This window comes from Pestalotiopsis fici, assembly GCF_000516985.1.
Source record: "Pestalotiopsis fici W106-1 unplaced genomic scaffold PFICI_Scf_1, whole genome shotgun sequence".
Lineage (NCBI taxonomy): Eukaryota > Fungi > Ascomycota > Sordariomycetes > Amphisphaeriales > Sporocadaceae > Pestalotiopsis > Pestalotiopsis fici.
The window spans coordinates 1,523,928-1,659,862 of record NW_006917091.1 but is presented as its reverse complement, the minus strand read 5'-3'; the positions used below and the strand labels follow the sequence as shown (position 1 = coordinate 1,659,862).

Sequence of the window (135,935 nt, the reverse complement as noted above, 5' to 3'; positions counted from 1 at the left end):
CTTTTGGCAATCCTGAGAACGGCGTGTACTTACAGGAGGAATCATGGCCAGAGATGCAATGTGTAGACGTGAATTCGAAATCTTGGAAGTCAGATAACCGCATCCAAGCTGGGCGACCAATTGGACAGTAGACAGGGGCAAGTTCATCAACGTGGTCTCAATGGCTCCGAAGCCGAGGCCAGAAATGATGAGGGAGCCAAACGACAGGCCACCGGAAGCCAGGGCGTTGACAAAGGATATGAGGCCCAGAATGACAATCTTGGGGTCCAGGGCCGCCTCGACGACCTGCTCGCGGACAAAGCGCCGACTCTTGGTGCCCGTCTTGTTCTCGATGACGCGCTGCACGGCGGCCACCTTTTCCTCCTCGCTCAGCCACTTGACCCGCGACGGGCTGTCGGGCACGCAGAGGGTAAAGACGACGCCCCAGACAATGGTGACGGCGCCGAGGATGATGTAAATATACCGCCACGGATGCAGGTGGCCGGTGATATGGCCGATGCCGTAGGCGACCAAGACGCCCACGAAGCTGCCGACGCCGAGAAAGGAGATCCAGAGGGCGGAGCGGCTGGCCTGCTCCTGCCGCGTCCACCAGATGCCCGTCACGGCCACGAAGCCGGGCGAGATGGTGGCCTCGGTCATGCCGAGGATGAAGCGCGCCGTGGCGAGCCCGGCAAACGACGAGCACGCGGCCGTCGACATGAGCACGATGCCCCAGAGGACAATGTTGACGCCCATGAATTTTGCCACGGGGAAGCGCTGGAGGATGGCGATTCCGGGGTACTCGGCTAGCAAATAACCAAAATCTTTTATGAAGTAATATTAGCCTCTTTGTCTTCCACTGACATGTAACAGTTTATAATTCTTGTTGCTTTTTTATTCTTTGTTTTAGAATGCAAAAATAGGATTCCGCTTATTTCGAGTACTCACAGAAAATGGACGAGACCCATGAGTAGTCCTGACCGACGAGTTTGTTATCGTCAATGATCTTGTACACTGAACTGTAGCCCAGTGATGTCTTGTCGATGAACTGGAGCGCGTAGGTGACACATAGGAAGGGCAGAATGTATCTGTCAATCTTTTGCCGAACCTTTTTGGACATTTCCGCATCGACGGCGCCGGCAGCCAAAGCCTTGACGGCGAGGTCTCCGGTTTCATCCTTGATGTCGACCTTGGTGAGGTCGACATCTTGCTCTGCCGTGGCGGCCGGATGGATGCCGTCCTCGGCCTGCTTCTCGGTATTCATGATGTTCAGTTTGCACAACCGAGGCCGTATGACCCAATGTTATCCTAGCAACCAGAAAGACGAGCAAAGCTTCCTCGCAAGATTTCGAAAAACACGTCGCAGCTGGGGGCAATGCACAAGTTCTTATCCAAATATCTTTATCACAACCTACCTACAGACTAACCAAACACAATACAACATGGCGACCGGACCGCTGCCGATCATCTCCACCCACTGATAGTCGGCCGACTCCGGTGCCCCATTCACCTTATAACCGTACAAGACGTGATTGGGTGCAACGCCGCCAAGAACAGTCAATAGGTATTAGCCTCGAACTCTGTTACTGGGGTTTGACCCAACCACATGGCGCCCTGGATTTCGCTTCTTTGCCGGGGGCAAAAGCTCGCTAAAGGATGAGCTTCGGGACAGGACAAGCCGCGACTTGGTTTTGCATAACAGGGACGTCTTGCCATCAATGCACACGACGAGGGAACAGAAAAGGTCTGGACTTGAACAGGCCTCTTTCCAAAGCGTTTTCATTTCGGACGCGCGTCTTGATCCGGGTACTTATCTTTTTTTTTGATATCGAGTCATCTTTAATAGTTTCTTTTCTAGTACCTGAGAGAGTTGTCCCCGACTATTAGATACCGGCTTGAGCTCTTCCGCAAGGTCTCACAAACCCCTCCTTCTGGGCGCCGCAGCCATGATGTTGCGCGAGGTAGCCGACGACTTTGTCCTCGTGTCGCTGGACAGTGAGAGAGTAGAGCATGCGTCGGACGACAAGCTGCCGCTGTACATTGACCACATTAGCCACCATGTCGACAAATTGGCCGAGCAGCTGTGGCCGCTGAACAAGACGGTCCACGACAACCCGGAACTGGGCTTCAAGGAGTTTATTGCCCACGCGGCGCTCACCAAGTTCTTCAAGCGCCAGCCGGGATGGAAAGTCACGCCATCGGCCTACGGTATGGCGACGGCATGGGTGGCCGAGTGGGACAGCGGCAAGAAGGGTCCAGTAATCTCATACAATGTAGAAATGGGTATGTTTCTGCTTTATTTCTGACTGACAAGGGAGCAATGTTTCTAATGACTTGAATTCAAGACTCACTTGAGGGAATCGGTCATGCATGTGGCCACAATCTCATCATGACGGCGTCTGTTGCTGGCGGTTTGGCAACGGCGAAAATGGTTGAAAAACACGACCTCGGCGGCAAAGTGGTCGTCTTTGGAACTCCAGCAGAAGAAGGTATACTTGCTCGGCATGAAACTCTCTCACAAAAAGGCTCTTTACTTACCCTGCATAGGTGGCGGAGGCAAGATCAAGCTACTAGAGGCTGGAGCCTACAAGGACTATGATGTGGACATAAACCTCATTTCTCATCCGGGTATCGTCAGAGAGAGCGCATTGGTGCGTACATCAGCCTACCACATGTTCTCGGTCGAGTACTTTGGACGCGAGGCCCACGCCGCCGCTAACCCGTGGCTCGGCATCAATGCCCTCGACGCCATGGTGACGGCGTACACGGCCATCTCGGTGCTGCGGCAGCAATGCATGCCCGGCGATGTGATCCAGGGGCACATCACCGACGGCGGGTCGCGGCCAAACATTATCCACGCCCACGCGGCGGGCAACTGGGTCGTGCGCGCCGACACGCAGGCGCGGCTGGAGGAGCTCAAGAAAAAGGTGCTTGCCTGCTTCGAGGCGGGCGCGACGGCGACGGGGGCCAGGCTGCAAATCACCGACGGGCAGTCGTACGCGGACCACGTGCCCAACCGGCTGCTGGGCGCGTCCTACGTGCGCTACTTCAACGCCCTCTCGCCGCCGAGCGCCATCCCCGTGGACCAGGACGTCGACGAGATCCACGGCCGCACCATGGCCAGCACCGACCAGGGCGACATAAGCTACGCCATGCCCAGCCTGAGCCCCGGCTTCTCCATTGTGCCTGGGCCCGGCGGCAACGGGCCGCATAATCCAGAGTTTGCCGAGGCCGCGGGCACCAAGGACGCCTTTTGGCGGGCGCTGCGTGTCGGCAAGGCGCTGGCGGGCACGGCGGTGCAAGTCCTCACGACAGAAGGTCTCCTGGCCGCTATCAAGGAGGAGTGGAAGCAGGACATCAAGGTGAAGCGTGCGCGTGTCTAGAGCCTTCCCCAAACTCCAAGGGCGGAAAACTGGCCGCCATGAGAGCGGTGACCGGTTCTTCTCTTCTGCTTGGCATTCTCAATAAAAGTTTTGGAGATTTACAAAAAAGCATTGACGTGACATTCGTAGCGGTCAAAGCAGCTCGCTTGACGAGGCATGAGTCTGTTATGCAAGGGCCCTTGGAGTCAACGAACGACATGAATTGTGGGACTTGGAAAATCCGTGTATAGTCCAAGGTCACGAGGCTGGATCGAGTATATGAGATGTTATTAGCTTATTAGGCGTCTACCTACAAGCCTAGTCGTCACTTTTTGTGTCTAGTGCCACCTGCATGCGACCCCCAAAATCAAATCTGGATGCGACTGTATATAATGACTATACCTATTTGAAAAACCGTGTACCGAGGTAACTTTGTATAGGGGTTCTATAAGGAACGCTTTCATTTCACACAAGACAAGAATAGCAATCATCAATGACATGGGCATTTTTATGTGAAAGTAACAGTCGAAACTAGGAGGTCATCCTTTAGGACTCAGGCTACCAAGTTGGGGGCGGTCAATCCCATGTTTGGGTACCGAGTATAATCACATGTCAAGCTTTAAGCACACACGTGATGGTTGGTCATGTTGAGTAAAAAGAATGAATCGTGGTACGTAGACAAGAAAAATAGAGTTCCAGGATATACTTGATTAATTTAAATTCTAGACAAGACTATAAAAGATCATTACTGGTGGAAATACCCAATACACTGAGTCATGTTCCGAGGTTCGTTCATGACAATAAAAAACAGAGAGGGCGCATCTTGGCGTTTTGTCGGGATGCACCAACAAGAGAGTCTAGTATACTCTTTTTGTTGACCTGTCGGACCGATTGGCGCATCCTGTTTCTGGTTATCCTGGGGCCTGGGGCTTGGGCTTGGGGCTTTTCTCTGAAGGGATGATCGCGTCAGGCGCAAAGTGGATCTTTTGGTATTCCCTGCCCCTGCTAAACACATGGATGTACTATTCTGTACGTACGCACGTACTAACTTACCCCGGATTTTAGAAATCTCAAGCCATGTTGGCAGGTGGTAGTACTTTGGATAGGCTTATGGCAATGATACTCTGCAAGTCCAGTCGGCAAGCAAAAGTCATATCCTCGCAATGGGGGGCTCAACGGAGAAAGAAAGAGATGGCGAGTTTGCGGACATCCTGTCGCTTACTGCATCTCGCAGAAAAAGAGGGCAAACAAGGTCAAAAATTCAGAACAAGAGATGCACGACATTGCCGGCTTATGGCTATGCGCTGTCATGGCGCAGTGACTAGGGATGAGGAAAGGGGAAGATGAGATCCCATCGGATCAAGCTTCCTTTAGATCTTCGACTTTATTGAAGAGACTGCCTTGCCCCTCCCTTGCGCAGACGACTATAAACCCTGTGAAGATCGGTTGTCGGCCGGGGGTGCTCTATTCTAGTTTTAATTATCCCCGATCTTTGACTGGACGCCGGGCCTCATCCGAGAAAGGTAAATGAAATATACTCCACCAGACATCCTTTGTGTATGCCTTGTCTTGGGATGGTATCACGCAACAAGGTTTGTTGTTGTAAATAGGACAGAGAAAAAACAAAACCCTTGCTTGATGCGCGCGCGCGGGGTGAAATGCCAAAGGGAAAAGAAAGAAAGATGATTTACACACATGCGAATATTAATGCTGCATCACCCGGTGCTGACCGCAGCGCGCAGAAAAGACCCTAGGCAGGTCGTCAGAAGCATTATATGCTGCCACGGGTCCGGGGCGTAATAGGTCACGGCTCGCGAGAGGTGATAAAAGTGTGGCGTAATAGAAACTGCATGCGGCCGGTAGTGTCTCTTTTACAAGTCAAAGGGCACTGGCTGTCGAAGGCTTCTGGAAGAATAAACCACATTGAAAAACAGAAAATAAGCTGGGGGAGGGGGGTGACAAAACGTGGCTATTCGTCAGTGGAGTGGTTCTTGGGGTCGTTCAACCATCTCCTCACCCCCCGCGCGCCGCCATATTCTACTTTGTTTAGTTTGGTTACTAGGTAGGTTAGGTTGGTAGTATGAGCAAGTATGCCCATCTGATAGAAGCACCCCCATCCCCAAAATCATGTTCCCGTGCAACTACAACGATCTCATGGGCCGGAACGGCCCATTCAGAGGCTTCCACCCTTCATCACCTGTCCATCTGGCTAGAGACCACCCCCAGACTTTGCCCATTTTCCGGGGGCTCGCCAACCAGAGCCCCGTCCAGCATTCGGCCAGCAGCGCTAGTGCAGGAACGGTCGCCCCTTGAGGCATATGGTAATCAGGCTGACCGCCCAATGGGAGGCCCGAGACGGCGTTCGGATGTAGGCCTGCCAATGTCACGGCATCGGTAATCTGATGAACATTTTTTTTGTTTCTCTAGGTCAGAGGGAAGATTCTTCATTCTCTCTCTTCCTCTCTCTCTCAGGTCTCCATTCCCGATGCTACCCCACAAGTTGGGCTCCAGAACGCGGCTCAATACAGACATTGACTGGATGCCCACTCGCATATTCGATCGCATGGGAAAGGAATCAGAGGAACTTGTTTCAACATGCTCATCCGTCCGCCGGGGGGACCCCCCTCACGCGGCTGCTTGACAGACTGGGGTGGGTTCCCTTTTTTTTTACGGCCGGCCACTTTGGGCCAAAAACTGCGATCAATCATTTTTTTTTTCCCTCTCTGTTTCTTTCCTCTTTGATAGTCCTAGACGAAAGGAAAGAAAAACTTGCAAGGGGGCCCCAAAGGGAACATGAGCTGCCCGGCAAGTATGTCGGCCAAATCACTTGCAACCATGTCTACTCCATGATTGGTGCCCTTTCCTCAAATGATCACAGCTCACTACCCCCCGAGAGGGAACTTTTCCCTCTCTTTTCTCTCTATCTCTCTCTCCTTTGTGCGGTGTGTACTCGTCATGACCCAAATGCGTAAGCTCAAACCCGGTGATTTGGTCAGCCTTCTACAATGGTAAACTTGGCAAATCTCAAGTATAAGAAGCGACGGGTGATCCCATCGAGTATATTAGCCGAAATGCATACAGGCTGGTTTCTGATTCATCACTGTCCTTCCTTGAGACGAAATACTTGCCAATCCTTGTAAATATTCTATTTCTATTATATCAGTCTTCCTAGAGAAGACGACAAACTTGCATTCTTCAGTTCTTTGATCATTATCATCATATCATCATCGTCATCATCATCATGTACAAGTCCCTCCTTTCCAGTCTGGCCGTGGTGGCCCTACTGTCGGGCTCCGTCTCGGCCACCACGCCTCCTTCTTACTCGGGCTATACCACGGTCTGGTATGCCAACTTCGCCGGCGACGCCGGTTCCCTCCCGGACACGAGCAACTGGAACATCATCACGGGCAACCTGGGCGTCAACAATGAGCTCGAGACGTACACGTCGTCGAACCAGAACCTGCAGCGCAGCGGCGGCCAGACGCTGCAGATTGTGCCGCGCCGGGACGCGTCCGCCTCGGGCGGCTGGACCTCGGGCCGCATCGAGAGCACCTACACCTTTGTGCCCAAGGCCGGCGGGCGCACCATGGCCGAGGCCCAGATCCAGTTTGGCTCCAACCCCGTGGCCAACAAGCAAGGCCTCTGGCCGGCCTTTTGGATCCTCGGCGACTCGATCCGCCACGGCACCGCCTGGCCCGCCTGCGGCGAGCTCGACATCATGGAGACGGTCAATGGCTACCTGACGGGCTACGGCACCACCCACTGCAACGTCTACCCGGGCGGCATCTGCAACGAGCCCAATGGCATCCAGGGCTCCATTTCCATTCCCGACCAGGGCTGGCACACTTGGCGCATTGTCTGGGATAACACGGCTTCCAGCTGGACGGGCCAGACTATTACCTGGTACCGCGACGGTGTTGCCTTTAATGAGATTTCTGGCTCTCAGATTGGCGATCAGACTACTTGGAATTCCCTTGCCCACAGATCGCTGTACTTTATCTTGAATATGGCTGTTGGTGGCTCCTGGGTGAGTTCTCTTTTCTAGACATGTCTCGCAGAAACTCTGATGACTGACCTGAAATTGTTTATAGCCTGGCAACCCCAACTCGGCGACCCTTGACGGCTATGGCAGCATGATGGAAGTTGCTTGTAAGTCTTGCTAGAACATGTTTCAGTTTACTCTTTACTGACTTTGTCGTGTTTAGATGTCGCTCATTATGCTTCGACCTGATATTACCATTTAAGGAGTGCGTTCGTGTTGGAGAATGTTGCATCTTCACTTCTTGTTCATGTTTACCCAATATTTTCACATATACCCCCCAACAATGGACCTGAGTGTTCATATCGTTATGTCTTTTGCATATTATACATTATTTGCGTATTCTATAACATTTTGATCCCATGTAAGCCTGGCTCTAAATGGCTTTCATCCGAGTGCGCTTGTATTTTCTATGGTGACGCGCGTTATGGTTCATGATAAGCACTTGTGGAACCAGCATGTTTACTGGCGTCCACTCGATTCGTTCTTGAGCTTGGCCGCTTGTTCAGACTGTTGTCTCCATTTACCAGCATATTTCCAAGCCACGGAAACAGCTAACAAGGCGGCGACTTGCACAATGGCACAAATAGTAAATGCCAATCCAACGCCGATCCCATTAATCAGTGGCATGATGAAACTTGTGCCGCCCGCGGCAAATAGGCACCTGGCAAGATTGAGACTGGCTGTGGCTGCTGCACTGCGGTCGGAAAAGATGTCGACCAAGTAGGTTGTAATGACGGATTGTATAGAGACAGACGACCAACCAGTGATAAAGGTCGATATGATAGGAATCGCCAGAGGCACTGTATTTGGAAATTGGATGCACCAGCCAAACAAGAGAATAGAGGCGCATTGAACAACAGAAAATATTGGAACAAGCCGGAGTCGAGCCTTTTCAAGAGGAAAGTTTTCTTCCGAGCCGGTCGATGACGGGTCTTGACCAGCCTCTGTGTCCGCAGAGCGTGTTGGTTGAGCCTCGAACGCAGCTTTGACTCGGCGGTAGTCGATATCGAGGATCTTGCCAGAGACAAGAGTTCCAACCATGGAGCCGACTCCGTTGGCAATGAAAGTCAGTCCAATTTGCGTTTCACCAAGTCCGTAGCGGCTTTCGAACAGAGAAGACATGGCAGTAATGCTCATCTGCCATACGGCGTAATGGACAGCCAGAAAAATGATCGTGGGGGCTGCGAACTTGCTGGTCAGAATACGCAAGGGTCCAAGTACGTCAATCTTCTTGGGCGATACTGCAACGGGAATTATCGCTGCTTTTACCTCCACCTTGATGAACTTCTGATATAGCGTCAGAGGAAACTTGGCAATTGGATTCGACGGTATCTGCCCGCCATTCCCGACGATTGACCTCAGTGTTTCAGGAAGGAGTGCCAATAGAAAGAGCAAAAAGACACCAGTGTAAATGGTGAGGAACCAGAAGATTGCTCGCCATCCCAGAGATCCCGCCAAAGCACCTCCTATCACTGGACCAATTGCAGTTGGCACAAGTAATCCGGCCTGGAAAATGCCCATGTAGCTTCCGCGGTCGGCACGGGTAGTAATGTCGCCAATAACGCCAGCGCCAATAGCAATCGTGCTCGCGCTGCCAGTGCTTTGTAGACATCGCAGCACAATCAGTGTGGCATAGTTTCTCGCTTCAGCCAGGCCGACGCATGCGCCCAGGAGTACCAGAAAGGTCAAGCAATATGCTACTCGGCGTCCCTTGACATCCGACACAGGTCCCCAAAGGCTAGGTGCGAGTCCTTGGAAGATGAGATAAGACGTCACGGTGAGGTTGACTAGCTCCACGGAGACATCGAGGTCGTGGGCAATAGTAGGAAGTGCTGGGAAGTAGATGTTGGACGCGAAGCCAGAGACTGTGTCGAGTTAGACTTTGGGAATAATTTTTGATGGTAGCAGAGAGCACTCACATGTAGCCGCAGTAGATGCGATCAGAACAATAAGTGCTTTTTGTCATTTGTCAAAGATGCTGAAAGGCGCCTCCTCTACTTTCGGGGTAGATTGTGATATCGGAGGCGGATCGTTTTCTGCGGGAAGCTGGTTTGTGGACATAGTGAAGAGAGGAATGAATGTGAGTCCTAGACAGAGAAGAATAGAATGAGATGGACACTGTTGAGTTTGAGCAATAACGAAAAATCGAGGGGTGCCAAGGGCCTTCTATTTACATTGACAGCAAGGCAAGGTTGGTAGGGAGAAAAGTGTATTAAGACGGACTTGAGTGTGGGGACCGGGTCCGGAGTTGAGCACAAGCGGCGGAGTTGAGCCCGAGCTGTGGAAGCACCGTCCGCTGGTATGGACTTGGGTGGATCCATGGTCCATAGAGGTAGTCGTATACTATTTTCGCCTCGTATGAGATTGTGTCTTGAATCATTATAAAGACTCTGGGATCTTTGCATGACATACAGTGCAGACTTTTTTCTATTTTCTTGGTTGTGAATCTGGCGACAAAACTCATCCTTCATTCGAAGACCTAGACGATACGTATATCATCATTCCATATTCATCAACGGCTTCTAGCCACTGGTCCACCCTGCGTTGCCTCTCGTCAACTTGGGGTTGATTGAAACCAGCAGGAGTTGGCCAGAGCTCGTCAATACGTAGGCCGCCGTCCGGCCAGTCTGCCAAGTAGGCATTGTAGGCTATCTGCCATTCTTGCCGAGATGAAATGGCCCACAGGTCTTTGGGTCCAGGGGCAAGTAGCCCTTGCAGCTCGACGCCGATAAATGTTGGCAATCCTTCTTCAGCTGAGAGGACGTTATCAAAAATGTACATGGCAAAAAGGGTTCGCCGTTTGGCCTCGGCCACGATCCAATCCTCCCACCGTGGACGTGCACGCTCCTGCTCGGCGATGCACATCAGACCACGTCGACTGCTGGCGCATGCAAGCTCTTGCAGGTTGATAATGGTGCTCCGAAAAGTCTGGTCCGCCGCCCGGCCGACTTTGAAGAACAAGACAATGGCATACAAGAGATATGCCTGCAATGCCGAGAGCGAACTGATGTCATCGTGTGTCGCACGCTGCTCGTATACTTTCTCCATGTCTCTCTGTAGCACATCCATCACCGCACTTTCACTCCCGGGCAGGATCTTTTCGCAGATACGGACCAAGCTCAGACAAGTTGACAACGGCGGCCGCGCGGCTGGTGATTCGATTTGTGAGGGATGTATGAAAGGCGGAGCTCCACGACCGCGCATCGCCTTTGAAGCATAGGACCCGAGAACTCTGCGCATGTAGGCTGTTATATTGGCTGGATACTTTTTCGTCTTTTGTCCGGGAATAGGCACAAACGTGTTCAACCACCGACTGGCAATTTCATCAACGTTTAATTGACAGGCGAGTGCGGCACCTCTAAAGTCAAGTGATGAAAAATCGTCCGAGATCTTGCTTGCTGACCTACGCCCTGAAATGTGGCTCTGAGAATCAAAGTCAGTACCATGAAGCGTGGCTGTTGTGGCCGTCATGGGACTACAATGGTCCGTTGCCGACGGGGCTGGCTGGCTAATAGAACCGAGAGTGTCCGGTTCAGAAAGAAGTCCGCGATCGATGGCCGTGATTCCGCTATGAGCTGATGCAACAGAGTAATTCGTACTATTTGTCGCGACAGGGGAAGACTGCTGATGTACTGCGTCCACCATCAGCTCTTCACGCTCGTTCTGCAATGGTTCTGGGCTTGGCTGCGTCTGTGGATAGTAACAAGACAGGCCTCGCAGGGCGCATCTCGAGCAAGTTCCAGCTTGGCGGTTGCATTTCGCCTTGGCTCTAGAGCACTGCTGGCAAGACTTTTGTCGAGAGCGCAGATACCTCGAACCTCTCATTGTGTCATAAAGTATTATTATTACCAGCAAGTGGTATACAGACGGAGAAGCCCTGCCAAAGCTTTGCCACACGCAGTATACATGGCAGAGATTTATTCCATAAGCGGTCCAACCTGCAGCGGCCTACTTCTTGGAATGCCAAAGGAAAGAGTGGAAAGCAAACGAGGTTAAAACTTAAAAAATGCACGTTCGGAGTTGAGGGACAAAGATACTCAGCTCCGTAGCTGCGGGAAGGAACTACCACGTTACAGAGCTAACACGCCAGCAACGCTAGCCCAAGACTGCTCTTGCCAAAAGGCAATTCAAACAACAATAAATATTGCCAAAAATCTTTAAATATTAACAAAGGAAAGCACGATGCAAGAATTTATAAAATATAAACCACGCGCCTGCCAAAAATACGACACCTGAGTGATTCGAACACTCGCTCCCGAAGGAAATGCCTAACACTATTCCTTAGATAACTGTCACCTCCCGAAGGAAATATGACGCTTCTTTTGTAAAATAGCAGGGCATCGCGTTAACCACTCCGCCAAAGTGCCTAACTGTTTTATGGAAGGCGCGCATTTATTATAGCTTAAGATATTTTTCGCACTAACGAATAAATTTATAATTATTTCCATTATATTTAATATTATTAATTCATTTAGATTTAACACAACGAGCTATTCTGCTTATGGTAAATTATATTATATATATTATTTTAAAAAAAAACTTCTTAAAATAAATAATTTAGCAATACATTATAGCAAGTTTATCATTTGCCTCTTCACTAACTAGGGGGTTTGCATATGGCTCTGGATTCCAGTTCCCTTTGCTTAGTGCTGTAAGTCACTGTCAAACAACAGGAAGACCTTAATACCAAACAAATACTGCGGTGACATTATTTGACATATCAGGCAACCACCACATATTTTGAAATTCAAGAATGGCAAGAACACAAATCAAAGTTGAGGCGTTCGAGTTTGAACAATTCAGATTACGAATCACGTGGCGATAGGCTGAAGTCGCACCGTTCGGGGATCAACGCTAAGAATTCTAGCGCAATTACCGGCGCGCGCGACCTTTTGGTCAATTAACGACAGCAAATTTGAAGTTCGCGACCAAAGACGTCAGGGTCGCGTAAGTCGGAAAGAGGTTGGAGCAAGTTCTTTGTTTTTTTGAATGGCATTTTGGCTTGCGATAACTATCTAACAACATTCTTCCATCATGGCATTGCTTAGCTTCCACTCGATATAATAACCGCATTCTTTTTGGGACAGAACCTTTGGCGCATAACCCATGTCTGTTGGCGCAATGGGCAAGAAGACCACAAAGACCTCGACACTGGGCGAGGGGTCCGATCAGCGGGTACAAGCTGCGAATGGAGCTTCCGAGTCGACGACCACTGGCAGCAGCAAGAAAGGCACCAACAAATCGTCCACCGCGTCTCAACCATCGACCTCGGCACTCGTCATCTGCAGAAACAAGTGCGTGCTACTGCTTTCCCATGCTCACTATGCCACCATCCCTTCTCGTGGCTTCAGACATTGTGTAAACAGACACTAATGCTGCCTTTTTCTTGCAGACATTGGAAATACATCTCATCGTTTCACGGACCATGGCTCCAGTTACCTCTGGAGGTCCTCGAGACCATCGCCAATGCCAATTATTACATGCCTCTGCCTCGGCCGGTCGACCCTTCCGTCTTTTACGACCTGGTCAAGATTCGAAAGCTCGTTGATAATGCCACGGACCTCGCAGTCCGAGCTGCCAATGGCGTCTCCTCGCCTGCCATGTCCAATTCGTCGGCCGGAGGAGGTACACATCAGATGCAGGCGCTCGGGCTCGGCTTTGCGAACAATGGGGGCATGAAATTAAGTCCCGAGAGGCGATTCAAGCTGCGCGAACAGGCAACACAAAAGTTGTCGCGGGCATATCATATCGATGAGATTGCGTCGAGCGTGGCCACCATGCAATCGACCTCGACTTTGGAAAATGTGGCCGGTCTGGTAATGCAGAGAGCGCCCGAGGACCCAGATGCCAACTATGTGCATTTCTTTCACGAAAAGATACCCAGTCGGCAACTTGCAGAATGTACTGATTTCCGCGCCCTGGACCTAATTATAAATCAACGTCACGGTGACTGTGAACCACTGAGAACTAGGGCTATAGTGCGCATGTTCAAGGACGACTTTGAAGGTGCTGCGCAGGATCTCACCCGTTCCCTGGCTGTCTATCGGACGTACAACAGCTCTTCCCTGCACCAACTTGCAAATGATTATGACAATATGGAATTGGAGCCCAGAACTACGCGGCGGCGGGACTTGCCACCGTTGGATGAGCGGGATCAGCCAAGGAGCACAGAGATCCAAGTCTTGTTCCAGCGCGCAGGTTGCTATCTGACCTTGGCCTGCAGCCACGTAGAGCAGTCGCTGCTGAAACGTACGTCACCCAGGAACGATGCTGCCGATGTAGCTTCGAATGAAACGACAACCATTAAAGATGCGTCGCTGCCATCTCCTACGATTGACTCCCTCTCCGCAGAGACGGGCCCTACCAAGCGAGAATTGGAGAACCGCAAGGCTGTCAGAATGTATGCCAAACGGGCACTGAGAGACTACATGGAGTACCTCAAATCTTTACAATATTCGCCTAATATGCCCATCGAATTATCAGATGAATTTACCAAGCTAGTCAATCAAGCCAATCAACGCAGTCGGAGACATCGCGTTGGAACCCAGGACCTATCGAGCCCAACGGACGGGTCAGAAGGTCATACGGTCTACTCGCTTCACCAGTTGTTTTCTGCGACGCCACCTGCAGATCTGCCCGCATATCCCTCCACAGATCTGGTCTCTGCCCGTGACTCCAACCCTGTGACAACAATGGAGTTTGTCACTTATCATCCCTTGCTTACAGATGCCCTTCATTCCTTGCTATTGTGTCATGCTCTAATTCAGACATCTGCAAAAGAGCTTCAAAGACATGCTTACATGGTTGCTCGCCTTGCTCGTTTGGCAGATGGCTACCCAGTCTTCCAAGCTAGCAGGTCTCCGGCCCGGGCCGATTGGATTGAAATCTTGCGTAGAAGTGAGAGCTGGCTCGATCTATGCTCGTCATGGGAGGCACTGTGCGCCCCAGCACCTCTTCTCACTACTTTGTCGCCAGGCGGCAATCTTTCCAGCGCTGCGGCAACAGCTAATGCGCTGGCCATCACAGGGGGGCAAAGTCCAACTGAAAGTGATGAACAAAGAACAGACCGACTCAAACACCAGGCGATTATTGAGGCCCTCGAGGATGAGCGCGTCAATGATGAGGCGAGCTTCAGAGCGTCCATCCTTGCACGTCAACGCAGAGCTGAAGCTGAGCAGGCCATTGCCTCTGGGGTGCCTGCAAATGGAAGCAGTGCCACCGCCAAGTCTCCATCCCTATCATCCCAGAAACGGTGGGCAGTGGACGACGGACGTGAGTACCCGATTCTCACAGAGAGAGCGGAGGCCGTCGCCCTCTGGGTTCGTGAAGCGCCTGCGGGATCTGGCGTTGGCGGCGGCAAGCGGAAGAAGAAGCCGGGATCAGCGAAGAAACCTGCATCGACGCCTGCTACCGACAGTGCTGAGAGCTTGGACGTAACCGCAGTGCGGTAAGATTCGTCGACTCACTGGAAACGGGAGTATAAACATGCACAAAAAACACACTGTAATCGTATCCTTGCGCAGTATTTCATAAAAAAGCATCTGTATCGATGTAGTTACTGCTTGGCGATCGATTGGCTCAGTACTATCATTGTTCCCGTCGAGCTGAATTTGCGCATAGCCGCCAAAATGCAACAGCAAAATCCTTGAGCGAATCGGCAAGTTTCCGATCAGCGATCACGACTGGATATTGTCCATACCCTCGGATGAGGCTCCCCGTCGCTCGCTATGTGCCACAGATACTACAGTAGTATTTGCGGCCCCGACGGTAGGTGCATTTTCTGGTAGTCACTGGTTCACGCGCTGGACTTGAATAGGCAACCAAGACCAAAGTGGTCGTCTGATTCCTGGCGCTGACCGGAAGAGTCCAACTTGGCTTGTATGACCGACATTCACCACCTGTCAAGGCGTAGATCTTCTGCTGAAATTACCATGGACGGATGGTGCGTTCCGCGCGCATAAATGTGCCACCATGACCAGAAAGTTCACCCAATGCCTCGTTCCGACACTGGATAGATAAGCAAAATGCAACTCATCTTGCACGTCTCACTGGAACCGAAATATCATGACATCACAACACTTCGGAAGGGGTCAGCCTATGGCGCTTGATGTGGGCATGAAGATAAAACTATAACTCGTGGCCGGCGCGGGAATCCGCCACCATGCTGGCTGAGCCATAGCAGTTAGTGCCAATATACTTAAGTGCGGCTCGTCTGTAGCCGCCTACCGACGCCCAGGTTACGATTCAGTTCATTTCGAGAGGTAATATATCTGAGGTTGCATGTGCTAAATCTGAAGGTGCCCCTACCCCAATTTCTCCAGTCGTGCGCTCTAATTTTGCGCATTATACTTTGGGGAACATATGTAACCTAGGTGGTAGACAGCCCGCTCTCCAATACCCCACGCACGGGGAAATATAGAATTACGGTATAATTCTGCACGCGAGCAAGAGACACGTCAGATGACCGCCTGACAAAAAAACCTAGACACGTGCGTCAAGTTTGGATAACCTCTCAATACAATACACAAGAAAGTCCATTGACGGGGTGTAAACTTGGATCCAGCTTCGTCAGCTCTCCGGGTAAAAAGGAAAATACGATATCAGAATCATGCCGCTCCAGCATCTTTCTGGGCCCGAGCTAGGACAAACGGAGACCGAGGTCATCTGATAAAACAATTAAGATTCTTTTGCCCTGGATGGTGGAGTAGTGGCTCAGGAGGTCAACTGGCTTGACTGGTGCTGAGAAACTGACGGCCAGGAGTCTGTGGAGTATCCCTGCCAGTCCGGGGTTGGTCTGTCGATCTTCCAACACTCCCTAATCTTGCAATGGTTGAAACAGATGATTTCTCCATGGCGATTCGCCCCAAGCCACGAGGGATTCCAGGCACAGCGTCTACTTCCAACAAGCGAAACATACTCTAGGGACCGACACCCGGTCCGGGGGGTGGCATTGCGATCCCGAACCGTCCTAGTCCGGGCCCTATGCCGCTTTCTTAGGTGATACTCGGCAGATGGCCTCCGTTCTGCCTTTGGTGTACCTGGAAATAAGCCTCCAATCAGATTGCAGCCCTACTAGCTGCTACTTGCCGCTTCTGGCAACCCCAATCTATCTGCCCAGGAGATCTGGCGACCCTTAATCAGCATTGACATCGCCGCGCCAAGGACTACCGTTTCTTCACCCCGGGTCAGCCTTTTTGCAGTGCCGGAGGCTCTTCATGTACGATTGACGCGTGCAAAATGGTCGCGCCACCTTGGGACAGACTCATCATTCCAAGACGCCGAGACATGTCGACGGGCCCACCTTCGCAGAGACCTGCGCCAGAGTGCCCCGTCGCTGGAATAGGCATGACGACGAACAGCAGTCTATCCGGCCCGCCATCCGGCGCAGGTTCCTCTCTTGATGGGGCCTCCTCAAGTCGTGGCGTGGTCATGAGGGTTGATTGATTGCTTTGCTTGACTTTTGGCTTTGCGGTGTCTGGCTCCCGATGTCCACTGTGGTAGACTGGTAGTCTTCCATCCGAAAGCCGGACTGGTTAAGAGATTTGCATCTCTAAAGGGGCACTTTGCACTTCTCTCGAGATATATATCTTGAGTCCTAGTGCCGTCCATCTCATCATTCCTTTCTGCTTGCTCAACCACACCACACTCCTTCTCATTCACTCCTTTCCCAGTTTCAAGTCATACAGAAGTTGACAGGCTCAACATGCAAGTTCACTCCAAGATCGCGGCCGCCTCGGCCCTCATTGCTGCCGTCAAGGCGCAGTCAGCTTGCACACTGACCACTGAGACTCACCCTTCTATGAGCTGGTCCAACTGTGACGCTTCGGGCTCTTGCACAACCACCGCTGGTTCCGTGACCGTCGATGCCAACTGGCGATGGACGCACACAGTCGATGGCTCGACCAACTGCTACAGCGGCAACGAGTGGGACGCTGCCCTCTGCCCTGACGCCGAGACATGCACTGCCAACTGCTGCTTGGACGGTGCCGAGTACTCGAATACCTATGGTGTCACCACGAGCGGTAATGCTATGAGCCTCACTTTTGTTACCGATGGCCAGTACAGCACCAACATTGGTAGCCGTCTCTACCTCATGGCAGACGATTCAACTTACCAGGGCTTTACTCTTCTTGGAAATGAGTTTACTTTTGATGTTGACGTCTCCAAGCTCGGGTAAGTAGTGAATGGACCGCGGAGTTATCGGAACAATTGTTGACTTGAAATCAAGATGCGGCTTGAACGGTGCCGTCTACTTTGTGTCCATGGACTTGGACGGTGGTTCCAGCGCTTTCCCATCCAACACTGCTGGTGCCAAGTACGGAACTGGTTACTGTGACTCGCAGTGCCCCAGTGATGTCAAGTTCATTGACGGAGTTGTAAGCGCGAACTAATCCAAAGAATCAAAAATACAGTTGCTAACATTTTGCAGGCCAACTCTGATGGCTGGGAACCTTCATCCAACGACGAAAACGCCGGAACTGGTTCCAAGGGTGCTTGCTGTGCTGAGATGGATATCTGGGAGGCCAACAGCATCTCGACTGCCTACACTCCCCACCCCTGCACCAACAGCGCCTACCACTCGTGCGAGGGCGACGCCTGCGGTGGAACCTACTCCTCCGACCGATACGCCGGTGACTGCGACCCTGATGGCTGCGACTTCAACAGCTACCGCCAGGGCAACGAGACCTTTTACGGTCCCGGCTCGAGCTTCACCCTCGACACGACCCAGAAGCTCACCATTGTCACCCAGTTCCTGACTGACGACTCTGGTTCCCTGAGCGAGATCAAGCGCTTCTACGTCCAGGACGGCGTCGTCATCCCCAACTCCGAGTCGAGCATCGGTGGCGTCACCGGAAACTCCATCACCACCGACTACTGTACTGCTCAGAAGACGGCCTTTGGCGACCAGGACATTTTCGCCAAGCGCGGTGGACTGGCCCAGATGGGTGCCGCCCTCGCCGAGCCCATGGTCCTGGTCATGTCTCTCTGGGACGACGTGAGTTGCCTCATTTGTTGATATTCCTGGTTGCTTTGCTTGCTCTACCATACTGACATGTATTACCCCTTTAGCACGCCGCCAACATGCTCTGGCTCGACTCTACCTACCCCGTTGACTCCACCGCCGACGGTGCTGCTCGTGGTACCTGCGCCACCACCTCGGGTGTCCCCAGCGATGTCGAGGCCAACCAGGCCTCTTCGACCGTCACCTACTCCAACATCAAGTTTGGCCCCATTGGCTCGACTTTTGCGAGGTGAGTAAAAACGTATAACCCTGTCTATGGAGATGATTACTTTTGTACAAGTCAATGCTAATATCAAACGTGCAGCTCCTAAATGACCCCGGCAACTCTGGGCTATAGAAAGTGATCAGAAGACTCTATAGATGACTCGATCAGTATTTCGCACAGACTTTTGCTCCTCGAGCTTGGAGTAGAATGGAGGCTCGTGGTGTAGACGAGACACAGACACGGGCTAGAGCCTAGAAAAAGACCATATGCGGAGACCCGGCAGTCGCATAGATCGAAATGAAATAAAACGGTGTGGAATAGGTTGGATTTTCGTGTATATACTGTGGGGACACTTTTCTTTGATCTGAGCCTTGAGATCCTGGGTTTGTGTCTTTCATTTCTTTTCCCTCTCTTCCCGATTCGAATTGTACATACATTTCTGATGCTGAATATATGAACACATTTTTCCTCAAATATCTGTCTTCGATGAGCCTTGCTGCATTCATAGTGTCATGCCGTAGTTTTCAATCGTCCAGTACAACTCCGAAAAGACTTGCCACCATGATCTCACAGTCTCGCCTTTTCCTCCCGGGCAGCTTTGACAACGACACCATTGGTACCCTGTCGCGCGCGGTCCCGCAGCACTCTTCGGAGAATCTTGCCGCTCGCGCTCTTGGGGATCTCGTCGGTGAACTCGATCTCCTTGACCCACTTGTGCCGAACCTTGTGCTCTTCGACATATCTGATGATATCGGCCCCTAGAGCCCGGAGATGACCTTGTCCGGTCTGGTTTTGCGGCTGCTGCTGCTGCTTGGCCACAATATACGCCTTGGGCCGCTCGCCCGCCCGGTCGTCGGGCACGCCCAAGACGGCGCAGTCCTCGACGGCCGCGTGGCCCAGCAGCAGGTCCTCGAGCTCGGCCGGCGCCACCTGGATCCCTTTCACCTTGATCATCTCCTTGATGCGGTCGGTTATGGTGATGAAGCCGTCGGCGTCCACGACGCCTTGGTCCCCCGTGCGCAGCCATCCGCCGGGCAAAAACGTGGCCCGCGTCGCCGCGTCATTGTTGAGGTAGCCCATGACGATCTGGGGTCCGCGGGCGAGGATCTCGCCGGGCTCGCCGACGTCGGCTTCGGATTGGGTGGTGGTACCCTCGTCGTCGCTGTCGCTGTCGCGGAGGATGCGCACCTCAGTGCTCGCGACAATCTTGCCCACCTTGTGCGCGTACCGCCAGTCGTAGGCGTCGGGCGGGTGCGCCGTGATGCACGAGCACGACTCGGTCATGCCGTACCCTTGCTTGAACCCGGTGCCGGGAAAACGCTGCTGCAGCAGCTGCAATATCTCCTCGGACACGGGCGCCGCGCCGCTCGAGAAGCGGCGGATGCAGCTCAGGTCGTACCGCTGGACTACGGGGTCGCGCACCAGCCGGATCAGCAGCGGGGGCACCAGCAGGAGCTCGGCGATTTGATACCGCACCACGGCGTCTAGCATGGCTTCCATGGAAAACTCGGGCAGCATAATGACCTCGGCGTTCATGAAGACGGGGAGGTGTAGACTGTGCACGAGACCCGTGATGTGAAACAGTGGCAGAGCACCCAATGATTTGCGCCGTGGCTCCTCGGGCGTCAGCTGCTGGATTTGTAGAGCCTGGGCAATGACGTTTTGGTGTGAGATCATGACCTGTCATGAGGCGTAAATGTCAGCATACTTGTACATATTTCTTTCTATAGTCCCCCTTTTGAATAGATGGATTCTTACGGCTTTCGGCAGTCCTGTGGTACCAGAAGAAAAGCTCAGAAATCCACAGAGATCCCCATTCTTCTTGCCCGGAGGAAGTTTGTACGCCGCGACCTGACCCTGTCCTCCATAAGACTTGCCAATATCAATGAGCTCTTGCACCGTCGTATACCCATCCAGGGAACCCTCGAGCAGAAAGATGCGAGACTGTGGGATTCCCGCGTTCTTGGCCGCTTGCGAGGCCACCGCAATGGACGAAGGGTGAGTGGCGAGGAATTTGGCATTGGCCGTCTTTAGGGCATAGGTCATTTCTTCCACATTGTATGCTGGTGAGGCTCCAGACACGATACCGCCTGTCGTATAGTTGTCAGCGGAGGCTTTTTCATGGACTCATAATACCCTTTCAATCTCTCGTACCTAGACGTATGGCTGCAAACAAGGTGACGGGATACCAGATCGAGTTCCTGCTAAACAAAGATATTGTGTCTCCAGTTTGAAAGCCATATTGCTTGGCGAGGGCCGTCGATATAAAGGTAGCGGCTTGCTTGACTTCTTTCCACGAGACACGCTTCTCGGTCGATGCATCCAAATAGCCGGCCAGCTCTTCCTCGGGGACATTATTGAGTGGCGAGTAACGAGACGTTTCCCCAAATAGCCACTCAAAGATTGTAATCTCGGTGGGCAGATCAATGTCCGGATGCTGGCTCTTGAAGATGGTCATTTTTGATAAGCTCTATGTACTCGTCGTCTGTAGAAAATCGAATTCTTCTGGTAACTTCACCAACACTTTGAAACGGTCGTCTTCTTCCAGAGGTCAGCCTCTCAGCGCGATCCCCTCACTTATAACCCTGCCGTTTCCCCGCATAACACTTACTGCCGAGGCTGCGGTGCGATGCAGTGCAATGCAAATCATGTCTCAATTGCAAGTCATCATTTTGGGGGCACTCTGAGGAATTAAACTTACTATTTCCGGGTCATGGTACGGGGCCCTGGCATTGATGTAGATGCAACACCAAGTTGCATGCATATATGTATTTGAGTATACCGACCCACTTTGCAAACACCTGAATTGCTTGATGCTCGTACATTGGCAACCCGTGTATCATTTGGTTCATTTTGTATATGAAACCTACAATGTTCCCTCGTGGCCACAATTGTTCAATCGGTCGTCCAATACTTTGCCCCCCACTTGGTATCATTCTGTCGTGCAATTCGGTGTCATGTCGAGAGCAACTGGAGTGCAGCACAATCGCTTGTTGCCAAGTGTCCTCGAAATTGCCGCTTAATTCATTTCAGCCCAGTGTCTCCCCGTTGCCATGGTATTCTGCAGATGGGGATACATATGTTGGCACCAGAGACACCTTACTCGCCCCATGAATCGTGTGGGCGGGTCGTCGACTTTCCTGCGGATTGCCTTTGCTCCTCTCATGAAAGCACGTGTAGACGTGATCAGTTTGCCTCGTAGAAGGCGACCATCCCACACGTCCAAGTCAATAAGTATGCTGTTTCAACCCACCGACAGCCCATGGACCACTCAAACCGCGTCACATCATAAAAACATCTTGGGGCCATCAATGGTACAAAATCAAGGTCAGCAACTGGATTATCGTATCCTATCTACCTACAGTACAAGTCGGAAGTCGTCGTCATTATGATGCCCTAGACTCCATGCACTCATGCTAATCATCCCCGTTCGCCGGATAACATCTTGATCTATAAGAAAATCGCGTATGGAAAGATTCGCATGCGGGTGGTATAAATTTTTCAGGATTGTCGGGTGGTCGTAGCCGTGATTTACAGAGTCTCCAATTTGTCGAGGATGGAGCGGGTGAACTGGTGAGTGGTGGCGTCACCACCCATGTCGCGGGTGCGGGTCTTGCTACAGAGATTGTCAGTTCTACCAGAAACACTCATCACAAAAGATCTATCACGGGGTGGTTGCTGCACTTACCCCTCGGCAATAACGTCGTAGACGGCCTTGGAGATGCGGTTGGCGTGCTCGTCGAGGCCGAGGTGGCGCAGGAGCATGGAGCCAGACAGGAGCAGAGCAGTAGGGTTGGCCTGGTCCTTGCCCTTGATGTCGAGACCGACGTGACGGCAACCGGGCTCAAAGACGGCAACATCGCGACCCATGTTGCAGCCAGGGACGATACCGGGGCCACCAACCAGGGCAGCACCAATGTTGGACAGGATACCACCGTACAGGTTGGGCATGACCATGACGTCAAACTGCTGGGGCTTGGAGACACACTGCATGCTGGCGTTGTCGACAATCATGTCGTTGTACTCGATGCCGGGGAACTCGAGGGAGACCTCCTTGCAGGTGTTGCGGAAGAGACCATCGGCCAGCTTCATGATGTTGGCCTTGTGGATGCAGGTAACCTTCTTGCGGCCGTTGGCCTTGGCGAAAGAAAAGGCAAACTTGGCGATTCTCTCCGACTTGGGGTGGGTGATGATCTTGAGCGACTCAACGACGCCGGGCACGCTCTGGTGCTCGAGACCGCTGTACTCTCCCTCGGTGTTCTCACGGATGATGCACAGGTCAACGTTCTTGTGTCTAGTCTCGTAGCCGGGGATGTTCTTGATCAGGACAATGGAGGCGTAAATGTCGAGCTCCTGGCGCATGGCGACGTTGAAGCTGGAGTGGCCGGAGCGCTCCATGGGAGTGTGCAGGATACCCTTGAGACCGAGCTTGTTGCGCTTCAGGGAGGAGACGGACTCTCTGAAGAGAGCGTCGGCGCTGCCAGGAGTTCCAGAGTCGACACCAGTGACATCAATCTGCTCCCAGTCGATGGGGACGTTGTCGGCCTTGAAGATGGTCTTGACGCTCTCGGCGACCTCGGCACCGATACCATCACCGGGGATGAGGGTGACAGTGTACTTGCTGCCAAACTTGGTCGGCCTGAAGAGGTCGGACTCGACGGTGGCGTATGATCGAGCAGCCATGTGAGGCTGCTGGCGGGCGGCCTGTCGCGCCAGGCGCTGTGGAAAGCAGAAAAAAACATCGTGAGCTATTTATCCCGGCATGTGACGGCGGCAGTTTTTTTAAGGCCTGCCTGCATCGCTTTGGAGGAGCTGGGCCGTAGCAAGTAGACGGCAGCAGCAGTGGCAGTGATGTGAGCTTACCTGGGCAGCACGAGCAGAAGTTCGCGATAGCATCTTGCCGACTTAAATTTTTGTGGTTACTTTAGGAGAGTAATAGGATGCTGGGTCGCAAGAGTGGGTGACGAGAAAGGTCAAATCGGCGGCGAGAGAAAGTAACTTGGGGAATGGAACTCAATTCTCACAGGTCCCAAATAGCGCGCATGCAAAACAAAGATTAGATCAAATCGGCAAGTAGAGGTGGGAAGCGTTCGACCGAAAAGTCCCGAGCGGAATAGTGGGCATCCACTAGCTGCGCTAGGCTTGGCCATTGCTTCATTCGCCAAACGGGGGGGAAGGCGGCTGCTGGGTTCCAGTGGTTCCAGGCTCGGATTTCAGCCGTAGAAAGGTTATCCAGGTAATAACTGTAGTCACGACATTGCGACTATATCTCGCAAGCACTCACGTTCACACAAGGTCTGTCACATCTCGAACCCAATGGCAAGAATTCAAGTTAGGAACAAGCCCAATTGTCTTTGCAACACTCAATCTTTCATCGGAGAAGACTTTGTCCAGCCATGTGTCTACGAGTACCTGGCAGACATCCTGGTTAGATCAAATCGATAACACCTGTGGGTGGCGCCGATAAGTGTGGGAAATTGATGGGGACTTAGTGTATTTAGTATAAATGAACGGATCTGGCTATATGGGTTTAGTTAAATAAAATGCACAAGACCTAATTGCCTCCTACAGCCTACCGGAAATAGCCGTTAAGCCGGAGGTCCCGGGGTTTGATGCTTTTATCCGTTAAAACGAGAGTTATACCTATTATTTTAATTAAAGTTAACTTTTTATACGCCTTTTATAACGAGCGATTTAATCGAAATAAAAGGATAAGCCCTATTACGATAATTTATAATATAATTTATAATTAAATAGTAATAATTATTTTTATAATTAAATTATAATTTATTATACCTAATAAATATACGAAATGCTTAAAGTTTTTGGGTCGCATCGCTTTTATAAGCTTATTAACGGCGTTTTCCGTAAATATAATTTTTTTAATTAAAATATTCCTAGCAAAAACTTTTTATTAAATATAATAAAAATACCTTTTAACGTGCTTTTTCATAAGTATGCTAATTTGGGCTTTTATTTACGCTTTTGCGTTTATATTATTAATTAATAAAGGAATCGCCTTTTAAAATATTATTTTTAATTTTTTTAATAAGTTCCTAATAAATGCGGCTTTACGAGCGCTTTTATTAATAGCGTAATATTTAGCTTTTATAATAAATTAAATAACTATGTTTTACAGCTTTAAATTTTAGCTTATTAAGGAGCCCGCTATAAACGTTACCTATTTAAACGTGGATTTAAAGGTTAATTTATCGTTTGCAAAATTAGCGTTAATATAAATATATAATCCTAATTCCTTATATTTAATATAGCGATAAAATCGGGTATATTTTATTTTTTTATACGGGTGCCTTAAAGGTATTATAATACCTTATTTAAATGCTTAATATAATTAGGAAACGGGTTATTTATAAAGCGAATTTATATTTTATTAAAATATGCTATATTTGCGCGTAATTTAATTATAGCGTAATTCGTTTTCCCGAGCTTTTTAAAATATTAATTTTTAGATTCCTAATTAACGTAGCCTTTAAATTTATAAATTATTATTATTAATCCCGGATTAATAAGAATAATAGTATTTTTAATATTTTAGCATCCGAGTTTTTTAAATATTTAATTTAAATATTTATTTTATAATAATATAATATTATTATTTTCCTTTTAAATAATACGTATTTTTAAATATTATTTAGCGGTATTTAGGTATTATAATTTTAATTATTTATTTAGCTATTAAATTAATTTTTCGATAGCTTTAGTATTCGTATATATAATTATAAAATCGTTTATATAAAAAGTTAATACCGTTTTATTAGCTTTATTTTAGTAAATAATATTATCGGTTTTTAATTTTATAAAGCCTAGCTTTTTTAGTTTCTCCCTGATTTTTTGTTGCTATTCGAAGCCGCTTTGCTTTAAGCCGTATAAAGGGCGTAATAGCCTAATTATATTACTAAAAATATAATTATATTATTATATAATATTAAGGTATTAAAATATAAATTTACTTAAGTATAAGAATTAGCGTATATAGATTTTTTTATTAAGCCGGCCTAATAAATAGGCTATAATAAAATCGATTTAAAAGATTTTTTAACCTTTAATTATAGCTATTACGATTAAAACGCGGATGCTTATTTATTTAGCTATATTAGCAAAAATTTCCTTATAATTAATTCCGAGGGTTTAAATAAAGCCCTAAATTATAAGGCGTGCCTTTTATTTATTTATATTACCGGTAAAATTATATTTAGTTTTATATATTTATTTAAATTTAATTAATAGCTTTTGCTTTAATTTAAAGTTATTATAATCGAGGAATTCGAACGTTCCTTTTTTAAATAGCTTAATAATTTTTTTTATTATAGCTTATTGCTAATTAAGCCATTTTTGTATATTTTTTGCTTAATTAATCGATAATAAATTAAGGTTATATTTAATAATTAGCATTAAATATTCGTTTTATATTTATTCGAATAAATTATTATTAATTAATAATGGATAATTATATAAGCCTTTATTTAGCGCAATTAATAGCGTATTTTTAAAGCTTGGATCTTTTTTATCGTCTTAATTATAGTCCCGTAAAATAATTAAAGCGTAGTAATTATTTTTTATGGTTATATTTATATATACGTAGGCATACCCATTTAAGCTTTAACGTATTATAGCATAATTATAACTATTATTTATATATATTATAGTATATTTAATTATATTTTGCCGTATAGTTATATATATTTAAAGGAAACCGGCTTTAAATCGCCGCGCCTTTTATTTTTATTTTTTAGCTATATTCGGATTATAAGGTTTTATATAGTAAGTTAGCTTTAAAATCTTATATTGCAGCTTATTTTAAACGTGTTACGGGAGTGATTTAATTATTTTTAACGGATCGGGCTAATTAGCGCCTTTATTAAGGTTTTTATAAAATATAATATAAAAAGTTATAATAAAGCGTATTATATTTAATATATATACCTCGTATAGGTATTCCTTAGCGTAATTTATAAATATGCCTTTTAGCGCTTTTGCCTATAATTTTTTAGTTTGTATTTTGTTTTTTTTTTAAAATATATATAAAAATACGCGATTTAAGGATTTTAAAGTGTTTAATTAATAAGCGATTAAATATATTTTATAGCTAGAAGTTATTTTTTTAGCGTTATTAAAGAGTAATTAATTCTTTTTTAATAGGTATTATACGGTTTAAAACGATAATTTATATTTTATAAATTTTATCCTAAAATACCGTAAAAATATTTATTTAAATATAAATAACGCACGTATTATTTTATAATACCTTAATCGCGCGTTTAACGGTATCGTTTTAATATTAATTATTCGGTATTAATATAATTAATTCGATACCTTTTTATTATGCGTAATTATTAAAAAAGCCACCGTTAAAATTATTAATTTTATTAATGCGAATTGCTTTAATTTAGCGCTTTTTTTTCCCGAGCTCGTATTATAGCTAAGCGATATATTTAAAAAAATCGCTTTATAAAATTTTTTTAAATAAAATATCGATAAAATATAATTTTATAATTTTGCGGCATTTAATTAATGCAAAATAACGATTATTATTTAAATTAATAGGTTTAATTTTTTTAATATTAGCTTATAATAAAATCGCCGCGAAATTTGCGCAAATGCGCATTAAATTTATTAAATCGATCCGAATACTCTTAGCTTTATTATATATATCGCATATTAATATAAAAATGCTATTTAGATTTAGATTAATGCCCTTAATAGCTTTAATCGTTTTAATTAAACGTTTTTTATTTAGATAACCTAATCGACGATGCTATAAAGTTATTTATTTAATTAACGGCTTTATTAATCCGTTTAATGCTATTAAAGCTTATATATAAAGTAATTCCTTTTGCCTATATAGCTATAAAAACCACCTTTTTTTAATTATATTAATAATAATTAACATTTTATTATTAGGCGTTTTAATAAAATTATTATAAATTTTAAATTTAGCCTTATATAATTTATTATTAAAAATTACTTTTAATAAGAAATTTTTAATATAATAATATTTTTTAAGCGTTAATTTCTAGCGCTCGCCTTTAAAGCTACGCTATATAATTAATATTTAGCTATATTTTATTAAATATATTATACCGTTCCTAATTATAATAGGTAACCGATTATATTTATTTAGTTTAATAACTAATCCAGCGATAAAATTAGCTTTATCGTTTATAATATAAATATTAACGCTTATATTTAATAGCTATCGTTTACGCAAATCTAACGCTTAGGTAGCTATTAAAATAAGGAAATTATAATGGTTCGTTTTATTTTATATATATAAATTATATTATTTAACAGGTTTATAGCGCTTATTATTAAGCGTAGCTTATAATTATTTAATTGCGCCGGAAGCGACCCGTATATAGTAATTATAAATTATTTTTTATTTTTTTTAATTTTTATCCTAATTAAAAAGTTTTATAATTTTAACGCTTTTAAATTAGTAAAAGGAATTATTATTTATTATAATTAATAATAATTATTAAAAGCCCCGGAATACACCTGCAAACGCGCCTCCCCGGCCCCGGCTACGACCCGTACCGCGCCTATAGTAACTGTTTTTATTTGCGCTTAATCGCATAATTGCGTTTAATTACGTAAATAATTATATTAATTGCGTAGAATTAGAATTTTATTCGTTTGCAGCTTTTTTATCGCGTTTTTTGGATTTGCAATTAATTCGCCGATAACCTTTTTTACTATAATACTAATATTCGCCGTTAATTTAACCGTTGCCATTAATAAATAGTAAATTAGCGTTATTTTTATTATTAATTGCTATTTTGCTTATAAATTTAATTATAAAAAATTGCTAAAATTATATAAGTCCTAGTATAACGCCTTTTAGGAGGATAGCTAATTAATTTTTTTTTCGTTTTATTTACTTTAAAGCCTTATTTTTAATAGCTCTTAAATATAATTAAATTTAATTATTTAAAATAAAGCGTTAATTATTAGCATTATAGCTTTTTTATATATAATAATTTTATTCGGTATTAAATTTAGCTAGGTTTTTATTATTATAATCGAATTTATGCAATTTTTTTAATAATTTTTATCTTTTTTCGATAATAATAAAATTAAATTAACGGCGGAAAGCATTTTTTATTTTTATGCTTATTAAATAATATTTTATAATTATTAATAGCGTCCTATCGTTAATTATAGCTAAAATTATAATAATAATAAGCTTTTTATTTAAAAGGTAAATAGGGGTTTTTGCGATCTATTTAACGGCCTATTTATTAAGCTTAAGCAATGCTATATAAACGCGATAATTAAAGGTTCTTGCTAAAAATTTTAATTTATCGATTTTAAATTTAAAATCTTTTAAGCGAAGAATTAATATAATTAAAATTTGCTTTAATATATTATAATTAATTATATTAGCGGCTGCTTATTTTATATTTTTAGCTATAGCTTTTATAGCACCCGCTATAATTATATATTTTATAGCGCTTTAGCCAGCCTTATTAGCGATCGCCTAAGCAATTATTATAACGCTTTAATTATTTTTAATTAAAGTGCCTTAACTAGCAATATAAAATTCTAAATAACCTTTAATGCCAAATGCTATATTATAATAAAAAAAGCTATTCGTAATATTTTTTATATTAATTATAGTGCTATTATATAGGAAATTAATAGGGATTTAATATATTTAATATAAATAAACGGATCTAGCTATATAGGTTTAATTAAATAAAATGCACAAAACCTAATTGCCTCCCACAGCTTATCGGAAATAGCCGTTAAGCCGGAGATCCCGGGGTCTGATGCTTTTATCCGTTAAAACGAGAGTTGTACCCATTACTTTAGTTAAAGTCAACTTTCCACAATAAGAACCATCGGACCTAGATGTAGTACCTCATGTCAACAAGGGTAAAAGTACTCAAGTTCCACCCAGGCCTCAAGACACAGGACGTTCATGACCAATCTCCAAATTAGACCGTTGGATCTCGTGCAACCGAAATGCTACAATCATAGCATCATGAGATGTGTTTACATGTTGTACAATTTGCTCCATATATTAACATGAAGACCGAGTGGGTATCTCTTGGTATAGTACAGTGATTTTCTCAAGTCCATCGGGAGCAAAAATCCGTCAATGAATAGCACCAATCGCGGGTTTGCGCCAAAATTGGATTTTATATGTCATACAACATCAAGGCTCGGCCTCGAACTTTTGTGGGATGAGCGCGTCGGCCATGCTGATGGAGCCTTCCATATTTTCCTTGTGGAATAGGAAAAGACCTTGGATGGCAGCCGTAGATGTCCTCTGAGGCTGCTCTCCATCTTTGGCCTCGGCAAACAGTCCAAGTGCATCCAGTTTGGCCAGAAAACGCTCTCTTCCTGTACCATCCTGATCGACATCGCCATAAAAGTTATCCCACATATGGGCTGCCTGAAGCCGAGTTGCCTCCCCGATCCGTATCAGCATATCTACACGACCTGGTCGTATCAGGGCCGGATCCAAAAGCTCAATGTGATTTGTGGTCAGGAAAGCAATCCGCTCCTCGCTGGCCGACAAACCGTCCAAGGCATTCAACAAGCCAGAGAATGTGACCGTGGGGCCGTTGTAACCATCGGAGCCACGCTTGGTACGGTTGATAAAGGCCGAGTCGACATCCTCGAGTAGCAATATTGTCCTCTCCGGGAGTTTGGTGAGCAAGAACGCAAGCTTGTCATCAGTGACGCCGAGTTCGCTTAGATTGACCATGGCCACACTGTAATCAAGCTCTCCTGCCAGTGCCTGAATAAAAGAACTCTTTCCGCTTCCTGGCGGTCCGTGTAGCAGATAGCCTCTTCGGTATGGGATTCCCCTATTGATATACCACTGTTGTCTTTCCAAGAAATCCTTGACATCACCAACGATGCCTTCCTTGATGCCCTCATCCAGGACCACGCTGGACAGCGGCCGCTTCCTCTTGGGCTCGCCGAGGGGTACCCAGTCAAAATTGCGGACAGAATATACCGTGGTCTTTCCCTCATTGGCCTGCATCGCAATCTCACGCGCCTCGGTGAAGATGTCCTCGAAAATGTGGCGATGCGCATATAGCGTCGTGAGCTCGACGGTCTCGTGGGGCTCGCCAGTGTTAAGGTTCGAGGTCGACTGCTTCTCCCTGTTCACGGAGATGTAGGCATGTTTGTGTTTGACAATGTGTCTGCCATAGCCGGGCTGTAGAAAGAAGCTGGCACGAGTCGGGCCATTGGGTGTCGTCGTGGTTGCAGTCGTCACGGCGAGCTTGTTGATTCGCGTCAGTCGCTTCTCGAGAAACGACGTGTACTCGCGCGGCTGCGAGAGCCATGCAAGAATCCAGGGGTATGCTGGGTCCTTTTTGCTGATTTCGACATTGACAATGAGCCGCCTCCTGATCATGCCGGCACTTGCAATCGCGCCTTTGCGGGCCATGGCCAGCGCCGCGCCGAGCGACGCCAGGCCGAAGCCTCCAGCAAAGACTGGGTTGTCAAGCAAGGCATTGAGATTGAGGAGCGAGGTTGTTGGCGAAGCTTCAGACATGGCCGGGCATCGCTGCTGGCCAGTTGCGCGTCGAAACGTTTCTAGGAGCTGCGGGTAGAGGGAAGCTTGACTGCAAATGAGCCGCTGCAAGCTATCCAAGAGGTTGCTGAAAAATTCCGCCGATTGCGGTGACGTCGCACCTTGCACGCGCGCCTTTCCGTTCGCTGTGGATCCCTGTCCGGCATTAATTCCGGCGCCCTTCTCTCTCGACCATACGCATCTCTTTGTAAGCAAGAAGCAAATGTATCACTGATCATTTATTTCTGATACTCTGTAGTCGGATAGGACTTAAGGTGCCGCATATAATCTAGACTGGTAGTTTGCATCAGTTCTATGTTGAAATAGTGTTAGCATCGTTTGGTTAGTTCTCAGGAAATAAACAGAAGAAGAAAAAAAAAACCTGAAGAATAATCGAGCCACTCATTGCTGTGAGTGCTCCTGCTATTTTATATGGTAGAGATTGCAAATTACAATCCATGATATTCAGAATTAAATCTACAAAGACATTGTTGGTGATGTATCTACATTGAGCCGCGGGTGACAGATTGTGCATTAGCAGGGACCATCGCGATCTTCATTTCTGCATGCCAAACATGCATTATCTTTGGAACCTTGACCGAATACAGTGCTGACAGTTGTTGGTCATTTGCCGAAACAAAGCCTATCCTTGAATGAAATTGATACCTAATCACACTTGCGAGATCTAGTAGAGCACAAGGGATCAAATTGACCCATTACTAGGTATATTTCAGTCTGACTGACTAATTCTACAATGAGTGATCACAAAGTCTCAGCTTCACACACCAAAAATAAAGGAGCAGTGTATCTTCATGATGCTGGACCCCGCCTAAGTGAATCAATGCCTCGGGTTGGCGAGTCTGCGTCCCTTGTTGAGCCAGTCGGCAACCTTGCCGTGTTCGGCCGTCGTGTTTGTTCACTAATCGGTTTCGGCACGGGTGCGGCGCAGGCAAGGCACCACACGGCAAACCAACAGCACCGGTAGTGCTGTGTAAGATGCTGATAACATTGCTTGAAAAATCAACTCAGGCCGAAGTATAAGGGGTATCAAGAAATAAATTTACTACATGTTCTACCAGAAAACCTTAGCCTGACTCATCATGTTATGATTATCAAGGTCACTAACACTTGTTCGTCTTATCATCAGACTATTTAGGAACCACGACACGGCTTTTATACATTCATTCGAACCGCGAGCCTTGTCCTTTTCTGGCCTTGGACTAGAGCACGCAATATCGACTCTCCAATCCTTACAAATTGAGGCGACCCCGTGCAGTTCGTGGATTGACATGCGCAGTATATAATCTTCAGGGGCACCTAGTATCTATATCTTCCTTCGTCTCGGCGGATACATTTGCCATCACAAAGACAACACATGGTAGTATCAGCAATCATGGACGCACAAGAAAAGGAGCGTCCGGCAGGTGACACCTCGAATGAAGGCAATGTCGCTCATGACGTCGAGTCCAACATCAACCCAGGTGGAACCTCGGACCTGGAATGGAAGAATGATAGGCATAACCCTTACAATTGGCCAAAGGCAAAGAAATATGTACAGCTTATGACCATCATGTCGATTGCATTCACCTGGTAAGCAAATAATTTTCTTCCACTCTTCACTATCATGACGGAGCATACTAAAAACTCGGCTCAACAGCTCCCTCGGCACCTCAATCATCAGTCCTGCGCACACTTCCCTCATGACGGAATTCGAAATCTCGAGCACTGCAGCCTTTTTACCATTGTCACTCTATACATTTGCCCTGGGACTCGGCCCTGTCCTGGGCGGTCCCCTGTCGGAAGTTGCGGGCAGACAGGCAGTTTTTGCCATGGCAGTCGTGCTAGGAGGGCTCTTTGCCATGGGGTCTGGACTGACCAACAGCTTTGCCGGGTTATGTGTGATGCGGTTCCTATCGGGCTTCGTTTATGGACCTAGTCTCTCTATTGGATCCGGAGTACTTCAGGAAACGTATCTACCAATCGAACGAGGTCTACCTTCCGCAATCTACATCTTGAGCCCCTTTCTGGGTCCTGGTCTAGGGTATGTTTCACCATCGACTTTTGTCAGGTGTCCCAAGAGAAAAAAGACTCACATTGTTATAGCCCGGTCCTCGGAGTCTTCTTAGTTGCCAGGAAAAGTTGGCGTTGGACACAGTACACAATAGCATTGTTTTCGGCTTGGAGTGCCGTCTGGATGCTCTTTTCGAGAGAATCCTATCATCCTGTCATCAAGCGGAGAAGAATGAAGCAGCTGGGCCTCGACACTCCTGCACGACCGCCGCTATCGAAAGCATTGCACAAGTTTCTGACTGTCGACCTGTTGCGGCCCGTCCACATGCTCCTCACTGAGCCAATTGTCATGTTTATCTGCCTTTACATTGCTTGTGTTTTCGGCACATTGTACATGTTCTTTGGAACGTTCTTTTACATCTTTCAGACTACATGTAAGTGGAAATGCCCACCAGTCAATCCTGTCGCTTGCAGCCATAAATATTGTTGCGAGAATCGTGGTCGATAAAGTCTTTTGGAATTAACTTGCCTTTATACGCTAGACCACTACACTTTAATCCAATGCGGTCTCGTATTTCTCGCTATTGCGGTGGGCTGCTTGGTCGGCTTTTTCCTCATTGGCATCTCCGACAAACTGCTCTACCAGCCCAAGGCGACCAAGTTCCCACTTCACCAGATACCTGCCGAGTATCGTCTCTACCCGGCCATGGCCGGCAGTTTCGTACTCCCCGTCAGCTTGTTTTGGTTCGGCTGGACGGTACAGAAAGGCGTCAATCCTGCAGCACCGATTGTCGCGATTGTGCTCTTTGGCATAGGGAACATTGGGCTGTTCATTAGTTGTATGCAATATGGTGAGTGCTCTATCCATGAAGCCTTGAAATCTGATGTTCGGTATCTAAAACATCATTGCTGATATTGGAGTAGTAAGCTTTCTGGCCTGGCAGCTCTCATCCCCCGCTAGAAACCTCCAGACAATCTCTTCGCCTTCTTTTCAAATCATCAAAGACAAGAAATACACAATCAAATCTCCTCAACCCCTGTAGACAGACTCATGACTGATGAATTTCTTATTTGCAGATTGGTGACGCTTACCACTCCAGCAATGTGGCGAGCGCCTCGAGCGCCAACAGTTTGGCGAGATACACTTTTGCGGCTGCCTTTCCATTCTTCTCTATCCAAATGTACACTGCGCTGGGTACGGGCTGGGCCTCAAGTGTGCTGGGATTCCTGTCGGTCGCATTGCTGCCAGTCCCATGGATCTTGTTCAAGTACGGGCACAGGATAAGAGCAATGAGCAAGTACGAGACAGCCAGCTATTAGCCAGATATGGGCTTTCTGGTGAATTGAGGCGTGGCGGCTACATCTCATTGAAGCGAAGGAATAGGAGAGAATAAGCTATGATATCACCTGTGATAGCGTCAGGTTCTTTCCCTTTTTCTGTTTAAAAAGAGAAATATGCCCATTGAAGTTTTGTGGAGAGTACTATACAAGGATGAAGAGATAGCACACAATTTATAGATTTAATTAACCCTCAAGAGGGCATCAGCATACATCATTCATATTTTTGGTTTTGTTGATTACCGAGAGTGTCATTCAAAACTTCCAGTTTCGACAGAGTCTCGCACACTTGAGCACCGGTTCACTACCACGATAAACTTGGCACCGAGTTCTAGATTCTAGATTATGAAATAGCTTCTATTGGACCCATAGCTCTTCTACAACTTGACCATACAATCGATTAACCCTTCTCTCGTAATCTTTGTGAAGCTTGAAATAGGTAACGAGCATATATGCCAAAAACTCCTTGGCGCAAAACATGAGGAAGACTTGAACTACGTCGCTTCAAGTCCTAGGTCGAAGACGTGAGGGTTGCGCTTATGATATAATTACTCGATCCCACGTCAACCTGCCCGCTTCCCGTCTTGAGCCAGCAGTTGCCATAGTCCTTGGGTATCTCAAGCGTCTGATTGGCATTGAAAGTGACAGCGGCACACGTCGCGTTGCCCGAAAAATAATTCATGGCCGCGCAGCCCTGCAGACAGTCTCGGAAGCTGTAGACGATTATGGCGGTAATGTCAGCTCCGATGTAGTTGGTCCCACAGGTCGGTTTAAATGTCCACGATTGGCTAGCGAGTGAAATCACTTGATCCTGATTCGTAAGAGATGGACAGTCGAGCGCCACGACGCCGGTTGGTACCGATAGGACCGATGATGACGTGCCTGTTGGGGTTGAAGCTGCTGTCGCTGTGACGGTCGTGACCGAGACGGTATTGCTACCCGAGGAACATGGGGCGCAAGTAGAGCTGTTGAGAAAGACGGACAACTCTTGTCAGCCATGAACATGGTCATTATAATAGTCCTCAGGCCTTGCTTTTGCTTACTTGTTCTTGGCTGCCAATGAGCCGCCGACTCCACCCCCTACGGCCGCCCCAATGATGACCACAAGAAGCGCTACTGAGAGAAAGAATGTCGCCCTCCGCATGCCAAATATCGTACGTTCTGGTTTCGGGGCGGGGGCCCCCGGGAGCGCGTAATTCCCGTCATATCGGGGTTGTTGGTAGTGCTGCTGTGGTGATACCTCCAATCCCTCGTGATACGCCTGTGGAGGTTCTGGCGACCTGGTCACCTCCTTGCCCGAATGCACGGAGTAGGGCTCAGAACTCATCTTGGGTTATAATAGCATGATGTCTTGGGGAAGAAAAGAAGACAGAAAAAAAAAAGAAGAAAAAAGAAAAAGGAAAGGATCTGTGTCGCGAAATGTGCGGCTGAGCTGACTGACTTGGAACATACGGGTTGTGCAGCCATTGGCGTGTCGCAAGCAATCTATCTTCGTCTCAAATCCTGCTCTGGTGGACACTCCACCTTCCGGACAGGGGCCCTATCTAACATATAAGCCAGATCCTATGATTCTCTTTGTATGTTAACTACGATCAATTGGCTGATCTAACCGAGGTGAAACGAGTTTGAGCATAGTCTCCTAGGTTGGACCACTGATATCTTGCGTAGGTATATAAGCAACCAGGAACTCATATCAACATGATCAAGAAGGAACCATTCATGCTGCCGGAATCAACTTTCAATTGAATTGATCATATATGCCCTTTGCTTGATGAGCTTTGCTCAAATCATGTAATATCAATCACCCTAAACTCCTTTGCTGTGGGTATCGGCATCAAATGGATGCAACCATATCTCCTCTGAACTCCTCCTGATGCGTGTTGTCGAAAGCAATGCACAAATTCCCCCCCGAAAATGGCCATAGTACCCTTATCGAAACCAAATGCAAGACCATGTCCCTAAACTCCTTTCCTGTCGTTTCCATGCAATGCCCTTGAATCATGTTTAGACTCCTGAACCACGTGTACAGATCCAGCTTCCTCCAAAGGTCTCAAAAGTATCCATCTCTGACTCCCAAATTGCTGTGTAGGAGATTATTCAAGCATCCCACGTCTATCCAGCCTCATTCAACGTAGTGGCAACATTGTAGCCATTAGTCATCCCTATCAGTTTCCTCGCCAATCTCCATGTCGTTTCCACCGCCATACTCCTGGGTAGTTTTGGCGGTGTTGACTGGAGTATAGTAGAAAAATTCGTCGTCATCCTCGAACCCCTTGGCGCGCTCGTAGGCGATACGGCTCATCTGAACGGGGTCCAGGGCCTCCTCGTCGGACTCCTCGTCTGAGTCGTCGTCAGACCCCTCGGCTGAGTCTTCGACTGATTCCTCAACTGAGTCCTCAAGTGACTCCTCATAGGGAGTGCTGTGGCACGCCTGCGAAGTGCAAGTGAACGAGCCACGCTCGTTGGCACGCTGGCAAGCGTCGGCGTTGAGGCATGCTAGTCTGATGATCATCTCCCGGAGCTGGGGGTCGCCCTCGGGATCCTTGACATCATCGGCTATATCATAATTAGCATTAGATCATACAATGTGTGGTATGACTACGGTAACAGAGATGTGAAAAGTGTCTCGAGGCTGGTTGGACGTGGACAGAAGCTCGAGTCCACTCGAGTGCGACGGCTGCCAAAAATGTGCGCATTGAGCGGCAGATCTTTGTGATGACGGCATGATGGCGACGCGCATACAGAGACAATAAAAAATCAAAGACTTACCCGCCTGCTGGTAGTAATCAAGAAGTTGGTTGAACTCCACACTAGTGACCATGCCCATTCCATAGCGAGTACGGGTGGAGACTCTCAGCCACAAGATCTTGTCATCGCTGTCACCTCCGATGAACATGAAGCGCAGACCGAGGCGCGCATGGATACTGTACAGTCTGCCGACCTCGGCTCTGTTCCGAAAGATGGTCATCAAGTCGGGCGTCGACATGATTGTGAAGAGAGAATCAATGTGCTTGGTTTTCTTGGTGTCCAAAGTTGAAGGTAGGCTGGTGTCGCGGCGCGACTGGCGGGCAGTTCTCTTGTTAACTTTGTTGTTTGTCAGACGAGCTTGGCAAAGATTAAAGGAAAAGCGGCGTGGAGAGGGAATACAGTTCAGTGCGCGCTCGTGAGGACAGCAACTGGAGTTTATTAAAGTGTGCTTTTGTCGAAATAGCTGAGTTGTGAATTGCAGAACGTGGTTCTTGTGGTGCGAGCGAGAAAGAAGAAGGAATGGTGAATGAAGAAGTAAGAAGAAAACAAATGAATGAGCTCCTAGGCTCTAGTTGGAGGGGCAAAAAAGGTGTGATGAAGCTCTCGCACCGAAAACCTTGATGCCCCGAGTTCACTGGGCAACCCACAACCGTTGATGATTTTTAGCGTCGCGTTTGCTCTATCACGTTTGCACAAAATAATCCGCCACTGTAAGTCCATCCTGTAAACAAAATTTGCACAATCTTGGACTGATTAGTTGTTCTCATCAGATTACTTCGATCTGGTGTAATCTACTTGATTCCTTTACCCACTGAGAAACAGTCTTTCGACATTGACAACACACGACCTGTCATGGAACGTGAATGAATACGGTAGAACCATATGAAATAGGTCAGTCAACAACTCCGACCGTCAAACATGGAACTGAACTCGAAATCACCTGGTATGTTGACAACAGACCAACAAGGTGCCTAGGCAATGTTAGTTTGATATCAAGATGTGCTTTTTGACAGGGGCCTAATATTCTACCCAGGCACAACAACCCATTGAGTTATGAACTTTATTGCTATGGCTGATATAAAGCAGCGCTTAACTTTATTGTCTCCTTCAAGGCAACCACTTGCCAAGCAAATATTCTCATGCTCAACTGTAGGACAAGCCCCTCCGTTCCTTGAATCTTGGCACAATCCCTCCATTTCCTCAATGGCGGATAGTTACACTCGCGTTCTCGGGATTGTGGCATAATGACAGTGATCTGCCCAAGATTTCACCTCGATAAATATCAAGTGCTAGACATATGATGTCTCCTTGTAACAGTATACAAAGTACGGTCGCACCAATCAGGTTTAGCCTTCATGGTTAATAGTGCTCAGATCTCTTGGCGATGGCGCCCCAAAGTGCGGGTCGTGAATTAAAATTCCGCTGTACACTACACCAGGGGTCCACCCCACTCACAATAAGATCAGTCAGCATTACTTTTGATTACTACTACTACGTATGTAACCTAGATACTTTGCTATTCCCGTACAGTCCCGAAGATTGCTTTTCAGGAGAACCCCCAGCTACATTATCTACCAACCAGTTTCAAACAGGGCTGCATTCACGTCCAAGCACGACCGAAATGCGACATTTGATTTCTCAAAAGAGAAAGCAAGAGATGGTGGAGGGCACGTCAATATCCGAATGTGTCCTGACAAGAGCAGATACGAGGTAGGTCCCAGTCCTACTCTACAGGTGTGGTGGGTATACGCGCAATTTGCCTGACCTATGCACGTGTTTAGACGCTTCAGGGCTCCGAGCTCTTCCGCAAGGAAAAGATAGATCCCGTCTTGGCAGCTTTCGACCGTGCTCAGCTTCTACTCCTCTCTTTTCAGCCTCTAGGTTGCAATACTAGTAAAATCAAAGCCGATAAAGACCCCGACTACTATCCTGTTGACGATGCGGCTGAAGTACGTACAATGCAATTTGCTACGTAAGGTAGGTTAGCTGTCCAAGATCGGGATTCGGCAGGAAAAATCAAATGCCCCACAAACACTGAAGAGGACCACGACACTTTTGTTTCCCCAGCTCGCAGCTTCATTCATTCATTGGATAGAGGCAGCCAGCGACAAAAACAATCCGCTTTCGCAACTGGTGCTCCGCCTCCAGTGGTTGCTTTGTGACCAGGGTCCTGGAGACGCACATGGCCCGGGCTCAATGTCAGGCGAACCAGAGCTGCCAAGGGCATCTGGGGGGTAGCTTGGGCCTGCAGCTTCGCCCAGGGACAGGGGCAGCTGGCTCAGAGGGGTCCCAGAGGCGCCAGCAGTTAGGTAACAAGCGCGGGACTGGAGCGAATTGCTCAAGTGGACAAATGCGCAGCAGGACATTTTCAGCCAGTGACGGGCTCCGATGTGAACATCCCATCTTTCCATGACCTCCACGCTTCCTGATGCTGACTGACGGCCACCTCAAACATCACTGTAAGCTGATACATGAGCTGCGGTCTGCAGCCGCCAGCCTCCACCTTCGCAAGACCCAAGACCACTAGAGAGCCAGACAAGGTTGCCTTGCCTGACTTTGTCAAGAGCGCGATCGATGCCACGTCAATAGCAAGCAGGTGCCCAGGTGGTAGACAATGTTAGGTACGAGCGATAGATATATTGAAGCCCTACCGTATAAGAGGGGGTCCCCTGGTTTGCACGCGCGTTCCGACCATCTTGAAAACTTTTTGTACTATATGAAAAAATTTTAATTGCAAAAATCGCTTTTTGAATCAGTCTGTTGATCGGACAATATTCCATTTCAACCTCGTCTTCTTTTCGGCAAAGCAGTTCAGGCCATTGCAGGTCTATGGCGGATCGAGCACCACACAACAACACCAACCCCAAACCGAAACCGACTGACTGGACGGGGGTTTTCTTCTTGACCTCACCGTTGTTGTATTAAACTCCAAATTGGCTTTTACTATCCGCCTGCGTACTTGCTTCTTTTGGGGTTGTGGATCACAGGTCAAATTGACTCAGCGCTGAAGATTTCTTGGGGCAAAATGCCGTGGATCACTTCAATTTCGTCGTCGTCGTCGCCTTCGTCGGTGAGGAGTCCCCAGAAACTCACTAAGAAGCCAAAGGGAAGCTCGGAGCCGAATGCAGCACCAGCGCACAGCCGAAGACGACAGCCACCACTGGTCATACCAACGGCAGACGACCATCAAGAAGGGCGGCGCAGTGGTGGTGGTGGTAGTAGTGCCAAAGATGGTTTTCACGTTGACAGCAGCAGGTCTGCTAATTTTAACCATAAGTAAGTGCTATTTTATTTCATCAACTTTTAGTGCGGCTGATGGTCAGGTCAGCCAACCGCTCACCCGGTGACCCGACAAATCCTCCTTCTCTTTCTCCTAGTATGGACACTCTGGTGTGCTCCATAGTCTCTTGAAAGTCCGAGAGACAAGACACTCTCTCATTAGTTGATCACCTGTTTCTGGCCATCTCATATGTGGTCTCGTACACTGCACTCTTACAGAGTACACTACTACCCACCCATCTACCCACCCACCTACATTACCTACATACACGATAAACCTACCTAACATCACGTTTCCTCCGGGCAGTTCAGACGCACGTGGCGGTCTCGTAGTCGAGCCCCGAAAGTATGGGCCACTGGGCCCAAAGCCCGTGTTGGTGAAAGAAGCTGCCCCAACTCTAATCCTAATAGTTATGATTGTGGTTTTCCTCTCTCCTGTCTTACTGTCTTGACATGTCGTCATGATCATCCTTCAACTCTATTGCCCCCATCCCCAATCGAGCAAGGCTCCCCTCTTGCACTCCTTGGCTTTTAGTGAGCACTATGCGGGCGACTTGGGGGGTGAAATAGGGGCTTCCAATTTCCACTGGGAGATCGTGGTGGCGCTAGATGCTTAATTGCTACAGGCCCAGCTCACGCGCAAAGCTGCTGCTTGCTGCTACTGGGTTGCTGCTACTAGCGCTGTCGCTGGTTCCAACTTCCGGGGGGCTCTTTTTCCCAAGGCTAAGGTACCAACCATGCAACCCGGCCCCAAGGACTTCCAGTTTAAGCGCTCTTTTGCACACAAAATGCACAGGCGGGAAAGACGGACAGGTCAACCTGAGTCAGTTGCCGCCTTCACAGCAGCCAAAGGAAAGAAAACCACCGACGCCATGTCTTCGAGAAGCGAAAACGGGCCCTATTTGGTTGAGATTTAGTTTTATGCTGGTCTCGCAGCAAACAAGCCGTTGTGGCCGAACGATGGGAAACATCCGATCGCATGGGGAAAATCGAATGCCTACCTGCCTGCCCATTCATTGTTCTGCTCTGCCTCTCATTACTCTACTCTCTGTCCTGCTCTACTTTTTTTTTTTTCTGTTCTTCCCGAGGTGCCCGTTGGCCGTGTTTGCTAGCTAGGTACAGGTGCCTGTTAGCGGAGGGAGGTTGCAGTCATTCGTCGTCTTTAATCTCCTTGCCCCACGTTTGCGTCGATCGTCTCTCTACCCTCTGACCGGGGATCACCTGGCTTGAATTAGGGACGCTGATGCCAATTTTTTTCCTTCTCTTCCTTTTAGGATTACACAACATCAACATATTCGAGCAAAGTCCGCCTCTTCTGCTGTCGTTGTCGTCTCTTCCGTACCGAGACATGACAGGTGCAGAAGTTACACACAACCTATAAGCAGAAACCAGAACATGGGATCTGTAATGGGACCCGGACCGGCCTACATGCCGCAACAAAACCGCGGATACGGCTCCGATTCTTTTGCCGGCGGCCAAAACACAGCGCCCAGAAACTTTACACCACCTGGAGCCCGGCCAGGCAGACCCGAGAGCATGGTGCGCGGCAACAATGGAGCACCAATTCCCCAACCAAGGAGGATGCCCTCCATGCAGCCCGGCTCGTACGCACAATTCGATAACCGACCCGTCATGTATAATCAAATGGGCAGACCTGCACCACCCGGCGCCAATCCAATGGGTCGACCACCCGGCGGCCAAATGGGCCGCCCCCCGAGCAGCAGCGGACAGATGGTACGACCGCCCAGCAGTGGCCAAATGAGCCGACCGTCCAGCAGCAGTTCCAACGCCAGCTCCGTCATGTCCCGAGAGAGTCACGAGTCGGGAATGCGCACACCCGTCAGCAGCCACCGAACAAGTTTCGGCTCATGGGATGCACATCCAAGGAGGCCAGAGTATGGGTGGCAGCGACCAGCGCCGATCAAGCAGCAGCGCAGGAGGGTCATGCAGCCCGGCGAACTATGCGCTGCTATGCCTGACGAGGTCTTTGATCTCATCATGAGCAATTTGAGGACGCTGCACATGGAAGATGGCAGCTTCAGCTGTGCGACCTGCATGATGAGGGATATCTGCTCGGTTTCTTATGCATCCAAGAAATTGCTTCAGGTGGCCCGGAGAGCTTTGTAAGTGGGAATTTATATTTTATTTTTACCCCCTACCCCTAGCTCATGCATCCTGCACCATGTATGCACCCGACCCGGAGCTAACCAAATGCAAGGTACGGTAACATTGAGTTGGTCGGTAGCGACTCGCAAGCCATGAAGAAGCGATACAAGATCAATTTTGGATCACGAATGGTTCTGCTGCGGCGCACATTGAGGGCGAATCCAGAGATCGCTGCAATGGTGCGCACTCTGAAGGCCCCTATGCAGCCGCTGGGTATGCCCATTGATCAGTATGCCAACCTGGCAGCCTCCATCATCATGGCTTGTCCCAATTTTGAGCGCCTCATTGGCCCCCATCAGTCTTATGATCACAACTTTAACCGGCTCTTCCATGCATTGTCGACACGGGAAAAGCTCAAGGAGATGACCTGGGTTATCGAACCCTCTGCTTCCCAGCAACAACATCGCCGACCCATGGCAGACACCGACCCGGAAGATTTACTTCCTCAACAAAGTACCGCTTTCCTCGAAATCAACATGCACTGGAAGAATCTCACAACCCTTTCCATCCACTGCCTTCCTGGCGCTGCATTGACGCCGGTCTCATTGGTCGCCACTGCCCTATCCACCATGCCGTCCCTGCAGACACTACATCTCTCAAACCTATCACAAACATCATTTGACGATACCGACTTACTCGCATTGCCCAAACTACAAGTGCTTTCGCTGTCAAGCATGGCAGGAATCACCAGCACAGGACTGTCTACTTTTGCTAGCCGACCTTCTTGCCAGACCTTGAAGTCCATCCGATTGGAGCACATGGAGGTAAATTCACTCGCTGTTTTGGCTCGAATCTTTATCGGCCTCACCTCGCTCGAATCTTTCACTTTTGTACAAAACTCGACGCCTCTGCTTCCCGAGGGAGAAGAGATCTGGCTGTTTCCTTACATGGTATCCCAGTCACTGAAGAAGCTGCACTGGGATATCACTGGCATCCAGGGCTGTGCGAACTTTGCAGACTCGATCTTGGCCAAGAGCATTGCCGCAAATGGATTCCCCAAGCTCTGCTGGCTGCGCACCCCCAATGATCCCGAAGGCATATTTCAGAAACTCTGCAAGCCGGTAGAAAAGCTTGAGAAACCGAGCGACAAGTACCGCACAAGAGGTCTGGTTGCTACCATTGAGGCACGCCCAGCAACACCAAAGACGCCGACCACGCCAGGCAAATCGCCAGGAGGTAAATCTCCGTACACGCCGGCATACTTTTCCTTCTTCATGGACAAGAAGTACAGCGACCTGCACGCAGCACGCCTGGCAGCACAAAAGAGGCTGGAAGAGGCACGAAAGATTCCGCGCTTTGAAGTCAACGTCATTGACGAAGACGGCACCATTAACGAAAACTGGATGATGGCCGGTTTCATGGGTGAGGTGCCATCAAAAATTGATTACTACCTGTTACCCGACACCGGTGCATCGGACGACAATGGTGGACTGGTTCTACTCTCCGACATTGTTGACGATCGACGAGAGGATCTCACCCAGGATAAGGACGGGTGTACCGGCCGCTGGAACAATTACGGCTACATCAACTACGATAAAAAGGGGCAAAACCAGGAGAAGTGGTGGCATACCGAACGTGTCCGGTGGACCGAGGTCCGCCTATCCTGAGGGTAGAAATACACGTGCTACGAACACCTCACGACTAAACTCACTGATCGGCGTTTTTTCTTCTTGTTTCTGGACCCAAGACTTTTCCAGACGGCGGCATCTGCATGCGTTCAACAACTCCCATTCCCCCAATACTCTTTTTTTTCTGCTTTTTGTTTTGTACGGCGTTTGGATCGGAAAGGGGCTATGAAACACAAAACATAACCAGCACAATCTGGCGCACACGGGATACCCATCGAAATCTTTGGACATGTGATTGAATAATCATTTACTATTCTCATATTGACACATTAATACATAAGACCTATTTGTACTTGAAAAGTTAAGACTTGTCTAGTAGTATTACATATGCGTTTTGGGTGCTGTTGTAGCCAGAGATGATACGTTGCGTGCCTCTGGATTGTATAACACAAACACAGCTCTTGAAAATGCTCAGACACTCAGTATTTGTGCCACTCTAATTTATCTTGACAAAATAGCAAGCGCAGGTCCAGACATAACAAACGCAATGCATGGCATTGCTCAAGGCGAACTAATAACCCTACGCTGACAACCTCTACTTATACGAGGGCGCTTCCTTGATTTCGTGGAAAAGCAGCTTCGCCAGCGTAAGACGCTCGCCATAAAAGAAATCTTTCACTGGGGACAAGAAAGAGCTCCAGTCAACTCGTGCCATACTCAGTGCTCAAGCACCACGGGCTTGCCCCTCTCCCAATTATCAATACTCTCGCGGATATTGACCCAATACCGCAACTTGACGCACTCGCGCACCGCAGCCTCGAGATCCGCATGGGCAAACGCGCGCTCCAGCTCGGCAATACTCTCCTCTTCGCGCGCAGCATTAGCGGCGCGCAAGGGTTCCAACTCGCTCTCGTCCTCGGCGTCCTCGATCTGCTCCCGGGCCTCGAGGACCTCCATGAGCAGCTCCGGGTCGTCGACCTTGGCCGTCTCGTCGGCGGCCACGTCGAGGCCGTACTGCAGGGAGAGGAGGTACTGGGCGCGCAGGAGCGGGTTGGCGAGGGTGCGAAAGGCCTCGTTGATGCGCGCCGACGTGGCCTCGGCGCGCGACTTTAGGTGCGGCGGGTGCAGGTCCGGGTGCGCGCGCGACTGCAGCTGGAGGAACTCGCGGCGCAGCGTCCGCACGTCGATGCTGAAGGGGCCCTTTGGCGGCGGGCCTTGGGGCAGGGAGTCGGGGAAAAAGTCATAGTGTGTCTGCGGCGTGGGTGCCGTGGCGGCGCTCGTGGAAGTCGCGGTTTCTTCTGCTTGTGCGTTTGCAGTCGACTCGGTCCTTAGGATTCTAGACGTTGAGAAAGGGCGCGCCGACCGGTAAGGGGTGTTGTTGACCTTGGACGCTGAACTGGGTGCCGACAAAGACGGCGACGTATGCCGGGCGGCGGCAGCAGTGGCGGCACGAGACGAGGATGCGATGCTCAGAGACCGCCGTTGTCGGTGCTGCTGCTTGCATGCGTCGCACAAGCCGCCGCTTATTTGTCGGCCCTTGGAAAAGATGGAGTTTCTCATCGTGGTCGCTACGAAGGTTTTGGCTCTGCAGAAATGTCCTACTCGTGGTGTATTTGGAAGAAGAAAGTCCTTGTTATTGTCCTGGGGGCAAACTGCACAGGTTTGGTGTTGGTTGGAACTCGGACAGTCGACTATTTTTTTGGGTAAAAGTTTCTAGGATGACGTCTAAGCCCGACCCGAACGCGGTTTCGGAAATTCGGGGTCCAGGGCCTCGGGTCCGCTGGAGTTGACACTTGTACAAGGGGGTGCATTAGCGCATCATGGCCCACTGTTTACGGTAAGTACAGCCTAGATAGTAGTACGAAGATCGAGAGACTTTGTAATCACTAGAAGCTACCATGTCTAATGAGACGGTCTTTTCAATGTTTGTATATTTCATTGATGGTCCTTGGGTGCTGCCACCATCAAGTAGCTGTAGATCACGAATACATTCTGCATGTCTTGTGGGATTTGATCTCTTCTCTTCTATTGTTAAACAGTCTTGGATTTTCTATATGGCAAGCAATGACAGATCGTGTCCGTTGCTTACAAAGTGCATGACTGTGGCCCGTGAAATTTGGAAGAATCAGTGAGAACATGTCAATCGTTGAAGGTTATATCCAGTCGTCTCATTTGTGGTATTCCCAAGCCGCTTGACTTTCTCTAAATCCACGCATTGGTCCCACTTACTACGAGAGCCGCCTGAAAAACCGCAAGTCGGCTAAAGAACACCTTCCTTTCAGATTATCACTCAATATTAAACAACAAGGATCCATTCTATCAACCGGAACGAGGGTTCAGCGATTACACACAGGTGCCGCGAGAATCTACGTGCGGGGGACACTCCGCAAACTCTAAATGGGGATTGTGACAACTTGGAAATTTAACTGGCTGGATTCTGAGTGGCATAGAACTTTATGGTGCCATGAGAAGAGGACAGTGAGTAGATAGGACGGAGACATGGATCCGTTAGGCAAAGACAAATTGCAATTTCTGTTTACTGGCCCGCATGCGTTTAAGCACAATGCCAGGTTTTACTCCGGGGAAAGCCGGGTGATCGATATTGGGGTCATAGGAGCTCTCTCGAGGACGTCTTCCGCAAATCTCTGGAGCTCCTAGGGAAAGAACTGGAGACTCTATCAAGTGGAAAGCCCGAAACCCAGTCTTGATGATTTAGTTCATCAGCAGTTGTGGACCGGAAAAGCAGGTATGCGCAAACTTTCCCCCAATTTCATCAGTATAATGCTTGACATTTTCATTTCTTAGTCTCATAGTTGGATCAGCAATGCTGGTTGAAGACGAGAATACTTGCTCTCAGAACCTCTATGTGTACAATCCCGCTTGACCTTGAAATGAGAGCATATGGTGTGGACTTTGTCCAAGGTCACGCCTACCACTCTCTGGGGTTTGGATCGTCGATGGAAAGCTCGACAACTTTGGCCCTCTTGGGCAGGTCTATGCGAATGCTCAGGGACTTAATATCGTCACTCTCACCACGACACATCAGACAGAGCGCGAATGATTAAACAGAAGCAGGTGGATATACTATACAGATCAAAAGTGATTGTAATTACGTCAACTACCCTAGAATACTCAATCTTGATCACATTCCAATGTCTCGCCTGGCCCCTATTGGGATGAAACCCCCATAGGAACGGCCATATGGGCCAGCTATCACTCACTCGAGTCATCTGTGAAATCATCCCTCTTCAGAAGTTTCCCTGCAAGTAGCTTCCCCATGTGTGTCTTCTCAACTCCTTCACTGTTCCGTCGAATCCTGGCCATGAGTTCGTGAATAAACTTGGTAGGGCTGCGCATGTAGTGGCCATCGTTCGTGCATATACCCGCCGTCTGACCTGGGGGTATAAATCCATCTGCTCCGAGAGGGATATCGCTGTCGGCAGTCTCACAAGCAAGGCAGAGAAGTTGGCAGACTTGAGTATACTCCTCGAAAGATTGCAAGTACAGCTGTCCAGCAAAGAGATTGAGTTGGTGCACCAGACTCGGGGCTACACTGTTTATGTTCTCACGTCGAGGAACTGTGTAGAGCATTAGATGATCCAACGACGGGTTGTTCAGATCCATACGAGGATTGTAGAGGTGCAATGAAACAAATTTCGACCTCTTGATGTCTTCGAGAAGCTCATGTGCTTCGTATTGGCTGATTACAACCAAGTGTGCTGGAGACTCATTTTGCCGGCCCGTCGCGAGGATCCATTGTACAGGCCGTTGAAAGAGATCCGAGGGAAACCTGGATCTTACCTTTATGGTCCTAGCAAAATCATCTGTGACAAGAAGATCACGTGGCAACTCGTTGATGTTGGCGTGAGCAGCTATACTTGTGTCTCCAAGTGTCTTGAAGGCCTTGTTGAAGCCGCTCTTGTTTGTGGCGACAAAGCCATGTCTGACAAATTGGAGTACGTTTGGATGAACTCGGTGAGATAAAGGCTCTGCACGGGTCGGTCGCTCGACTTGGCGTTCTTCCTCTGCCTCTGGCGATAGCTCACGCTCTTGCTGTTCCTGAAGAGAAGCCATCTCAGTGTCCAATGGCCCAAATTGTTCAAGATGATTGTTGATCTGTCCAAAGATGGCATCACTGAGGCCTTTACACAAGTCTGCGATACTGGAGCTCGCAACTCCTGGGCGGTACCGACGTTCTAGAGAGTGCGCCTCGTCTTCTAGGAAGCGTCCAGCCCAAAGCTCGGAATAATTTCCTTTGGCCTCAATTCGCTCTTTTCGGACACGGTCTTGGTTGTAGAACCTTGTTGCCTGCGTAGCCCACAACGGAGCCGCCTTCTTGGTATCCAAAAAGGTTTCGCTGATTGCCCATGTCAAAATGTGGGTGACATCAATATTCCCGTCCACGGGGAGAGCGTGCTCCTGCATGATTTTGTTTCTGATTTCATCCGGCACACAAAACACTACAGATTGACCCTGACCTAGCATTCGCATCCGCATGCACGCTAAAAATCGTTAGATTTCACCGAAACTCGAAACTCGAAACGCTTGATCTGTGATTGCATTACGTACCTTGAACAAGACGGTCCTTGGTGATATTCTGACCCAACGTGACTGCAGCACGATAGTCTTGTGGCAACTTCAAATCTGTACCTCGAGTGTGTGACTCATCGAGAAACGCGAGACATTTTTCCGTTTGCTTGGCAAAGGGAGAAATTTGCAAAGGCTCAATGCATCCGGACCTGTCGACAACGGATAAAACATCCTGATCATTGAAGAAGATTACGGCTTGAGTTTGTTCGCCATCTTCTTCCACCATATCTAACCATTGTTGAGCGACTTGAACATTTGTAAGGTCGATGATTTGGGCGCCAACATCAAGAATGACCCGGACTTGGGGTTGCAACTGCATGAATTGTTGCAGGAGCTGTGCCCCGTCTGAAGATGGACCGTTGGAGCTTGTGCCTTTAGGCATCAGAAATACCTTGGTCTCAGGCCGCACCAAGTATTCCAGGACTAGAGCATTTGTGTGTCTCTGCTGCGGCAAATCAAGCTGCTTGATCGAAGCTGGCAAAATGCACCGAGAATCATTAGTGCCGCTGAAGCCGGTGACTGGATGTGTCTTGACCCTGCACAAGTCCCAACCCGATGCCGAAAGCTTGTGAGGAAATTCTTTCATTTCCTTGGAAAAGATGATGCGCGACATGAAATAATCAATAACGCCTTTGGAGTATCTCAGATGCGGAAAGATCTCCGAAACGCACTGAGCGCGGTCCTGTAAATTGATGCCAGCCAGATCACGAAATGCGTGCGGCAAATCCGGTGATGCATATTGAACCCAGATTGCATACTCTGATGTTGACTGGTCATTGACTCTGAGCATGTGAAATGAATCAAAGAGATCCTGGTCTTCCAAGCCGGAGTAGTAGTAACTCAAGCTCGTCAAGACTATGACAACATCGGGGTGACTGAATTCGGACCTGGGGGCAGGATCGTCTTTGGCTCTGAAGGGGACAGCCAACCGTGTTTTTGGTACTCGATTCACATCGACGCCATAGTTGACCCGCCACCGTTTCTGACAGAGAGCGTGAGAGATGACACCACCCGCAATCAAGCCTCGAAGCAGGAGTAGAGTGCTCACGACAGCATCAGTCCAGAAGGCACCCTTCTCGACACACTCAACATCGTCAAGGGGGATATCATGCATTGATATGTACTTTTGGACAGCAAGCCTCGTCTTTTTCGGCTGGCGTGAGATGGGGAATCCGTCTAGTCCTTCCTGACAGATCTTCTCGCTTAGACGTTCTACGAGCGTGCTCAGCGCATCTTTTCTGAAAATCCGTATCCGCGGGTAACGCCATGATTCATGGCGCCAATCGTAGACATCCATGGACTTGGGGAACTCGGATTGCATATCCACAGCCAGCTGTCGAACAAATTCAAGGACTTGCTGTATCACGGTCCATCGCTGAGGACTGTGCTCAATCGGTCTCTGTTGCCCGATTGTATACACGAGCTCGAACTTGACACTCAAGACCTCATCGCTCTCATCGATGATGTCCCTGGAGTGGGTGTCAAAGTGATGCTGAATATCCAGAAGACTGCGCGCGATCGTGGCTTGTCCATTGATCATTTGTTCTATTCCCATCAACTGAAAAGAAAGCAAATGTTCCGGCTGGACAAGCATCAAGCCACCTTCTTGAATACACTCCTGTATCATACCGCGTATGACTTCAACTCTGCTGGTGTCGAGGCGCACGTCACGCGAGATTGGAAATTCGTAGATCCGACGCCCAGCCAAATTGCCAAGCCGTGCCAGCAGGATCTGACGCATTTGCCGGAATTGCGGTTTGGTCACGATAAGCCGCAAGAGTTGCGAGCCATTGGCAAAAGCGAGAGCAATTGAAGGTGCTATGACTGAAGACTTTCCCTCTCCCATGTTGAGCTGCATTGTCGCGTTTCTTCCATCAGGTGGTGCCATCATTTGCAAAGCAATCTGATGCTGCACAGGTCGTATGAGAAAGCCGCTCTCGCACTCCATCAGGAGCCATTCTGGATACTCAAATGGGTCCCAATCTTGATGGCCTGGATTGCGAAGTTCTTTGGTGAACTCGGACTCATTTCCACAGTGTTGTAACAAGCGGCCAGCGCGCTGTAGGTTTACCAGAGCAAGACCATATGCCACAATTTTCCTCTTCCAAGATTCAGACAGGCGACTCCACCTAGATCTTTGCAACTGACTCAAAAAGAACGACGGGGAACGGCGAGGAAGAAAGTCCGTCTGACCTTGGTGATCATAACCCGTTTCGCCCGATTCGTGTGACGGCAATGCTTGTCTTGAAAAGTCAGTGTCCACCATCATCATGTCGAACAGTCGAGACACATGAGACTCGCATTCCAACTGATACCTTTGTACCAAGTCTCTCAAGAATGCACCTGACTGAGCCACACAGTATTGATGGCTTTGAGTTTGCAATTCATCCAGGCTGTGTTGTAGTTCGAGTATATAATGTTTCTCGTATATGGATGAAGCTCTCTGTTCGAGGTGGTTGATAACATCATTCAGCTTCCCACTGCAGATTTCATGCTGTGGACTGTTGTCAAGAGACACAGTCAATTGAATGCATGATGTGAGAGCTTGTGATGTCTCGCCACCTCGAAACAGATCATTCGTAGAAATAGACCTGGCCTGCCGAGAACTGGGATTTGACTGGGTAGGACCCTGTACTGGTTGGAAACACAGTGGTGTGACATCATAACTCGAAAGAGCTTGCTCGATCTGTTCCAGATATCTCAAGAAGAGCAGATTCTTGTGCCAAGTCTTCCATATTGATGAAATAGCTACCATAGCCTCGGGACTCTTGATGTAGTCATTCGGCGGCAAGGGGGGAGGTTCTGGACATGGCCATTGGTTTCTGAGATTTTCGACAAAAGCGGAGATCGACTTGTCCTTGTTGCTGTTGTATGATCGGTTCTGTCTTTCCTGGAATTCCCAATATGTTTCCGAGTGATTACTCAGAAGATGCGATTCGGGGCACTCACTTAGTGGGTATACTGCCTTGTTGACGAGACGTTTGATTTCATTTTCATCGAATTCAAAGCCTCCAGACAAGTTGTAATTCCCCACGGCCGGTAGCTGAACCTCGGACACCCTAGGTAAACAGGCTAGCCCAAAGAGAACTTGATTCACTTGGCTGAATTCTTCAGATGCGTATGCTTGGGCAGCAAGCCACATGGCAACTTGGAATCGATTGATCCACTGATGGTTAAATTGAAACGCATAGTGGATTTTGTGCCATAGTTTCGAAAGAGCACTTTTTGGCTTTGTCAACCAGTTGGCACTATATTGCACCTCGTAGAGCTTTGGCTCCTCATTTATTGCTGATGTCAGGGACGACTTAGACAGAATATGATAGATATTCGTAGCCAAGCCATTGATAGGACGTTCTTGAAGGGATTGGTTCTTCTCAAACACCCTCATGGCCATTTTCCCAGTGTGCTCAGTGCGCTGAGAGTCATGAGTGCGATCCCTCTGTTTGTAAAGCATGTCTCCACTTGTTGAGAATACCTCAGCACCAAAGCCATCAGTCCGTAGGTACGCTGTATTGTTGAGATCTCTTGCTACTAGCTCCATGTCTGAATGTTCAATCCTCAGCTTTGTAGGTGATTCATGAGGGTAGAGGAAGCTGGTACGTTGGACATTTGCAAGTAGATCCTTCGCGACAGTGTAGAGCAGACCATGTTGCGAGTAAAAGCTCAACTGAGAAGACCATGTTACTGTCTGCATGACCTTCTCATTTCGAGGGTAGAACTGTCTCGTTGGCGCCAATGCAGCAATTCGCTCCAGGCGATCACTCTCTTCTTCGTTCAGGTGTACAGTTGATGTGACGACTGCTGATCTCATGATTGTCAGTGCTTGCTCAGTACCAGTTGTCCCAGTCAATGGATCTGGCAAGCAATGAGACGTGGTTGCGTGTAGATGAGCAAGAAATAGTTTGCTTTGCAATGTTCCACAATCTACGAGCCTGCCCAACTTTGGGTCAATTCGGTAAGGTTGGACTCTGGAGGCTGTACCGATCTCAACAAACACCTGTGGGTGCATGTTTGCTGAAAGTCCATCGAAATCACCTCGTAGTTTCACTCGACCCTCTGAAACAAGGACCAAACGGCTGTTTTGATTGTCTGATCCCCGTAGAACGAGCTTACTTCTCAAGCCGATCAATGTGCCTATCGATTGTTGTTCGTCAACTTGCATACCTCGAAATTGGCATGATTCAATTGCAGTAGAGTCTCTTCGAGCAAAGAAATCCATGCGTAAACGATAGAGTTGAATGTCAAGACATCTCTGGGCCGCATCGTATATTACATGTTGATGGAAAGGGTCTTCGAGTGCTCCAAGCACTACGGATATGTGTTTGGCAATTTTGCTTGAAGGATTGACAATGTAATCGTCCAGACAGTGGGTCAGTTTCCAGCCATGATCGCCATGAATGAGTTGCCAATTCTGATCGCTTTTCTTCCACGGACTGTTGATTGATCGAAACTCGATACTTCCAGTGCTATGATCATACCAGTGTACGAAGTCTCGCACGAAGGCGTGTGGAAGGACCCCAGCCAAGGTATCAGAAGGTACGATGTCGTAATTTGAATCCGCCTTGATGATGCGTATCAACAATTGCTCAGGACAACCTGAAGTGGGTTGCTTGCCAAAATGTACATTGTGACCTTCAAAAGCCATTTTGCTTGAAAAATCCATTCCAGGAAGGAGACTCGGCATCACGTTCATCAAACAACGGCCGAAAAGATCACGATACATTTGGTTGGATGTATATGTCGTAGGCAGGTGTGACAGCGGTCGCCCATTCACAAGCAGTTCGCCAGTCAATGTGTTATAATGAATCGAGTTGGAGGGACTCTCAATCCAGTAATCGGCCGATGGACTCGAACACCAGTCTGATGCCGAGGTGAATCCTGGCCAATGGCGGCTGATTGCCAAATTCAAACCATTGTTGCCGCAAAGAAGGACTTGATCCCTCATAATTGGACTTGCACGATGCATGACGTGGCGCCATCTTTCAAACAACAAGGACTGGAGCGAATCGTTCTCGTCTGCGAGCTGTGAATGATCGCGGATGTTGATTGACGACTCAACGAAAATCGAGACGGCGTCGGGGTGATCCAAGATGTGCTCCAATTGCTCATGATCCACATTGAACGTCTCCGAACATATCAGAGCAGTATTATACAGCATACGCTGCAGCTGATTTCTTTGTTCATCATTTTGTGAGCTGCTTGACCTTTCGACTAGTTTGAGCAACCAGCGATAGGCTGTCGTTCTAGCACAACCCAAGAAATCCATCAGCCCTGCCTTGGAAGTGTTCGTGATTGTCATGGATCGAGCTGCCAGCAAAATGAAAGTCCAAAGGCTGGTGGTGGATTCGAGGTTTTCCTCGATTCGTGAGAGACGGTTGTGGAGAGCAGCGAGGAGTTGACTGATCATGCCGTCATCTGTGAGGTCCAAGTGGGAAGCTCTACATGGCTTTCCCGAGAGGGCGGGGCCAGTTTGAAGAGAGATCTGAGCTAGGAAGATGGCCGACTCTGGTTTGTTGAAGTCGATTAGCGGGCTTGTCAGCTCTCGAAGTATACCCATCCATTGTAGCTTGTATCCGCAAGGAATGGACGCGAGCGCCTTGCACTCTCCAAGCTTCATATGAGCCGGGTATTCATCTTGATATGCGAGAACTGTATTTGGAAACACTCCGTTTGCAGAACTATGTGTGCGAACCATGAACTTTTCCAGACCTGCCGAGCGCCGTGGAAGCTTGATGAGACAACTTGATGAGGTTTTCTCGCTAGATGCAAGCTTGGACATGAAAACGTTCCGTTCACTGTCAAAGTAGGACAGCTGTAGCCCGTTGTTGACACAGACGTCTGATGTTTCGAGGGATGCAAGGTATTTGCCATCTCGATGCGTTCTGACATGAGGCTTAGTTTTAGAAAACAAATATAAACGACCGTTGTACGACATATTTTGCCATTGACGCAGGCCAGCATAATTCCGAAGAGTGTGGCGAGTCCTAAGAGTTTCTTCGTGCGACGGATATGACTTGAGAACATCGTCAATGAGATATATCGTCAGGTCCCTCCAGCTTTGAAGGGGAGGAGGCGGATCAAGTTCGACAACAGTTGCTTGTTTCTGGGACTCCAAAGCTGGTAGTGGCCATTCGTGTATCTGAATCGTCAATTCTTTCGCACGTCTCTCGTACCAGCATCGATCGCAGCTAAGATGGGACGTGGAAGGGACGTTCCAGTCATCGTAAACTGTCTTCTTCGTACAAGTTGCTTCACTGTGAAGTCGCATGAGTTCTCGGTACTCATTCTGTAGTCTTTCCAGTTCAGTAATCTTGGCAGACCTTTCTTTGTTTGCGTACTCTTCAATTTCAATCAGCAGACGTTGATGCTTGTGGGAGTCGGAAAAGTATCGTGTTGAGAACGAGCCTGCATCTCCAAATGACCGGAACACGGAAGGAAAATCTTTTTGAAGTGCAAATGCCTTGCGTTCAATGAGATACTTTTCTGCCTTGTCCAATCTCTCCATGTCGTGTATTCGGGACAACAGCAAAGCCTGATAGAGCTCGACGGGAATTTCATGCTGGTAGTCTCTCAACAATGGGAGAGCTGTCACAGCAACCCTGTCGGCCGCCACCCATAGCTCCAAGATGGTCAAGAACATTCGAGATATGCCTTCTGGAAGATTTCGGTAGTAAGCTTTGGCATCCGCGTGATACTTTTCAGTCAGATCCCTCAAATCATGGCAAACGGATGGGCAATGAACATTGGCCTCTAGCCAGGTAGTAAGATTCTTGTCTACCCACGACTCAAATGCGGCAAGGCGAAATGGTCGGTATTCCTCGTTCTTGGAATCTAGGACCTGTGTAGGCAAAGACAATGACGAAAGTCTTGGGACCTGGGAAAGTGGCGTGAATGATGAAGTGACTGGAGACGAAGTGCGTCGAGGGATGCCTCGCAAAAACTTGTCCAATTTTGGCAAATGGAAACGAATATCTCGCTTCGTGTCAAGGCGAGATAGTAGCCCTAGATCGAGAGGTGGACTCGCTTGCTGGCAGATAGTGTCCCAACGTGTCTTCACAAATCGCGATGCTGCAAGCATACTTTGGTTGATATGCTGGGCCAAGGCACTGCTTTTGGAATGACCCAACTTCACCCAGCGACGCGAGAGCTTGGCAGACATGGCGTGCAAAACCTCGGATGCCATCGAGACTGAACAGGCTTGATCCATGATGCCCGACAACAAAAAGGCCATGAAATACTTGTACAAATCGTCCGAGCCATGGGATCTGCGTCGCAATGTCGATTGTAAGGCCACGCGTACAAGTAACCATAGTGGGCTGCGTCGCCAGGGAAGCCTGCTGTCGTTCCACATGACTTCTTCTCGGGTATTCTTGCACAAGCTGGTCTCGGTGGCCTGGGTACCGAATGCCAGTAACACGTTGGAGAGAAACTCGGTGACTACACATGGCTTGGTTGTATCTCGTTCTTCGTCGTGGTACTGTTGGGCTTTTCTCACTTGTGGTCGCATTCCGGGGACAGCTTGATGACTCATCTTTGCGAGGGTATTTGCAATGACTTGGTTGAATCCAGGTTCCTGGACGGTATTGGTGGCGATTGCCACAGAAGTAGATGGAAAGTGTCGTACGAGACGACCTTGGGTCTTGAATACCGAAGCATTGTCGGGCGACAGTTCAAACACCTCAAAAACGACTTGATCTTCGGCTTTTCGAATAATGATTCCAGCATTCTGTTCAGTAATCTCGAGGGGAAGTACAGTAGGCGATCCTTGGTCGTCAGTCAGCTTGAACTCGGAATTGGAAGGTGCTAAGATGAATTACCTGTGGTGGACATGCTCTGCAGAGCGTTCAATAGTGCGTGCTCATCGAGGTGTCCGTGGTCGTTACGGACTTGGCGCATACTCTTGACCATAGCACTTAGGTCTTGGAATACATCTTGGTGTTGCTCTTCTGCCAGGGAAGAGCAGCGCAAAAGACTGTCTTGAACGAAGCGCAGCAAATGGTCATCTTGTCTTGCGGAACGGTTATCCCCGCCTGGGAGCTTTGGCGGCAGGAAAACGTGATGGAAGAAGTAGGAAAGTGTCTCTATGGACACCTCGGCCTCCATGGTGATTGAGACGCACTGAGTGCGCTTGATCTTTTCGTGATGGCTACCACTGCGAAAAGTTGATAATGGTCGATGGCTCAGTATTCTTGGAAGTGACAGAATTGGGCGCCCTTTGGTACCGTTCCAACTGAGGTGAAGAAAAAAAAGTCCAAGGGGCAAGAAGCAGACAGGCGAAGGTTCGGATTGGTTCGAGGTCTGGGATTGAAACTCAAGGTAGCTGGGGAAACACTAGGTACAGAGCCCTAACTTCAATATTCCAGCCATTGTCTGTGCCTGTTTGTTTGAAACCTGCCTTGGCCCAGTGATAGAAGCCGTTGCAAACGGCTAATATTAGGTACTAAGCACAATGCAGAATTGATACAATTCGTCAGGAGGTGGTTTCATTTCTATGTGGGTCATGTTGAAGCAAACGGCTCAGGTAAAAAGACGTTGACTCGATTTCCGAAGGATGAAGACTGATAAAGGCAAACGGTCAACCGCGGCACGCACAAAATCACAAGACTCTAAACAAGACGAAAACAAATAGAAACGTTTTGCATGGACATGTCTTATAAGCTAAATAATAGGCTGCGTGTATTCTCAGATATCTCAACTCCCGATTGTTTGTTCATTGAACATTTGTCTGAGAGCCCGCCTTTCCCTCCCGCTGGACGTATGCGCACTGGGGATTCATTGCTGTCAATGAACGCCTAGCTACGCGTTTTATTGTAATTGTGTCAGATTTCTCCCCAGGCTTTCAAAAGTCTGAGGCATAGATACTGATGATATGAACGGCAACTGACGCCTGCCTCCGATTAGAAAGAAGATACCGGCGCGGCAGAGGTCGAATGAGACACATAGATTCCGTGCGCTTTCCAGCTCTAAATTGCAGATAGGATCCAATAAGCGCCATTCGATTGAGAAGGATTGAGAAAGAAAATTAAGTAGCAGTCAGGTTGCTCTCGGCAGCTGCGGTTTCATGCCGCTTTCTATCGGCAAAATCATGCCCGGAAAGTCAATTGCGTCATTCGCAGCTGGAGGCCTACCAATGCGGGTTCCTCAGTGCGCTGTTTGAATTAAAACTCCAGGTCAATAATGAAGACCACCCAAACTTAAGCTTTTCAAAAAGCTCATTTCATGTGCCTCAAAATTCTCTTTGCAGCACGGCGCGGTTTTCAAATCTTCTCCTCACGTGGTTTACTTCATGCACCCGAAGCCGAGAGATATGTCCAATGCTAAACTATCTCGGGCCCGAGTACGCTATCTGTCAGATTATAGATAGTCTAGTCCACACCTATGATATTCTTTTTATTCGCGGAAAATGAAAAGATGCGTTCCGATAATGGCATCGCAGCTGCCTGATCTACTATAGCGCAGAGTATAGCGTAATCCTTCGGAGCCCGCTAGCCGCGATATATAACTATGTAGGTAGCTACATACCTATGTAATTGATTGAGAGTATCGTGTATCTTTAATACCTGAGGAATGATTCCAACCTTAGGTCTTGCGCAATGGAAATGGAACAATCTACCCACGATGTCATAATAGTTGGAGGCGGCACAGCGGGATGTCTCCTTGCATCACGCCTATCCTCTCAGTTGCCACATCTCGATCTTCTGTTGCTTGAGGCTGGGGAGAATCACAATGAAGAGCCCAAGGTGCTCACGCCGCTCATTAGTCGCCGGATGTTTGGTGATCCCGCTTACGACTGGTGCTTTGAAACCACAGCGCAGCCTGGACTTGGGGGCAGGACCATCCAGCAGACGCGCGGGCGTATGATTGGGGGGAGTAGTGGCATCAATTCGCATAGTCTGGTGTACCCAAACAAGGCCATGCACGACACCTGGGCGGAACTGGTAGGGAGTGAAAGCTGGTCATGGGCAAACATGGCAAAGTTTTACCAAGCATTTCAGTCGGAGCAACCCCCTTCCGAAGCCACGGAAAGCACAGACACGACCCCCAAGATCCAGGCGTCGTATCCGACTACCATGAACAGTCTTCAACGGGCTTGGGAAGATGTATTTAATGATTTGGGAGCAGCATCGCAAAAGTCAGGCGTCTCGGGGGAAGCAATCGGAGGCGTAACAACAACGAATGCAATCGATAGGTCAGGTGGAAAAGGTAGAAGAAGCTTTGCGGGCAACACATTCTTGAACTCGGCGACTATCAAGAAGAACTTGCAAATTGAATCCAGTGCGACGGTAGTGAAAATGGTTTTGGAGGACTCGTCAAATAGCAACTTCATCAAGAGGGTTGGCGGAGTAGTGTACGAGAGACAAGGAAGAAGCATTTTTGCAAAGGCTAGAAAAGAGGTAATCTTGTGTGCAGGAGTGTTTGGAAGCCCTCAGATCCTGGAACTGTCAGGAATAGGGAACCCCCGCGTTCTAGAGACAGTAGGTGTGCATTGCACTGTCAATTTGCCAGAAGTCGGCGGTAGGTTTCTGTCCTGCAACCCGTACACATCGAGAAGAATGCTGATACGCATCTAGAGAATCTCCAAGATCACATCAATTTTGGCCCAAGCATCGAGGTCGAGCCTACCATAGAGACAATGGATGTCTATGCTAGAGATCCTGCAGTTCTTCTCGCCCACAGCAACGAGTATCAAGAGCATCAGACAGGCCCACTATCCGAGGGGGCAGCTTACAGTTTTGCGTACTGGCCACTTCAGCTATTCAACTCCAAATCTGACCAAGATGAATTACATGCCCTTTTGGACTCATTAGCCACCTCACCTCGGAGCAAGGGATTGCAGCTTCATCACGAATTCTCCCGTCGCATGATATTAGATCCAGAGGAAGCAAGTGCCACTGTCTTCATGACCAGGATGCAGAGATATACCTTGCCTGGGCACAAAGCGCCTGGGAATTATATGACCGTCGTTGCAATGCTGGCACACCCTTTCAGCAGAGGTTCGGTTCATATTGCTACACCGGAGAGCAGCGACCCGCCTGTAATTGACTGCGGGTATCTCACCCATCCTCTGGATGCCGAGATACTAGCGCTTCACGTCTCTCAGATCGAAAGACTAGTTACGCAGCCGACATTCGCATCGATCATGAGGCCCGGTGGTCGTCGACTTCCCCCTGGATTAGAGAGTGCACCATCACTTTCTGAGATCAAAGAGAGTATCAAGACTTATGGAGCAACCAACTACCATCCATGCGGAACGTGCGCAATGATGCGGGCTGAATATGGCGGTGTCGTCGACGAAGAGCTGCGAGTTAGAGGCGTGGAGAATCTCCGTATTTGCGATGCTAGCATCTTTCCAATAATTCCACGGGGAAATATCTTGACTACAGTCTACGCGGTTGCGGAGAAAGGGGCCGAAATGCTCGTGGGACTTTACGGACCGGAGAGTCTTTCGGCTGAAATGGTGTAACTAATGGATCTAGACGACATAGCTTTGAAACACTTTTATTCTATTGACGTATCAAATGATACCAAATTTGACATCCGTTCGAGTATGGTTTGCTTTGACGACAGATGCACCAGATCGCTTTACAAGGACCGTCATTTATTTTTGCGCACTCTTGACCATGATATCTACATACATACATACATACCTACGTTACCTAGGTATGCATTCATGTCGCATGCCTTTGCTATCTCCAATCTGACTGGTTGCGGCGACTACTGCAAAACGTCACAACCATAAACTTGCTGAGTGATCGCAAGGCCCGCGACCCGAGGTACTATGGATATTTTTCTTCAGTCCCATGTATATGATGGGCATGATTCCTACCGTACGTGCATCAAGCAGGTTTTCGAGTTGCGTTTACGCGCTTTTCATGTGAACATTTGCGGAGGCCATGTGAACTGTGTTGAGGGATCAGGCACTAAAAACCACTAACTGGGGGACCTGCCTTGTCAGCTACAGATTACAATAGCACACACCTTTGGGTGCATCTTTGACCACGGCTGCATCTACGCATAGGGAAGTATTACCCAGATAGAGTGGGGCCAAATTTTGAAGGTTTTAAGTGTAGTTGCATCAACGGATAATCAACCTGGGCTTTTGCTAAGCTACCCATTTATCCGTGCCACACGACCACTTCTCTAGATGGCTCGTTTCTCACCAGGTGCGAGGCAGAGGTGTGGCACGGGTACCGGGTAGTGGTTCGTCGCGTCTGACAGACGGACGCGTACATCCATGGATGGATGTACTTGAAGCAGGTTTTTCCCCGTGGTTTTAACCACTAGGTACTTTAACGTTGGAGGGGGATAGAGAATCCATGGAACGATCAGCGACATGTCGCTTTGATTGTAGTTTGTAACGTCTTTCTGTATTTTTTCGGAACTCATTCTCAGTTAATCTACTTACATGTAGTTCCCGAAATCCCTATGAGATTGAATTACCCAATTCATGGCCACGAAAGTGTTTACAAACACTAATTGATTTGGCGACTATAGGCCATATGCGGGGATAGCCAGGCACAGTGTCTCCACTGAATCGCTTTGAACCCTTTTAAGCCCCAAGACTTTGTGGAGGCGCCGACTTGCTCAATCAGGCATAGATCGTTCTATATCTTTTGAGAGAACGATAGAGGAGAAAAGAAAAGCATCCTTCGATAATGGCTTTTGGAAATCGCGTACCGTGCATCCCCCTCGGCCGTAATCTTGGGGCCGACAAATATGAGGAGCTGAAATCGCTACAGAAGGCTTGACAGATGCACAATTCTTTAGGCGGATCAGCCGATATTGTGGCTGTCTGGCCCGTTGTGCGTCTTTCTATTTGGGGCCGGGGCGAAGCCCATCAAGTAGCCAAGGCCACCACCATTATCGGGGATAATAGGCGAGGTAAGGATTATCTGCACATGGCCATCGTGGCTTGGAGGAGTGTATTAGCTAAGATCCAGTTCGTCGGGATCATGCGGGCGGCCCTTTGCGGCACGTGGCCTAGGGGGATTAATGCACTTAGATAAGCATTTCATAGTAGTCACAAAGGATTCAAAGAGTCATCACTCTGCTGTTTCGGTGTTATGCTTCGGACGATCAAAGTTTGGTGAGGGGTATATCAATGCCTAGCGGCGAAAGAATCCTGATGGATCAACACGGGAGTTGACCACCGTCCGAGACTAGTAACAAAAGCGTGTTGAAGCACATACAGGATAGTCTACCCGTAAATGCTAGGACGCATCCATGTGCATGTTCACCCTTAGCGTATCAAAGCCGTGACTTCTGTAGGGATGGGAGTCCTGGACAACATCCGAAAGATTTGATGCCAAGAAGCTTCAGTCTATTCTCTCCAATAATCACAGCCATGTTTCTGATGGGGAAGAAGACATCTCGCCCTTTGCGTAACCTTGACCGCGAAGCAGCCTTCAAAAGTAGGACTCGGTCGCATAGAGTCGAAACCACGTCTATCAATGGATATACGTACTAAATCGCTGCTATAACAGTGGTCGTTGGATCTGCTTATTATAGAAAATACCATCTTAGATAATGCGCATTACTGATAGTGGTCCGACGTTGTTCTCTACTTGCACTGCTTTTCGTGTCGCATTAACTACCAGGTGTTGGGGGCTCAGGTTGAAATAAGCAGGGGCTATGTATTCTGTGGCTTGATTGGCCTGGCTGCCTCCAGTGAATCTCGTTTAAGACAAGCGAGAAATGAAAAGCCGAAATTTTTCGGCTTTGCACCATGAACCGACCCGAAGCCAACATCCTACTCAGAATCCTACTGACTCCTAGTGGGGGAGGGGAAAAAAAAGCTATCCAGAAAACGAAATAGAACCAGACTCTTGGAGTAAATTATACTTGGATAATGGTGGCAAACCATGTTGGCTCATTGGCTAGACCGTACTCTGCGGGATATCTGTGCCATTTGTTCCTTGATGCCAAGACACCAAGACACCAGCAGCTGTGCATTATACCCTCATCGACCTGGCCGGGTAATCATGTAATGGTCGGGTGCGGATTCGGTGTGGTATCCTACATCGGCGGCCGGGCAATCCGAATTTTGTCCTTAGCCACGTGGAGTCACAAGACCCCATGCAGGAACAGTCATGTTGTAGCATGGCATAGGGCTGAGGCTAAATGTCAGCAGCCTTGACGAGCGCTGAGTGCTGAGGATGATGACTTATTTTAACCTGATATTCGCTTGGAGGCGCCCGAATTACCGGGACCGATGGACCTGATCCTTTTCTTGGCCCCCTTGTCGCTGCCTACCACTACATACAATCTTGGACCGAGGGAACCTGTTCGCTGGAACTCGCATACGCCCAATCAAGTCCTTGAACCCTCTTTCTTCAAGCTGAACTGACCTAGCCACATTCTGACAATATCGAATCCCAGCATTCAAAGTTAGGCGTCAGCATAACGATGGCTTACGTACGATGGTCAGGACTCAAGATAGTACCTCGAAAGATATGCCGCTAGCATAACGATTCAAGTCAATTCTCTGTATTTTAAAATTTGCAAAGTTCACGTGAGATTGAGTATGCGCAGGAGACCGCCAGCCACAGACATTGCCGGACTAGACCCCGAGATATCCTTGAATAGCCAGAACCATGGCGTCGGATATCGACCCATGCACACTCTGTCTAGAGGTATAAAAAGGCTGCATTCTTTCCATCGAAAAGGAAGATGGAATAGTCCAACACAAAAAACAGCAAGGCACCCAGCATCTAATACACAATGACCCGCTTTTCAGCCCTGGTCGCTTGCGGCCTTGCATTATTTCAGCCTTTGGCTCTTGCCAGCGCGCTTCTTCCTCGTGATGGCTACCAGTACTACACACGACACAACCTGACGGTTCAGCAAGTACAAAGCGAGCTGGGTCCCTTGCTATCACAGAATGCCAGCATCTTTGGGCCCAATGATACTCGATGGGAAAATGCCACCGAGAGATATCAGATGTACGCTGTGCCCGACATTAAGATGGTTGTCCGACCTGGAATGGAAGACGATGTGGCAATAGTTGTAAGTCAAACCACATCATTACTTCCCTGATGACACTCCCGGAGCCCTGCTGATATGTTGCAGGTGAAATATGCCAATCGCAACAGCATCCCGTTCATGGCCAAGAATCGTGGCCACGCATTGACTGCCACGGTTGGAGCGTTCTCAGGTATCCAGATCGACATGACCTCTTTGAACCAGATCAATTATCAGCCCGATATGAAAACAGCTTGGTTCCAGGGTGGTACTTATGACGACCAGGTCATGGTTGAGCTTTGGGACAGAGGATATGTTGCAAGTGAGTGATCTACAGCGCAGCCCCGACAGAGACAGGAGATGGACAGAAGACTGACCTTAAATCTGTAAACTAGCCACTGGAAGCTGTAGCTGTGTTGGCATGATGGGCCCTGGTCTCGGTGGAGGCCACGGGCGCTACCAGGGACTGTACGGTCTGATCAGTGACAACTTGGTCAACCTCAATGTTGTGCTCGCCGATGGAACAAAACTTCGAGTCAATGAGAGTACCAACCCGGACCTATGGTGGGCCATGCAAGGCGCTGGACACAACTTTGGCATCGTCACCAGCTTTGAGCTCAAGATCTATCCCGCGAACATTGAATCGTGGTACTACCGCAACTACGTCTTCACTCAGGAGCAGCTCGAGCCACTGTTCGAGGAGCTCAATGACTTCCACGACAGGGGTGCTCTACCAGGTGTCGTTGGCGGTGGCTATGTCATCTACGGTATGAACAAGACCGTCGATGAGAACAAGGTAAGTCACAAAGCCTGATCTATTTTCCATGGATTAGTACGCTAAGCATTCTTCAGGCCATTCTTTTCGCATCCTTCATCTACGCTGGTGCCCAGGCCGACGCCGAGCCAGTTTTCGAGCGCTTTGACAAGTTCGAGTACGTCGACAGACAGGAAGGCAATGTTCCGTTCCCCCAGGTCCCCGACGTCCAGGGGTCTGGACTGCGCGACCCCCTCTGCGCCGGAGGCAAGACGCACATCACGACTACTGCCGGTCTTCAGGAATACAACGTCACTGCGCAGCGCCAGATCTACGAGCTTTACAACCAGAAGATTGCGGAGCATCCCGAGCTCGAGGCCACCCGTGTCGTCATGGAAGGCTACTCTGTCGAGGGAGTCTTGAAGCACGACCCCAAGAAGTCTTCCTTTGGCCACCGTGACGATTATCTCACCACGTATGTCTTTGCACCCTCCCTCTTTTCCCACTTGCTCCATCGAGACCATTCAGACTGACAGCGCGTTCCATGTAGATACTTTGACGTCGAGAACCCCGCCGACTACGGCCTGCAGGACTATGCCCTCGAGTGGGCCAAGGAGACCCGGGACCTGTGGAACCTGGGCCAGCCCGAACCCCGTCGCAGCCAGCCCTCGACCTATGTCAACTACGCCCTCGGCGACGAGTCCCTGGAGATGATCTACGGCTGGGAGCCCTGGCGCCTACAGAAGCTCCGCGCCCTCAAGGCCAAGTACGACCCCCTCAACACGTTCCGCTACTACAACCCCATCCCACCGGCGACCAATCATTATTAGGTGAAGCACCCACAGCTGCCCTTTTTTTTCTCCATTTGGGTCATTCCTTTTCTTTGGTTATTAGACCATGTATCATTTTCAACCCCCTAGATGTATAGATTGTATGCTTCATTGAATTGTATTTTTACGGAGGTTTTCTGATGGGGTGTTCTTCTCGGGGAGGGGAGCGGTTAATTGAGGTTATTCTGCACTAGGCTGGGTTTTAGCTTTTGAGAAGGAATTGGCGCAATAGTATACAGCAGACAGGTTCGCACCAGGCACTTGGCACTTTTAGAATGAAACATTTAAATAGTCTACATGGTTCCTTATTTACATATCTTGAATCTCCGGAAGCTGGCTGCAGAAATTCCATATCTTTGCAAAATATTCGTGCCAAAAGACCTTGTAAGGCTTTTCGAAGACGTCCTCATCCCTCCTTCCCGTTGTCTTGCTGTTGCAAGTGGAAATGCTCTGATCACGCACAAGAAACCAAGAGTCAGGAACCATCAATCAAGACATCATTAGAGTACACCTGAAACCAGAGCAATTTAGACTAGAAGAAGAAAGTATCATTCTATTCAAAAATAACAACAAAATACAAATCTCAATCAGCCATTCCGTCGTGTGCGCATTGCTCACATGTATGATCTAACTCGTTCTTACGAAAACCAAAACGCCCCGAACCCCCCGAACTCCAAAAATGATTACCAATCTTGCCACACACAGCTGGCTGAAGATGAAGCTTGATTGGACGAGGGTGTCTTTCTACTCGCTCGGTGCCAACGCGTCATCAACAACTTTGGCGGCAAGCTCACTAATGCTGGTGTGGGCATCCAGCAAGTCCGGCATGCTGATCTTGAACTTGAACGCCTGATGGAACCAGTTGCGCAACTCGGCCGCTATCAGACTGTCCACTCCATGCGCTGCCACGGTCATGGCGGAATTCACACCTGACGCATCAATGAACAACATTTCAGCGACGGCGTTGGAGATGGCCTCGCTGACGAGCTCAGTGGCGCTGGCGTGCCCGTCGGGGCCGGCGTCAATTGCCTTTTGGAACGCGCGACGTATTTGGGACAGTCCCGACTTTCCACCGCCTCCCGCTGCCTCCTCGGCCGCTGCTAGATCCCCATCGTGGCGCTGCGCATCTTCAAACGCGCGCATCACCAATGAGACACGGCCGTCTGTGTACCACCGAGGCACGGTGCTGGTTGAAGTTCCCATTTCCACTTCGGCCCTCTTCTTGGCAGCCATGGCAGCTGGATCCATGCATGTGACAATATTGGCAGCGGACAACGGGTCCTGGTGCTTTCCGATCCAGCCTCTCTCATCTGATAAGTGCTCATGATCCAAGAAAGAAGGCTCGAGCAAGCCAAGGAACTGGTGCTCGGATATTGTCAGCACTTTGTTCCGGGCAAACAGATCGACGGTGATGGAATCAGTGCTGAGAGAGCCGAGATCGTTGATGAAACCAAACGATGATGCCGTTGCCGGTAAACCAAGGCGCCTTCGGTAACGGGCAAAGTAATCTTGGAAGTTGTTGGCCGCAGTGTAGGCGCTCTGCGTAGCGAGAGCACATATGGATTCTATGGATGTAACCATGACAAAGAAGTCCAAAGGTTGTTTGATCGTTGCGTCATGGAGATTTCTAGTACCGCGCACTTTCGCTGCTAGACTCTGTTGCCATCTCTCGGCAGAAACTTTATCAAAGGAGACATCCAAGTAAGAGACCGCGGCATGAATTACGCCCTTGATTGGTCTCTGTGCTGCAGCTTCTCCAATGACACGAGCGACGCTGTCAGACTTGCTCACGTCGCAAGCAACGGCTTGCACGTCAATGTCGCGCAATTTCATCTCCTCAATGAAGCTTGCTGCGCCTGGCGTGTCGAGACCACGTCTGGAAAGTATTATCAGGTGACGTGCACCGCGGCTCCCTAGCCAGTTGACAATGGACTGACCAAGCCCACCAAGGCCTCCCGTTATGACGTAGCAGCCCTCGGGGTCGAATCGAGCGACCGGCGTTGGCGACATCATCCTCACTGGCGTGTCCGGATTTTCGAAGCTAATGACGAGCTTTCCAACGTGCGTACCTTTGGAAAACCCAAGCAGGACTTTGTCTAGCTGTGAGATATCGGTGGCTGAATGTGGATGAATGGGTCCAATGAGGCCTGCCCTGTAATACTTGTCCACAGTCTGTAGCAGCTCGGCTCCAAGTTCGGGATCGTCATCAAGCAGCAGTGATAGATCAAATGATGAAAAGTTGGCATTCTTCTGGAAAAGCTCGAGACCAACTACCTTGGAAGATGTCACATCCATTCTACCCACGTCGACCAAGTGGCCTAGAGGCGCCAGCGCCTTGAGAGACGCGTAAAGCATGTCTCCTCTGGAAGAACTGAGAATGACATCAAAGCCGCCTTTGGGAAGAGAGCGGGCCAGTTTCGCAATATCCGATTCGCTACGCGAAGAGATGATATGCGAAGATGGCATGTTGAAGTTTTCAACAAGGAAGCGGGCTTTCTCGTCAGTTCCAACCGTGGCGAAAATCTGGGCACCCTTGGACTGCGCAAGCTGTATTGCTGCCAAGCCTAAACCGCCAGTGGCAGATTGTATCAAGACTGTTTGCCCCTTTCTCAGATGTGCAAGGTGGTCGAAGGCGTACACTGCTGTCATGTACACAAGGGGCATAGTTGCAACTTCGACGAAGCCATCACTAGACTGTAGTTTCTGGGCTGCAATGGCCCGGACTCTTGTGTAGTTTCCGAAATGCCCCTTGGCGGTACCATAGACCCTGTCGCCTATGGAAACATTGGTCACATTTGCACCGACCGCAGCAACAATACCCGCAAACTCAGAGGACAGATTGTTGCCGTCAAATTTGCCCGAGGATAGGCCCAGGTCCTTCCAGTTCAGCCCGACCGCTGCAACCTTGACATCGATCCAGTCGGCTGCAAGCGGCTGCTGAAGTTCGGTGTAGGATTTGAAGTAAAGGGAACTCAGTATACCGGGGGTTTCAAAGGCGGCGCGGACGGGTCCCTGACTGTCTAGAGGTAAGAGCTCTGTATTGCTGTTCTTGGGACTCCTGTTCAGTTCTGCAAATTCTTGCAGTCCTGAGTCTGGTACAATCCGGCTGACCCAAAGACAACCGTCCTGCCAGACAAACTCGCTGTCGATATTTGCATCGCTTGTCTCCTGCTGCAGCAACTGCTCCTGAGCGAGGATCGTCTTGACTAGGTCCTTGTCATCCACATTGTAGTTTTCAGCATTGATGTCGATGGACATGTATTGACCCGCGGGATTTTCAGTCGCAATTGTACGCAGCAGACCAGCCACCACGGCCCCATCGGGATTGACGCCCTTTACCATCCCTGAAGAAGTCAAGCACAGCAAGCTTGCAGCGCTTGATACGAGATTTTGAAATGTCTTCAAAGTATCTTCGTCTTCATCTAGCGTCAACTGGTTCTCATGGAGGAACAGAATCACCCGTTCATTGGATGATAGATTGTGCAGGGCTTTCTTGAAAGGAACAACTTGAACAGAAGCCCCTTGAGACAGTAGATCTTGGTAGAGTGCGACAAGGAGCGACGGTCGCTCTGTTTCGTCGTGCCAGATCAACCTGATCTTAGCGGTTGCCCCCTCTCCTCGACTCTTTGCTTCCTGTCCGGGGTTCTCATCCTGCAGCGTACTCACAAGAGTCGTTGTCGTGTTGTGAGGATGAGGGTAATCGTCCAACACAATCTCAGTACCGTTGAACCCTGCCGCTCGGAGAGCTGTCTCCCATGAATTCAAACTCAAGAAAGGCATGTCCAAGCGCCCGTCGGGAATACCATGCCAGTATCCGGTGAGCGTTCCAAGCACCAGACCAACCAGTATTTGATTTCTGGTGTTCTCTACCAGTACCAATTTACCACCTGGCTTCAAGAGCTTTCGGCAATTTGCCAATGTCTCTGAAATGCTTGTTGTCGCATGCAAGGTCTGCGACGCCATGACGACATCATACACAGGCTGAAATCCTTGTTCCAGTGGGTCCTTCTCGATATCCAAGGTCGCATAGTTGACGTCGTGAAACTCGGCCATGGATTCCCGAGCCGAGGTCAAGAATCCCGGGGAAATATCCGTGAAAGTGTAGTCACCATATCGTTTGATGCCGTTGGGACCAGCAAGCGCTTTCATGGCAACTCGAGTCGCACCACCTGTTCCAGCTCCAAGCTCCAGTAAACGCAGATCGGGGTTTGCATGGCCCAGACTATCGAGGATGTTGTGAAGCTGAGGATATGCGCTGGTCATGAACAACCCTGTCTCGTAAAGCGATGCCAGAATTCCCTCATTGACGAGGACATCAACTCCGGTTGTGCGTTCCTTGAGGATATCACTCATGTTTGCATGTAGTGCCTTGACAGCTCTAGCTTCGGGGTTAAAAGACATTCCTTGGTACAACTCCTCAATGGATTGAAGTCTCTGCTCTTTCGAAAGCTGTTTTGCTTCTTGCATCAGAGGTGTATCCTCATGAACACGTCGCTCCACCCAATTGAAAAAGTGACCGACATTCCCGGAGGGTATCGGGATCTCCGAGCCTTTGCCAAAGGACTCATACATGTCGTAAACAATGATGGAGGCTATCTTATTCAAATTGAGTAGAAGCGGAATCTTCTCGAGGTTCTCCTTTGGCGGGCTGAATATCTGGCGACACTGATCGTTGTCGAGATTACGGATATCTGGCTTCCACACCAACCTCGTGAATGGGCTGCTAAAAGCTTTGGATTGAGCTGCACTAATCGACTTTGACTCGCTGTAGCTGATGCAACGAAGCTGGTCGATATTGAGCACAACGTCTCCAGTGTCATCAAGCACTTGGAGCTGGATATACGCGCCGCGGAGACCGCGAAGCTCTCCTTTCGCGATGGCCGTAGTCTGTTTTCCGTTGATGCCATTCTTGATGTACATCTCCGAGAGGTGAACAGGGACATACGCCGTGGTAGCTCTACTGAGCTCGCCTCCATGACAACCAATGAGGCCGAGTTGGAATGTAGCATCGAGTGAGCTCGGATGGACAAGATAACCCGATTCTCCCCCAGTTATGGTATCTGCGGTTGTGCTCATTGAAACTCTGGCTTGGACCACTTGTTGCCTAGGGTCGGCACTGATCTCCGACAAGCCTTGAAACGCTGACCCATACCCCAGGCCGATGGACGAGAACTTGTGATACCATGAACGAGCATCAACCACCTTCCGGCTGCTTGAGATGCTTATCTTGGTCTGCTCCTCGGGGTCGGCAATTTCAGCCTTTACAAGCCCGGTGCAATGTTCCGTCCATTCGTTAGACCCATGAGAAATTGTGCTGATGGTAAATGAGGCCCAAGTGGGAGATTTTGGGTTGAATGCGTCGTCAAGTTCCAGGCTCAGGATCACCTCAACGCCGTAGTCATCTTCTGGAATTCTAAGGGCTGATTTGATGGCAACATTTCGAAGTTTGTAGCCACTGACGTCCAGAGATTCGGGCAAATCTGTATAGACCTGAGCCATTGCCTCTAATGCCATGGTCATGTATCCGGCTGCTGGGAATACAGCGTCTGGGATCAAGCGATGTTCAGCTAACCAAGGAACATCCTTGACTCGAAGAATGTTGCGCCATTGTGGTCGCAACTTGGCGTTGCCAGCAATCCTAGAGCCCAGCAAGTCGTGCCTGATGACATCTCTCAATCGGTATTCCTTACTCACACGACTCTCGTTATAAATCACAGGGCCATAAGAATATTGGTACGGAGGAAGATCAATATCTGTATAGCCATGTACGACTGCAGTCTCACTGTCACTGCCCTCGTCGAAAGCGTTGACTGTACACAAGTCGATAGCTGCGTTGAGTCCGAAAAGCGTACCTGCAAGTTCCAACACAGACTCCCGTGCATCTTCGTTTCTGCTCAAAGAGGCAGCGTATGGTACAGATTTTCCAACGCTCTTCAGTATTTGGGTGACTGGACTCTTCAAGGCACCATGAGGCCCTATCTCAACGAGAACATCGATTGGAAGATTTTCTTGAGACACCATGTTTTTCAGCGCCTCGGAAAATCGTACCGGAGATTCTAGATTGGCCCGCCAATATGCAGCTGTCGTGTCAGAGCTTGATATAGACTTTTCAGGCGCAACAGAGGATAGCCAGGGCACTTCGGGATAATGCTCGTGGTCGACATCGAGCTCACGGATGCGATCGAGGCCTCCAGAAAGCATCGTACTATAGTCAGCACCTAATGGGATCATATGGTGCGAGTGGTACGCATTTCCACCTGTACGAAGCATGCGATTGAATACACCATCCGAGGTCAAGGCCTTTGCTAGCTGTTCAATGGCAGGTGTATCTCCAGACAGTGTGACGCTGTTTGGCGAATTGATGGCTGCAATTCTGGCCTCACCGCCTTGAAGAACATGCAAGTAGTCGGACACGTCCTCAGGTCCCAGGCCTACTGCTAACATCGTACCCTGTTGCTTGTTCTTTGCGACTGCTTTGCCGCGATAGTAAGCCGCCACGATGGCTTCGGCGGCTGTTATCCGACCGGACGCGTATGCTGCTGCCATCTCACCAGAAGAGTGCCCGACAACGCTCGAAGGACGAACTGACCAAGAAGCCAAGAGATCCACCAGACCGACTTGCAGTGCCGTGCATGCCGTCTGCGATATCTCAGGTTGTTGGACCAAGTCCTTTTCGCAGTTTCCGCTCAATATGTCCTTGATAGACCACGACGGAGGATCGTGCAGCGATCGGAGGACGTGATCTAGGTACAAAATGGCAGTCCGGAATGCCCGATACTGGAAAAGCTCCGCACCCATGGCCGTCCATTGCGCACCTTGACCCGTGAAGATAAATCCGACATTCGCCGACTGTAGGGGACTTGAGAAAATCTTTTTTTCGACATTCAAACCTTCCTTCACGTTGGATTTGTTGACAATGCGGAACGTCCTTTGCTGCAGCTTGGAGCGCTTCAACCCAAGAGTGTACGCCACGTTCGCCAGGGAGAAATCGTCGACGACGTCGGACAGCGCGTCAATGTTGAGCTTCAGCGATTGTGCACTCTGGGCGGAAAATGGCAGTAGAACAAGCTCGCGAGAAGGTGCGGTAGCTTTCTGGATCTTTTTCGGTTCTTCTATGTAGGGTTTATGTCGCAATACTGAGTCGCCGTTTTGATGTGCATTCGACTGTCCATTGGAAGTGGCACCATTGGAATACCCATTTGTACTCCCATTTGTGTGGCCGTTTGTGTGGCCATTTGTACGACCATTTGCTGCCTGTGCTCGACGGGTGGAGCTATGTCCTACATTTTCGTGATAACTCGGATAGACAACACTGACATCATCAATGATACAGTGCCCATTTGCGCCGCCGAAACCAAATGAGTTGATACTGGCTCGCAGGACCTTGTCTTCTGGCCATGGTGTCAACTCTGTGACCACATGAACTCGAGCCTTTTCAAAATCGATGTTTGGATTGAGTCTCTCGACGCCGAAACTCGGTGGGATCGCTCTAGCCTCTAGCGAAAGAACAATCTTCATGATGGCTGCGAGGGCGCTAGCACCCTCGCTGTGCCCCAGGTTGGTCTTGACGGATCCGATGAACAGAGGGTCAGTGGGCGAGGCTCGGACTGATGAGAAGACATTGCCGACCGCTGATACCTCAATGGGATCACCCACTGGTGTTCCAGTACCATGGCACTCGAAATAGGTCGTCTCTGAAAATGGTAGATTGCCAGCATTTGCGTATGCTTGGCGAATGACAGCTTCTTGGCCTGCTGCACTTGGCCGAGTGATGCCTCCAGTCCGACCATTTGCATTTACAGCTGTACCTCTAATGAGAGCTCTCATGGGGGACCCATCCAGGGCAGCTAATGATGACCTTTTGATATATAGTGCGGCAAATCCTTCACCTCTCGCATACCCATCGGCGCTGGCATCGAAAGTGTGACATCTTGAAGTAGGCGACAGGGCGCCGAGCTTGTTTAGTGCAATCTGTAGGCTGGGGTCCACTAGCCAGTTGGACGCTGCTACAATGGCCGAGTCGCAGTCTCCGTTGCGGATAGAATTGACTGCCAAATGCACTGCATACATGGACGAGGAACAAGCAGTATCCAATGCAAGACTAGAGAAATGGTAAATCATAGTGAAGGGAGTTAGAGAGCGATCTTGGTACATACCTTGGGCCCTGCAAGTTGAAGATATAGCTTATACGATTAGCAAGGATACTGGTTGCCGCACCTGTGGTGGCATAAGGGCGAGGGTAGTCCCAGTCTCTGGCTTGCATCATCCAGTGGTCGAGGGAGAAGTTGCCGACGAATACGCCCGTCCGAGATCCTGAGATACTGTCCCAAGTCTCGCCACCATTCTCGAATGCTTCGTAGACGACTTCGAGTAGCTTCCGCTGCGACGGGTCCATGGTTTCCACCTCCAGACCCGTCATACCGAAGAAAGAATGATCGAATAGCCGGGGGTCCTCGTCCACCAGGAATCCACCTTTGGTCGACATTGTACCTGGGCGATCCGGATTTGGATGGTAGAACCCCTTCTTTGAGAAGCGTGGCTCGACAAATTCCCGGTACCCATCTCTCTTATTCTTCAAGAGATCCCACAAGTCGCCAGGCGACTTGACACTACCAGGCCATCGGCACCCTGTTGCACTCATTCATGAGCATGTGGTCTGTAGGTACCTATCGAGGAATATTTGACTTACCCATGCCAACTATGGCTATCGGCTCAGGTCCATCGCTGGGCCTTGCCTCTGAAGTCATGGTTGAAATTGCTTCTGATTTTGGTATCTATTTTCTGATTGTGTTGAAGTGTCAGTCTCTGACATTGAACAGGACATGGCCTTGGACTTTGGAATTCTTGCAGAAACTATCCTTATCAACTGTGATCAAGTTTCTCCAGAAAAAGGTTGGTCGTACCGTGCCAATCTGCGAATGTAAGCATGCCCGACTTCGGACTTTCATGAAAGGTACAGAGTGGTCGTCGTAATGCCGCTTTTTTTCGGCCGTCCGCTGATCAGCAATGCAGTCACTCGGGCATGATGCCCGGACTTTTTCGGTTTTATCAATGTAGCGACACCCTGTGCGTCACAATGTAACTATGGTTTGTGTGGGGGATTTTGTTGAGATGCGAATTGATAAGTAAACAGCCGGTAGGAAAAAGTTACGGGGCGTCTTCCACAAGCCGCCTGGTTTCTTATCTCTGTTATTCCTACATTCGGGAGCGACTCATCCTCACTTTTGAGAACCGTTCATCCCTGCTTCCAGAGACAAACGAACGTCTAAGATGGCTACCAACGGTATCAACTCGCACCAAAACGGCCATGTGCCTGCCAAGGGTGCTTCCATCCTCGAGCTGGCCGAGAATATCCTTGAGCAAACAAAAGGCATCACGAAATATCTTCAAGCCAATAATCTCGCCGCTCCGACATTCTCGGTGAACTCTAGTGATCCTCCAGCGACCGAGCAGTACCAGGCCCTACAGAGCAGTTTGCGAGAATCCTTGGAGGACCTGCAGAGATTGATTGACGGTCCCCGAAGGTTCCTGCGTTCTTTCGCCGCTTATACCTACGACTTGGCATCAATGCAAATCGCTCTAGACTTTGAATTCTTTACTTTGGTGCCGGCCGAGGGCGAGATCTCGTTGAAGAGTCTTGCGGAAAAGGCTGGTTTGGATCTCGACCGCGTCAGCCGCACGATCCGCATGCTCATCACTTTACGATTCTTCCAAGAGGACACTCCCGGCTTTATTTCGCATAGCTCCAGCTCCATTGTCCTCCACAAAGATGAGGAGTTGCGAGCTACAGTGCACTACACGTACGCAAATCCTGCCGAATACCAGTGCTCACCCGCTTCCGCAGAACCGCTCACTCTGTTACAGGCTTGACGAATTGCTCAAGGCGGCCGCCTACTCGGCTGCCAGCTTGAAGGCAGACCCATTCGAGGCGGATAGCAACCATTGTCCATTCAAATATCAGCATGGCCTTCCCATTTTTGAATGGTATGCTGCAAATCCGTCTAACGCGGGTCGTTTTGCAAGGGCAATGGCAGGGGCAACTAGAAGTAAGTTGACACTCACTCTCTGATCTCATGACCATTTTTGGACTCTACTCAACATACGATAGTGGATCGGCACATCAACGAGCTAAGAGACTGTTTCGACTGGGGTAGTTTGAAGGGCACAGTGGTCGACTGCGGTGGTGGCAGTGGACATATCTCCATGACTTTGGCTCGGGTAAGTGACCCTGGACTGTCCGAGACGCTCCGACCTGCGATAATTTGCTGACCTATTTTGTTGCTCAGCTTTTCCCTGAGCTCACGTTCGTAGTGCAGGACGGGTCGACGAACATGTTGGATGAGGGCCAGAAGCTGCTCACCGACGATATTCGTGACCGTGTCTCATTCGCGCAGCACAGCTTCTTCGACCCACAGCCGTACCGAGACGCAGCGGCGTTCCTCATTCGCCAATGCACGCACAACTGGTGTGACCGAGACGTTATCACCATGTTCAAGGGCATGGTGCCAGGCCTCGAGGGCTCCAGTCCCGACACGCCGCTACTGGTCAACGACATCATCATGCCGGAGCCGGGGCAGTGGCCGCGATACGCAGAGCGCGAGGTGCGACAGATTGATCTCGTTATGCTGGTAGGATTCGGCGCAAAACAGCGAACCAAGGCAGAGTTCGAGACCCTGTTGAAGGAAGCAGATGCCAGGTATGAGATTCGCAAGTTGCACTCGACGGGGCCGCTCGGTCTCCTCGAGATTTACCTCAAGCGATAGATACATATGTACGTAATGACTAGAGGTTTAGCTTGAACATGCTATCAAGGCATACATTCAAAACAGACCCAGATGGATTGAAGACTGCGCAGTGATGCCGCTACAATGCTGAGACTCTGTGTGCGAATTTGGTAAATTATCGGTTCGAGGCGCGCACGTACTGGTCTTATCGCAATGAATGCCGCATTTGTGCTGAGTGGATGGATGGCAACACGTCAATTGATGACCTTGACGGCATGCAGGTCGAGCATAACGGCCCATTATGCCCTGCAGGGTCTGGCTAAAAAGACCTCGCGGGGCGTTCCGCGGGCTTGGTCAGGGTTAGGGCCAGATGCCCGGCTTCCTCGACCAAGTCCCGAGAAGCAAGTATGTTAGGCCTGGGGGTACATTACTTGGCGGGCGGGGTTTGCACTGGCCCCCCACTGAGAGCATGCTTGGACCTGGAGCAATGCCCGATTTCCATACTTACAGCGACCTACTAACTATTAGCAGCGCGCAGGGAAACCTGGGGGCGCCAGAGGGTCACACCCAACATAACTCGAGGTACCAGGTCGTGGATAAATATCATATCATATTGTGCCAATTTAGACTTTAGGTGGCACACTGCAGTAAAGGGCGGGACAGGTTCTATAGGTCACTTTATCGGAGCGGGGAGTGCAAGCTGGCAGGTGCATTGCTGACTGCATTATCAGTAACATCTATGGACACCCCAGAACACAACCAAATACCCGACAGAACCTTTCAGCTGGGCGCTGGGAGCATCCGCCCGAATGCAACCTCGGACTGCTCAACACCACACAACGTTCAACGTCCAGTCTAGCTGTTGCGAGCTGACGTGAGAACTCGTGTCTCATATTCATGCCCAGAAATCTGCAATCAAGACCCATCTGCTGCCAAGGCAGCCAGGAAATGCTCTAAGCTTGGGGTATGTGGGAATCGTTTGACAGTATTTGTCTACCCGCCGCATACATGCGTGCACACAACACACACACACATGCACGCACCTAAGTTGCATACTCACCTATTTCAGTAAGCTTACCTATGTTCCATATGTGCGTCCAGGGTTTCTTACCGCGTTCGATATATTCTTCATCAACATAGGATATGCCGATCGATCGAGTGTCAGACGAGACATACATATCTGTTACGACATTGTACGCGCCCGTCTTTATCACCAATGACTGAATTCGGTAAAATTGCCTGTTCATTCTTCTGGCTACCCTCATGCAGAAGACACAATCATGTAGCCCTTTTGGATTTCATGACTGACATATGTAAGTCACATATTTGAATCAATTGAACACGGTCCACCCGAGACTGGGAGGGAGCGCTTCGCTCTGATCTCCTGCAAACTCTGCCTGCGATGGACAAGGCAAACCGGAGGCGACGAGTGTATGCATGCATCCATTGCTACAAACGAAAACAAAAAGTAGGTAGAGGTTTTGTCTTCATTCGAGATATCAAGCTGTATAGACACCTAGCTCACAAAGACATCCAATCGACTAGTGTAATCGACAATACCCTTGCGACCATTGCACTCGTCGGCGACGACCAGAAGAATGTGCTTATTATCCTTCTTCTTCTTCCACCACCTCAAATGCGTCTTTGCCAAGACAGGCGGATACAAGTAGCGACACAGAGAATGATGCACTTCAGCGCAGAATCAGCGTTGGGACCGATGAGCATAGCTGGTGGACTCCAGACAGCAACAGCACCACCGTCAGCAATAGTTGCACATCCTCACTATCTGATCTTTTTGGATACTTTGAGGAAAGCGAGTCCAACACGATTGCATTGCTCCATATGGTCGGTACCCCTCCAAGCGATCTCGTACCTACTGTCTCTGGTCTACATAAAAACGACCATTAACTAACCTTGGTTTAGGCGGGACTAGATAGAAGGCAGATCTTGGGTGATACATATCAGACCTTGCCACAAAACGCAGCGGCCAGTGTGCAGCAAGAACTGGAAAGGCTACCTGATCGCCAGATTATTGATTTTATAATCCAGTTCTTTATCACTGATGTCAATTGGTGAGTCTCCTTCGTATCTTGCCCGCCCCTATTTAAGGCCAAGCTTGTAGAGAGGTCAAATGGTCTGAAACGGCAACCAACTTTGTAGGTGCCCGATCTCGTAAGTGAACAGCATCTCACTAACCACCCGTGAACTCTAGGATGGAACAGATCTTGCACCCACCTGTAAGTCCAGTCCTTTGCTTACGGCTGCATTTCTCTTCTTTCCCCCGAGATTGTAGCAACCTGTAGGGATTATTCGCTTGCTACCTGCATCTGCAACAATGTGATCTGATGCTTACTGGAATCATGATGGAACAGTGGTTTTTAAAGGAGTATTATGCCTGGTGGTCCAAATTGCCGCCTCCATCTCTAGCCGATTGCGAATTTACCATCCTTGTCTTGAGGGTCTGTTCTTATGCGTCGCAATTCCTGCCTTCTCCATCACATACAATTGACAGTATCCGTGGAGTATCCCTGACGGACATCAGAAGAGACTGCGATGAGATTGCAGACAGTCTTGCCAGCACTTGCAGTAGTCTAGATACGAGAGGCACGCTGTTGCGGGTACAACAGCTTGCGTTCGTCGGTTTAAGACTCCAGTGTGAAGGCCGAACCACTGCTTTCTGGGACACCCTTGGCAATCTTCTACGGGTAGCACAACGTGTTGGCATCCACAAAGAAGTACCAGCATCAATACCAGGCCCATCCGAGCCCGAGAAAGAAATGCGCCGACGATGTTTCTGCATTCTCTACATATGGGACAGGTATCATCACCCTTCATGTTGAACCGCTCAAGACCAAAACTAAGCATTGGACACAGCTTGCTTTCAAGACAGCTTGACCGCATCCCGTTTCTACCAAGCGGGCTAGCTGCTACCAACCTACCTCGCATGAGACTCTTGCTTGATCCAGATGATATAGAAGCGCCCGAGACCTTCACTGAACGTCTTCTTCAAGTGCGTTTGGCAAATTTCTGGAGGAGTCTCAGCCCCAACTTTGGACTGGAGTATGACATGACCGAAGCTGAGACCAGATATGAGAGATTCTGTGCTCAATTTCTCAATACTCTGCCGCCAGCCTTTGCACTTCAGCCAAACAAGATGTGGGACGCGCGGATACCCATGCTTTCAAGGCAGAGGCAAGTTCTGCACATTACCATTTGGGATACTGTCTGCTGGAACTTCAAACCCCTACTTCTCCTCCCATCGACTGTAGTGCAGAGCCTCCCCTCGTACAAGCAAGTACTGCTCCTCTCGCAAAAGAAAATGCTGGCTATGGCGGCACTCAGTATGCTTGCCGCTGTTGACGTACTACACAACCTAATGGGTAATTCTCACACACGATCTGCCCCTATTATCTTCGCCACGTTCGAGGCTGCAGTTATTATTGCCTCGATTTGTCTGGACCCAGCGTTTGTTGAGGAAATTGACACGACTATCCAGCCATCTGTATTAACCTCGTTGATGAACGGAGGAACTTCACTGAGCAAGGACGGCTGCTTGAGGGCTCTTCATAGTGCACAGAAGCGCTTGCACATGTTGGCCGAGGTCAGTAGCATGGCAGATGCCGGGTCGCGGGTTTTGAACAACCTCGTCGAAAGATTGAACCCTCGATCATGCGAGTCAGAAGAATTAGATCTAGAAACAGTTGTGCCCGAGTATTGGGCAAACATTGATCATGATCCAGCCGTGCAGGTTTTCGGGCTGAGCGGCTTTCTTTCCAGTTCAGTACCTGATGACCCATATCCAGATTGGGATATGCTGGGTCCTTGATCAAGAGGGATAGAGCTAGTGATAAAGTATCGAAAGCACAGACTTGCGGGACTAGATTATAGATTTGTACAATAGATATCGGAGAAACTCTCTGGCGAGGACTTTGTTTCATTAATTTTCCGAAAGGCAATGGTATTCACATTCGGAGTCGCCTTTTGTATCATGAATTTAGCAACACCATGTCTAGTGAAGCTCGACTATCTACAGTGGACGGCGCAAAATGGAATTTCGGATGGAACAATTTGACAATATTTGAACACTACTCGAAATCGCCATAGCTAAAAACCAACTAGCACCCGCACGATATCACTAGATAGGGTGTATTATACCACTGCCAAGCATTTGCAAATCGAAAATTCTGTTGTTTTCTGCACAACTACAAGCTGTATTAGCTAAACAAATCTTTAGTAACTTGAAGACTTGGCAAACAAACCCCATGCCATGGGCGTCGAAGGCTGCTGACATTGTGATCGATCCCAAGGCCCTAGCAATTCGATTTCGGTTCTGTGACTGCTAGACTAGAGTAGCAAGCAGGATCTCAAAGGATCGTGGCGCAAACATCAACATCAGGGCTACTGCCGTGTCCCGTTACTCAAGACTTTAGGGAAGGACGGGGGTACAAAACGGGCCAGGTACCCCGCGGTAGGTAGAGCCCCCAGCCATGTGCACTTTTAGGGCCCCGGGCCCAGATTTACCCGTTTGCGTCCGTCATGTTCCCATAGGACCGAAAAATCTCGGCTTGGAACTTCACACCACAGGGGGAATCTCACCTGCATACATGCCCGTCGTCAGACGGACGTTGTCAGCCGGACAGACGGACATAAGATGGCGCTGCAACAGATATCCTATTATCAGGGAATCACCCCAGATCAGCTCACGGATATGGTGTCATCACCCCGCGGAGGTCAAGGCAGGGCAATCATGGCGATATGGCCTGCCTGATGCGTTCTACCCTATGCATTTGATCTATCAACATTACGCAACTGTAAGTACTTTGTGGCACAGTCCGACCCGACCACTGGCGGGCCAAGAGCCCCCCTCCTTCCGCGCCTCCTTCCGCGCCTCCTTCCGAGGTTGAAGCGAGCTCGAGCTCCCAATCACGGCATCTGTGCCTTTCTGCTGGAGGGCTCCTGTACACCCATCGGCTTTCCGTTGCATTGGGCGGGCTGTTGAAGACCGCAAAAAGGCGGTCTAGGCTGGCGATGCATCTGGCATCTGCATCAATGTCGTCACGCTCTCCTGGGGAAGACAATGATGGCCATTTAGCACATGCATCTCGTTGGTATCGGGTCGGCCAAAGCAAAGCCGACATCGCAGACTGCTGAGCACTTGAGTATGCAATAATCACTCTGTTCAATGCTGCTGGTCGCTCAAATCCTTTCACGATTTCTATCAAAGCATCCCGCGAGAATTGCTACCCAAAAGAGAGATATAGAGATTAAAATAAGACATGGCTTCAACGCCGTATGACTTTGCCGCATCGGCACCTTACCATGCCGTAGCCTTCCTGGCCATCGCAGCCTACAGCCTCTATCGATGGCTACTACCCAAACCGCTGCCAGGCATTGCGTACAACGCCAAGGCCGTGCGGTCCCTTTTTGGCGACGGGCCGGATATGCTGCAAGAGATCAGCCTCACGCATGAGTTTGGCGTCTGGTGCGCTGACCAGGTCGAGCGCTTGGGGGCGCCCATCTGCCAGGTCTTTGTGCGCCCATTCGCTAAGCCCTGGATTCTGGTCAGCGACTTTCGCGAGTCCCAGGACATTCTGACGCGGCGAACCAAGGAGTTTGACAAGTCCTCCTTCATTACCAATGCGATGGCGAGCCTCGGCGACTTTCACCCACGCTTCCTGACGAATCAAAAGTTCAAGGCTTCGCGCGGGTGGCTCCAGGATCTTATGACTCCGTCTTTCCTGCATGGACACATGGGCCCTATAATCTATTCCAAGGGGCTAGAGCTCATTCAGCTGTTTGAGAGGCGCATGGAGCTGGCGGCCGGCAGGCCGTTTACTGTCCGGGACGATTACGACTTTGCCTCTCTGGACGCCATGATGGGCTGGGCCTTCGGGAGCAATCTGGGATATACGGCGGTCGGCCCCCAAGTGGAGCTAGCTGCCAATCTGGACCCCTCCGAGATCCCGCAGGGTGGTCTGGACGATCCGATCATATTTCCTCCAGCCAAGCTGCACGACTTCCTCGTGACGGCGCACGAGGTGCCGCAGGTAGTCGAGCGTACTGTGATTGCCTGGGTCCCCAGCCTCAGCTTGTTCTGGTGGCGGAGGATGTCCTGGTTCAAAAAGCTGTTCTCAGAGAAGCAAAGGACGGTGAAGAGCCAGCTTGAGATCGCCAAAGAGCACTACGAGGCGGGCGAAATCAAGTCTGGCCTGGAACACATGCTGATGCGCGAGGCTTCGGCGGCCGAGAAAGAGGGCCGGCAACCGGACTTTGACAACCACTTGATATCAGATGAGGTATGTCGGAGCTAATCATTGTCTTCTTACATCTACATGAGTAAATAAATGCAAAACACTTGACTAAAACATTTCCATGAGTCTAGATCTTCGGGGAGATCATCGCTGGTCATCACACCACTGGCGGTGCCATGGGGTGGCTGACAAAGTTCCTCACGGGCCACCCGGATGTGCAATCCCAGGTCCGGTCTGAACTTTACGCCACTTTCCCCCAGGCACTGGAGGAGGACCGGCTGCCGTCCTTTGACGAGATCCGCAAGGCCCGGCTCCCCTACCTGGACGCAGCGTTTGAGGAAATGTTGCGCCTGACCTCCGTGACGGTGACGCGCGAAGCACTGTGTGACACGCAGATCCTGGGCCGGCGCGTCCCCAAGGGTAGTCAGGTTTTCCTCGTCTCCAATGGGCCGGGGTTTCTATCGCCGTCCCTGCCTATCAATGACAGCGACCGGAGCCCGACGGCCAGGGCGGCAGCGGAAAAAAGCTGGGACGAGACTCAGGACCTGCGGCTCTACGAGCCGGACCGCTGGCTCGTAAAGAAGGAGGACGGCTCCGTGGAGTTTGACCCCAATGCCGGACCGCAGCTCGGGTTCGGCCTGGGCGCCCGCAGCTGCTGGGGCCGGCGCATGGCGGCTATGGAGGTCAAGACGATACTATCCATGCTGATCTGGCACTTTGAGATGCTCGAGATACCCGCGGCGCTTAGTGGCTACGCTGGATTTGACGGTGTGTCGCGGCGGCCGCAGAAGTGCTTCGTCCGGCTGAGGAGAGCAAGGGCGTAAGAGGGTGGGGGGGCTCAGGGAGCATGGAGGAGTCATGGCGTTGGGTGGCTGCAAACTTGCATGATGCATGGACGGGACGGAAGAGGTGTCTAAGACATTAAAAGGGTACGGTTTCAAGGCCGAGCAGCCCTGCTTGTAGTAGTGGTTTTTCCCCACCCTGCAACACCTAATCAAACTCCAGATTGTGAAAAGAGAAATATTGATTCAGTTCCCAGTGTTTGTTAATAATTCCAGCAAACAAACTCAGGATCCCATGTTGATACGTTAATAGCAGCAGTGATGGATTCGCGTCAGTATTCGTGCATTGCCACTCGCTTGTTCTTACTAAATTTCTTTGCATCAATTTAATGAGGATTGGATGTGGTGAGAATGAAAATATTCAGCTGTTATTATTAGGGTTCAAGGCGTCCTTATGATCCTCAAACGAGAGGGGGGCTGAGAAAGTGGCAGAAGGCTAATCCATCGGATGATCGGATTTTAGCCCAGCTCCCACGTGTCTACGACCGCCAGTATGTCGGTCAGGAACGCTCTTTGTCCTTTGCGCAAACGGAGGGACAGACGAGACAGATTGGGCACTTTGTGTTACCTCGGATCTTAGCATGCTTAAGCCCGCCCTGTAAGCCAAATATTCATTTGGGGGCGTAAAAGGGAAGATCTAACCAATGAATTCGTATTACCTCACTCGCGCTGATCTCCTTGCTCTTGGCGTTTTCGGGGGGTCGGTGAGACTTGACGCTGATCTCGGAATATGTATATATAAGTAGTGGAATGACTTTGCCCGATTTTGCTCTACTGTCAAGATAATGGACTGTTTTTATAGGTGTTTTCCCTTTCGATCGAGAACTGCTAGTACTACCACTACTTTGAATAATAACAACAACAAACACAGCGACAGCAACGTTTACAGCAGCGAGAACAAAATGTCGGCTACTTACGATGTACAGACCTACCTGTTGGACCGGGCCAACATTCACGACACAGTCTTCAAGCTAGTGAGTGTGGCTGGAAGCATTTGGAATAATACATCCTGCCCATGAGCCCCTGATGAGTGATATTAATACGAATTTTCACAGATGCAAAGCTTTGACGAGGTTGATACCCCCAAGCTGGTCAACGCCGTCTATGCACCCAAGGTGCACCTGGACTACACGGCCATCATGGGCGGCGAGCCGCAACACCTCGAGAGCGAGGTCTGGGCCAAGAGCCTCGAGCCTATCCACAGCGCCTATGAGGCGACCCAGCACGTTGTGCAGTGAGTGGAATCTCTCCAATGACGGCCTCATTTCACTCCTCCTCCCAGGGGGAAAGGGGGAGAGGTGAGCCAATGGCGGCTGACTAGTTGTTTTTCGCGATTTAGGGATCTCCTGATTGAGCTGCCCCAGCCCACGGGCAAGTCCAAGCCCAGACCCAACAGCTGCACCGCAATCTGCGTCGGTGACGCCAAGTTCTACCGCCGCAATGGCGATGGTCTGCCTTGCGTCATGGAGAGGCGCACCGGTGTAAGTTGAAACAATCCCGCCTTGGGAATTACCTGAAATGTCCACCAGGCTAAAGCTAATTGTTCATGTAGGGCCGCTATGATCTGGAACTTGTCCGTGTCCCCGAGCTCGAGGAGAAGGGCGAGAACCCCTGGAGAATCAGCAAGCAGACAGTCAAGCTTAGTGTCATGGATTTGGGCGCCGCCCCCGAGGCCAAGTAGATGCATCGAATTCTTTGAATCTATGGGCGTACTGGATGAACGATGCTTTTGGAGACAGTTAGATGGAATAAATGATACATTTTCATTTTATATCTGGGCTTTCACCACATCATTGAAATCGTGTCATGCTTAATTTGAATACTCTGTGGTACTGACGTAGTTAGTACCCACCGCAGATCACCTGCGTGGGTAAATAGGTCGCTCTATAGCGCCTCTCTTTTGTAGATTACCTAGGTTAGTAGAGATCAACTCAGGCATCTTTTAATCCTCCCCCGTCATCTCGTCTTCAGTCCCCCTTCACATGTTGGCTCAAGTGAGATATTCCGTTTCGGTGCAGACTGATCCTTTGTCGCGTTTGCTACACTAAATGAAAACTTGGTCAACTCATAAGCAATGACATTTAATTCCGTGACAGACTATGATGTAAATGAAGGCTCCAAAACAATTATAATTGCGCAAATTTTGTCAGATCACCTGTGATTGTAGGCATATCTTACAATCTTCTGCTATGGAGAAAAACAAAAGGTATATTATGCATCCGTATGCGTCTAAGTCTAACCAAATACTCCATCTGCAAATCTAAAAATATTAATTCCGTTTCCAAAGATTATTCCCCTAAACGCCGAAAGTCCCTTTAATCATATTTACAAAAGTCCGCGAGCATCCACGGCCACCACCTTGGCGGGCTCAATGATGGTTCCGTTGACAGGCGCCACTGTCGCGCCGTTGGTCGAGACGTAGATGGTGCTGCGATCCCACTTGGTCCGCCCGAAAGCTACCGCCGTGTCACCGGCCACGGTTAGCTCAATGGGCGCGCCGACCACTACCTGCGTGCTGCCGTTTCGAGCGACGCGGACCAGCATATTGTCCACGTCCGTCGTCACCCAGACGTTGCCGGCATCGTCCAGGGCAAAGTCGTCGACGGCGATTGCCAGCCCGTGCAGGTCAGCCACGAGCTCAACAGCGGCGCCGCGCGCGGACAGGCCGTCGCTGCCCAGCCGGATGCGGTACACTGAGATCAGGTCCGAGTTGCTCCAGTACAGGTACCGGCCGTCGGCGCTGGCCTTGATGCCATTGACGGCAAAGCCAGAGGAGGCGACGGGCTTGGGGCGGGTCTGGGGCGTGTCGACTAGGATACGGCTGCGGCCCGAGGCCATGTCCAGGTGATAGATGCGGCCGTTGTTGTTGTCGGTGACGGCTACGGCGCCAGTGCCAGGAATATGCGTGATACCATTGAGCAGGCCAGCGTCGGGGATGGAAGCTATCCGCTTGACCTCAACCTTGGGGAGCTGCGACGGCTGCTGATGACTGCCGCCGCTGGTGGGATAGCCGCGCCGCGACGAGTATGAGGCCGGGAAGCGCACCTCCCATACGCCCATGGTGCCGTTGATGGCGTCATGAACGGGGTCGTTACCGCGGTGGAAGCGACCACCGCACACGACAAAGACCTCATCTCTGTCATGTGAGAGCTCTACTTCGCCGATGCCGAGGATGGCCGTGTACTCTACACCAGGTCCACCGTTGGGGTCCATGCCCGGGTTGAAGTTGTATAGCTCCGAGAAGCGTCTGGAGTCCGAGTATGGCTCCTGGATGATGTAGATGGAACCGACTGGCTCATAGAGGGTTACCAGCAGGTCGCCATTTGACCTAGCGACAATATTCTCGAAGAAGGTGTCACTGCGGTTGAGTTGGGCAATAGTCTTTGCGGGGAGTGGCAGGGTGACATTTCGAGGATCAACATATTTTGGAGAGTATTGTCCGCGACGCAGGACAGGCTTGGCTAATGTTGAGCCTATCAAGCTCGCTATGACAGCGAAAAGGCCAAAGTTCACCATGATTTTTGAGCAAGACGATGTATATGATAGGAGAATTGGTGAGATTCTGTGTTCGAGGAGTTGCGAATTGAAGGCCTTGAGGAATCGTAAATTTCAAAGACTCTTCACCCTGTGGGTTATAACTCATATCTATCATTACTATTCAATATCTGATCCTTCTCTTTTTTGTTTCTTCCTTCTTTTCTTTTTCTCTGTCTATCTCGTTCGTATCGAAACCGGAAATAACACATGGGATAATCCTGCCGTCCTGCTGAAGCCTTCCTCACTCTACACAGCCGCTTAGGTTTAACAATACATTTTGCGAGTACGCACCACTGGGCGCTGGATTCAGTACTGGGCGTTGGCATCGTGGGCTTGTCATATGAGTTTTTGGGGATCTATTATCCATCAGCTGAAGCCCAGCTGGAGCTCAGCTTCGCCTCATCTCGTCTTACCTAATACCACACCATCTCAGGTACACGCCACGAGATCGCGGGCGGCTTACCCGCGTCAGCGATCTCGGTTCGAAAATAGCTGTCACGTTGTCGCCAAGAGGCTTCCTTTTAAAGCCACACGTGTGGTCGCCGACTTGTGGGATTCCAATGTGGCTGCTTCCTGAATCAGGCACGATAGCGAATATTATGTTTCCCCTGCCACGATTATATTTCTCTTATTTTTACCTGATTTACTAAGCTAAGCTAATTTGAGCTTCGGGAATAAGCCACAACCCGAGTATACTTCTCCCACCGTGATCGCTTAGGATTGACACAGTGCAATGTTGTCCAATCCACAATCCACGGGCAACCATTTTCCCACTATTACAGGTGTTCCGTCACCGAAACATTCCTACCAGTCAAGCATCTTACGCGGTTCCTTATGTTTATTTATGGGCGATCCTAAAACAGAAGTACGCGCCCGTGTCTGAAATATTTGTTTTTAAGACACGTGCTCACTTGGCTGCGGCCGCACACCTTTCTCGAACGCATATTAGATGGATACAGACCTTCTGGAAGAGAGCGGAAATATAGCTCTGATATGTGCGATTTCCTTTCCTTTTTTGGACATGCCTTTTTATCGTTCCTAATGCACGTCGGCGCCGATTCGAACCACTCGACCGTCTCCCACGAGCAATACACTCCTGCACAAAGTTGCGAACCCTAGTTGTCAAGGTCCTAAAGGAGAACCTTTAATCGTGAAATCTGTCAATGACGAGTCGAAAAATATCTTGGAGGTCTCGACACAGGGCATGTCATCTTACAAGCGTGGGAATATTATGGATTTTATTCTCTAGTTCCTCGGCAAAGTCATGCGTGGCTTCGACTTGGGAGAGTACCTGATCGAAGTCTCGTGATGCTATCTCGAAACTTTCATCAGTACAGCCAGTGTGTAAAATCGCTATCATGCCACCAATAGTTTTATGTATGCACGCATGGCCCATTTTTGATCACCCCTCCACACTTGTACGATCGGCACTCGACGATAGATTACGTATATCGTTATTTAGTTTAATATCATTTCCGTATGGTCTATTTGGTATCAAAGTCTTCATAGTGCCTGACAGGTAGTCCCGACTATTAAATTTGCATTTTGTCCCATTATCCTTACTTCTTCCTCATCGGTACCAAGCACAAGGTCGAAAGTGGTGCGTGAGCCATCCATTCTCACTGGCACCTGAGTACTGAAGATGGCATAATCACCCAAAGTCTGGTCAGTTTGTTCAAGTAATGTCGTCTCGGCTTGTAAAGCATCGAGAAAGACGCCCTGTCTTGCTATCGAATGAACAAGATCCAAAGCGACTGTGTTGTTTACGTTTTCCAGCCTAACGGCAGCGGAGACAGTAATGGTTGCAGTTCCATCATTGTCTGTGATGTTGACACAAGACTGGGACTGTTGATACAGAATCTTATCTTGTACGGGGAATCCGTGGCCGAGATTGTCGTACGTTGTTGACTCGCCCGTAGAAATGGTTTTTAGCTGTACGTCAAATGAGCTGATACCGGACTCTGGGTTCAAAACCGTCGCAAACTCGAACCACGCGAAGGCTTCTCCAAAGAGACCCGCGGATAGTCCTCCTTGGAACGTTCCCCGAGTCGTCGTAATCACGTCTGATGACCTGACGCCATTTCTGTCGATGTATGTCAAGTTCATGCCGAGATCGTTATAGTTGCGACCAGTACTCGATGTAACTCGTACACGAACTCTTCCTTGGAAATCAATCTTCCCCTCGCTGTTCAAGGCCATCAGCGTGATATAGGGCTTGATATCAATGGCTTCAATCGGATCCCCGAGTGTCACGTCGGCGGGGACAGTGTTAATCATTCTGGTAAAGATGTCCGCACACTTTGCCTGAAAGACCGATCCATCTGCTAGCTCATTCATGGTTTGATTCCCATCAGCCCCGAACACGCGCTTGTCGGAGTTGGTGGTGTCATTGGTTCCCACAACCAATGGATTCTCGGACGAGTCTTCTAGGTATTGAGTGACGACCACATTATCAAACTTTGAAAACGATGTTCCGTTGTTGCCTTCAAATCGCGAGACGTGGCCAACTGTTGCGTTACCCGTGATCTCTGGAAAGTCTTCGCCGTGCACACCCCCAAGCGTGTGGCCACAAGCGACCATTGAGATCATGTCGCTGACATTGAATCCAGCTTTTGCAAACATCTGTGTATGCATATCGATATCTTGCTGAGGCTCCGGAACGCCCGGAGGTCCAGCTTCAGTTGCATCGATCCTGCCTGGTCTGAAGGGTATCGAAGGGCCACCACACGCTCCGGTGGCTATGATGGTCGCTAAAGCGATGAGATCCGCCGCACCAGACCGGCTCGTGTAAAAGTTGCTCAAGAAGCCAAAAGTGTTATTAAAGGCCGACCCTGGGTTCTCCGCCCGGTCCAACTCAAACATGATTGACGCATCCAGCCCACCAGTCCCAGCCGCCGCGTCATGGGTGGCCATATCGTGATATGCTGTGCGTACCCATTCTGCTGCATTCTGTCGCCCTTCAATGTTTGTGCCAAAAGAGCACGGGCTCACACCTATTTGGTTAGCATTGCTACTTTGTCAGCCAGGTAAATCAAACTCACCATCGATAAACCCGAAGTGAATATAGCCCGACTGTAGGTACATGATATCCTCAAGGAAGTCATGTTCTGATGGCCACACATATGCGCCATGAGAGAGCCCCACTAGGGCAAGCCCAAACAATTCCAGCCAGTGCATTTGCATAAGGTCGATTGCTATCCTCAACATGCGTGAGTTCAAAGGTGGGATTTTTAGATTCTAATTGTGAGCGGCAAAGAGCGCATGTGACTGATTATATGCGAGACAAGCCGGGAACTCCTGAACGAATTAAGCGACAAACGTTGCAAATACGCACCATTCGATGGGTTCCACCTCGTATTCAACTACAGATTAACCTAGAAAATATGCATAAATATCAAATTTGACAGGGTTTTAAATATACACCGTGCACGATGGTGTTACATGGCGACTAATTGTGGGGAAACAATGCCACATCATTAGCGGGTACCGTAGCAAAACGACAACGTTGCAATTGGTAGGTAGGTATTCGACTAAAGCTAATACGAAGCCTGGTATACGAGACCTAGTATACGAGATCTATCATCGGCTTAGTCGAAATCGGAAAAGGGCTCAATTCCACTTTTCCTGGATGGCCCCGGGGCTAGCCCCTGGAAGCCCCGTACAATTATGTATCTGGACGACAAGTGTGTTGAAGCACACCATGACCCTGGCGTATGGGAGCTAGTATCCACTAATCAATGATAATTATAAGAATCAAACATTGTCATTAAAGAACGCTTGCGAAACGGTGTACAATCTTTTACTTCTCTTGAGTAATTTAGTTTGGTTGCGCTGGTGTTTACATTTGCTGGAAAAATGTGAATCGAGATTTGCTGAATCAAAGGTCGCTGTCCACAGTAGATCTTGGCTTGCTTCTGAGGCGGCTTGCGAGATGGTATCCAAGGAACACCAAAACCAACAATAAAGATTGTATCTGCCTGTTGGACCTTCTTAGTGAAAGCAAGGTGTAACCCCTCGGACACAATGTGCAAGTAAGTAAAACTAGAGTCGCTGCCCCCAGCATCTTGGCCATGCATATCTGGAATAAGGTTCGCGAGAGCTTCGAGAAGCTTTGGTGTCTGGTAGTCACGACCGAAATAGTCCAAAATGATAAGAGGGTGATTGGCATGGACGATTTACTAGGAGATTCCGTGAACAGCATCATCAATAAAAGCAATTCTCTAATGAACCCCCGTGGGTTTTGATCTCATTAATGTTCGAATAACCTTTGTCAAAACTTGTCGTCTTTCAGTAACATAAAGTGGCCTCTTGGGCCAGCTGTCCATGACTTCAGAGCGCAATTAACCGTTTATCCAATCTGTAAGCCAGTACAGACCTCTCTAATCTATTTTCAAGCTGTGGAGTTGTCACAATGGCTCTATTATGGTGGTGATCAAAGACCAGTTTCAAGGGGTGCAGTGGGAGATGCAAGGCAGTTTGCTCTGTTTAGAAAAACTCTTACAGTATGGTTTCCAAGTTCAGTGGGGAGATCAGAAAAAAAGAAAGTAGGTAGCTATGATGCGCTGCTTGATCATGTATCATGGCGTACCCACAAGAAAAGTTCATCTACCCCGTTCACGAACATTCGCCTGCCATAATTTGGTCTACTTCATCCTTGAACTCCTCAAACGAAAGGTAGAACCGACGTGGTAGCCTTTCGCGGGCGGGCCTTTCCGGCCTTGGCGATTGCCAGTTTACTCCTACATCCTCTGCTGCTCGTATCTCTTCCCGAGTCAGATCAGCGCCATCGAGGTCTGTAAGGACGCTATCCATCTTTGCCGCCCAAACCTGAATCCAGAACTCGGCTGGATTTGCACGCCACAGAGGTGTGCCGTCTCGTTCTTCTTGGGATTTCAATTCGAATTCGGCCACTAGGCTATCCAGCAAATCAATCAATGATGCCTGCTCAGATTCTAATTCCTCTTTCTCTGCAGTGCTCATGTGCTGGCGATTGTCAGGATCAAGGGGCGATACCATGAATGGAGATCTCATGACTTCCGCCTCGCAACAAGTATGCTTGACTTTCAAGGCTGTGTGTGTCAAACATCTCAAGGCCTCTGAGAGATGGCATTGCGACATAATCGAGCCAAAGGTTTCGGTGAACAGTAGCATTGCATCTGCAAGGCGTTGTGGTTGACTTTCCGTTGGCCACAAACGATTTGTCCAGGGATCACTTTCCCATACTTCTCCAAGTACAGGTAGGTATTTCAAGAACCAGACAAAAGGTGTGCAACCTGCCCTGGAGCATTTGCAGCCACAAGCATCGTCAAGCGTTGACCTAAGCAGCTTTTCGATCACAGCCCGTCCTGATTCTAAGTCCTTCTTCATGTTCCTAAGGATCTCTCCATCACCTCGCCAGTGAGCTACACTGATCATTTCACTCAAAAAAATTGTCCCTACAAGCCGAAATAAATTGTGACCAACCGTGATGGACTGTGTTTCGACGTCTAGTCTGCCTTGCCTTCTCACTGGTTCCTCTACGTTTGCACCATGATTGATGAACCATTCATATCGTGGCATATAGTCTGCATCACTAGGATCATATCGCCAATCCATTAATGGAGGTATGCTTTCGTTGTTGAGCATGTTGATGTCCCGAAAACCGAGAGTCCAAAGGTCTTCCAGTTGTCCCTCATCATGATGAATAAGGTGGTACATGGAATAGCTGCGCGCTTTGAAGCCCGGGCGCACTGGGATCAAGGCTTGAGGAACTGCTATGCCTTTATCAAGGAGCAATTGGTAGACAGTAGCAGCATTCCCATCCAAAACGGCATTTTCCTCCAGTCCACACGCCTCAATCTCCTCCTTGCTGAATACCTTCATGGCCAGGTGTTTTAGCCTTTCGCGCCGATTCAACATTGCCTCGATGATCGGCTTCCAATTATCATCTGTTGCTTCAAAAAAATGCAAATCGTTTTGCCATACTGCACAGTCTGCCTCGAGAAGGATCTTCGTAGATTCATGGAATCCGGTTATAGAGTTGATCATGGCACGATCTAGCGGTGATCTTGAGTCTGCATCGAGGATATTCAAAAGTGATTCATCGACCCCATTCGCTTTTATCAGAACTTTGAGGCAGGATGGATGATGAATAGCGAGATGAAGCGGACTTTGGCCGAAAATATTGCTTTCTCGGAGCGCTGAAGGCGTAGTCGCCAGTATTGCGGAAACAGCAGCTTGATTGCCGCTGGCAACGGCGGAGCATAACTGGCCATAAGCGGCAGCTGTATGATACAATCAATAAAATCCAATGTTGAAATAAGCAATCGTACCTTCTGCTAGAGCAGGCCATCGGGGAAAGAATGCTGGATTTGTAAAGTATGACACGTGCCGATTTGTTGCAAGCGCTGAGAATAGTGTTTCATCAGGCTCTGCAGAGATGAGCGAGGTGGCGAGCATAGGTCCTAAATCACCATACCAGAGCTCTCGAAGAAACATCATGGCGGAGGATCTGTATGGAGTGTGAAGGTTTAGCGACAATAATTATATAAAGCATGAGAGACAACTTACTGTCCTTTGTTGTCGTGGGCCATGGTTGGCACTTTGCTCGCAATCAACTTCTTTACACCTAATAAGGTCAGTGTCTTGATGCCTTTGCTCATAGAATTGTTGTTGGTCTTCTGTATGCGAATCTGCTTATGGATGTTAGTGACGTATTTCGAAAATAACACTAGTCTTCCCAGGTTTTATTTGGGATAAAACTTGCTGTAGCTTTGGCTAAGTGATGCATCAAAGAGCGACCACCTGTATCCATGTCTTTTGGAGACGCCCTCCCTTGTCGATATAACAGTAAGACTTTTGCAATGACCATATCAATACTGTTGGGTATGTCGGACCTAACTCTGGGAAGTAGCTGAACCAGACGAAAAGCAGGGGCAGATCTGTGATCGACCAAGGGAACGTAACTTATCCCTGGATTGATGCTCAAGCCACCAGCGCCAAAGGTCATGTGTAACGACAGTTGAATGGCTTTCTGAAACAATGTTCTCAGACCAGTATACTCGAGAGTCATTCCAAAAGTCTGTAGAGTGTTTGTGGCACCGGCAAACTGGCAATCCGGATTGTGGATCGTAGAGGATAGCTTTTCAGAGGACAAAGCAACGGAAGACCAAACCTGGCGCTGCCTAGTAAGTGTTCGGCGGGGCTGACAAAAGCATATTGAATCTGACAATGGCCATGAGGTGTGTACTGGCTGCTGGCTGTATGACTGCAATTCATCTATTGCGGATCTCAAATACCCTGGCTTTGAAACAAGCTGGCGCAATGCATTGTTGTGATCAAATGACTGGAGCCATCATCAGTGCAATTCGTGTGAAATTTTATTACCCAAGGGCACTTTACATCTGAGCTGATTATGGCACGGCTTTGGTGTGATGAGGCTGGAGTGGAGCTCATGACTCGTGCCTCAATCGTGTTTGCACCAACCATGGCTGTTAAGAGGTGGTACACATCGGATACGTGGTCTTGTATACCAAGAGAGACTTCACTGTAGTAGGAATGAGACCCGTTGTTATTGCAGAAAGGGTGTCATACTCACAGATTCGCAGTATTCAGGGCAGTAAGAAGGTTCCCGTTGGCTAGTGCCAATCGTTTCTCTAACCGATCGATCTTGGAGCGATTGAAAGGAAAGGTCAATTTCTTCGCTCGCACCTGTGCTCGATGCAATCGGTGTCTCAAGCCCTCACCAGACGGTCCAGTCGCAGTAAATTCCAGTAGCATGTCATTTAATGTTTTGATATCGAGCTCGCAGGATCGTAGAAATGATTCGAGTGACGATGATGATGCTGCATGTTTCGGCGCGAGCTTGGGCGCGAGCTGTTCGATTATCTCTAGCGATCTCCGCATTTCCAACGTCTGCCTTCGGGCAAAGTCAAGCTCCTCGGACCTAGCTTCCACGGCGTCGAGGTAATCCGAGATGCCTGCATAGAGCTGGAACCCCCCTTGGACGAGGGCAATGACCAGGCCCGCGATGGCTAATGGGTCCGCCATTTTTGAGTTATAGCACTCCACTGACTCACGGATGTTAGCTCGGATATATGCAGAGCAATATGATATCACTTCACCTCGTCGGACTATCGTGTATGACCTTGGTGGTCGCGCGTACACTTGAGTCCCTGGAGTCCCGCAACTAAGGACGTTGTACACTGATGACGGTGTTCTTGAAACAAAGAAACATTCGGGGTGGACGAGGGCCGTGGGAAGAATGTGTGCTGATTATGCCCGATTCTGCCTTCTCACAGCCTGCTTGGTCAGTCAACCTATAAGAAACTTCGGAACAGAATTCTTTCCCCGCATTCATGCACGCCCCGTGGCTGTGCCGCCCACGGCCAATGAAGTACTGTGTCGGAGCAAGAGTCCGCCTTATCTCTGCATTGTGTGGTTGCACGACTTGAGAAGTAATAATTCGAGGCGTTTTTTTTTTTTGGCCTTTTTATTCTTCGTCTCGCCGCCACCTAAAGCTGTTATGCTATCGTCTCTCCTGTTGTGAGTCGCCTTATCGAAGCGACTTTTGTGGCCTAGAAATTGAAATTGCTGAGCCTGGTGATGTTACAGTCGATAATTCCAGGACTCAAGGTACGAGAAATGAGGTTATATTCATTAACTATTTCTGAAGTGACATTCTTGGTTGAGGGTCTCCAAATGTTTTTGTCTCATCTTTGGGGTTCATTTCGTCCTGAAAATACACAGAGAAATGATTGATTCCCAGGCAAAATAGGCTTTATGATGCAACGGTACAATAGCAGCCTGGCCATCGTTGAGTTATAACGGTTGAATGGAGCCCAGAATAACCCTTTGATTAGTCGGTGACTCGTTACCGAGTTCTTCAGTTTACCATCAGTATTTGAGCTGTCGCGGGACAAACTTAGCTCTGGGTGGCTCGCCAATGCTGGAATGTATGCCGCGATGGGTATGTCCATTTGCTTGTTGAACTGTGCATAGTTTAATGCAGTAAACCCCAAGTCTCTTCTACGAATTGCAGACCCTGGACGGTTGGCAGCTTCATCGGCGGCCGGACATAATAATGTTCCGAACATCACAACATCAACCTTTCTCCAAATGACCTCGAGCGTCACCTATTGCTCTGCCATGACCATGAACTACTGGGTAATCAAGGCAGCAACTGTTTACAGAAGCAATGTTTGCTCACAAATCTATACACGCCACTACACGCCTCCTGGCAATCTTTTCTGGCGACTTTACAAGTCGGACAAGGCTCATATTACCAACAACGGGGTCAATACCTGACATGGCTGGGTGGGCAAAGCCGGAATTCGAGCTCGCACTGTACGAGCTTCAACACACGGGGCAACAGGGGCTGTCATACCAGATCCAAGATGAGAATGAGTTGGTACATATGCAACACGATCGCCGCCTAAATTCGTTACCAACTTGTGGTCCAGAAAGATCTATTCATCGCAGTCTTCCGACAAGATTACGTATGCGAAGAAGTAGGTCTTCGCGGATTGAGTGACAGTGGTCTAAAGTGTACAGAAGGCACTCTCGCAGGGTTTCGACCGATTGATTATGAAGGGGGTCCTAAACAAGTTGCCATTATGCCATTGGGCGACAAGCAGAGCTTGTTAATTGGACAAGCAATAATGATATAGTACTATCAGGATCGATGATACTGGGTCCGGAGCATGTGATATATGGATTTAGTAGGCGCCCACCTCTCAGGTTCGGATTCTTCCGGGTGCGAAAAGGTAATGAGGCCAATATTGGGAGGGCTCAAGGGAAGATGAGTCTGCAGTGGCTGTTGAATGAATAAAAAGCAGCAGGGTATTCTGATCGGTGGTATCGTTCCAGGCGATACAAAATGGGGTGTATCAGCTATCTCGCATGCGTGTCGATGCCATGAACAAGCTCCTTACTCCACCATTTCTAGTTCTAGGTTGATGCACCACAGCGTGGCTGTGTTGTGTGTCACCCTTTGAATGACACAACGGGAAAGGTCATCAAGTCTGCTTGTTCATACATTGATTTCGTAGATGGAGGCCATCTTTTATTTTACCCTTTATTTTGTATACAGGTTGTATCACAAGTCCTGGGGACTGGTTACCATCTCTACACTCTTTGAGAAAGCTCGTACAGAGCCATTCGATGCAAAGTTCTAGCTTCGACATATTCCCGATCTGATTGACGTCTCAAAGCTACTTTTCTATTTGACAGGCTTCTCACAAGTCAGGGACGGGCTCTTCGAGTACTCATGGAACCACGACTCGCATGAGCTCAGTGTATTCGGGAACCCAGGCTCTGGCACGATGAATGAGGCTGCCGTCCAGCTCATCTCGGTGCTTAAGTCAAACAATTCATGGAGAAACCCGACCGGGAATGTAGAGACTGATGGTCTTTGATTTTCTTTTTAGCCCAAAGTCAGGCTTGGCGAGGCAACCTATTCATCGCAGATTGTGCATGCGCCCTCAGCAGGAAAACGCCCCGGGAAATTGTTTCCTTGTTCCTAACGGGGCTTGAGAAGTTGCATGAGCAGCTGTGCTCTTTGAGACGAAGACTAATTGATGAATACTCGACGATACCACACCTGAAAATCGCCTTAGAATCCTGTCTAGACATTTTAATTGTGATATGCCTGATATTTGGCATATTTCTCATCACATTGATGTATCGATATCCAAGTCCTTCGCGTCATTGCCATTAATTGGCACCCATCTATTCGGAATTCGATGCATCTCAGCCGGAGCTCGCAAATCCTCCCATCGTGGTTTTATTGGAGGCACAAAGGGTGGCAAAGACCCCCAAGATACCAGCTGTATCCCATTTTGGGGATCAAGTGGCGGGCGTGCTGCGTCAATCTCAGCCCTCGTCATGATTTCGCCTTCCTCTCCACTAAGACGGGCGGCGACACGTGCCAGTGATGACCAAAGATATCCAAAGTCGCCTCTTCCCTGGCCGTCATCAAGCGAGATAGTACGGAGCTCTACTGGCCGAACATAGAAACTAGTATCCGCCGCTACTGGTCCATCCTGATGCACACCCATGGCTGAGAGGATATCGTCACGATTTGTCTGGAGAAAGGCGTGTACGGCGACAATGTAATCGTGGATTGTCAGGTAGGGTTTACTAGATGCCTTGATCTCGAGCTGAGGCGACTTTCGGGGAGGGCGGTTCTCATCACAGCAGCGCATGAGTTTGCGGCCTGTCTCGTCGTCTCCATGACTGTCATCTTCATCCACAGCATCATCATCCTCGCTGCCATCCGTCCATACTGCTCCATCGTAGTCGGCGTGGGGAATGTGGGATTCTACCCAGTCCTCCTCCCAACTGTCAAGACAGTCCTGGGTTACCGTAATGGACGAGATCGGGGGCTCTGTCAGCGACGAAGTGCAAATTGGATGGAATCCCATAGCATCTTGACTATAAGGCTGGTCCTCGGGTGATGGTGGGTCACCTGGACTGTTGGCAACATGGATTGATGTCGCCATAGGGCCAAAAGGCTTCCATCGGAGGCGCAAAAAGTCCGGCGATACCTGAGGTGGCTTGTTCTGAAGACGAAAAGCCTCGTACGATGGGATGCTCAGCGATTCATCCATTGATGCATGTGTAAGATCAGGAACTTGGAGTACGACGTGGGTTGAAAAAATATGCGATAATTCTAACACTACTAGAAGGTAGGAAAGAGATGGGTAACATATCTAAGAGACGAAAAAGCTTGATTGATTGTTTTTTCTTCGAAGGATGGATTAGTGCAATAATCACGTGGCCGCATATGCGACTCAGCGGCGAAGTCATAGTAATTAAAAGGAAATAAGCAGGGTGAAATTAAAGCGCCTATACTAGGGAGTTTAAAGGGTCCTTTTGACATACTATGATGAATGCAAACTCTTGATGGCCGGGCCGTCTTGCATGTCTTGCTGAGGATTGTGCTCGTTTTTCCAAAAGCGTGTCGTCGTGGTGTCTCGGCGGCTCCTCGCCAGCAGCAGGCAGTGTCGAGCTGTAACTGCAATTATGATTAGGTACACAGATTGAACACTGTTAAGCACAGGTCCAGCTGCCGACAGGCCAATCGGGATGCTTCTTCGTATGCTCCCGAACCAGTTTCAGCTAGGTTCATTTCTAGCGTGGGGAATCCGCTGCCAAGCTCACTACCTACAGAAATCGGAACTTTTTATCCGTGCCACGCTAGTCGACGCGCTATAATTAAAATAACGCGTATACTACCCTTTATTTTATTTCTTTTACTATGCACTATTACGATAGCTATTTTACGTTAATTCGGTACCGAATTATCGGGAAATCGCAGGCGTAACGGGGAATTTATATCGGATGCCCGTATATTTATAGCTAGTGCCGCTATAGCTAGTAAAAAGCATAGCGATTTCGCGGACGCGTTCGGCACCGTACGGCGCTAAACCGTTACTAAAATAATCGGCCGTATATAAATAAAATAAATTAGGAAAATAGGTAATCGGAGGAGAGGGAAATATAAAATAATTCTCCGGGAAAAGCGCTATTTAGTTATTTTTGCCCGTAAATACCCGGAAAACACCTATTCCCAGCTTATTAGGAAAAGCACCCTTTTTATTTATATAAAAACCTGTAAAAGGATTTTTTAACGCTATTATTTTAGGAATTAAAAAAAAGCTAAAAAAATCCTTTTTACGGAAAAAAACGTAACGGCTAGGCTTGCTTTCGCACGAAAATATTTAAAACCGGCGGAGCTACGTAAGCTTCTCTAAGCTTTATTTTCGGACGAATATACGGTATATAATAAATCCGGGAAATTTAGCTAATAAATTTTCCGTTTAGCTAACGAAAAATTCCGTCCCGATTTCGTAAATATATAAAGCTATAAAAAGCCGAAAATCTTCGTAATAATTTAAAAAATAATATAACAAAATTATAAAAAAAAAAAGGAAGGTCCCCGATCGTATTTTGCTAAAAAAATCCGGATATACTGCGTTAAAAAATAAATTTAGAATCGTATATAAAGGTTTTCGAAAAAGGCCTGCTTCCGCTATATATATTTAGCGATTTTTTCGTTTAAAATAACGCTTTAATATATAAAAGTTACCGTACGATAAAATAACTATCCGATAAAAGGGTAGAGCTTATCGAATAGCTACCTTATAGCCCGGATTTTAACCTTATCGAATACGTATAATAAAAACTAAAAAAGCAAATCTGTAAATTAAAACCTGCTTTTTTAAAGCTTAAAAAGAATATTACCGACGAAGCATACGCGAAAAAATTAATTTAAAATGCGTAAAAAAAAATAAAAATAAACTTAATTAATACTTTAATCCAATTTATCCCAGACCGGCTATATATAATTAAAAAAGCTAAAGGGTAGTATATAAAATATTAGATAACGGTTAAAATAAGCTTATTCCTAGTTCCGTAAACCCCGTAGTGGCTAAGATATCGTAATTAGAAAATGGTAATTGGAACTGAAAATTTATGCATTTTAGTCCGTGTACGCATATAAAGTTCCGGTTATTATACCTTAATATAGCTTCAAACAATAAACCATCTAGCTGGGATCGTGGCTGTAGCTCGCTGGCGCTCCACCTTGCCCTCTCTTCCCTCGACCAGCGATTTTCCCTCTCTCAACAAAAAGCGACTCCGGTAGGTATACGCGCGCTATGACATCTCGAATATCATATCCACTGCAAGGCCGGCGCGCAAAGGGCTCTTCAGTACGCATACGTACAGGAAGCAGAACCCATGTCGCGTGTGTAAACTGCAAAGACCGCAAAGTCAGGGTGAGACGCCTGCTGATGCATCAGCGCCAGCCCATGTTGAGTACATACTCAATACTGATTGATCCCATTGTTGGTCCTGTGTATAGTGTGATGGGCAAGTCCCAGCATGTGGTAATTGCCAGCGTCGGGATCTTGGTATGACATGAGCTTTCCAGCCGCTCTTCCTTGACGCATAATTGATCTCGCCTCTAGCCTGCGTCATTGAAGACCCTTCGACAAAGCAACATCAGCCTCGACATTACCTGAAGCAATTAGAGCAGCGGGTCATTACATTAGAGAAGCAGCTGCAAGAAGCCAAGTCGGGCCCAGCGTGGGCGTCAGTGCCTGAACGCGAGCCTACCGCTTTCTGGGATGCCGAATTTGAGCAGTCCGAATGCGACGACCTGTCGTCCATGATTGGAACCTTGAGCCTCAATGCTGCAGGCTCTGAGCCGACCTACCTTGGGTCCTCATCAGCTTACGCCTTCACACGCTTCTTGAAGCCGTCTCTCCGCCCCGCCATCGAATCGGTAACGTTGTGCAAGACGACGAATGACGAGAGTCGCGAAGTACAAGCGCCTGAGCCTTGCGCGTTGCCGGATCATGGTACTGCCATCAAGCTGAGCAATACTTATTTCAACAACATTCATCCCCAGTACCCTTTCCTACTAGAGAAGACTTTCAGAGAATGGGAGGATGCTCTTGCCGATCCGTTCCAGACCATCTTTGACCCTGTGCCACTTTTCTTCCTCAACATGGTATTCTAGAGCCTGCAACTCTTGCCGCTTCAAGGTCCAGAGTCTAAGATGTTTCTTGCAGGTTTACGCCATTGGAGCCACACTGCTACCCAATACCGGTTACTCGTCGGAGCAGCTTTATGCCTCGGCAATGCTGTTTATCGATGACATTCTGTTGTACGACAACCTCAAGTCTATCCAAGCAATGTTGTGTTGCGCGGCGTATTCGCTCAGATCTCCGACAGGAGCATCACAATGGTATACCAAGAAATTAGTGTCTTGAGCTTCGCTTTGATTGACACTTGGCAGGAAACTAGGAGGTCAAGCACTACGCCAGTGCATCAACCTTGGCTACCACCGGGATCAAAAGAGACTCAAGTCAACCCAACTCCAATTCCAGCAGGAGATGCAGAAAAGGGCTTTTTGGAGCGCATACGTAATGGAGTGCGCTGCGTCAGTCGTGTTGGGGCGACCCCTGAGTCTACATTTCCAAGAAATCGACGTAGAGGCAAGCAGTCATGTTGATTGTCCTTTCTTGCCACACAGACCACTGACACTATGAGTAGCTCCCTCTCGATATTGACGAGTCCCGACTCACACCCATGGGGATAGTCGGGGCATCTCCTTCTTCGCTACCAAGCCCTCCAGGGATAATGTCTTATTCCAACCACGGCTTTCGCATCCGGATCTTGCTTGGACGCATCCAGACAGCGCTCTATTCGGACTGCACCCTCACCAGTGCCGAGAAATACGCAAGAGTAGGGGAACTGTCTGCAGCCCTCGAGGAATGGTGGGCTGAGACGCCGCCTCCAAGGGTGCTTCCCGAAGGAGGCGCTCTCTCCTTCTTCATGACGCCAGATTTCTTCAACGTGAGCTACAATTACGCTATACTGCAGTTATATCGGGTGCACATTGCCGACAGGAAAAACATGGCGCCCGACGAGGTTTTCCTCAAATGTCTGCATGCTGCCAGAAATATATGCCAGGGTTTCCGCCGTCAGTTCTTTGGCAAGCCAACAGCTTATACCTGGAGCGCCGTCCACGAGCTTTTCCTTGCGGGATTGACCTACATCTATTGCCTGTGGACATCGCCTGCTTGTCGAAACGCATCTCGCTATGATCAGGTGAGCAGCATGTGTACAGACTGCACAGTCGTGCTCGTAATCGTGGCCGAGCGTTGGTCTAACACAGCACCCTTCCGAGACACCTTCGAGGTTCTGTTCAACCGAACCATGACCATGATGGCAGACATTCAGCAAGGCAAACAAAGTGAGCCTGCTCTACTGTCTACAGATCAAGGAGCTTACCCACTAGATCTGCCGCAGTGGATCGCAGGGATTTCCACGACGGGTTCCTCAATGACTGGCGCGGACTGGCTGTTGAGCGAGTTGGTGGAGGACTTTCTTGCGGCTAGTGACCCTAATGTCGGTGATATGGCCGAGATACCTTTAATGTAGCGAAATGTGCATCAATCGTATTTAATCCGAATATGCTTAATCCTTCCAAACCATAGCGCAAGTCCTTGTCCATCTGTCAAGACAAGTGCGGTCTCGGCGTCAGTCACTTGATCCTCCTCAAGGAAGTTTCACGTAGATATGAAAGCCTAGGTGAAGGTTCACAGCTACCAGTGGAGAACAAATATTACAAATGCCATCACAGCTTTCCGAAGGAACCTATCATACGGCTATTCACCGACTGTGTCTGTAGATACACTTGTGGGGGAGTTGTTCTCTCGCCGGTATGATACGAGGCCCGAATCCGGTTGGTCGGCATGTCCACCCGACACACTCCACAACGAGGCGGCTGCGGCTACAAATCAGCTATCGGGAATGATGTACTAGGTCACTATGACAGTGATTTGACGCATGCTGATGACTGACTAACGTCTATGTTTCTCACGCCCTGTTGGAGACATGTAAGTTGGGCGTGATGTTCGCCCTAGCCTGCAGAGTCACGAATTTCTCTGCCCTTCACGCATATAAGAATATTCAAGTCTTGCCCTAATCATGATTACTTCCTAACATTGATTTCCATCTCAAGTGCTCAACTAAACAATTACATTGTGAGAAACAATGACCACCAGACAAACGACCAACAGGAATGGCTACTCGTCGCCATACCTTTCCGAGGCAGTGTCCTACAATGGCCTAGTCTTTTGCAGCGGAAAGGTCGGTCTAGACGCAGGAACGGGGGAACTGGTGTCTGACGACGCTGGGAAACAGACGGTAGGAGCAAATCGGGTGGGCATTGCTGACTAGGTTACTAACGGCGTAGAAGGAAGCAGCACTCAAGTTGCTCGAGTCGGTGCTCCGTGCGGCTGGTAGCGATTTGACCAAGCTGCTCAAGGTAGAATTTCCTCATCGTGATACAATCTGCTAGCTTGCGCTGACTATATGGCAGGTTAGTATTTATTTGACGAGCAGAGACTACTTTGCCGCCATGAATGCTGTCTGTTAGTTTTGACCTCGCCTCCTATTACTCCCTATATTCCAAGGACCTTGACTAAAATTAGAGAAGATATGGCCATCATCCCCAATCCGAAACCTGCAAGGGTTTGTGTTACAGTCACCGAGCTGGGAAAGAATGCCAAAGTACGGTGAAAGGACCCTAAATTTAAATAGGCTCATCTGATGCTGATGAATTGTGCAGGTGGAAATTGAGTGTATAGCCTATGTAGGGAGTGCTCCGTGAGTTCATGTTCGGTCAAAACTAGATCCTTCAAGCGGCATTGCTGATTGGACTGTGTCATCAAGGAGAGCACTGCTGTAGGGTGTTGGGATTGAGCAGCAGGGCATAGTGAGCAAAACATTGAGCGAGCCATATCTCTGGCGATAGAAACGCTTGGGCGAGAATCAAGACACGATGAGTGTACATTATGGTGCAATTTGCTCAATTAAACCCAGCGTTCTCTCGAATGCCAGCCATGTCAGCAAGTGGATCTCATCATATGTGGCTGTGTCCAGATGATCGGCATATCAACAATTCAATTGATTTGGAGACGATTTCTCAAACAACGTATGCAAAACCCCTTGAGCTAAGCAATTTCTTGGTGACCTAATCGGAGAATGGGCTGCAACGAGTCATGGCACTTTCTCAGTCACAAGGTAATATGCAAATTTACCAAACAAGAAAATACAACATCTCCCAAGCAATATCATGCGTAACAGATGGGAGGCGTTACTAGAACCAATATTCCGAACAAGATCAACCCACTTCAAAACTCCTGTGCCGACTTTCGTACGATTTAAGGCTCAGCCTTTCCTTCACCGTCCATAGACTTGGTCCTGACCGTGCTTTCAGATCAGTCAGCTTCATATTAGCTCCGAGTTTGAACTCTTTATGCTTACATTATCTTGCTGACAACGGGCGCCTCAGCCCCAGGTCGGCCTTCAATCACTTGGCGGTGTCGCGAGGTCTGATAAGCATTAAACCACGAGCCCTTGAAAGTCTCTTCGATTTCCTCCACAGTGAGGCCAGAGACCTCAGGGATCATGAGGAAGGTGTAAATAATGGCAACAAGACACCATGCGCCGAAGAACAGAAAAGCTCCCCATTGGTTAAAGCTGGACAGGATGGATGGCAGGCTAAACTGCATGGCGTATATAAACAGCCAGTGAAAAGCCTGACTCAATGCACCGCCAAACGAACGAATGCGATTTGGCCACAATTCCCCACCGAAGACGTATGGCAGTAGGTAGAGTCCTGTAAACAATTAGTATAATCCGACTTGGGATGTGGCTATTGCTCAATTTCAAACTTGCCCACGCTGTAGCCAAATGCATGAATGAACAAGGCCGCCACAGCAGCCTGCGAGGCCGCTCCAGGTACGGGTCCCTGCTGCGAAAACCGAATATAGACAGCGAGGTAAAGATGTGTGGCCATTTGTACAGCAGCACCCAGAAACAGGGATCTTCGCCGACCGAAAGCATCTATCAAGAAGAAAGTAGCGAACAACAAGAAGATCAACTTGGACGTGGCATACATGCCACTCAGAAACATAGATTGGTCGGTGCTACCGGAAACGCCGACAATGGCCATGATGGGCACAAAGTAGGACGTGATGAGGTTCGCGCCAGACAATTGCGCGAGAGCGTATGTGAGAAGGCTCTGCTGCACGCGCCGCAGATTCGAAGCCGAGGTGAAGGTCTCTTTGGCAATGGTCCACAAGCCAGCATTGCCTCGTGCCTCTGCCGTGTGGTTGATATCATCTTCGATTTCCGCAACCTCACGCTGTACGCGCGGATCATCTGCAGGCAGGCCCCGGATCCTCGCTAGCGCAGCAATTGCCTCCTGGCGACGATTGACGAGGAACAGCCAGCGGGGAGACTCTTCAATGTACAAGGTCCCCACCATGCATACAGCAAGGTAGATCATCGGTACAAACATGACGACCTGGAATTGAAGCTTGCCCACGGGTACATGGCGAAAACAACCAAGCGTGCAGAAGGTAGCTCCAATGAGACCAATGCCCATAGCAACGTTGAACCAACTGGTCAGCAGGCCTCGAATTTGCGGTGGCGAGATCTCAACAATCGATATTGGTCCGCTAACCGTTAGGGGTCCCAGGCCAAGACCTTGGACAACACGCCCAGCATAGAGGACTCCTACGTTGGGCGAGAAGATGGCAATGAGAGTGCCGATGCAGTAGACTAGCGTGTAAAGGCGATACGACCATATTCTTCCGAGTCTGTCGTTGATAAAGAATGTCAAGCCAGATCCGAAGCCGAAGCCAATATAGACGATGGAGATAAAGTTTCGAATCTCGTTCGCATTGGTGCCTGACTTGATATTGAAGTGTTGTTGGAAACCAGGTAGAGAGGGCATAACGGATGAGGCTCCTTGATCCCAGACTATGTAGGGAAAGGGCAAGAAATGTTAACCGACAGACCTATGAGCACGTTCCACTCGTGACTTGTCTGATGGAATACTTACTGACAGGCATACCGCCAAGAGCGTAGACCAAGGCCGATAGTAGTAGATGGCGGTTGAAAATGGTCTCCCTAGGAGCATCGCGGATAGCCTGGCCATAGCCGGCTAATGGCGACTTGCGTAAAATGCCCTGCAATGTCATGATGTCGAGTTTCTAGTGCATCTGATGAGAATGATGAGTTCCACAGACAGCTCTTTGAATGGATTCATGACTGCTCACATTTCTAAGTTATCATATCGTGTCCAGGCGGAATAAGGGAGGTCGTGGATGAGGAAATATTATCAGCGGCGAACTTCAAGGTCGACTTGGTCACCCCAGACTTGATAAGCGGTGCGAACAATTGAAGATGGCCTTCGTATTCTGCCGGTGAGGACTGCACGAGACTGTCTCGTCGCACTGATGTTTTGAACTTGGTTTCCTCATTAGTGTGTCGATTTGGAGTTTGGAGTAGGCGATGGTGCTCGCGCTCCCTCTTATCCGCCGCATCATGCCGAAACTATCGTCTTCCCCACCTGCCCACATCATATTAGAGATAACATCCCTGGTCGACATGGAGGTCTTGGATGAATTCTGGGGTACGGCGCGTTGTGTCCCCACATGGAAGCGAACCGACTATCGGGCTTGAACAACGTCGCTGCCGGGACGATACGAAGAATGTTGCCTATTGGACAAGCCATTTCCGCCGAGAAAAGAGGGTCCGAAGCTCCGTGTGTGGTAAGATCTGCCCATCCGGGGACGAGCGCCGGGCCAGTAGCAACATGGGTTTCTATCTCGATGTGAGACAAATAAGACGGGGTTCCATCGAAATCACCACGCATCAAATCCATTGCCACTATGCGCTCGCTCTATCTCATCCATAGTCTGCCCTCATAATGCCGCACTCTCTTTCCAGCAAGTCTGCGCCCGTCGTTATCGTAGGTGCCGGTGTTTTTGGCCTGAGCACCGCACTACACTTGGCGCAGCGAGGCTACACAAACGTCAAGGTTTTCGACCGGCAAGCCTACCAACAATCACAATACCGTTACAACGATGGCTGTGACGCCGCATCAGCCGGTGAGTTCGCCATTCATCAATAGTTTCCCGCACTGTTTTGCCCCATCTCTTTCTTTGCTAAACTTTTCGTAGATGTCAACAAAATCATTCGAGCTGCGTACGGTTCGCAGTTCGGGTATCAGACGCTCGCCCTCGACGCCATCAGCAAATGGAAAATGTGGAATGAAGAGATCCGATCTGGGAAAACCACACCTCCTGGATTTTCTACCAGCGACAAGCTGTTCGTGAACAACGGGACAGTGACAATGACTTCGGGTCTCGAACTAGACCAGTTCGAGAAGGACACCTTGGAAAGCATGGAAAGGATGGGCCTGAGGGATACGCAAATCAATCTACACGATCTGGAGCACGTGCAGCGAGCACAAGCCAAGGGATTTGGCTTCGCTGTTAATGCTTTCGACATCAAGAATATTAGCAGTACCCTGGATGTGCAGTCCGGGTTTGTTTATGCGGACAGGGCCTGCCATTTTGCCCGTCACAAATCAGAGTCTTTGGGCGTGAAATTCGTCTTGGGTAGTCCGCAGGGCGTCTTCTCCAGCTTTCTTGAAAATGCTCAAGGACACATCGCTGGTGTGAAGACAGCTGATGGCGCATCTCACGCGGCCGAGTTAACAATCATGGCGTGCGGCGGCTGGACTCCCGCGTTACTCCCCCAACTGGACCATCTTTGTGAGACTACAGCAGGTAGTGTGATCATGTTCCAGCTTCCACCTGACCAAGCGTTATGGAGCAAATTTGCACCCGAGAATTTCCCCACATGGTCGTGAGTTAGCACCATTCCAGAGTCAAGTCATGGCTTTTGTTGACGCTCTTGCCAGATTTGATATTCGACGCGGGGAATATGGCGGCCTGTATGGCTTCGCCCGGGACCCAGAAGGCGTCGTGAAAATTGGTTACCGTGGAACCAAGTTCACCAACCCTCAGACTCAGGCCGATGGTACGGCGCGTAGCGTTCCTGCTACGCGCTGGACGCAGCAATCCATCCGTGAGATACCTGAGATTGCCGCGCGCACCATCAAGAACTTTGTGCAGGAGCAACTGCCCGAGTTGCTCGATTGTGCCACAACCAGTCGCCTATGCTGGTACACCGACTCGTACGACAACCACTTTGTGATCGACTTTGTCCCTCAGACAAAGGGCCTGATGGTGGCTACTGGTGGCAGCGGGCACGGCTTCAAATTCCTCCCCAACCTAGGCGAGCATGTCGTTGACAGAATCGAAGGCAAGACAAATGACTTCCTCCAGGACTGGGCGTGGAGGGCTCGTGACGCTGGGGCGAAGTCGTACAATAGTATAATGGAAGGTGTCAGCAGCGATCGGTCTCTCCATCGACAGCCTTTGGTCAATTTTGATCGTTCCGCGAAACACAACAGTCGACTTCAGGAGTGAAGTGAGACATACTGACAGCATTGGCCAACTTCCTATGGAGCACGCCAGGAGAGACTTGTGCTTCGGTCTTGACAAGAATCATGGTCCAGAGTTTGATATATAGAGACGTTTAAATAGTGCCAAGGTAGGTTGAATAATATCTCAGCCACTTCTTGTTTCTTGCTTCTTGTTGGTGAAAGTGTGGAATGTGCTATTAGCACTATTATAAACCTGCATTATATTTAAGTTGATTCTTTATTTATAAAAAAAATGCTGAAACGCGAATTATATATTTATATAAATAATTATAAGTACTCAGTACGTTAGTACGATATAACCCTCTAATAAAAGCCCGTGGAAGCTGTTTATTCCTAATCATAATTTCAAATAAAGCCGCAAAAGTTTTATTTTGACGATTATTAAAACACTCGACTAATATTGATCTATAATCACCTCTCTCAGGTCCCTCATCGAAAGCGGACTATTCAAGGATATTAATGCACACATAAACGCAGCTGAGCTACTTTATAACCAGCACCCAGAAGTCATAGTTGCGGCCCGCGTCGATCCGGATCATAACCTCTCCGACACGTATATATTGAAGCATTAATATAAGCTGAAATGCTTTTATAGTTAGAGAGTCCTAGAATACCCCCTGTTTAGCAATAAAGAGACGCAGGAAGACTGGTTTAAATTGAGGATTGCCTATAATGAAATGATTGAGTACTATACCAATATGGAAGAGTTCGAGATAAGGATCGAGATGTGGCAAAAGGCCTTAGAATTATATGGCAAGTTTGACCTTTACCGATCTAAGCAGCAAATGTTAATGCGACCCCGTGTGTGGATGCCATGGACTTATTTGGGCATATAGAAATTGGATATAGCTAAGGCAAACATCTTGCCGTGCATTAAAATCCTCGAGTCGAGTGAGTTTTACTGGGATTCTAACTTAATTAGGTAAACGGCATAGAGAAGCATTATAATTGTCCAAATCGATCTAATGAGAATGCTGACACGAGCGCCTAGTAGGACGAGCGAAGTGTTGTATGTTTTAGGTAATATTCGTTAGGCCCAAGGCCGGATGGACGAGGCTTATTTGCTCTATAAACGCATAACCGAGTTTAACGAAGGGGTGAATGGGAAAACTCCTTACTATACAGCGAAATTCTACTTTAAGATCGTATAATACTGTTTGCGCCGCTATGAATATCAAAGTGCCCTGTAAGTGTCCCGCACCCTTGTGAGAAGTCTAGTTCCTTTCTGTGTGATTTTCTAGCATACACCCCTCTATTCAATAGGCAGTATAGGATGTGCCGCCGTTAAGATTTAGATCTATGCATAACTAGTGCGCAGTCGATGCCATTTCCAGAATATGCGGGGTATGTAGCACAGACACCTGGGAATAGAATCTGTAGTATAACCAGAGGATCTGCACTCACCCGTCAAGACATGAAAACATTCAATGATTCCCTGCAATTGGTGAAGAACGCAATCCATCATCAACTGGGACAGTACAGAAAATTGGCCAATCAAAATACTTTCCGAGCTAGTCCACTCTCGCTAATGTGTGTGAATTGATCGAGTTGCTTATTATAGGGAAGATACTAAGAACATGCATATTGCGACGCTGAGGAATCAATGGAGAAATGTCACCCAATGCCACAGCACCGGCCGAACTCCTGGCACCGGCCGAAAAAAGGGCTGATGGACATTGGGCCGGAGGGTCCACCCCGGACGCCCGTCGAGCTGAGCCATTCACCCCGCCCGCTTCCTTTTACCTCCCCTAGGCGTCGGCATGAGGGGCCTAAAGAGAACGCCAAGAAGGATGTTGACAGGAACAGGCAAGTAGAGCGCGACGAAAAATCATCTGTGAACAAGCAATATGACGTTGCAAAATACCGAGGGCACATGTTGCGGGGAAGATACCGAGGACGTGTGAAGTTCACCGAGGATGCGAATTGACACCAAATGACGGTCTAATGTGAATTCATGTAATTATTCTATGTTGTTCATTGAAGTGTTTTTTCCCCCACGTGTGTATATTCTCATGTTGCCCCGCTCGTGGAAATGGCGTACATGGTGAAGTCTCTACCAGTATATAGTCAATCAAAGGATAGACAGTAGTAGAATGGCAATTGCAAGTGATCTTGGTCTTATTCGATTGACTCCTTACGCGGCATACCCAGCTGGTGCCACGTGCAACTCACGGCAAGCTTGAACTGCGACTTGAGTCCCTCGACTACCTTCTTCGCGGTGTCAAGATGCACGTCAAGAACGTTATCGTGAAGCAAGTTTTGTTTGCTGGGCTAATCAGCTCGTAAGTGTTGCAGAACCCATAGCCACGGCATGTGCATGCATGTACGGAACCTACAGCTAAGAATCATCACACTTCAGGTCGCTAGCCGCAAACAAACAGCACAACCCCTTTGTCACGAAACGCCAGTCATTGGAAACGAGCTATGACTACGTAGTAGTGGGCTCTGGACCTGGAGGCGGTCCAACTGCCGCCAATCTCGCCGTGGCAGGCTACAAAGGTAGGCAAAGGACGCACTCAGACTTGGTACCATTCATGCAGTGCTGTATCAAACCCAATGCTCACTGTAATCCCTTGTAGTCCTTCTCATCGATGCCGGTGGCGATTCGGGCGACGCCATGGTCGAGGAGGTCCCTGCCTTTTTCCCGCAGTCGACGGAATTCGTCGATACGGAATGGGACTTTTTCGTCACCCGTAGCTCAGATCCTGCCGTGGAAGCCAAGAACATCATCACATCCTACCGGCTGGAGAACGAGACCATTTACACCGGGCCCGATCCACCCGCCGGTGCGGTACCAATCGGCACGCTGTATCCCCGGGCCGGGACGCTCGGCGGCTGCTCCAGGCATAATGCGATGATTGCAATCCGTGCGTTTGACAACGACTGGAAGGCCGTTGCGGACGCCACGGGCGACAGCTTCTGGAGCGGAAAGACTTTCCAGAGGCTGTTTGAGAAAATAGAACACTGCGACTACCTGCCAAATTCCATTTTGGGACATGGCTTCAAGGGATACCTTTGGACCGAAGTGGCATCACTCTTGCTCGCCGTGCAAGACTTGAAGGCTGTCAGCGTCGTCGTTTCGGCAGGAGCGGCATTGGGTAAAACGTGAGTAACCGAGTCAACATCCATCTTCGTCTCCGTCGCATGGCCGGGCTGGGCTGACTCTGTCTTTACTTTCCGTCGATAGCATAACCGGCACCCTTATCGGAACTATTGCCGGATTGCTCGAGATTCTGTTTCTGGATGTAAACGCTCCAGGCGAAACCATTATCCCCGGCGCCTACCAGGTTCCCCTTACGATGAAGGATCAAGTGCGTGGTGGAGTTCGAGACCGTATCTTGGACATTGCTTCAGCGACAAACAGGAATGGCGACCGCAGCTACCACCTTGATATCAAGCTCAACACCCTGGTGACCAAGATCGTATTTGACCAGAGTGGCAGTGACCAGACCCCTCGAGCCACTGGTGTCGAGTATCTCGAAGGGCAAAGCTTGTACCGCGCTGATCCCCGGTGGCAAAATGCAAGTGTAACGGGCGAGGGCACCATTAATGCCACCAAAGAGGTCATCATTGCCGGTGGAGCCTTCAATACGCCTCAGATTCTGAAGCTCAGTGGTGTCGGACCGAAAGAAGAACTAGAAAAGTTTAACATACCCGTCGTCGTTGACCTCCCAGGGGTTGGCACCAACCTAAAAGGTACGCAACTATCATGCTTTATGCTACTCAACTGATTCCTGTCATGTGTAAGTGGTCTGCTGACAATACCGCGACTTCTGGTGTTTCATAGATCACATCGAGGTCCCGATCATCTCCATAGCCTCATCAGACTTTGACCTGATTGATGGCTGCACTTTTGCCAAAGGGTATCCTCAGGTTCCCGACCCCTGTCTCGAAAAGTATCTCCATGCGAACACCCAGGTTGGCAGGGGGCCGTACGCCACCAATGGATTTCCCATCGGCATAGCACTCCACTCATCGGCTGCCGACGCCATTGACCCGGACGTCTGGGTCTACGGCGGGCCCGGCTATTTCCCCGGTTTCTACCCGCAGTGGGCGGACATCGTGTTGGAGGACCACCACCACTGGACATGGATCAGCCTCAAGGCAAATACCAAGAACGGCGGAGGCACCGTGAAGCTTACGAGCTCAGACCCGCGAGACGTGCCGGCTGTTGCCTTTAACACATTCGAAGACGACCTGTCGGCGCAGCAAGATATCCAGGCATCGTACGAGGGCGTCAAGTTTGCGCGCGACGCCATGGATAAGCTGATCCCGCTGGACGGCACTTTTGATGAGCAAGTGCCCGGCCGGGCCGATGCGCCCACGGAAGACGATCTCAAGGAATTCGTAAAGACACAAAGCTTTGGGCATCACGCGTGTTGTACCGCGCCGATTGGAGGCGACGATGACGAGAACGCAGTCTTGGATTCCGCCTTCAGGGTTCGAGGAACCGCCGGTCTCCGAGTTGTGGACGCAAGTGCCTTTCCTGTTATTCCCGGGTTCTTTATCGCGTTGCCGATATATCTCCTTGCAGAGAAGGCAAGCGAAGCTATTCTAAACGATGCTTGAGTGGCAAGGAGGAGCCTTCTCTGATTATCATGGGTGATTGTAGTCATTGCGCGCTATGGATAGGGGAAGGGAGAGGAGAGAAATATGAAAAATAGGTGGGACGCGTAATTCTCGATTTTCCAACATGCTTACCATGTATTATGAATTGTGAACTATATTATTCACCATATTGGAGCAGCGACCTCAACAAAAAAAGTGTCACATTAAATTCATGTCAGCGGCTTTGATTATTACGGTATGTAATTCATGAGCCACTGAACCAGCCCCCAAGCGATTGTGCTTACAAAGGCTCTGTAGACATGCTCGAATGTAGCCATGATACCCACGATACAGAAATATTCAATGGAGTATCACATTTACCAGCTGATTTATCCCTGCTTGCTAATTGCGGTAGTATACGTCATGTTCATATAATATTCACATCACTTTCATATCACATGATACGAAAAGAAAAGAAAAAGAAAAAAAGAACTTTCATTCTGCACCAATGGTGGGTGCATGATCAGATCAGTCCTATTCTAGTCTTCTGGAAATATGTCAGATGCAAACTTGGGGTTCTTCAATCCTCCAGAAAAAGAAAGAAAAAAATCCCGTACATTTCTTTTGGCGATTCTTGCAGCAGTGCACCAACCGGACGCTGGCAGGTAGAAGAGGAGCGCGGCTGGCGGCGGTCTCCCGGGTTGCGTTCTCAATCAGTTCCAGTCCAGCGCAAAAGCGTACTAGAGACTTACCAGGTCACATTTACATGCCGCCAAGGTTTCCTAGTAGTGACAGTGGGATTTAAGGTGGCCATAGCAACCCGAGGGGTGCTCACTGCTCAGCTAGTCGCCGCCTCTTGGTGATAGTGAGCCATTGCACTTGGACTGGGTTGTCATCCAGAGCCGTAACAACTTCCTGTGCAAGTATCGTCTTGCAAATTTCGTGCTGGAAAAACGCCCAGCGATTTCAAGGCGGTTTTTACGTATAAAAATTGTCCCGGTAAACGAGTTCAGAAGTATCGAGGGCTTGAATTCAGGAATTGGCATGTGCTGTCACGCGTCTCGTTCGTGGATTTGAAGAAAGATACAGAAGATGGTTGGTATGAATTCGTTTTGAATCAGCTTCTAAAGTTTGCAAATTATCCCTGACCAACGCGTGAGTTGGAGGGTATTGATCCCTACTTGACAGGACGCAGCGCTGCTTGAGAGCGCACCCGGAAAAGTGATTGATCGGTGTGTAGAGGAAAGCTAGCACATCGAAAGAACGAAAAAATGAAATGTTATCTTCAAAAGGAAGACCAAAACCATTTTCGTCGTTGTTACTCCTTGACACGCAGTGGTAGTGATTATCGACCGAATTTTGAGAAACGTGTCAAGCCGCATGTTTCTTGAGGTTGTTGGCACCAATGACACCAAGCTTAGCTTGGGTCTGAGCGGTAGTAATGGCTCCAGCCACAAAGTCTGCTCTCATGACCAGGTAGGATGTTCACGTCTGAGGATGAGTAGCCTACAGCTCATCCATTGGGAAGGAACATTTGTCCACCATTGGCATACCGCGCGGCCGTCGCCGGTTACGATTTGTGGGTTGACCAAGTTCAGTGCTTTGGGACTCGGATAAGTGCTTGTGCCTGGGAATATTCTATTCCTACGCGGACATTCCATCCTCGTCGTCGCCAGGGTATTCGTCGGGTAAAGTGTCAAGTAGTTTGACTCGGGGCAGAGATGCTGCTGATGCGACCGTGGTTGCGTGCTCTCTATCCATTAAGAGCAGTGGTGGCCCAAACAAAACCGAAGGATTATCTGGGTACTATACCCGACTCCGTGCGACGTGCAGTCTTTTCGCCGCATCAGTGTGTTTTGAAGACGCAGGTGTTCTGCTCGATCGTGAGCAAGCTCGTTCCTTATTATCGTTCCCGTGCTGCTCTCTTGCAAATTCTTTTCGTCAAAAGGAAAGGCAATATGTCACTCTGCCGATGGTGTTGAGAAGAACTACTGGCGATAAAAAGGAGCATCAGTCACTGAATTCTTGAGTTCTGACTGTTGATGGGAAGTCGAGATGTGAGAATTTATGAAGAGTGTATCATTATATATGAACCTGTCTTGTCGATTATCAAAATGTGGATGCAGAGATGGGATCCTGAGGGATGAATGGTAAAGGCTAAAGTGGAATTCGTGGTCTAATATATAATCAATATTTGTGTTTCCACTTGGCCCAAACGAATTCCACATGCTGGCTGTGTAATATTGACAATGTGGGAAAACATGATCTTAAAAACACAATTGGTAGAGACAAATAACGAAGAAACGCTTGACCAGACCAAATTACTCATCATGAGCCACCTACAAACATGGCACGATGACAGAAACGACGCATCAGCTGTAAAACTCTGAATAAAAACACAATCAAGGGTATCTATCTCTCTCATGACCAATAGCAAACGTGCCCTGAAAGCGTAAACCGCGCTTTCATGAGATTGCCATCCTCAAAACAAAACGCCAAACAGCAAACTCACGTGTGAGTGTACATCTCCATGAGTTTGATCTTCATTTCCTTCCTGGCGTTCGCGTCCACCATCCTCGCGTTCTCCAAGTTCGTAATCCTCTCTTGTAACTTTGCGATCTTGACCTCCTGATTTCTAAGTGCCTGTCGACTGGCATCGCGCCCTTTTTCCAGCCCCCTGGCCTTGGCCGCATACCTCTGAAGCGCACTGTGCACCTTGCGCGAGGCCAGCTCGTCAATCTGTTGGCCCTTGAGAAGATCCATGATTTCCTGAGTGATATCCCCGATACTGGAGCCAGGCGTGGCTCGTTGAGAAGATGACGGGCTCACTCCCTCTTGTGACGATGACGGCGTCTTTGGGTCGGCTCCAATGGGGGTGTAGGCCCCGGAGTTGTTGTTGCGCTGTCTCTTGTTGGCGTCGCTAGCCTCTCCGACCTCGGGCTCTGCAAACAGAACGCGCCTCACGGACTTGCCGGTCAGCGAGGGTGTCGGCAGGCTAGTCGCCCCATCTGACAACCGCTGCGCCGCCGGCGTGGCGAAGGCGTCGCGCTTCCGGCCGGGATGACTAGAGGACTCGGCAATGGCAGCCAACTGTCTCTCCTCATCTGAATCCATGTCTCCAAACAAGTCATCCGTGTCGCCATCATCATTATCACTAAGCTCAATCACATCCCTCTTGCGTTTCGTACCGGCTGATGGAGTTTGTTGTGCTTGGGCCGCGGCGACCGTGGATGCCGTGCCTCCATTCTGGGCCAACTCGTCCTCACCATCATCGCGGCCCAGTCTCTGGGTGTTTGCAGCAGTCTTGCTACTACTCGTACTGTCTGTCGCACGCATCGTCGAGCTACTCTTGGCCGTCTCCCCGCCACCAGACCTAGTTTCGCTCTGGCTGCCGCCAACGGTGCGCTCCAGCTCCTTGATGGGGGTAATTTCGGTGCGATGCGTCCAGTGTCTCTTGCCCTCCTCCCTAGGCTCTACGCGAGCGCTAAGCGTGGTCTGGACCAGCTTGCGCGGTGTCCGTAGGGACTTTTTAGTGTTCTGACCATTGCCTCCTGCCTCTTCGCCATCGTCAGGCTCGGTCGTGGAGTTATTCAGCAAAGCACCTTCTTCGCGCAGGCGGGCATCTTCAGCCCATAGAAAAAAGTCGCATTTTCGTGGCTCCCCGGTCTTGCCCTTGGTCCGGTCAATCTGGCAGGTGTAGAACCACCGGCCCTTGTTCTTGGATTCGCGGCGAACTTGGAACTGAACCGCCGGAAGGCGAGGCTGGCAGTTACCTGTGGGATTCCTTGATTAGTTTTGCGCACCACCAAAACATGGCCGGTGTATATTTACAGTGCCATTGCCCCTTGGTAAAGTACCCGTTGTCGGGCTTCTTGGTCGGCGTCTCAGCGGTGCCAAAAGTCGTCGTCGCTGAGGTCCGTCGGCGCGGCATGAGGGGAATGATTTAGAAGGTTATATGGGTCACTTTATGGTTTGGATAGCGCTGCGGCCCTCAATAATATGCGTCAAAGAAGCATAAAGGCCTTTGGAAATGATAGGGCTGCAGTTGTCATGTTCCAATTGTGGTCATTGTACAGAGTAGAGTTGCGCAAAGACGTTGGACATGGGGAGAAGAAGCTCCAACGGTCGCCCGGTCAGTGGGGTTGCGTCAGGCATGAGCCCAGAGGCTGGGGATCCAGCGGGGGAGGGGCGGGTCGCCGCGGGTCGCCCCGGATTCTGCTGCCAGCCGCTGGTGGCACATGTAAATGTTAAGGTCGCATGGACTGGTCCTTTTTCATAATGTCTGCCCATACAATCTGTTCGTATATAAATGGCTAGGCCATGCAGGTCATGGTATCTTATTTTTTGTATTATTTCTCGCTTGGGCCGAGGTCTCTATCTCTTTTCATGCAACATCCAAAGATGTAATAAGCCTCCTCTCGCGATGGGGGTATATCTAAAAGCGCTCATAACAAACACAATCCAAATGAAAGTAAACAACGGCAGACTAACAAAGGAGAGAAGTCTGCGTGACTCTCCAAAGAAGTAAAAATCCCTTAGACCTCGTACCAGTAATCATCATCCAGTCCTTCACGGCTTGGCACTACTCCTGCTCCTGGAGGTGGGCCTTGGTATGCTGCTTCCATGCGCACATTCAGCAGCCTAATCTTTAAGCCATAATCTTCCACCAGCGTTGCCAGCTTATTGGTTTCGGCCGTGATTGGCTTTTGATCGAGTAGCATCAACAGCCCGTCTAGCCACTCTGATGCCACACTATGGTTAAGAGGGTATAGGGTCAGCACAGGCTGCTCTTTGCCATCACCACCAGGTCGCGTCGCTTCTTCAGGGCTAGTAAAACTAAAGATGGTGATCTTGGTGGTCGGTTTCGAACCCGAGTTGGCCAGTGCCCCGGCTCCAGGATGGCTAGAGTCGTTATCCTCACTAGTGACAGAAACATTCGATACCACGGAGCTGACCTTGACAAGATCAACCGTTTCATTCAGTGAGTCCAATGTTGGATCGTGGGCCGTCTTCAATGCAAAATCGGCATAGTGAAGAAATCGACGATTGTGTGAGAGCTTGGCGTAGCGCCAAAATGTGCCATTGGCATGTCGTTGGCCTTGTGAGACACTTCCTCCATTGTTCTGTGGCGCGGGTTTCGAGAACCAGGCTCCTGCCAACAGGCACCGGATTCGCTGTTCCTTGACGAAAGAAAGTGACTCGTTGCGCAAATCCTCCCTCACTTGATACAGATGCTGGCCCCAGTTGTCCTCAAAGGACAAGTCCAGTAACTCCATCTGAAGCTCGCGCAAGCGTCCGCAATCAAACTCGAGTAGTTCTTCTTCAACCTCAACCACTTCCTTTGTACGTTTGGCTCGACCAATCACTTGGTCCACCAAGATGCGCACCAGTTGGGCTACCTTGTCAAAATCGTTCTGCTCCGCGCCGGTAGCTTTCCAGAGTCGGAAGAAGGCTGCCAGTCCTGCTGTATGAAGTCTTGACCACTGCAACAAGAGCGGTCTGTAGAGCTTGTCCTGCTGCTTAGCATCTGAAAGTTGATAGCCCCTGAGGTCCTCCATCTCGTTCTTATCGCTCTCAAACTGTTCGTAGAGAATCAAGGTGATCGCGAGACTTGCTCGTGCAACCGGGCAACGCTCTGATAGCGGCTTGACGGACTGTTCCAGAAGCAGCTTCTGAAAGCCATCTTCGTTCTTCTTGACATAGTCTGTAAGGTCCATCATGCCCAGAAAACCTGCTTCTTGGAATTCCGTAGCTGGACTCTCGGTCTCAAATCCAAGTCTCCGCCATTTCTCCGGGTTGTGTTTCTTGCTGGACTTCTGGCCAGCCTCATCTTCTGTTTTTGCCGTCCCATTCATGTGGTCTCTGTTTGGAGCGCTCGCCAAGTGTAGCGCCTTGAGAGCTCTTCGATGTTCAGGGCGTTCCAGATCCACGCGAACCTCTCTCCATTTCCTCAGCAATAACTTGGTAAGATTTTGAAATTCAAGCAGAGGATACGCAAGGTCCTGCAGCGCGGAGCTCTGCATCAGGCTAAAGACTGCTTTTATCAAGCCCAGATCTTGAAGGCGCTTGATGAACTTGGGCCACTCTTCGGAACCACTGGCCTTACCATTGGTGCTTTGGGCTCCTTCGTTCGATACAGCGTCTCTGATCAAGGCATTTATCAGCATCAAAGAGTTGGCGCACAATGCATGATCTGCAGATTGCAGCTGTTGTATCACCAGATCGAAGAATTGGGGGTACACGGCGACGGCCGGCTTCAGGGCTCGGAAGCCAAAGGTCCCAGGAATTCGGTTCTGGCCAGGAGGGCTAGATTGGGAGTGGCTGACGAGGGCAACTAAGATGGACATGGCGCCTCGCAGAATGTTGACCAGCGGGTTCGTTACGATCAACTCGACAATGCGCTCCACCAAATCACCAGCCGTCGGGCCTTCGAATATGTCCCAGCCCATGTCCACCTCGAGAAGCCTCGTCAAGCTCTGGAGCGAGTATGCCAGCGTATTTCCTCCTGTACCCATTATCAGTCGGCGCAGTATCACCAGGCCGCCGGACGATATGAAGACATCTGCAAACGCCGGGTCGTTGATGGAGGATTGCAACTTGAAAACTGCCATCTTTCGTGCGGCATCCTCGTCGCTGGCAAGGCGCGCCAGCAGCGCCGGGATATCTGCTTGGTCCATGGCTGCCGTTCAATTGAGAGTTCCGTCGGGAATGGTCTGTATTCGTGTCGCGAGAAGATGGAAACTGCAGGCGGGCACGCGCCGCGCTCGTCTGGCCGATTGGATAGATGCGCGTTCGTGATGTTCGTGTGACGCGCCTGTATTACATTGGTATCATTGTCGCCAGTTGTAAAATTCGAAAGGAAATGTTCTCGGAGGCAGTCGGTTGGTGCAAAGCAACTTGGGTCGGCTGTTCGCAGCTATGGAGTTTCTTGCCCGAGGGGACGTCGAAAAGGTGGACGAAGCTTTCCCATGGGAAATGGAGCGTCGTTCCTGAGCCGCTGGGATCAGTGGCTTCAGGGGTTTGACCGCTAAGGAATTAGCGGTGCACGGACATGGATAGCACCGATCTGGAAGCGCTATCATCTGAGGAACCCCTGTTCAATCACAATCTGAGATGTTGTCCCCTGCCTGATATTGGGATTTGGATTGCAATGATAGGTGGCGTGAATAGACGAGCAGTATAGTTGCAGTCACCTCTCCTCTAGGATGTTTGGGTGTCACTTTTGTCTCTATGCTGGTCTCCGGAATGATGAACCACATTGACTTGGAGCTTGTGACGGCTCCATACTCGACGACCATATTCACGCACGGCACATTGCATGCTTTTGGGCACTACATTAGTTTTGACGGTACGGACAATATAGCATATTTCTTGGCATCTGTAATCCATTGGTACTTTGCTACCTAGAGCCTTTCTTCTATCTAGAAGAGAACGTCCTCCTGCCCATTTCCCCTGTCAAGTGCGATGCTTAGGTGCGACATGTCCACCTCAAACATTCAGTCGTATCGAGGTCAGTTGCTTCTGTACGTTGGCGGCATGACATGTTTCATGCTTCTTTTCTGGGAGTCTAGAACCGGGTCCTCTTCAGGAACGGTCTGAGATCCGCAGGTACGATGCATATAGGCGCCATATATACATTGAGTATGAGACTTTTTTTTCAGAACTATACGATGATTTCAGAGTATCTACATGATGGACTGGGGTGGCGGCAAAGCTTCTGGCCCGAAGGAGAGCGGCAACAACTGTCACAAGTCAGTCAAGGCCTCCAGCCACAAACTTCAGGGAATTTACTCACTTCTTCTAATCGTAGCACGACAAAATCCTCGTTCTTGTCAAACATGAAGATTGGCGTCTTGAGGTCGCAAAACTCGCGAATACTAGGGAATGGATATGAGCTCTACGGACCGTTACATTTGGTAGTGTAATACTTACAACTGCCGGCACATGCCGCAAGGGCTCGCAGGAGGAGCGATATCAGTGGCCACGGCGACAGCCCTGAACGTCTTGTGACCTTCGGTCACAGCCTTGCCAAAGGCGACACGTTCGGCGCAGGTGCCAACCGGATATGCTGCATTTTCCACATTTGCGCCGCTGATGTAGGTTCCGTCGCCCGACAGAAGGGTAGCACCGACGCGGAAGCGACTGTATGGACAGTACGCCGTAGCCTTGGCTGCAACACTGCCTTTGGCCAGGTGGGAGAACTCGTCCGTGGTCAGGCCATGAGCCTCACAGGCAGACTTGACGTCTTCTGGTTTGGAGCTGGAGTAGGTTTTTACTGTAGTTGACATATTGAAGGGGGGTAAAAGTAAGATAGATCTGTTTATAGGAGGGACGTGGCGCCTTTTATCATCAAAATCTCACGCACCCATGTGCATGGGACAGATTTAAGGTCGGGTGTGCTCCAATTATCTTGACTTTGAGTTGCCGGATGCGGGGCGATTAGGGACCTGGAATGCGCCGCTATCCTACGATGAACCACTATCTTATGTGGCACCCAGTCAACCGCTGGTACCGAGACCCTTACTATTTGACGATCATGAACAAGCTCAAGAATGTGAGTTGAGAAGATCAACAGGAGTGGATAGTCTTGTGCCCTGATCCCATGCATAAAAGGAAACCTACTGAAGGCGATAATTTACACTACATTCGAGCCGTACAAAGGCTCGTCAGAACGGCTGAAATGAGGTTTCCTGACCCAAGATTGGAATCGTCAAGGGGTTCATCGCGCCGAGTTCCAGTTAGCTAATCTCATCACAACTAGCCACGGAAACCGTCGGAAACTCAACGATTAACCGTCATCTACCATCGTGGTTCGCTCGAGTGGCATATGACAAACATTATTAGGACTCCTGCGACACGTGCGAATCGTTGAGTCGTGCCCGTACCTCTTTAGAAGCACTTTTGACAATGCTTGAGCGACACAACTACGATTGATAGTAGTCTCCTAGAACACGAAGAAGAGATGAAGATGATCATGATGACAAGGCTACCAAGGACCTCGTCCGAATTCATCACCATATCGCCTGTAGACTCGCTGCAGGAGCAAGTAACGGTTTGTCAATAGCACTAAGATTTATAGAACTGCCAGAAACCTGCATCATGGAGGAGTGTTAGATGTGCAGTATAGACGCGTTCGTGTCTAGGATGGAAAGTGAGCTGAGATGCATACCCATTCACCACTTCAAGTCGCTATAACCAATTATTGGCACAATCATTTTGCGTTTAATACAGTTATTATTTCAAGCTTATGCGGCATTGGAAATAATTCAATCAAACATGGCGAACAAGAACCACTACTAGGCGGCACTTCCTAGATATGCAACAGTTATACGTGGTGGGGTTTGGCGGCATCGCTGAATACATTAACCCCGCCATCCATCTCGGTTGGCACAAATACGTCATCTCAACAACCCAGCTGTCGCAGTAAGGACGATGCTGATCATCTATTCTTTGAACCAAAACAATGTCAAATGTTCGCATGGCCTGATATTAACGCACGTTTCCTGCTTTTGCTATTCCCAGCAATTCCACAGAGGAATAGAGGGACTATATTGATCTGCATCTGTCTCGAGCATACTCCATACGATCCGCAGAGAGCAGGACAAGTGCTATCGGAAGCAAACCATTATCACCCAATAGATAATTTAGCCAAGCAGATTCCGACTGCCTCATTATCATAAAGAGGGAAAGTAATAAAGATAGACTCCCTGCCGTGAGCATGTTGAACATAGCAACTTCTCAGTCATGGACGCAAAGTGCATCCGACAACCACCAAACATGAGTTCAGTAACCGAGTAAGTCATGCTCGATCCACCACTGACGTTTAAATTCCATTGCGACTGGTTTTCCAGTTCGGTCCATCCTGAATCAGCCTTGGAAAACCCTTCTTGCATGGTGGTCAGCACACAATTTGGAAGGAAAAGGACCCTGAAAACTTGGTTACATTACCGCACTCGGGTCATGAAAACAGGTATTCCGGAACGCCGTGACGTCACACCCGGCACCCGGCCTCAACGTGTGCCCGGCACGTTTTTATACTCGCACGACTCCCTCTCAACCACTGCTTGTGGATTAGCTTTCGGAATAATTCAATTGTCTAAAACACAACATCAGTATACACAAGTGTAACCATTTTTCTCAAAAAACACTGGTGGACGAAAGGAAAGAAAGTGAAGAGGATCAAGAATACTCGGAACGTCCAAAATACTATAATACTGGAGTAATCCAACCAAACAAGCGACATATAAAAGAATTTGATCCGCCTCTTTCATCATGCCTCACCCATTCCACCCAGACGACTTCCCCATCAATGAGGATAGCGAGGTCAACCCAACCAAGGTGCTGTTCCTCAAGGGCACAATCCACTTCAAGAATGAGGCCTCCATCATGGACCTGACGGACAAGATCAAGCGGCCATTTGACGACTTTTCGCAAAAGTACATGAGGGACGTGGGCCGGGCGCTGGAAAAGGTCGAGGACGAGCCGCCAAAGTACAGCATCCAGAGCTCGGGCAGCATGATGCGGACCATCAAGACCATTGTGGACCGCCAGGGCGAAAAGGTGTGCGACCTCAACATGACATTCGTGTCGTTTGACAACTCGTCGGTGCGCTTCCCCGCCGGCAGCGAGCACAGCCGCCACGAGATTGAGCTCTACTCGGTCGACGAAAAGAATGAAAAGCACCAGTGCTTTATCCGCCACAGCATCCCCTACTTTTGGGACATGACGGGAGGGCAGCACGGCGTCCTCTACAAGGCCCTCAACCAGAAGCGTGTCGAGGTCGGCATGGTGGCCGGCTACGGTTGGGGCAAGGACGCCGTCCTCGTCATTGACGATAATGAGGTCGACGAAGTCGTGGCCATGGCGACTGCCATTGTCATGATGAATGGAAAGGATGCCATCGATTATTAAGGTCTGAGATTATGGTATTTTGCATTGGATCAACGATTGTATGATTATGAAGGTTCATCGGGAGGGTTCCGGGGAGTTTTGTGGCATGTTTTGTCCATTAATTTAAGACTTGTTAATCACATAGCTTCCTCAAAATTCAAAATCAAATCAGTTAAATTAAAGTCAAGCCATCCATGCAACAATTATTATTAAAAAGAAATAGAATAAATAACATTGCTATACCACTTTGCCAGGCCGGCCTCCTTGCGAAAGGCGTATTTGTAACCGTCTACTGCAGAAGGCGGCGAAATACACCCAAGCAAAGTATAAACCTGGCCGAGCTGTCGGGATAGGGCCTAATGGAGGGGCTCGTGTTTCCCAGACCCGTTAGACGTGCCAAAAAAATCATCTTGATGATTTTTCGCCGCATGAACAATGTTCATTCTTCTATCTTGACGTTCCTAGCCTTTGTTTCTCAAGACAGCAAGCCGTTCTCTTCATTCCTTGATCCCCCAAAACTCGTGAATGGCCTCAATGACCTCGCTCGAGTTGGTAAACGGCATATTGTGACCACCAGAAACAACGCGCCAAAACACATTTCCCTCGCCGCCCATGAGCGGCAGCGCGTCCTCCTTGTAGTCGGCCTTTTGGATCAGCTCATCCTGCCGACCCAGAATCACGGCCGTGGTGCCGGGCTCTCGCTTGGCTAGTTCCCTCCAGTCTATTATCGCAAGGAGAAAATCCCATTAATCAGCGGTTGCTCTTATTTCGGGTTTGAAACACAGGAATCATGGTGCTCATAATTGATGATAAAAAATTCCAACTCACAATGATGCTGCTCAAGTAACGGACCATGGCGGATCGTCGACATGAATGACGGCACAAATCCGGTGTGGTAGTCGAGCATCCAGCGGACATAGGACGCAATCTTCGCCTCGATAGGACTTGGCGAGTTTGGCGTGTCATCATCGACAACCTCTTGCACGGCCACATCGACATAGCCCTCCTTGTCCATGGATGCTCCTGGCAGTTCCAAGGTGGTGGCTGCTGCGGCTGCGGCAACGGCGCCGCCGTTGGTGACGGAAGAGACACTGCTTGCCCGACGGCGCTTGGCCACGGCGTTGCCAATGGGGGCCCGGAGACGGCGGCGCGTGAGACCTTCGAGGAGCCGCTCGGGCACGAGGCCCGACGTGAAGACGAGGCGGCTGGCGCGGCCGATGTTGGCGGCGCGGATCAGGCCCGCGGGCGCCAGCAGCACGAGCGAGGCCACGAGGCGCGGAAACGCGGCGGCAAAGTTGACGGCGATGCCGCCGCCCAGCGAGTAGCCGACCAGGTTGAGGGCGCCGTCGCCGGTCCAGGGCAGCGGCGACGAGGCCAGCACCAGCAGGATCTGCGTCACAAAGAGGCGCGTGTCCGACGGCAGGTCGCCCACGCCATCGCTGTAGCCGCGCCCAAATAAATCCTTTTTTGCGAGATTCTCGGTCAGTTCTGGTGCGACCTGATTTTCGTCGAGAAATTAAAATGGTGGAACTTTACATAAAGCATCACTCTGCATCCTTTCGATGCCAGATCCAAGGCAATATCATTCAGAGTCATACATGAAGTGCTGATGCCATGAAGGAAAAGCACCTTGCGGCCTGTTTCGGGTCCAAACTCGTACACGCGAATATTGCCATACTTTTGTTCATTGTCGAAATCAGCATGTCTCGTTCCTTAAATGGTCAAGATGGGATATTTTTTACCGGAGTCACGACATCTCTAGCGCCGGGAAAGTGATCAGGTTGGTACGGAACTTGTGCAAGTTCCTCCTTTGTGAGCCTCGGTATGGTGGTAGTTAGGGGGCCTGGGAGTATTTGAGGTCGCCGGGGTTCTAGAGACCATTTGAGAAAGATCAAGAACGTTACAGTCGACACTATAGTCGTGATTACGATGGTGATTGTACTTGTTTCTGTGGGTCCATTGCAGAGCTCCGTGGCAGGTTCCATCTTGAGAAGCCCGCTTACGGGCCACGCGGAATCTGGAGGCGGTACCGAAGCGTTTGGTAAACCTGGGAATAATTGCGCCGCGACGCCCAAAGGCTGGGAACAAGCCAAATATATGGAGATCTCACCTTTGTATAACGCGCTTGCTGAGGAGAATTGCGAAAAGGAGGTGGCAGAATTATGAAGAAAGTGAGAAGAATATCACGCATTCATGGTGGAAGCCTTACAATTATGGTGTGTTGTCGAATCCCAGCCCGTGGGCCGTGTCACTTGGGCGCGCCCCACGTGGCTGGGCTGCGGCCATGCGATGGCATCTCAGATCCGAGACTGACTCGGGGGGAAACCGATTGTCCGTTAGTAGTCGCCAAGACATATCTGCACTCGCCGGACGGAGATGTTGGTGAATGCATGGTGCCACGTTTGCTCTATTTATTCACTCTGCTGACTTGATGCACGACATGATGCATTATCCACTCGTCTTGCCTTGTCATACATATATGCGTGGAGATTGCCTCGCTTACATGATTAAAACCATGAATGTGAACGTATCAAGCCAAACATGTGCACCAGGATACTGATTCACAAGAAAGATTGCCAAATAAACATGCGGCATGATCAATTAACACTTGGAAACAAATGGTATCTCACCGAGTTTGTATGTCCATACTTTTCCCGTTGCCCAACCTGGACCCCCGCCCCCAAAAATGCGCCAATATCAGAACCAATTAACCACAGAACATCGCCATGTCTTTAGCCTAGTCCCACTGCCCAAGCCGCGCCTGCTAGCTGTCTGAGCAGGCCGCAAAGATTCTCGACGATGGGTGGAAGCATATCCCCTTTGCTGTAGTTTCCCCTGAAAATTCCCTCCACAATTTCCATGCAGGCCTTTGGGTCTTCAATACATTCGGTGCGCTGCTCATCTCTTGTGCGAATGCTTGGGCGCCCCGGTCCAAAGCTGATGTAGCGCTGTACATGATTGGACTCTAGTCCATCGACAAGTACAGTCTCCTGGTTCTCCATGGGCGTGGACTCGTGCTTCGTAGCCTTGACAACGACTCCAAATGCCCATATTGCCAGTGCTGCGTGGTGCACACAGACTGCGTAAAAGTCCTTCAAATGGCCATTGGGAAATAATTTTGCTTGTCGTAATATCTGACCAGCGTGCCAGATGGCTCGTCGCGCGTCAACACTGTCTGACCATTGTTGCAGCACTGGATAAACGCGCCGCGCTTGCTCCTCTCCTTCCTTTCCGGCAAAAAGATGCAAGTCATCCATTGATACGTGGAGGTTCATCATCAGAAGATTAAGCAGCAAGCTTTCCTGAGCAGACAGTGATGCATGCCAATCCGACGTCACCACCTGGAATGTCTGAAGTGCTCTGCAAAGTTCCTGATGGCGTCCATTGAGAAGTAGGTGTGGGCCAGCCGAGAAGTTTGTTGCAAAGGAATTCAGCCGGTGCACCGAACTCAATTGCCGCCACTCCAGTATAAGATTCCAGAAGCAGTGCAGATAGATTGAAATTGCGTATTGCGCGTCCAAACGCTGGTAGTTTGCGGTGAGTAGGTTGATGTCCCGAATGAGATCTGGCAGCGATGGTGGTCTTCTGCCTTGACCAGAGGATCTGGCCAGACACTGTCTCTTCCATTCCGTCGCGCTCCGTGCAAACCATAGCTCCTTTGCTTCCGGAAGCGGCAGGGTCAACTCCGCATACGAGATTGTCGGTGGCGCGAGCGTACTCATTGACGACTCGGCATCTCGCAAATAACAATGAAATACAAGCCTGGTTCGGTCAGCAACTCTGGCACTACGTATTGCACCGATCCATGATTATTACCTTTTCCAGCTTTCCAACTCGTGCCATCGTCGCCATTTTTCTTCGAGCACATCCCCCTCGTCCGATGCCTCAACAGAAATGAGAGGATAGGATGAGCGCTGAAATTTACCGCGATATCGCATCATCTAAGCAATATATCAGAATTTTTGTGGCTATTGGATGCCAACGTGTGTACATACCGTAGTTGGGACAAGGAGATGGCATTCCGCAATCTCCATCTTACGTCGATTGCCACTCCATAGTCCAAAGTCCTGGACTAAAACAAGTGTCTGTACAAGACCCAAGTTTTGAGTATTATTGTTGTTCTCTTCGAACTAAGGCCCCAGATCAGCGTCGTATTCACAAGGTGTTGACTGGATATCATAGGCTGGATGTATGATGCGAATCTTTTCGCGCAAGATTATACCAGCTGGTCGTTCCGGTCCCTGCTACAGGTTCGGCAGGGGTAGAAAATGAGGATAGACCAGGGAAAGTCTTGCTGTAATCGATAATGAAACGCAATCAGATGAATAAACTTACTCTATTAGGTATAGCAATGCCTGATACTTGTCAGCTCTGAGTATTTGACTCGGCAAGAACTTTTACTTACGCATCGCTTCTTGAATAGAAAACGCAAATCTTCGTAAAGCCGACACTGGAGTCAGAACAGCACCAGCAGCGAGAACTATACCAAGCCACTCTGGCTGCTGCTTGTTGAGTTTGAAGGTGCCCCAATGTATGTAGGAACTGACAGAACACAGATGCGCGGCAAGATACATGTGCACAAGGGTATCGACTACATCAGTAGAAGGAAATGATGAGGCGACGCGCAGCCTTAGTGAATCAGACTTCAAGGACTGCAATACAACGCTCAGTACCTTATCCCGACTCGCGGGGTCGACCTTTTCCTTGATAACGCGGTCCATCTGTTTTTGTCTCTCCTGGAATCGTTCACTAGCCGCATCACGTTGCGGAATCGGTAAATTTCCATACTCGGCGTATAAAGAATCTCTCTCCTGAGGTATCCAGCGCCACGGGGAATTGGTCCATATCTTGGCAAGGTGTGACCTCATTTGTGACATATCCACCGTGGAATCGTCCGTCTGTGGCGTAGCCGCTTGTGTGATGACCTGACCGTTCCGGTTATTCTCGTCCAAGTTCCAATGATCAAGCAGCCCGAAGTCCACATCTGTGAGCTCATAATTCAAGTCGTCACAAAAGTCCAATACGGCCAACCCCTGTGCTTCTTCGGGTCGCGCAGTATTTAAGGAGCCATCGTAGAGCACATCCCGTAGAAAATCAGTAAACGGCATTCTCGTCATGTCCACCACGCCGTTATTGGGGACATAAGGCGGATTTACAAAGGATTGCATCTGAACAGGCTGTTCACCAACAGTCTCGGGGGTTGGCAGCTGTCCTGTGACTTGGCTGTCCTCGGGCTTGATCGATGCGATCCCTCCGGCTGCTGGGCTTCCCATGGCAGACGAACCGCGACCTTCAGAGTTTGGGTAGTTGACCTGGCTGATTTCGTCCACATTCGAATGGGCCTGGGCAGACAAATGCAATAGGTGCATGGCGGCGGCAGATCCAGCCTCTGACGAGGCATACTCGCAAGTCAACTTGCGATTCCGGCATCGAGTACATGGCTTCACCTCCTCACATTTTACACGAGCTGTCGCGCAGGCTTTACATGCATGAGACACACGCCCAGCATTGGGGGATGTGTCCGTCCGCCTGCGCTTTTTCGACGGGTCTCCATCGTTTTCGTGATTTGCAGCATGTCGCTTCAATAGATCGGCCCGGGCGAATGCTTTCCCACACACTTGGCAAGAAAATCGTTTACCCAGGGTACTGCGCGTGAATTAATGTCAGTACAGATTCCGCCATCGCTATCCGCGCGCAGTGATGACAATTAAACCTTTCACCTGTTTGGGCTGATAGGCTCATGTCGTATCAGACGTTGATGCTAGCATTCAGGTGTACTAACTGTGTTTGTATATGCCTAGCCAGATGCTCAGGGCGAGAATAACGTCTTTGACAGTCGGCGCATTGATACAAACTTTGAGTCAGGGTATGACTTCGTGCTGCTGGAGTCTGTAAACCAAGCGCGCTGGCAGTCGCATGCTGCGCACCGGACGGCTGCGTAGTCGGCGCACTCGACTGCGCTTGGGGGATCGAAGTAGGCGGGAGAGGCAGCGGGGGCGGCGGGGGCACGGTAGTATATGGGCTGGCTATGTGGCCGACGGCAACATGATGCTGAGGTTGGAGAGACGGCGCAGGACGGCCGTTGGGCGATGGTATCGCGTACCCATTGGCAGCGCTGTCTGGCTCGGCGGGCGTGCGGTGGACGTCGGGGCCGGCATTGGCGTGGAGGAGATGACTTAATGAGTTGGCCGACATTATTGGAGCGCGGGCGACGCAAGTATCAGGCGGATGGAACCATGCCAGCTAACCGTTCTGCGGGCTTTGCTTTGCAAGGTGGGAGAAGCTTGCTGGCTGGCTGAATTTCTTGCTTGTCGTTTGCGATGTATCTCTCTCTGTGTTCTCTGTGTCCTCCCTCCCCTTCATTGATGTGCTGCAGGGTCACTTACGGAACTGAAAGTCCAGGCTCAGGTTAAACAAGCCCGATGTGGGTAAGGATTGCACGGGACGCAAACTCGAAAGCATCGGAGGGCCCCTCGGAACTAGGTAGGATTTGGGGGAACGTCTCTCCTCTCCGTCGGAGGGTGGGAATGTAACAATAGAATTGATTTTGGCCAGTGACAGAAATGGGTGCCCGCACTGAACTTCACTGGCTGCTCATGGCCGTCGATGACGATAGCGTGCGTGAGGGCAGAAGGTAAGGAAGCGAATGTGGATGGAATGGCAGTTGTACGTAAGGTCAGGGCAGTACTAAGGCGAAGCACTTGGTGCTAAATGGGGCTTCTGTTGGGTCCCGTAGGGTCTAGTTCATCGGCCAAGCAAAGATTCCCCAGAAATTTTACGGCAGTGCTCAGAGGTACTTTGATACACTAAACTCTACCAGTATCAATGTGAGATACCTACCTGTAGGTAATGAAAATTCATTAAAGATCATGCTGGTGGCCTGAGCACATGCGCAAATCAGCCTACTAACTATCATCTTCTGTATGTTCTCGTGATTTTCTGACTTGTTCGCTCTCCTTTTCATGTTTATGGCCAATGATATTGGTCTAGATTACATAGGTAGGTACCTACCCTTAGTGAAATGCTACATTGAGCAGATGCAATGTTGAAGATTTCAGTCGACGTTGCTCGGGCGTATTCTTCAGGTGTGGTGGGTCTTGGCTAGCATTCAATTAGCAGGTAACTGTGTTAGTATCCCCGCAGTCGGCCACTCCAAAGCAGCCAGGCCTTTCAGAGTAACATTGAAAGTTTGTGTGACACCAGTCCTCTATGTCCTAAAGGCATTGGTTCACATGAATGTGGCGGGCCCTTATACCTACCGAACCCATATAGGCCATGGTTGCATAAACTCAGATGCTCCGCGATCGTTCGCTACAATCCTGAAAATCACAGGTCTGAATCTTGAATTAACAGGACAATGCAGGCAGGTAGCACTAAATCGAACATGGCTGTTGTAACGAATTAGATATGTTTTAGTCAGCAGCCTCCTGTGGAGAAAGTCCAATGATCTACGGGAATTGTCGAGAATATACACTCTTTTAACTCGATAATATATCAATTTATATATACATTATGAATGAGGTGCTGCCTGTAAGCGAGTATTGCAATTCATTCGAAGTGACGCGGCCTCCCCCTAGCGACTGCAAGCCACGAATCTCGCTGAGCTAGGGTCCCGCATACTTGCCAAGATCTTTGGGTTTTGTGCGTAGTGCTTGATTGCTCAATGCCCATAGCCTCTCTTCGTACACGGCAAATACGGAGTATATCGAGCTCATTGTGTAGGCTTATTGGGGACAGATATCCACCTCAATTTGAACAAGGCTCTTTGCCAGGTGAATCATCGTGTGTAAGCTGAGCATGTACCCAAAGGCTTTTGTCAGGGATTGAATACTAATCATTTCCCAAGATCTAGCATCTGTGCCTGCATTGCAGCATTCCCGTGTTGCTGATGCTTTTGTCCACACACATCGAATCAGCCCTTGTATGTGACAATCCGTAATGTACGAAGTCGAAGATGCTGGAAGAACACCGATCAGTGCAAGCCAAGATCACCCAATCCCCGCGAGTCATGTGAAATGAATGAAATAAGGTTTCGATCTGCCTTTTCACCGAGAGAACTTGTTCCCTCGAGGCCAATCTATGCTATCAGGCTGCGTGTCGCATAAGCAAATACGACACATTTCTTGCTTTTAGTGTTTTGTTTTTCCCTCCATTCTTTTCTTTACTTTTTCGCCTTTATCTCATGATCAAGTGTTACCATTGTGTTTCAAGCGATTTTCGGCCGAGCAAAATGATTTCGCATCGGTACGTCTCGGGCGATTGTCGTTCTTCGGGGCTTTCCGCCGGTACACACTGTATTACAATAAGCCAGGGGTACGACTTCTCCTGTGAAGATGGATCCGGAATTGCCGTGTTGTATCAAGGCCACTTGCGTCCAAGGTCGCACTCCGTGCTGCACCGGCGATTATCAAGAACTGCGGCTTGCCAATCAGGGCCCGCCTTAACTCCATGAGTTGGCAGTATGTGTTCAGCCCGTTGCAGTCCGTGTGCTACAAGTGGCCATATTTTGAGTCAGAATTCCCGTGCTGGTGGTCCAAAGGATACTCAGCCTCCTTTGCCAGTTTCGTCAAGGGAGTAATACACATCGGAGAATCAGCCTCTCACCGAGTGCTGGTAGTGATGAGGTTGGCATTCTATAGCTGTAGAGTAGGGTCATCAAACTGGAATAACTTTAAAGAATTGATCGACAGCCAGGATGGTACAAATGAAACCATGAGGAGGGAAGTGTAGGGATGGTCAATACAGCCTCGACAAGTACGGTCTTTATCTGCATAGCTGTGCATTCCCGGCGGCTACGCATGACAGCCCTGTCGAAGACCTCGTGAACGACGTTCGAGTCGATTATTTGCAGCCAATTGTCCATTCAAGTCTGAGAAGATGGAGTTTTACCGAGAACTTCTCATTTCGCATATGCGAGACGGGTGTCGCTCCTTGGTTGCTTGGATACACCCATATCTGTGCCGCGGGAGAGATTGCAAAATGTGAAGACCGGAAAAAAGAATTGACAGCGGTATGGTGGATCTCTCATTAATATGCTTGACTGGGAATGGCGAAGGGGAAACAGAACAAATACGACGTCTAATTCAATGAAAATAAAGATGAGGAAAATAGAAACAAGGAAAGTTGACCTGTCTGCGATTATCTCAACCGAAGAGATTCGAGGACAACCACAACTATGCCTACCCGTGCTTGTCGAAACCAGGTTGAGACATTCGTCAACGTCTCGTCGAATTAATCGAACAAATGAGGTATTCAAGTTATGCTGCTAGCACCCCATGCCGCCAAGAGCAAGGATTCGAGGGCCGGCTTTCCTTCCGCTTGTATGTCCAGTATCCTTTATCGGTTGGAGGGCCGGGATGTGGAGGACGCGTCCACACGTCTGCCATTTGCTTGATTTGTGCATTTCAACCCGTTCCAGTGGTGCATTGGGGGCAAATAGAGGTGGATGCAGGCCGGGTAGTATGCAATTATTGACCCTTTGACCATGGATACAACTGCTTGTCTACAAGGTACAGACAAGATTTGCAAAAACTATCACGTCAAGATTCTCTTGGTTTTTTCTTGCAACTTCGGCCCCTCTATCCAGAGGAGAGCCGAATAGTAGTCTAATGTTTTGGAGAAGATTTGTTCAGTCGATGAGTGGAGCTGAAGTGTAGCGCGAGCAGCTAAGTTAGTACCTTGAGTAACCCCAGATTTCCAATGACCCCATGCGGGTTTCTAGGCTGAGCTTAACTAGAGCTAGCGAATCCTGCGAACATTGAAACTCTGGAACTCCCGAAACCCTGTACTCGGGGCAAGCCACCAATGCAACCAACCTGAACGCACGCGAACCGCTGTGGTCGCTGTGTAGTGGACAGTAGCAGGCTTTGGCTAATGTAGCTGGGGAGCGACGTTGTACCTCCTTGTCGAGATTGAGGGTCCCGCTCGCACACACTTCTTTTTCCACCTCCCGAGCTGCAACTCCCGTCATGGGCAAGGTTGAGAAAGCAATTATTGCTCAGTCGATCAACAGATCTTACCGACCACGAGAGACAAGACGTTCCCTTGCTGCAATTATCCGTACAGTGCTAGATCTCGTATCACAATGAGGCCCGGCCCAATTCGAGGGAGCTGCAGAAAAGAAAGTCCTTGATATCCCACCTGCAGGTTCAGAGCATTTCCTGGGAGACCAGCCCAGGGGGTTTATACAAGCCGTCTGGTTACATCGCCAGTGCAGTTTGTTTTTCATGCTCATCGGTGCGATAGACAAAGAAATAGGGCTTCCCGACCTTGCCGTCGACTTGTGACCTCACCACGTCTCGCGCCCTGGCAATCAATCAGTCCTATTTGGCTACCTGGGTGGTGACTTTCAAGCCGCGACTGCATTTCATGTAGCTGCCTTGCCTAAATGGTTGATTCGCATATTTCACAACCCTGGCAGACTCGCATCTTTTACTCTGCAGAATCGACGACAGCCGAAATCCCTTCTGCATAATAACCCCCATCCCACGTCCCGAGACGCCTCGTGGTGCTACTGTCACTGCTACTACTAGCAACGCTACACGTGGCCCAGCCCCAATCCGATATAAGGCCTGTATGCTTTCTATCAGATCAGGAACTCCAACGCTGTAGATCTCCCGAGGTTGCAAGAGTTCTATTCTCGGCCCCACCATCCGTTGTCCTATGCCCAAGAGACTCTAGGGAACTGGAATCATACTCCAACCCCAGTCACACTCCTTTTCCCTCAAGCGGTGGTTATAACTTCCCCAGATTACCCCAGAGTCTCTATTCAAGCCAGATCCACTCAACCCGGAGTTGAGTACACTGCTCTTCACAACCTCTACGAGCTCTGCGTTCATTCAAAGACTTTCATCATGGGCACCAACGACGTCACGACGGCCACGGACCTGCACAATGTCGACTCCTCGACCGAGAAGCCGACCGATGGGCTAAAACTAAGGACTCTTGGAACCGTTCGTCTGCGCCATCACGAAACAAACGAAATCATCCTCATTCCTACTCCTTCCAAGGATCCTAATGATCCGCTAAACTGGTAAGAACGATCCAATACTTTGAGATTCTGATTCAGGGGTATTTACTGTGAACCTTAGGTCCAAGGCATACAAGTATTATATGGCAACGGTTATATGCTTGGCTATGCTCATGTGTAACTTTCTTGCTGCAGGTATGGGGAGCTCTGTGATTTTTGCAACTTAGGAAACCAACTACTCATCATTCATAGGCCCGACAATTGCCATTGCGTCTACAGCCGTGGACTTTTTCCCCCCTCCAGCGACGCCCGTCTCAGCTGCCATCAGCAAGGTAGCATATTTTTTCACGACTACAGCTTTGCTGCAAGGCACGAGCAACTTCTTCTGGGTGCCACTCACTAATAAATTCGGCCGACGACCCATTTACGTTACCAGCTATGCAATCTACTTTGTCTGCTGCATCTGGCTCATCTTTGAAAAGAGCTATGGCGGCTTTCTGGCAGGACGTATCCTTATTGGAATCGGTGCTGGTGCTGCTGAAACGATTGCTCCCGTTTCCATTGCCGATGTTTTTTTCCTACACGAGCGTGGATTTGTCATGTCGTGAGTATCCCTGACTTGAAAACCTAACAATCATCGGCAAACTGACATGAATTTTAGAATGTACACTTGTTTCCTATCAGTCGGTGTGGCGCTCGGTATTCTGATCGATGGGTAAGTTTAATTATGTATTTTCAATAATAGCCAGCTAACTTTGTCGTCCACAGTCTAATCGTCATCGACCACCACTGGAGAGTGATTTACCAGGTTGCTGCTGGCCTCATTGGTTTCGTCCTCTTGCTTGCATTCTTTACATTCCCCGAGACGGCATATATCCGAGAAATCCCACCCGCCAATGTT

At 49.1% G+C, this 135,935-nt stretch overlaps 39 protein-coding genes across 39 annotated transcripts in view; 18 read left to right on the top strand and 21 right to left on the bottom strand.

The window, feature by feature from the left end:
* Positions 1-1,243, bottom strand: part of PFICI_00510 (uncharacterized protein) — a gene marked incomplete at both ends in the record, with an annotated part of 1,786 nt that extends 543 nt beyond the window's left edge. The window contains 2 exons of the mRNA XM_007829091.1: positions 34-803; positions 928-1,243. Coding sequence (XP_007827282.1) covers positions 34-803; positions 928-1,243 — 1,086 coding nt within the window. The remainder of the gene's footprint in view (positions 1-33; positions 804-927) is intronic.
* A 682-nt stretch (positions 1,244-1,925) lies between these two features.
* Positions 1,926-3,362, top strand: PFICI_00509 (uncharacterized protein; the record flags this gene model as incomplete). The annotated part of the gene is made up of 3 exons (XM_007829090.1): positions 1,926-2,262; positions 2,325-2,468; positions 2,527-3,362. 3 exons carry the CDS (start codon positions 1,926-1,928, stop codon positions 3,360-3,362), a joined length of 1,317 nt encoding a protein of 438 aa, XP_007827281.1.
* A 3,220-nt stretch (positions 3,363-6,582) lies between these two features.
* On the top strand, positions 6,583-7,572 carry PFICI_00508 (uncharacterized protein; the record flags this gene model as incomplete). The annotated part of the gene is made up of 3 exons (XM_007829089.1): positions 6,583-7,368; positions 7,433-7,490; positions 7,547-7,572. The coding sequence occupies 3 exons, from the start codon at positions 6,583-6,585 to the stop codon at positions 7,570-7,572; spliced, it is 870 nt and encodes a 289-aa protein (XP_007827280.1).
* Positions 7,573-7,842: 270 nt separating this feature from the next.
* On the bottom strand, positions 7,843-11,208 carry PFICI_00507 (uncharacterized protein; the record flags this gene model as incomplete). Its single annotated transcript, XM_007829088.1, has 4 exons — positions 7,843-9,248; positions 9,303-9,338; positions 9,382-9,470; positions 9,863-11,208. The coding sequence occupies 4 exons, from the start codon at positions 11,206-11,208 to the stop codon at positions 7,843-7,845; spliced, it is 2,877 nt and encodes a 958-aa protein (XP_007827279.1).
* A 1,296-nt stretch (positions 11,209-12,504) lies between these two features.
* Positions 12,505-14,834, top strand: PFICI_00506 (uncharacterized protein; the record flags this gene model as incomplete). Its single annotated transcript, XM_007829087.1, has 2 exons — positions 12,505-12,677; positions 12,776-14,834. 2 exons carry the CDS (start codon positions 12,505-12,507, stop codon positions 14,832-14,834), a joined length of 2,232 nt encoding a protein of 743 aa, XP_007827278.1.
* A 2,252-nt stretch (positions 14,835-17,086) lies between these two features.
* Positions 17,087-18,639, top strand: PFICI_00505 (Exoglucanase 1; the record flags this gene model as incomplete). Its single annotated transcript, XM_007829086.1, has 4 exons — positions 17,087-17,556; positions 17,612-17,759; positions 17,813-18,379; positions 18,454-18,639. 4 exons carry the CDS (start codon positions 17,087-17,089, stop codon positions 18,637-18,639), a joined length of 1,371 nt encoding a protein of 456 aa, XP_007827277.1.
* Positions 18,640-19,178: 539 nt separating this feature from the next.
* PFICI_00504 (uncharacterized protein) lies at positions 19,179-21,069 on the bottom strand (the record flags this gene model as incomplete). The annotated part of the gene is made up of 3 exons (XM_007829085.1): positions 19,179-20,291; positions 20,370-20,701; positions 20,766-21,069. The coding sequence occupies 3 exons, from the start codon at positions 21,067-21,069 to the stop codon at positions 19,179-19,181; spliced, it is 1,749 nt and encodes a 582-aa protein (XP_007827276.1).
* A 1,073-nt stretch (positions 21,070-22,142) lies between these two features.
* On the bottom strand, positions 22,143-23,294 carry PFICI_00503 (Isocitrate dehydrogenase [NAD] subunit 1; the record flags this gene model as incomplete). Its single annotated transcript, XM_007829084.1, has 2 exons — positions 22,143-22,227; positions 22,300-23,294. The coding sequence occupies 2 exons, from the start codon at positions 23,292-23,294 to the stop codon at positions 22,143-22,145; spliced, it is 1,080 nt and encodes a 359-aa protein (XP_007827275.1).
* A 6,496-nt stretch (positions 23,295-29,790) lies between these two features.
* PFICI_00502 (uncharacterized protein) lies at positions 29,791-31,146 on the bottom strand (the record flags this gene model as incomplete). Its single annotated transcript, XM_007829083.1, has 1 exon — positions 29,791-31,146. The coding sequence occupies one exon, from the start codon at positions 31,144-31,146 to the stop codon at positions 29,791-29,793; it is 1,356 nt and encodes a 451-aa protein (XP_007827274.1).
* Positions 31,147-32,557: 1,411 nt separating this feature from the next.
* On the top strand, positions 32,558-34,494 carry PFICI_00501 (uncharacterized protein; the record flags this gene model as incomplete). Its single annotated transcript, XM_007829082.1, has 5 exons — positions 32,558-32,754; positions 32,822-33,205; positions 33,268-33,608; positions 33,717-34,060; positions 34,252-34,494. 5 exons carry the CDS (start codon positions 32,558-32,560, stop codon positions 34,492-34,494), a joined length of 1,509 nt encoding a protein of 502 aa, XP_007827273.1.
* A 529-nt stretch (positions 34,495-35,023) lies between these two features.
* On the bottom strand, positions 35,024-35,839 carry PFICI_00500 (uncharacterized protein; the record flags this gene model as incomplete). Its single annotated transcript, XM_007829081.1, has 2 exons — positions 35,024-35,477; positions 35,556-35,839. 2 exons carry the CDS (start codon positions 35,837-35,839, stop codon positions 35,024-35,026), a joined length of 738 nt encoding a protein of 245 aa, XP_007827272.1.
* Positions 35,840-36,664: 825 nt separating this feature from the next.
* Positions 36,665-37,498, bottom strand: PFICI_00499 (uncharacterized protein; the record flags this gene model as incomplete). The annotated part of the gene is made up of 2 exons (XM_007829080.1): positions 36,665-37,068; positions 37,282-37,498. The coding sequence occupies 2 exons, from the start codon at positions 37,496-37,498 to the stop codon at positions 36,665-36,667; spliced, it is 621 nt and encodes a 206-aa protein (XP_007827271.1).
* Positions 37,499-41,934: 4,436 nt separating this feature from the next.
* On the top strand, positions 41,935-44,312 carry PFICI_00498 (uncharacterized protein; the record flags this gene model as incomplete). The annotated part of the gene is made up of 2 exons (XM_007829079.1): positions 41,935-42,662; positions 42,758-44,312. 2 exons carry the CDS (start codon positions 41,935-41,937, stop codon positions 44,310-44,312), a joined length of 2,283 nt encoding a protein of 760 aa, XP_007827270.1.
* A 678-nt stretch (positions 44,313-44,990) lies between these two features.
* On the bottom strand, positions 44,991-45,833 carry PFICI_00497 (uncharacterized protein; the record flags this gene model as incomplete). Its single annotated transcript, XM_007829078.1, has 1 exon — positions 44,991-45,833. One exon carries the CDS (start codon positions 45,831-45,833, stop codon positions 44,991-44,993), a length of 843 nt encoding a protein of 280 aa, XP_007827269.1.
* Positions 45,834-47,486: 1,653 nt separating this feature from the next.
* Positions 47,487-56,966, bottom strand: PFICI_00496 (uncharacterized protein; the record flags this gene model as incomplete). The annotated part of the gene is made up of 3 exons (XM_007829077.1): positions 47,487-48,775; positions 48,843-56,627; positions 56,681-56,966. The coding sequence occupies 3 exons, from the start codon at positions 56,964-56,966 to the stop codon at positions 47,487-47,489; spliced, it is 9,360 nt and encodes a 3,119-aa protein (XP_007827268.1).
* Positions 56,967-58,456: 1,490 nt separating this feature from the next.
* PFICI_00495 (uncharacterized protein) lies at positions 58,457-60,327 on the top strand (the record flags this gene model as incomplete). The annotated part of the gene is made up of 2 exons (XM_007829076.1): positions 58,457-59,378; positions 59,435-60,327. 2 exons carry the CDS (start codon positions 58,457-58,459, stop codon positions 60,325-60,327), a joined length of 1,815 nt encoding a protein of 604 aa, XP_007827267.1.
* Positions 60,328-63,584: 3,257 nt separating this feature from the next.
* On the top strand, positions 63,585-65,408 carry PFICI_00494 (uncharacterized protein; the record flags this gene model as incomplete). Its single annotated transcript, XM_007829075.1, has 5 exons — positions 63,585-63,869; positions 63,933-64,146; positions 64,220-64,620; positions 64,677-65,053; positions 65,129-65,408. The coding sequence occupies 5 exons, from the start codon at positions 63,585-63,587 to the stop codon at positions 65,406-65,408; spliced, it is 1,557 nt and encodes a 518-aa protein (XP_007827266.1).
* Positions 65,409-66,152: 744 nt separating this feature from the next.
* Positions 66,153-74,155, bottom strand: PFICI_00493 (uncharacterized protein; the record flags this gene model as incomplete). The annotated part of the gene is made up of 3 exons (XM_007829074.1): positions 66,153-73,509; positions 73,565-74,036; positions 74,098-74,155. The coding sequence occupies 3 exons, from the start codon at positions 74,153-74,155 to the stop codon at positions 66,153-66,155; spliced, it is 7,887 nt and encodes a 2,628-aa protein (XP_007827265.1).
* Positions 74,156-74,678: 523 nt separating this feature from the next.
* PFICI_00492 (uncharacterized protein) lies at positions 74,679-76,171 on the top strand (the record flags this gene model as incomplete). Its single annotated transcript, XM_007829073.1, has 4 exons — positions 74,679-75,208; positions 75,273-75,454; positions 75,517-75,626; positions 75,695-76,171. The coding sequence occupies 4 exons, from the start codon at positions 74,679-74,681 to the stop codon at positions 76,169-76,171; spliced, it is 1,299 nt and encodes a 432-aa protein (XP_007827264.1).
* A 2,321-nt stretch (positions 76,172-78,492) lies between these two features.
* Positions 78,493-79,958, top strand: PFICI_00491 (uncharacterized protein; the record flags this gene model as incomplete). Its single annotated transcript, XM_007829072.1, has 2 exons — positions 78,493-78,950; positions 79,007-79,958. 2 exons carry the CDS (start codon positions 78,493-78,495, stop codon positions 79,956-79,958), a joined length of 1,410 nt encoding a protein of 469 aa, XP_007827263.1.
* A 1,450-nt stretch (positions 79,959-81,408) lies between these two features.
* Positions 81,409-83,207, top strand: PFICI_00490 (uncharacterized protein; the record flags this gene model as incomplete). Its single annotated transcript, XM_007829071.1, has 2 exons — positions 81,409-82,428; positions 82,515-83,207. The coding sequence occupies 2 exons, from the start codon at positions 81,409-81,411 to the stop codon at positions 83,205-83,207; spliced, it is 1,713 nt and encodes a 570-aa protein (XP_007827262.1).
* A 920-nt stretch (positions 83,208-84,127) lies between these two features.
* On the top strand, positions 84,128-84,906 carry PFICI_00489 (uncharacterized protein; the record flags this gene model as incomplete). Its single annotated transcript, XM_007829070.1, has 4 exons — positions 84,128-84,199; positions 84,281-84,459; positions 84,565-84,706; positions 84,778-84,906. 4 exons carry the CDS (start codon positions 84,128-84,130, stop codon positions 84,904-84,906), a joined length of 522 nt encoding a protein of 173 aa, XP_007827261.1.
* A 644-nt stretch (positions 84,907-85,550) lies between these two features.
* On the bottom strand, positions 85,551-86,741 carry PFICI_00488 (uncharacterized protein; the record flags this gene model as incomplete). Its single annotated transcript, XM_007829069.1, has 1 exon — positions 85,551-86,741. One exon carries the CDS (start codon positions 86,739-86,741, stop codon positions 85,551-85,553), a length of 1,191 nt encoding a protein of 396 aa, XP_007827260.1.
* A 1,524-nt stretch (positions 86,742-88,265) lies between these two features.
* Positions 88,266-89,939, bottom strand: PFICI_00487 (uncharacterized protein; the record flags this gene model as incomplete). Its single annotated transcript, XM_007829068.1, has 2 exons — positions 88,266-89,755; positions 89,804-89,939. 2 exons carry the CDS (start codon positions 89,937-89,939, stop codon positions 88,266-88,268), a joined length of 1,626 nt encoding a protein of 541 aa, XP_007827259.1.
* A 1,437-nt stretch (positions 89,940-91,376) lies between these two features.
* PFICI_00486 (uncharacterized protein) lies at positions 91,377-94,790 on the bottom strand (the record flags this gene model as incomplete). Its single annotated transcript, XM_007829067.1, has 6 exons — positions 91,377-93,025; positions 93,074-93,252; positions 93,312-93,433; positions 93,610-94,086; positions 94,143-94,287; positions 94,339-94,790. The coding sequence occupies 6 exons, from the start codon at positions 94,788-94,790 to the stop codon at positions 91,377-91,379; spliced, it is 3,024 nt and encodes a 1,007-aa protein (XP_007827258.1).
* A 2,621-nt stretch (positions 94,791-97,411) lies between these two features.
* PFICI_00485 (uncharacterized protein) lies at positions 97,412-98,350 on the bottom strand (the record flags this gene model as incomplete). The annotated part of the gene is made up of 1 exon (XM_007829066.1): positions 97,412-98,350. The coding sequence occupies one exon, from the start codon at positions 98,348-98,350 to the stop codon at positions 97,412-97,414; it is 939 nt and encodes a 312-aa protein (XP_007827257.1).
* A 2,052-nt stretch (positions 98,351-100,402) lies between these two features.
* Positions 100,403-102,695, top strand: PFICI_00484 (uncharacterized protein; the record flags this gene model as incomplete). The annotated part of the gene is made up of 6 exons (XM_007829065.1): positions 100,403-100,522; positions 100,609-100,657; positions 100,715-101,259; positions 101,321-101,496; positions 101,548-101,758; positions 101,805-102,695. The coding sequence occupies 6 exons, from the start codon at positions 100,403-100,405 to the stop codon at positions 102,693-102,695; spliced, it is 1,992 nt and encodes a 663-aa protein (XP_007827256.1).
* Positions 102,696-103,310: 615 nt separating this feature from the next.
* PFICI_00483 (uncharacterized protein) lies at positions 103,311-103,695 on the top strand (the record flags this gene model as incomplete). Its single annotated transcript, XM_007829064.1, has 3 exons — positions 103,311-103,463; positions 103,513-103,584; positions 103,639-103,695. The coding sequence occupies 3 exons, from the start codon at positions 103,311-103,313 to the stop codon at positions 103,693-103,695; spliced, it is 282 nt and encodes a 93-aa protein (XP_007827255.1).
* Positions 103,696-104,482: 787 nt separating this feature from the next.
* PFICI_00482 (uncharacterized protein) lies at positions 104,483-104,833 on the bottom strand (the record flags this gene model as incomplete). The annotated part of the gene is made up of 2 exons (XM_007829063.1): positions 104,483-104,531; positions 104,586-104,833. The coding sequence occupies 2 exons, from the start codon at positions 104,831-104,833 to the stop codon at positions 104,483-104,485; spliced, it is 297 nt and encodes a 98-aa protein (XP_007827254.1).
* Positions 104,834-104,976: 143 nt separating this feature from the next.
* Positions 104,977-106,309, bottom strand: PFICI_00481 (uncharacterized protein; the record flags this gene model as incomplete). The annotated part of the gene is made up of 2 exons (XM_007829062.1): positions 104,977-106,088; positions 106,171-106,309. The coding sequence occupies 2 exons, from the start codon at positions 106,307-106,309 to the stop codon at positions 104,977-104,979; spliced, it is 1,251 nt and encodes a 416-aa protein (XP_007827253.1).
* A 731-nt stretch (positions 106,310-107,040) lies between these two features.
* Positions 107,041-108,610, top strand: PFICI_00480 (uncharacterized protein; the record flags this gene model as incomplete). Its single annotated transcript, XM_007829061.1, has 3 exons — positions 107,041-107,221; positions 107,294-107,984; positions 108,040-108,610. 3 exons carry the CDS (start codon positions 107,041-107,043, stop codon positions 108,608-108,610), a joined length of 1,443 nt encoding a protein of 480 aa, XP_007827252.1.
* Positions 108,611-110,853: 2,243 nt separating this feature from the next.
* PFICI_00479 (uncharacterized protein) lies at positions 110,854-113,196 on the top strand (the record flags this gene model as incomplete). The annotated part of the gene is made up of 5 exons (XM_007829060.1): positions 110,854-110,909; positions 110,987-111,126; positions 111,207-111,732; positions 111,815-112,323; positions 112,415-113,196. The coding sequence occupies 5 exons, from the start codon at positions 110,854-110,856 to the stop codon at positions 113,194-113,196; spliced, it is 2,013 nt and encodes a 670-aa protein (XP_007827251.1).
* A 2,487-nt stretch (positions 113,197-115,683) lies between these two features.
* Positions 115,684-117,106, bottom strand: PFICI_00478 (uncharacterized protein; the record flags this gene model as incomplete). The annotated part of the gene is made up of 2 exons (XM_007829059.1): positions 115,684-116,948; positions 117,007-117,106. 2 exons carry the CDS (start codon positions 117,104-117,106, stop codon positions 115,684-115,686), a joined length of 1,365 nt encoding a protein of 454 aa, XP_007827250.1.
* A 604-nt stretch (positions 117,107-117,710) lies between these two features.
* Positions 117,711-119,852, bottom strand: PFICI_00477 (uncharacterized protein; the record flags this gene model as incomplete). Its single annotated transcript, XM_007829058.1, has 1 exon — positions 117,711-119,852. One exon carries the CDS (start codon positions 119,850-119,852, stop codon positions 117,711-117,713), a length of 2,142 nt encoding a protein of 713 aa, XP_007827249.1.
* A 1,008-nt stretch (positions 119,853-120,860) lies between these two features.
* On the bottom strand, positions 120,861-121,463 carry PFICI_00476 (uncharacterized protein; the record flags this gene model as incomplete). The annotated part of the gene is made up of 3 exons (XM_007829057.1): positions 120,861-120,917; positions 120,971-121,052; positions 121,108-121,463. The coding sequence occupies 3 exons, from the start codon at positions 121,461-121,463 to the stop codon at positions 120,861-120,863; spliced, it is 495 nt and encodes a 164-aa protein (XP_007827248.1).
* A 1,984-nt stretch (positions 121,464-123,447) lies between these two features.
* Positions 123,448-124,086, top strand: PFICI_00475 (uncharacterized protein; the record flags this gene model as incomplete). Its single annotated transcript, XM_007829056.1, has 1 exon — positions 123,448-124,086. The coding sequence occupies one exon, from the start codon at positions 123,448-123,450 to the stop codon at positions 124,084-124,086; it is 639 nt and encodes a 212-aa protein (XP_007827247.1).
* Positions 124,087-124,562: 476 nt separating this feature from the next.
* On the bottom strand, positions 124,563-126,050 carry PFICI_00474 (uncharacterized protein; the record flags this gene model as incomplete). The annotated part of the gene is made up of 4 exons (XM_007829055.1): positions 124,563-124,786; positions 124,894-125,527; positions 125,602-125,742; positions 125,808-126,050. 4 exons carry the CDS (start codon positions 126,048-126,050, stop codon positions 124,563-124,565), a joined length of 1,242 nt encoding a protein of 413 aa, XP_007827246.1.
* A 747-nt stretch (positions 126,051-126,797) lies between these two features.
* PFICI_00473 (uncharacterized protein) lies at positions 126,798-130,260 on the bottom strand (the record flags this gene model as incomplete). The annotated part of the gene is made up of 6 exons (XM_007829054.1): positions 126,798-127,827; positions 127,882-128,006; positions 128,061-128,195; positions 128,401-128,420; positions 128,471-129,711; positions 129,848-130,260. 6 exons carry the CDS (start codon positions 130,258-130,260, stop codon positions 126,798-126,800), a joined length of 2,964 nt encoding a protein of 987 aa, XP_007827245.1.
* A 4,658-nt stretch (positions 130,261-134,918) lies between these two features.
* Positions 134,919-135,935, top strand: part of PFICI_00472 (uncharacterized protein) — a gene marked incomplete at both ends in the record, with an annotated part of 1,976 nt that continues 959 nt past the window's right edge. The window contains 5 exons of the mRNA XM_007829053.1: positions 134,919-135,097; positions 135,156-135,229; positions 135,287-135,638; positions 135,696-135,749; positions 135,803-135,935. The exon at positions 135,803-135,935 is cut by the window's right edge and continues 538 nt beyond it. Of these exons, the coding sequence (XP_007827244.1) occupies positions 134,919-135,097; positions 135,156-135,229; positions 135,287-135,638; positions 135,696-135,749; positions 135,803-135,935 (792 nt within the window). The remainder of the gene's footprint in view (positions 135,098-135,155; positions 135,230-135,286; positions 135,639-135,695; positions 135,750-135,802) is intronic.